This window comes from Neolamprologus brichardi, chromosome 7 (assembly GCF_056152115.1).
Source record: "Neolamprologus brichardi isolate AB-2024 chromosome 7, ASM5615211v1, whole genome shotgun sequence".
Classification (NCBI taxonomy): Eukaryota; Metazoa; Chordata; class Actinopteri; order Cichliformes; family Cichlidae; genus Neolamprologus; species Neolamprologus brichardi.
Genome location: NC_142110.1, coordinates 23788460 through 23932638, shown reverse-complemented (window position 1 = coordinate 23932638; position 144179 = coordinate 23788460). Strand labels below are relative to the sequence as shown.

Below are 144179 nucleotides of genomic sequence, written 5' to 3'. Positions count from 1 at the left end.
GGAACAAAAAGTAATTTGATGAAAAGTCAAAATCTTAAAAAATACTATACCACAGAGCAACTATAATAATCACTACTCATGGCTGTTGACCGCACCAAATTATACATCTAATTTTAAGGAAGTATGAATCAGAATCAAGTAGGTTTTCTATTTTATTTGAGACTCCATAACAAAAAAACAAACAAACAAACAAAAAAACCAAAACAGGACAAACAAAATAGCACAAATACAAAGAAAAAGTAATTCCTGGGCCAATTTCCAGGCTACCTTGGAATACGAGTGAGAAGCACATCGGGTCCTTAAGTGATGATGTATGAACCCTGCTTCCAGGTCCAAAATACTCAGAGCTGTTGTGTTTTTAACAAGTTCTAATGCTTTGTATCTTGTTCTATTTAATCTGAACAAGACCCTAAAAAAAGGCAGTGATCACCTTCGGCCTCTCTTGTTTTTTATTACCACTATTCATTTAGCTTATCATAGTAATACCGATATACATCTGAACAACATTTCTTTGCCCAAAGAAGCTCTTTTGTGCAAGGATGTCAACTGTAAGAATGCTGTGCATAAACATTTACTCTGCTCCATGTATGATGATATAGTGACTGCTCTGTATGAAAGTGGCACACTGCTTGATAAAAAATATAAGCATAAGAAACCTAACATCAGACCTGGCTGGAAAGAACATGTATCCATGTATCATGATGAAGCTCGCATAGCTTATAAATGTTGGGCCATGGCTGGAAGACCTAAACAAGGCCCAGAATTTGAACAGAAAAAATGTGCGAATGCCAGATATAAGCACGCTGTTCGCTTTATAACTAAACATGAGCAAATGCTGAGAGCAGATTCTTTGGCCAGGAAAATGCTGTGTAATAATATGGCAGATTTTTGGAAAGAGGTGAAAGCTCTTAATAACTGTAAACCATCTCTACCATCAACTGTTGAAGGTGTTTCTGGGGCAGATAACATTGCAGCGTTATGGAGACAGCATTACAGTGCGTTGTTTAACTGTATAAAAAGTGATCCATATGAGGACAATCTTGACATGAGTAATGACACAATAAGTGTAGGGACACATGAAGTATATGAAGCCATTCATAGGTTGTCTGATAATAAAGCTTCTGGTTTGGATCACATCACTGCAGAACATTTAAAACATGCTAGTTTAAGGCTAGCTCCTCTTTTAGCACTCTGTTTCACTGGGTTTATGATTCATGGCATATTACCAGACTCAATGCTGTGTATTTTACTGGTACCAGTTATGAAGGACAAAGCTGCAAAAGTGAGCTGTTTGGATAATTACAGGCCAATTGCACTAGCCAGTATTTTATCTAAGGTGTTAGAAAGAATCTTGTTTGACAGAGTTAGTGTGTTCATCTCTTCTCTGGATAATCAGTTTGGCTTCAAACCAAAGCACGGCACTGACATGTGCATATATGCACTCAAGGAAATAGTCAGTTTGTATAGGGCTAAAAATTCATCTGTCCTCATGTGTTTCATTGATGCCTCTAAGGCTTTTGATCGAGTGAACCACAGAAAACTTTTTGATAAATTGAAGACACGGGGGGTTCCTCAATACATCGTGAGGATTCTCTCTTACTGGTACGCTCATCAGAACATGCAGGTTAAATGGGGAAGCAGTATTTCTGCCCCCTTTGGTGTCAGCAATGGTGTCAGACAGGGTGGGATTTTGTCTCCAATTTTATTTAATTTATATGTTGATGATTTGTCCATACAGCTGAGAGCCTGTAACACTGGGTGTATATTAGGTAAAACATTGATAAATCATCTTATGTATGCAGATGACCTGGTTGTTTTTAGTCCAAGCAGTGCTGGATTACAGGATCTTCTTAATGTCTGTACTGAATATGGTGTGCAATATGACATTGAGTACAATGCTGCTAAAAGTGCTGTTTTGATATGTAGAACCAAGCAGGATAAACAGCTAAATTTCCCTTTGTTTAAACTGGCACAAAAAACTCTTGAAGTTCATAAAAAGGTGAAATACCTTGGTCACTTTATTACTGAGCAAATGATGATGATGACATGTACAGACAGCGATGCAAGCTCTATGTGCAGGCAAATACGATTGCACGCAAATTCAGCTTTTGTTCACTTCCAGTTAAAGTGGCTTTGTTTAAAAAGCGTATTGCACACCGCTATATACTGCCCCCTTTTGGTCATCCTACAAACAATGTAGCATGCTGAAGCTGCATGTTGCATATAATGATGCAATGAGAATCCTTTGCAGGATACCTAGAAGTGGTAGTGCCAGCCAGATGTTTGTAGCTGTGGGTGTTTGGACTTTTAAAGCACTTTTAAGAAAGTTAATGTTCAATTTTAGAGAACGACTGGATGGTTCGAGAAACAGTATAATTTTAGCACTTACAGATCCGACAGTGAGTGGTTCCCGTTACTCATCCAGTCTGAGAAAGCACTGGTTAAAGTGTTTGTGTATTTATTGATTTATTTTAAGTAATTGTGTTTTATGTATATTATGGTTTTATATTTTTACAAATGCTTTATATACTTATTTATATACTTATATATATTTAATGGTCTATACCTTGTGTTGGGGGGGGGGGGGGGGTGGTTGTGTTTCTGTCTTGTTTTTATGGACATGAAGTCTGCCAATAAAGATTGAATTTAAAAGCTGTTTTTAAAACCTTACAGTGTAACTACAGCATCCTGCCATGTGATTGCATTTGTTCATAACCATCGGGAACCCTCGCGTTAACTTTTATCGAGTGGAAAAAAGTTAGCGTTCATCCTCCTGCTTCAATGTGTTCATATTACGCTCACCATAGCTGCACCATAGCTCCACATCATTATATACCAGCTAGCCCATGTTCAATAACCCTACAAACGTCACTACTGTTTAGTTTTCTGTCTTCATTTATGTCGGAAATGATAGCAGAGCTGTACGTTTTAATTATTTTCAGAAATCCTTCAGTCAGAACATGCTATATTATGTTTTGGTGGAAACTAGTGAGCTAACTCCCTGCTATCTTCTAACTCTGTTAAATTTCATAAATCCTGTTTTCATGCCTGGATTTTAAACTTAATTGTTACACCTGGTAGAGCAGGCACACTGTTCATTTTATTAAAGATGAAATAATTTAGACAGTTTGTAACTCTCATTGCTGTAGTGTTCGTTTGATGGGATCTGAAGCAGAGTTTGGACCCGGAAATTTGGCTAATAACCCCAGACTTAAAGACTGGATAAATGAAGCCATACCAGCTTGGACGTTGCCCTTTGCCCAATTTAAGGTCCGTGTCAGGTGGTGTTGAGGAACACCTGCCTCATGAGAGGTGGGCTACTAGAACAAAAAAGCATAAGTGAAAGGGAACCACATCTTTGAGGAAAGTATGGGGAGTAAGATGTAGTGTATAATTACAAATATCAAAGTTGTAAATGAAATTCGGTTACATTCAAGCTCATGCAACACAAGTTTACAATCATAGTTAAGTTTGTACTTCCATGATTTTCACAAGAGATACTGGAATTTAGATTTTTTTCTTCTTCTTTTTATTTGTATTTTAACAGACTGATTCTTTCAATTAAACTATTATTTTTTCAAGAAGGTATGACTTTTATGTTAGATTGAAAAGAGCAATATTTTGACCGACAATCTCCCTTACATACATCTCCTTTACATATACGTTTTACAACTCATTTATTTACTCCGTATAGGATGATTACTTAAGTAAAATGGACTTAGGCAAGTAGGGGGAAATTGTTAACTTTTTACTGTTTTATTATAGCAAACATTCTTAATCATGTTTTTGCAGCTTGACTCTGACTTCCCATCCAACATGGTAAGGAGATCTGTACCAAGACTTTTCTTTTTGACAGATTCTCGTCTGTATCTCTGTAGCTGAGTATCCTCCTCATCCAGTGAAAAACAGGTAAATAAAAGGCACCTTGTTTCGTCTCTTTGGTGCCTATTCCCCATTAAATGTTGTGGATCTCTGCTGGTATAAATAAGTCACACATCATATTTGGCCATTAGCTAACAATGGCTTAAAGTGGAACACACACAAAAAATACTAGTGTATTGAAAAAAAAACTCTTATCCTTGGTCTAAAACAACCTTTGGTTGCTACCTGTGAATAGGAAAAGAAAGAGAAGAATAGGAGAATGTCCTTTTACATTGTAAAATGTGGGTCAGTGGCACTGATAAAGAGATTTATATACCCTACACTGAGTTGCCGACAAATGAGAAACAGGCTTCTTTCTAAAAATGTAATGTTTTCTCTCCCAAATATACAGTAGATGACATACCGCAGTGGTGCTGTCAACATAATTTTTTCTCTTGTAGGTTTTTGAAAAATGATTTACCAGTTATGTTTTGAAACGAGTCCAACCTGTCATCACAGAAGTCAAAGGTTATCATCAGATATCCAATAATACAAATACGATCACCAAACAGCCGCGACTGCACTTTCCAGTCTTCCTGAGGTTTCTCATTCTAAAGTCAAGTCTGCTTGTGCAGACTATAAAATACTGGTGCTTGTGTGAATATTTTCGCTCAGACCCTCAAATAAATGCATTCTGTACTTAAAGCCCGTATTTATCATATAACAAGAATTATGTTTTGGAAACCACTAAGACAGCAATAAGTCTGCCACTGTACAAGATATATGGAGCTAACTACGTGTAAGCAGACATATTTTACACATGCTTTTAAGATGGGCAGCTCTACTGCAAAACGGTAGAGTTTAACTGCTGAATGCCAATCTTTCTATTTAAAAATAACAAAGGCAAAGATATAACTCCCTTATATGGCTTTAACGCAGGTGTGCCTGCACTTTCCTCACTCTGCATAAATGTCAGTTTACATTTCTTTTATGTTTATTTATCTCTATCATTGTTCCATAGTGTCTTTATAGCACAGTTTTTCACATGGCAACAGCGTGGCAATAAAATGAATCATGCAGCCATTCTTTCCCTCGTGTCACTAATCCAGGCTTGAATAAAACACTTCCAAATGTGTTATTCTTTGCGTACCCTTCTCTATCCATTCTGGAAAGCCAGAACTGAAATACTAACAACTTCCTCCTGTTAAACCTGGGGAGGAGGTCCATTAGTAAATATGAGGGGCCACACCGGATGGCAAGAGCCCTGATACTTGACGAAGGCTGGAGGCACAGGAGCTGATGGAGCCTTGTAAATATTTTAGTGTGCCTAATGTAATGTTTACTCAGGCTGTGTCCACCTTCCGCCTTTCACTCCTACCCCACAAGAGTCATGCAACAGTCAACTTTAACTACTTACCTCATTTTATAATATTTGATGATTGACTCCTGAAGGAGAAAGGTCAGAAGTCAGGGTCACATATAAAATTGCATTCCTGAAGTTGTAAGTTTTAAATTGTATAAAAAGTATAATTTCAGCTTATCCAATGAAGTTGAGTTGTTTTAAGAAGTGACACACCACATAAAGATTTTTCTCGTCTTCAGGTTTACTGCAGTAAAAATATTTTTCTGTTAGAATGTTTTAACCAATTTCTGCTTTTCAAGTTAGTTCAAGTTGATCTTCCACAAAGAGGAGGCTAAGGGACCTAGAATAATCTTTTTCTGATTGATGCTCATTAATAAGCTTTGCATTGAACCATCAATCTCGTTGGTAATAAATAATTCAAACTGGCTATTTTTTTTTATGCCAAGAACACGTAAAATTTAGCTACACTTGTTCTTCTTTGCATTGGTTTTGCGTGCAGTGTCTCCTACATGAGCAGGACTTTGCTCTAATAACTACCTCTACAAAAAAACTGGTCAACATTTTGAGAGATAAGCTAAACTAACTTATCATACAAACAAGGAGAAAGGTTAAACAACTAGCTGAGCTCTCTTCAAACTTCAGTACTCCTCCAATAACCTATAATCATTAGTATTACACACCGTAGCTTAAAAAGGTTAAAAAAAAATGTTTGTTGCAGTTTGCGGTTTAAAGGTGTACACATTAACGAGACTAGCTGTTTCTTCCACATGATTCTCCACAACCCTTTATGCCAGTCTATCTATTTAACATCTGGTTAATAGAAAACGGAGAATCATGAGTCAGACCCTGTAGCAGTCACGTAGCAGCCATATGACAAGATAATAAATATCCAGTAAAGGGGAAGTAAGTGGGTAGAGCCATCTGTCACACTAGGAAACAACAATGGCTCAGAAATCATGCGTTTGTCTGCAGCGCTGATGTTTGCTGATGGACGTGAGCTTCCCAACCCCCACATGTTATCTGGTGACCCTGTGAAAGGAAAATGGCAACAGGCAACAGAAATAAAGTCAAGAGACCTTAATCCAGCTCGGTTAATGTTCGGCTCTTTGTGAATTTTTGCACTGTGTAGGATGTTATGTTCATACTTGAACTGGTGATTGCTATGAAACCCGGAAGGCCAGCTCCTCATTGCCTCCTTTCTCATTGCTCCCTGGAAACCAACACTACTGACTAAAATACACACTTGCAAAATCTGCATGCAAATAATATAGCATCCTCAAAAAGTATATATTTAAATTTGCTGTTATAATACTAGAAACTCATTTATTCATGCATTTATTCTCCTAACCACTTGACTTGATGCTGGAGTGAAGGTCCACCCTGAATAGGTCACTACTGCTAGCACAAGGCGACCAGCTTTCACACTCACATTCAAATCTATGCTTAATTTATAATCACCAAAACATCTAATATACATGTCTTTTTATAGTGGGATCAAAGGTGTTCAGTGAGAACTCATGCAGACACAGGGAGAACATGCTAACTCCACACAGAAAAGCTCTGGCTGGCTGGTGGATTTGAATCCAGAGCCTTCTTACCTACTGAAACTCATCCAGACAACAACAACCACAATGCCAAATATGTAAATGTGATTTGAAGTTCATACAATATCCAAAGATACAGAGCTTCATTATAACATAAATAATATTTTTAACTAATGTAAATTAGTGAATACTAGGTAAGTTTTAATTCTATAAACATCCATCAAGTTGCCAGTGGCATGTTTAGGTTTATTTTATCTTTATCACTTAGTTTTATCTTTGTGAAAATGTCAAGGCCGGTCAGTCTAATAAATAAGAAAATTAACATTTATTAAAAACAAGACAAACAAACAAACAAAAAAACCCTCAGTGGATAACATTAGGATATTCTGCAGACATGTATCGGCCAGTATATTTCATGTAGCTCCCCAGTTTAACTGTCAATTTGTGCAAGAATTTCTGCTTTTTAACCACATTTTAAAAGATAATGTGGACATTTAACTATGTTTTTCTTGCCTCCAAAAATTCTGATTAGCAATGTATTGAACGCATTTCAGACATATCAGTCGCTTTCATTAATCTTAACATGTTTACCTAATGTTTGAAAGATCATCTGGATCACTTTCTCCTAAGGGTCACAAAACCAATCTATAGTCCAGCCTAGTGGACTTACTAGGTTGAAAGTGATAAGCAAGTGTTACTATGTCTGGTGTTACTAAGTGCAGTCACAGAATTATGACCATTTTGACATATGTCTCTAACAGTAAAGCGAGGAAGAGAAAATCCTCTGGCCCTAATTATTAAAGATTGTGGTGCCAATTGGTTAAGCTCCAATTTTCTAACTGGACTGCAGCACGATTAAGACCTTTGACTATTATTCCCAAATCAAAAACAAGTTCTCACTCTCAGAGCTGGAGGAATCTGTGTCTCTAACACAAATGTACAGACACACTGTCCCACACACACGGTGTTTACCACTGGCAGTGGTCTGCTTCCTGTCAACCCTCTTGCCTCCAATCCCCCAGCATGCACACACTTACACAGAGGAATGCAGATAGCCCACACAAAGTTGACTGCCACCTGCCTGTCCCTGACCCCTTCCTCTCCTGTTTTACAATGCAGGAGGAGCATTAAATTGCCTTGACCCCCCATTCAACTCAGCCAAATTGATCCTGAGGAGTGAGATGGATAGGATGGCGAGTGAGCCAACTGACTGATGGGGGAACAGAGTTCAGTTTACATGGTGGCTTCCTTCTGGTCAAGGTAAAGTAGCTGGTTAGTGGAGTGAATATCAGTCACACTAGCCTGCTGTCACCAACTTTATGTTTTAATGGAGTAACTGGTTGACCGAAGAGTGAACTGTTAGAAGTCATACAGTATTCCTTTCTCTCTTTCTCTCCTCCTTTTCCGTTTAAAGCAGATAAAGATTGCTTTTAAAAAATTGACTATGAAATGTTCACATTTTTATTCTGCATTGAGAAGAATTGTGGTTTACGTGAATCTGCAAAAACAGAAAGTTACCAACATGCACGAGTTCCAGGCTGTGTTTAAAGAAGTTTCAGACTTTTTTCAAAGAAAACTGTCTGCCCTGAAGCTTCTGCAGCATAACCCCCATGTCGCCTGTATGCACAGTATGTGCCAGTCACGTTTTCCTTCCAAAATGAGTCCAAATATGTCCCTTTCCACAGAGTTCCTGAATTTAAAGTAGTATTTTTCTTCATTTTTAAGACTTCAATGACATTACCTCCTTACTTTTTATCAAAAAGTCTACCTATACTAACTTGACAACCATTTCATCTAAATTCATTACTAATATTGATTACTTATGTTTATAGTTACTTACTATAATAAAGACAGAAGGTACAGGTTGTTTTTAATGTTTAATATTAAAAACAGGCTTCAAAGACTTCAAAGATACTTGATATTGTCGTATCCAAGTATTTAACAGTGATGTATAAAGTATGATTTGGATAGTTTTAACTAAAAAAGGTTGGGTTATTGTAGTGGTATGTTAAATATTAAGCACAGTAATAAAGATTTACACTAAAAAAGGAAGTTAATTCTGAACATATGGTTTATTACACAAAAGCTGACTTTTATTTTGTGTCACTACGGAAACAAGTGATATATATATATATATATATATATATATATATATATATATATATATATATATATATATATATATATAAAACACTGTTCCAAAATTGCAGGCAAAGTGAATGGTTTCCCCTTTTTATCCATTATATTTGTAGGATTTCACTCCAGCATATTTTAATGTTTTTCTAAGGAAGCAGAGGAGAGCAAAGCATAAAAGAAACTGGGGTAACACCTGTTCAAGTAATCCAGGACTACACCCACTGCTTCCCAGAAATGTGAACATATCATCTCATACTTTCCTCTGACTTTTTTTGAATTTCTTTTTTTTCCTTCCACAGCTCTAGTCCTCTACCCTCCTCTGCCCTGGCCTACTCACCCCTTCCGGGTGGATAATAGAGGGCTGAGAGCAACAGCTGCACTCTCAGTGCCCCAGGAGGAAGCATAGAAAGGGTGGGTCTGCAGGAGAAAGGGGCAGTGAAAAGGAACTAAGAAGCTGAAAATAAATTCTTTCCACATGAGTAGGGCATGGGGGATGGAGTCAGTCAAAAGGTCGTTGAGGTCACATGTCACCTGCAAAAACTACCACGCCCACGGGAGAAGATGTGAAAATAGCAGGATAATGTTAATTACTGAGGGGGTCAAATAAGCAGGAACTCGATTTTACATTTATGTAAAACAACAAAACACCTTCAGTGTTTTCAAATGGGAGACTGAATTTAAAAGAGTTTGTCACACTTGAAGACGCTACATCTGGATCAACAGAATTAACTTTCTGTGATATCCTTACCTGGATAATTGGGCATGTATCAAGATGCATATTCACAATAATCATGTGATTAATCAAGGTGACTGTTTTCTAACAACATTCTCTTACATTTGTGGTATGTGACACATGTCCAAATGGGTTTTGTCTCATCTTTACCTTATTTTAAAGTTTTTTGTTGCTGCTTATCTACAGCTAAAGGTTAAATTTGAAAGGGGAAATTTGTTTGTGACAGCAGCAGAATAAAAGCACATATATAAACAGGACACAGAACAGAAACACACAATTTTTACAGAAAAAATATTTACATCATGGACAATAGTTACAAAAACAGAGTACTATACAGTTATTAAGATTAAAGTATAGCTTTTTTTTTTCAATTTTAATATTTCATTCATGAGTTCATGAGCCTGTAAATTACAGATTGTCTAGTTAGCTACAGGAAACAAAAAGAAGTTTGATCAAATCTTATTGTATTCATTATTGCTACAAGATCTATATAACCCCACTTCCTTGCTAGGCACAGGGCATGAATTTTTACAAAGGCCGTATGGGGTGCCAAAAGGAGGAGGAGCCATAAAGAATGGATGAAAGAGATGAGGTGGGGGAGAAGTGGGGCTGTGACTGACAAGAACCCCCAACCTTTAATGAAAAGCTGATTTCATGCTGAGAGAACAGAGTAAGGAAACACTTGAAACCTGTGAATGTTCCAAGTGTTGTGTGAGTTTGTGTAACCTTAAGTGTGTAGGAGGAACTGGAAGTGTTGGCCAAGCCTGTGAAAGGTGTCAAATGTTTTTCTTTTCTTTTTTTTATTCTGTGAAATAGGGGGGATTGGAGCAGGACAATGCAGAATAGTGAGCCATCGTTTTCCATTCCCTGCTCTTTTTACCCCCCCACCCGCCAGAGGAAATATGGTACAACCTCGATATTTATTTGCATACATATATGTTGTGAACTGATCTACTCTACAAGCTTGTGAGCAAACACAAACACAAGCTTGTGCCAGAAATGTCTTTTGTGGCACAAGCTTGTCCATGTCCTCATATTTCACATATTTCAGCAAGGCAAATCAAAAGCAGAGACCAATAAATCCATATCCATAAAAACAGTTTTTAAAAATTTCTGTTTTTCAAGTTTCTAAAAATAAAAATTGAGTTCAGCCTATTTAATATTTTTAATTAAACACAATATTAGATTTTACAGTGAAGGACATACTCAGGCCATAAAGAGCCACTTGTACATCTCAAGCACAAATCATTGGAAATTTACATGTATCACAATAGCCAACATTCTGTCCATATGACAAGTAGACTGAACATACAGTTCTTAACTAATTTAGGTTCTGTTGAAAAGATGTAATATGGCTGGCAATTTCAGTAGAGTCAAACAGTGTGCGTGTCACCCCCTAGGGGTTGGTATGAGTGTCTCTGATGCATTCATATACTGGGGCCAATATTGTTCTCCATTTATATGCTGCCTTTAGGTCTAATTTTTAGAAAATATAACATTTGTTTTCATTCATATGCCGATGATACTCAGATCTATCTTCAACTGAAGGGAAATAGTTCTGCCTCACTAGATCCCTTACTTCAGTGTCTCGATGAAGTTAAATCCTGGATGGCCTCTAATTTCCTTAACTTCAATGAGAACAAAACCGAAGTGATAATTTTTGGGCCAAGTGGCAATTCTAATTCTAATTCCAACACTTCTAATTTTAACCTGCACAGTCTTGAGCCTTTTGTCAAATCACATGCCAAAAATTTGGGGGTTATATTTGACAGCAATTTCACCTTTGAAAAACAAATTAGCTCAGTCGTACAGCGGTCTTTCTTCAAACTGAGGCTTTTATCTAAGGTGAGATCATTTTTATCTTTTAAAAACTTTGAACGAGCGATTCATGCTTTCATTATATCCCAGCTGGACTACTGTAACTCCTTATATGCTGGAGTTAGCCAGACCTGCCTGGCAAGGCTGCAGTTGGTCCAGAATGCTGCAGCTCGTCTTCTGACACGTACTAAAAGATGTGAACACATTTCCCCGGTACTTGCCTCCCTTCATTGGCTCCCTGTCCGCTTCAGAATTAATTTTAAAATTTTATTGTTGACTTACAAAGCCCTGAATGGACAGGCTCCCGGGTATTTATCTGAACTCCTGCAGACTTATACCCCCCTTAGATCTCTTAGATCAAGTGATCTTTTGCTTTTAGCTGTACCAAGGTCGAGGCTGGTTCATAGAGGTGATCGAGCATTTGCAGTCGTAGCGCCTAAGCTGTGGAATAATTTACCCCTACACATCAGACAGGCTCCCACTGTCAATCTTTTTAAATCTTATCTTAAAACGCATTTTTATTTACTGGCTTTTAATACAGCATGAGAGTTATTTGTTAATTCATATTTGGTGTTTGCTTTTAATACTCTAAGTTGTTTTATTATGTATGTTGTATTCTTGTACAGCACTTTGGTCAACGCTCTTGTTGTAATTAAATGTGCTATATAAATAATTAAACTATTAAACTATTCACATATGCTACTTGTTTGTTTGTGAGTCTGAAACTAACTAATCCTCACTCTCCCTCTTTCTGTATGCTCACAGAGCCTGTATTAACATTAGCGGGACTTATCTCCTCCAGTAGCTAACTTATTACTCTTCTGTTTGTTACTTTGTATTATTGTAGGGTCTTTACCTTACAACATAAAGTGCCTTGAGGCAACTGTTGTCGTGATTTGGCGCTATATAAATAAAACTATTTTCAAAATTTGAATTCAAAAATTGAATTGAACTCCACATCACCATCCCTCTCTTTGCAACCGTTTGGCCACACTAATCTCGTCTAAGTAATATCTTGATATCTTTGCTGGGAATCCTGGTCAGGCACTTGATGGTCCGATTGCCTTAGAGCAGCCATCTAATGTCGTCTTCCACAGTCCCACTGAGTTCCCGATAAATGTTATTAATGTTTGTAAATGTTTATTAAAGTTTGACTCTTGCGGGATACTTCACGATTGGATTATTCTACCCTGTGTTACTCAGCCTGGATAAAACCTGCTGCTAGCATGAAAAGTCATGGATTTTTATTAGCTGCAGAGCTTTAGAATTGGATAATGCTACTGATCTTTTTAAAATTTGATCTATTTCTAAAGTTGTGCTATCAGAAGCACAATGAGTCGATAAATATAAAATAAAATAAATATAAAGTCACGAGGACACATCCTAGAGTTGGACCTAAGTTGTCCTTGTTCACTGAGATCTCCATAGAGCTTTAGAACTGGAGATGATTCACCTTTCAGCACAGTATATAGTCAAAGACAATACTGCAGTGGCTTCAGGAAAATGCCTGGCTGATATACACAGCTGAGATCTTTTCAATCTATAAAGTTTGAAAAAGATTCAAAAAGATTTTCAATTCAAATCTTTTTGAATCTTTTCCAAAAAGATTTGAGGGATTTTTCAAGAGGAATTGAATAAGTCATCCAGTCTAAGTCTGTAGAGGTACAAAGCAGCAATGCTACCGAGGGGCTACAAATGGTTACATTTTGAAATTTAAAAGTCTGTTCATTTTTTTAACGACCTAGTATTGAGAGATAGGGAGAAATGCTTTTCTCCATTTAGCTTTTTCTAAATGAAAAAGTGAGCAAAATTTGAAGAGGTACAAATATTTTCTAAATCAACAACAATCCAGGAATTAAAATCTTTAGCTATAATATAAGTCAAATAAATACACTGTAATATTCTGATAATGTGCAACTCAATGAATTTGTCTCCAGAGAAAAGAATATAGCAAACAAGTGAAACAGGAAGACAGGGTGTGTACGTTGAAATAACATAAGTGGTTGCAGTGCTCCCACATTCTAACGTTAGCAGAGAGGTAACACGTCAGTGCTGATGAGAGCACCAGGTCAAATGGTGTAAAAAAACATCACATTCCCCTGTACACAACAGGGAGTTGTAGTGGCTTCCTGTGAGGCAACATATTTCCTATGGTTCATTCAGTCTGCCACTGGTGGGGATGGTGGGGGTCACCAGGGGTTTAAGAGGTCAGCTTTTGAGATGACAGACAGAAGGAGTGGGAGGCAGATAAGGATGCTGGTTTCTCTGTCATGGCTGAGAGGAGCTCAATAGAGTCTCGCCTATTTAAGTTTATGTGACAGGGTTATAAATGTTCTTTCTTACAAAGCTGGAAATAGTGTCTCAGACACACACGGAATAGTACTTATCTTGTTTTTATTCCTCCATGTTACTCCCTTCAGAAACAGCCCGGGATCAAGGTGCTCGTTGGATCACAAAACAGCCAATGATATTTTAACAGTTCCTGTCATTTCGCTCTCAAGTGTCGGAGGCTGTAAAGTCTTGGCTGTGTGGAAGAGGATAGTTGGAGAGAAAACAGAGGTTTCACCTCAAGGAATATATGGAGTGTAGGTGGAAGGGAGTTTGTTGGAAGATACCATATCACACTGAGTTCCCTGACACAGTCAGGAAGAGAGGTGTTGACAAATGAAGACCACACTCTTGCTCACTCACACCAACCTCTCATGCACAGTAAGGCAGTATTCTTTCTCTGAAAAGTGGAGCAGCATGTGGCTTCCTGTCTCTTCTTCTTTTGTCACATTCGCACTTACTTGCTGACACTCAGGGGCCATGCTTCCTGCTGTATCACGCCTCCTGTTCCTGTAAACTCAAACAAAAAAAACTACTTGTTTTGTTTTTTTTGCTGGGTATGTACTTTTTCCTCCAATCATTTGTGCAAAGAAATAAATAAATTATTTAATAGAAATTAAGGTTTCTAATCGAGTAGTTTGTACAGCAGCTCTTCATCATCATATCAACTCCAAAAATGGCTTTACCAAACCAACAGTTTAAAAAGGGCAAACGGTGATAATAATAAATCAGCACAACAGCTCTAAACCCCATATTTTAAAGGGCTTAATGACTTACACATACTATATATATATATATATATATATATATATATATATATATATATATATATATATATATATATATATATATATATGCACAAGTTGAGTTGTAAACTGTAAAGTAAAATGAATTTGTGGGTCTTTGGATTTTGACGATGCATGACAGTGATGAAACTTTCTGCAGATCTGAGGCTGCGTTCACACTAGCCCGGATAGATTTGAAAACGGTGTTTTCGTCTGTAAACGCTTCACGTCCACACTAGCGTTTTCAGTCGTTTTCACAGACTTGTGCGTCCACATTGAAATGGCCGAAAAAGCTTATGTTCCAGTACTGCGCATGCGTGAAACGCAAGAAGCCTGCCTCATTTCTGTCTGGCGCTAATTTACTTTCCGGCTTAACACAGAAGTAAAAAGGGAGTGAGAATGAAAGAATTTGAAGAAAAGCTATCTGGAGCATGTACAAAAACGCAGTCTCAGTGTGGACGGGATGTCAAAACGGAGAGGAAACGACGTGTTTTCAAACAAAAACGCATTAGTGTGGACGTAGCTTGAGGCATCTCTCAGTCCCTCTAGTCCTTTCATGCTGCATATTTTTATGAATACTTTTATCAAAAAATTCAACACAGCTGTCATTTACATGTTCATTTCTTATATAGCAAGAGGAAACTTTTTCAGAGTTTCACAGGCAAAAACTGTTTTAAATCATGCCTCTGATTGGTCAGATGGGGCTTTTCTTTTTTTAATTTGTAGACATTTTAAAAGTAGTGCTGGTCTCATTTATGTTTTATGATTTGGTTACCTGCGCTTGAGAGTGCTCTGATTTTTTATATTTGAATATCAATTGTGTGCTACAGTGAGTAAAAATGGCAAAAAATACTCTAAATATGGATCCTTAAAGTGTTTTTGAAAACATGACATGGCAGCTTCTGTGTTCACCTGACATTTTCTGTCTGTCTCCCTGACCTGTTTGTGTTTGTGCATGTTTGTTTCAGAGGCCAGGTTTCTCTATGCTTTCCCGCCCTCTTGGCTGATGCACCTGGAAGCTGTTGTTGAAGCTGCAGTTAACTCACCTGTGTGGAACTGGATGTTACCTCCCTGCTACTTAAGGCTAAAGGACTTGTTCAGTTGATGCCAGACTTACTGCGGTAGTGTTGTTTGACTCACATTTTCTGTGTTTGCGCTGCTCATTTGAATTACTGGTTCTTTTCTCTTTTGTGCAGATACTTCTAGTGCTGAGGTTCCCTGAGAAAATGAATTCTGTAACAGACCATCTTTGTTTTTTTCACTTTATAGAGAAATCTGTGGATTTCCTGCCTGCCCCCCACAAGCTCACATCTAAAGTAACTGCTTTCCATAAACGTGTGTTTACCTCCAAGCCTGATATAAACCTGCTGATTCCAGGTCTGAACCTTGACAAGTGGTGCAATACTTTGGTTCAGGTGGTGAGGAGAGCGGAGTCAGGAAAGAGTGGTGGTTATACTCAGCAAACAGTGACCTCTAACTTGATTTATCTTTTTAGTGTAGTGTCACGATGACCGAGCTGTGACCCCATTCTTGAGGAACTGATGCTGAACCATGTGCTGAATGACATCACAGTCAAACCAGCACTGTGGTGATGATACTACTCCAGAGTAATTTATTGTATTTATTTTATTTATGTATTACGTTTCGTTTATTTGAATATATTTGTAATATTCATTTGTAATTCCCTGCTTCTCCTTTTCTGATTCATTATTGTTTTAAAACGTTAAATTATTGTTCAAAGAATATAGTTAATGTATTCTATTTGAGTACTACAACTATAATATGCAAATAATAAGTTTTATTTTGCAGCACCACTGACCTCGTAGACCTAAACTCTGTTTGATGTCTGACCTTATAGCTTCATAAAATAGAGTTATAGAAAATCAACTCTCATTGTTTCCTTATACAAATTTTGTGTACTGTTCACATTTTAAAGCAACTTCAAAGCATCTCAGCATGTGATCATTCGCTAATCACCTCATATCTGTGTAACATTTACATTAAGTGTCTGGAGCAGCAGCAGAAACAGGCCCCCCAATCACATGCAAACAAGAACCTGGCTGACCTAAACTTGATCTTGCTGTCTGGCGCTACAAAAAACCAGAGGGATAATGAGGAATACAGCTCATTTTACTGCCACTTTGAAAGGAAGTAACTAAATTAGGTAGAGGAGAGGGGAACCACAAAGCCACAGGCTATCTGTATGTTTACAGTCCTTCATATAAAACACAAAGAGACAGGAACAGTATATTGAATGCCAATGCTAAATGGCATACTAATTATTTTTTTGGTCTAGAAACAGATGTTGTGTGTGCTTTAATGGGGAGTGCTCACTTGAAACATCAAGATGATTCATTGGAAAATAAAAACTTTCATTCGGGAAAGGTTCAGGTGTGTAAATGTATGTTCCAAGAAAGCCTTGATTTTAATATTACAAGTTGACCCCAGCAGAGAGCACAGGAACATTGCCAGTTTCACAAGGTACACTGTCTTTTAGGCTTCAGAGTATATCCAGTTTCAGGTCTTTTTATTTGATTTAGCTTCTTTTTGATGTCCTCTGGCTCCAAGAAATACAACTGAAAGTCAAACTGGAATACATGTGTGAGTAAATGAACAGATATACAGAGTTATAGGTCAGTTGGTGACTACCCAAGGTGCAGTTAGGAAAATGGCCATTGTAGATGACTAACTTTTGTGGTTACTCACGGTCAAAATCAAAAACAAACAAGTCAAACAAAATGTTTTCTTTGGAGCCTATGTGCAATTTTGGGCCATCTTGTAAAACTAAATAATCTTGTGAGAGGTGAGGAGGAACAAGTTATTGGAATATTTCATGTCAGTAAGGGCTCACAGCTAATTGCTGGACTGGGAATGAGCGGGGTTCAGTTCAGGAAGCAGCATTTCTACACTGGCATGCTGTTCTCTTTCCGATTATGGCAGCAGCAGCAGGCTGATAATGAAGTAGCTGTGGCAGATGGAAGGGTGTCTAATGGTGGAGAGCTGCGGGGGATGACTTCAAAAGAGTTGCTGAAGAGTGGAGCCCAGTGTAGTGTGAATGCTGTACTGAGGAGAGGGGAGAGTCTGTGCACTGGGGTTTTATGGTCAAACAGGTTTTTGTAGTCTGGCTTGTTTAGTCTACTGAGATAACAAGAAGCACTGTTGCGATGATGGTGTGTTTGATGTATAATTTGGTAGACAAAATGTGACAGTAGATTGTGATTTATGAAGAAAAGGTTTAAGTTTAAAGTGCCAGTTTTAATAATTCAGTACACTGTAGTTCTCACAAATTATTGTTAGAACCATGATAACATCCACCCAACCTGGAAAATGAATGGGTATTCTCATATGTGATTTAACTTACACAACTCATAGAGGAGCCTACATTTTTGCCTCTTGACACATTGAAGGTGCTACAATTAACATTCTTGGCATAAGTAAGTTGTAAAATGTCCAGAGTTAACATGCAACATGAACAACACAGAGCTGGCTTGAGCTTCAGAGCAAAATGTTGCCCAAGAATACCAGAAAATCTAGCATAAGATTAGCTCACCTATCTATCTACTTTCCTTCCTAAGTAACTTACTAACTAACTAGAGTGCTTAGTGTTGACAACACAAAAATGTAATGATGGTTTTATGAGAAGTATTTTTGAGAAGTATAATATTGCCTTTCAATGCTATGCTGATGATATACAGATTTATTTTGAGATTACTGATGATCTTTCTATGTCTTTTCACTATTTTCGTGAATGCATGCGTGAGGTTAAAGATTGGTTCAAGAGTAATTGTCTTGTCCTGAACGAAAAGAAAATGGAGATCGTGGTGTTCGATAGTAAAATCCCTTGAGACCAATTGCGTGCTGCTCTGATGCCTTTTGCTAGCTCCTCTTCTGATTATGCCAGTAATTTGGGCATGTTACTGGATAGCTCGTTTAAATTTGACAAGCAGGTGTCTGCCGTAGTGAGGTCTAGTTTTAATCAGCTGCGCCTCATTTCTAAGGCTAAGCGCTATAGTCCGCATAATGACCTGGAAAAACTTATTCACGCATTCGTGACTTCCAGGTTGGACTACTGCAACTCACTTTACATTGGCCTTTCCTCCTCCCTTCTCCTTAGATTGCAGACTGTCCAGAATGCAGTGGCACGCCTTTTGACAGGTAGCAGGAAATTTTCCTCCATCTCTCCTGTTCTTGCTGGCTTGCACTGGCTGCCAGTTAAATACCGTATTCAATTTAAAATACTACTTTTCACATACAAAATTATCAATAATCTGGCGCCAAGCTACCTCAATGAGCTTCTTAGGTTACACACTCTTGTCAGAGCACTTAGATCTGCTACCCAACTTCTTCTGGAGCAACCTCGTTCTCGGCTGAAGTCTCACGGCGACCGTGCGTTTGCTGTAGCTGCCCCAGGCTTATGGAACAATCTTCCTGTTGCTATCCGGGCCTCTGACTCTATGCCATTGTTTAAATCACGGCTGAAGACTTATTTATTTAATCTTGCTTTTCCACCTAGCTAATATTTAGTGTGCAAAGATACATTTTTATCCATTATGCTTTGTTAACTACTTTGAGTATTATAATTGTCATGGTTTTATAATTGATATGTTCCAGGTCCTTTGTCTTTTCCCTCCCATCTCCTTTTTCTTTTTTCTTTTTTTGTCAAGCACCTTGGTATACCCTTGATTTTTTAGTGTGCTTTATAAATAACATTTATTATTATTATTATTATTATTATTATTATTATTATTATTATTATTATTATTATTATAAGTCGAATGCCATAAGGAACAAGCAAGTGGACAAATACCTAGGGTCATTAGAAACATGTAGGTCCAGTCATGTGAGCCATATCCATAAAATATAAAACCCTTACTCGATTTCAGTTCTTGAGTGTTGTGTTCTTGTGCCCCTCCAGATCGTGCTATTTTTGGATTGCTCCATGGAAGTCTAAGTCAGAGTACTTGCATGTTTCCATTTCAAGGAGACATAAGGTGGGACTGGCAAAGATAAAATTATGTATATGCATATTTTTAACTGTTGTTTACTGTTACTTTATTTTATGGTTCACATAGGGATGTTAAGAAGAGACACATTTACACCATTATCCATGCGTATACACACACACACACACACACTGTAATGCAACCACTTAACATAAAACAAACACTGTTTCCTCATCCTCTTTCTTTCTCTTAATGACACATACACACATGAACACAGACTCTCCAGGCCAGCATAAGCAAGACAGTTGCTGAGCTAATGGCCGTCAGAGAGAGACAGCCATTCTCCCCTAAGCTCCTCCTGAATTATTGAAAGGCCAGTTCATTCATGTCAACAGGAACTTCCTGCCTGCCTAAACAAGTGTAAGGGATACACACAAGGACCTGTCTGCCTGCACACTCAGTAACAGGAGAATGCCAAGACCTGGCTAAGAGGAGCCGCCACATCCGTTCTGCCAGTCAAACAGTTGGATGTATGTGGGTTGCGTAACCCGCCAGGGCTTGGCACCAATGGCAGCAACAATAGACTGTGTGAAATGAACTCTGCTGTCATCAGTGCTCAGGAAGCAGAGGAAAACTGAATAAAAGTTCACATATCTTTCTTTAATGTAACAGTTGCTGTTTAACTGTTCAATTAAAAGAATTGTAAAGAGGGATTGCTTACAGAAAACAAACAACTCTATGTTGAACTCTGAAACTACAGCCTTAAAACCTATTGCCTACACTATAATAGCATTTTAATTTAACCCTAAAATCTGGATATAAGTCCCTGTCTTGTCACTCTTGCTGATGGGCCAAAAACCGTGGTGTAAAGTTTGGTGAGGTCTTAATTTTTCCTTCCATGTTTACATATCACATTTCAATTACAAGGAGCGTTTGAAACTTCTGGAAAAAACAAACTGTATTAATCTACGGCTGTACATTTGTTCTGGATAAACTTTGTTCTAGCTTGTAACTTGCTGAAAACACAAATTGTCATGGTAATACTTATTTTGTGCACATATACATGTACATTTTGTGTCATTTGAGTCATTTCTGAAAAAATAGTATATTTAATTTGAGCTTGATTTAACCATATTCAATTGTATGTTTGCAAGCTGGATGTATCTTAAACATATCTGTTCCAAGATCATCATGTGAACAGGGCTCAGTGGCTGATGGTCAACACTTTACCCTACTCTGCCTCTCACCCTGGTGGTTAGTCAACAGTCCACTCTCACATCCTGACAGTAATGACCATGTAAATCTGGGTTCTTGCTTTGGAAATTTCTAGGCTTGTGTTCAGACGGCACTAACATAACGTGTTAGTTGGTCCTCAGTCAGAAGCATGTGCAGTTTGTGTTGCAGGGTTTCCCTGGCTCTCAGCCTCTGTCAGCTTAGACTGCCTGCCCACAAAGGAGGTCATGAGATACAGAAACGAAGCCAAGTTTAACCACAGCATTTCACATGACAGCTCAACAAACACTTCTATTCAGCAACGAGTTATTACTAAAGTGAAGCATGTTTTATTGTGCATGTGTGGCCTACATATATAGTCATTTTTCTCCAGTCTCAGTTAAAAAATTAAAATAAAAAATTATTCAACAGAGAACTTGCTATATTTGCATAATTTTGAATATTTTAAAAACTATTCATTATTATTATTCAAATACAGTGTGCTTTAGCTGAAGCTAATTCAAAGCTGGTATTTGCCAGTTTAATGTTTTTAATGAATTAACAAATTGAATATAAAATTTTATTGAACCACATTTTTAGAAAAAAAACAACTTAATTCAAAACAGATCGTACTTTCAGAAGCTGATGACCAGAGAAAAGAACAAACAACTAGACCATAAGAGGAAAACAAAGGCTTAAAAAGCAGTTGTTTGAACTGTCCTGAACAAAGTGGTTTCAAAGCTGACATTCTTGCTCCTATCGTCTGCCATTAAGCTTTATTTGTCTAACCTATGAGCTAGGGGTCACATGCTTGGCCCTTTAAGGCACAACAGCTCTCATTTCAAATGGACTGAATTCTTGTGTATCCTGGTAAACACTGAGCAGTTTGACCTCATCTTAATAGGAAGTTCAAAAGGTCATCACTGACTGGGGAGCGGTGCCCACATAACTCACACACAACTCATAAGCAGCAGATTAGAGGTCCTTGGGCCTCTGAACCCTTTTGAGATTGACGACCACACAGAAACCGAATGATAACGCGTGATAATGATGATCTCATGAAAAATCATTACTCTGTCCCCTCAAATTAATAATTTAGAAGTACAATTACATATTTTATCAAAGCATAAATTATTCAAATATGCCATCAACTGATCAGAGCTTCACCCTGAACTTGAATACTTCACACAAGAGGAGAAAAGTGCCTATATCATCTATTTGGACACTGTCATTCATCTCTTTAACACTCAGGAGATTAATCCCTACTTAGCCGTGGAAGACTGTTATTCGGGGCTGTAATGTTAAACTCAGGCTTCCTGGCATCCTTTAATAAGAATGTCATAACTCATAGAAAGGCCCGGTTTTAGAGCTCTTCCGCACACAGGCCACAGAATCTTTGATCTGTTTATTGTATGTACTAAGATTTTGCAGTCACATTTTTATGGTATTAAGCTGAGAGTAAGGATAGAAATAATAGTCAAAGGAGCTTGCAAAGAAAAGCGTCTGGACTTCTTTAAGTTACTTGAAGACGTTTCACCTCTCATCCGAGAGGCTTCTTCAGTTCTAAGGTCAAATGGTGGAGAGTCCCAGATATAACCCTAGTGGGAGTGTCCCCCCACAGAGGGACAAAAGGACCCCCTGATGATCCTCTAATCGCCTGAGCCAAGGTGTGAAACTGGGTGTGGGTCCCAATCAGCCAGAGTTTCGGGTGGGTTCATTGTGAAACCTGGCCCCACCTTATCATGCGAATTCCTGAGGTCAGATGGCCCAGGGTGTGAGTGGGCGTTAAGGCGTCTGGGAAGGGATCTCAAAACTGGATTATAGATGGCAGAGAGTTGGTGTCGTAAACCACCGCCTCTGTTCAAAGATGGTCGCTCACAGTGGACATAGATGGCTTCTTTCACTCCTCTTTCAAACCATCTGTCCTCTCTGTCCAAAATGTGAACATTGGCATCCTCGAAAGAGTGTCCTTTATCCTTAAGATGCAGATGGACAGCTGAATCTTGTCCTGTGGAGGTCGCTCTTCTGTGTTGTGCCATGCGCTTGTGAAGTAGCTGTTTGGTCTCTCCAATGTAGAGGTCTGGGCATTCCTCGCTGCACTGTACGGCATACACCACATTGTTAAGTCTGTGTTTTGGCGTTTTGTCTTTCGGGTGAACCAGTTTTTGTCTGAGTGTGTTGCTGGGTCTGAAGTACACCGGGATGTCATGCTTGGAGAAAACCCTCCTGAGTTTCTCTGATACACCGGCTACATAGGGGATGACAATGTTGTTGCGCCTGTCCTTCTTATCCTCCCTCGCTGGTGTCTGATCTTCTTTTCTGTGCCTCTTTGCTGACTTTAAAAACGCCCATTTAGGATAGCCGCACGTTTTGAGTGCTTCCTTTACATGTGTGTGTTCCTTCTTTTTCCCTTCAGGCTTAGAGGGAACATGTTCTGCCCGGTGGTGTAGGGTCCTAATTACTCCAAGTTTGTGTTCCAGAGGGTGATGGGAGTCAAACAGGAGGTACTGGTCCGTGTGTGTGGGCTTCCGGTAAACTTCGATGTTGAGGTTGCCATTCTCTTCAATGTGCACAGCGCAGTCCAGGAAAGGCAAACAGTCATCCTTCGTGTCTTCCCTGGTGAACTTGATGTTTTTATCCACAGCGTTGATGTGCGCAGTGAAGGATTCCACTTCTTGTGTCTTGATTTTGACCCAGGTGTCGTCTACATATCTGTACCAGTGGCTGGGTGCTCTTCCTTTGAAAGAGCCAAGAGCCTTGCTTTCCACTTCCTCCATGTAAAGGTTGGCTACAATAGGTGACACGGGGGAGCCCATAGCACAGCCATGTTTTTGTCTGTAATAGCCTTCGTTGTATTTGAAATATGTGGTGGTGAGGCAGAGGTCTAACAGTGTGCAAATCTGATCGGGTGTGAAGTTGGTCCTGTCCTCCAAGGAGTTGTCTTCTTGTAGTCGTTTTCTGACAGTCTCCACTGCCTCCGTGGTGGGTATGCAAGTGAAGAGAGAGACTACATCAAAGGACACTATGGTTTCATCTGGATCCAGGGTAAGTTTCTGGACCTTGTCAGTGAAATCGGTGGAGTTCTTGATGTGGTGTGGGGTGTTCCCCACGAGAGGAGCAAGGATGGTAGCAAGGTGTTTTGCAATGTTATAAGTGGCTGAGTTTATGCTACTGACTATGGGTCTGAGTGGGACAGCTTCCTTGTGGATTTTTGGAAGTCCGTAAATGCAGGGTATGGCATCCCCTGGGTAAAGGCGGTGATAAGTAAGGCGGTCAATGATTTTGTCCTTTTCCAAGTCTTGAAGGCAAGCTATAACTTTCTTTTTGTAGCTGCTTGTGGGGTCTCGCTTTAAGGCTTCGTAGGTATTGTTGTCACTGAGGAGAGTAGTGATCTTTGTATGGTAATCTGTAGTGTTTAGGACCACGGTGCATCTTCCCTTATCCGCTGGTAAAACAGTGATGTTGTGGTCTTTGCTCAGGGAAGCGACGGCCTTCTTTTCCTGTATTGTGAGGTTGGACGGAGGGACTTTGGCACTGGAGAGGGTGGCTGAGACTTTCATCCTGATTTGCTCTGCTTCTGTCTGTGATAATTTATTAATCCGAATGGCAGATTCTGTGGCTGTGATGAGGTCCACTATGGGCAACTGTTGTGGAGAAATGGCAAAATTGAGACCTTTGGCTAATACTCTCTTTTCAGGTTCAGTGAGATTCCTGTCTGAAAAGTTCTTAACCCATTTCTCCTGACTGTCTTCAGGTGTGTTTTCTTCTATGGGTTGTGTAGGTTCAGATTCAGAATGAGGAGTGTGTGTTTTTGAAAGCAAGGTGTGAAATTTCCTGCGTTGTCTTTCTTTTCCTTTCGAGTGTTGGGCCCGCTGAGCCTTGTCCACAAACTTGTAAACCTCTTCTAAGATTGGAGAGGGTAGAAGTGTTTCCAGTTCCTGCAGAGTCTGGCTGATCTTGATCTGGAGGGCATCTATAGTGAAATGGACCTGTCTTATCCTTTCACTTAAAAGGTGATTTTGCGCTCTCTGTAGAATCAAGTCTGCTCTGTATCCCCTGACAGTGGATCCAAGGCGCAGGCTCTTGGGAACAACTCTGGTTTGTCTGATAGAAATAATAGCATTTCTGTTATGCCTTCCCTTCCCTTTTTTAACCTTTCTCTCAGCCCATGCGAAATGATCTAAGACTCTTAAATTCAAACATCTGACTCAACATGCCATCACTGATGAGCGGAAGCGAAGGCTGAAATATTGATGCAGTGAAAGCAGGCATGTCGCCAGTGCTGTGCAACAAACCAGGGAAATTATGTGTTTTCTACAGTTCAGCTACGTAATGCACTGGCCTTTCACGAGAGGGGTTCACAAAGAGAAAAAAAAAAAAGCTCTCTTTGTAAAATCATTTCTAATACGGCACATGTTTCCATGTATCTGAAATCTTCCATGCTTTGCTGGTTTTTCTTAAAGGTTTTTAATGACATCAGCAGCAATTACTGGAAAAAGAGGAAATTATCTGGCGAGTGAGAGTGATTCCTAATGATTTGTAGACAAAAAGATATTAAACTGTAGTATTTCTGTCTAAACACTGCATTACCTGGCTTCAACTTGAGGATTTGGAAACAATCAGTATTGGCCTCTCAGCCCTTGACACCATGCTGCTGCAGTGTGAAAGTATTTTGCTGGTGTGTGGTCTCATTTTGTAGGAAAACCAAAGAGAAGTAATGCACTTTATCCCATTTTTCAACAAAGCTTTTTGTTGAAATATTTCTAGTCTAAAAATGTTTATCTCTGAAAATCTCTAAAAAAAAACTTCAACTGTAGAATATCATGAGCTTATAGGAAGTTGCATAATACACTGAATCAGACTAGCTTTAGAAATTAAAAAGGATTAATAAAAAAAATATGTGCATGTTTTGTGTGTGTTGGCAGACTGCAGCTGGAAACTCCTATGAATGCTTATGTTCACTGCCACTATTTGGCTCTCTGGATCAAGTACACTTGACTAACTGAACTGAACGCACGACAAGACTTCTGGAGCAATGTCCCCTTCGACAGACAACACGAAAGTTTAGATATTTGGCTATAATGCCTATAAACGGGACAATTAAACAGCATATCAGAAAAAAAACACTTTATACCAACTGCCAACACAGTGGTGCAAGTGTGATGGTTTGGGCTTGTTTTGCTGCCACAGAACCTGAGCACCTTGGTATCACTGTGTCAACCATAAATTCCCCTCGTATATCCAATTTCAGCTAAGCTTTTGCTGTCAAACAGATGACCTCACATTTGACGCTGTCTGATAGCCAAAGCTTAACTGAACTTGGGTCGTGCAACTTGACAAGGATCCCAAGCAGACAGGGCAATCTACAACATTTTTGCTAAAAAAAAAAAGGTAAGAATCAAAGTGCTGTAAAGGCCCAGTCTAAGTCAAGAACTTAAGTTGATTGAAATTCTGTGACAGGACCGCAAGAGAGCTTTCATAAATGGAGGCCCAATAATGTCAATGAACATAATTAATGTTACAAAGAAAGTATAGTTCAGTTCAAAATTCCTCCACAGAAGTTCTACTGATGGTGGTTCTATTCTTGAATCATAATGTGAGCTTCTCTGTGTGACTGAAGGGAAGAGATACCAAACATCCATAAAATATATCCTGCTCATGTTCTCTTGCAGCACAAACAAAATCTGTCTTGACTGATCATACCAGATGCCACATTTCTATGAAAAATAATAATAATGTCACTGGGTGAGCAATAAGAGTTATGGACAAGTGTTGTAAGACACATGCACAAATGGTCAGACCTCAACTCTTTGCTGCCTGTGCACCTTCTCTATCATTTTCATTTTGTAAAATACAGGATTTAATGTCTGGATGACAATAAAACCAGAAACAAAAAGCATCTTACAGAGGTTGAAATGTTGCTGCTTACAACAATCATCCCCACAGGCTGATATGGGTGAGAAATCATAACAGAGTCCACCCACTGTACCCAGCAGTCTCCTGTACTCATCTAATTATAGGGTATGTAAATGTGGATTTGGCAGTGTTCTCAGGAAAGCTTTAGAACAATGAATCATGCTGGATCTGGAATACGCATGATGAAGAAAACAATAATTTAAAGATGGAAAGACTGATTCACTACATACACAGCTATAAACATGTCAGGTGAATCGTTTCCTTTTTAATGCGCCTGTAATCACCCTCATTATAAAGTTATGTTGTGAAAACACGTACTGTGACCTCCAGGTTGTAACATTGCTCAATGAGGATGAGTCAAAGGGGAAAAGCTACACTGGTCATCACCACAAGTGTACACACTTGAGTTACTATCGTTTTAGTATTATGTAATACTAACTCTACAACTAGACAATACAATTTCTAGAGAAATTAGGGTGGGATTGTTGCTATTCTGCAGTATGGAGTAATCAAGAATTTTTTTTACAACATTTGGTGTTTCTGTTTTTTTGAGATCATACAGAGAAAGAAAATCTGAAAAGTGTGTTAATGTGTAATGCAAAATATAGTAAAAATGTCATTATGAGAAATGCCCCATGCTGTTCTTGAACTCACAATCTTCAACATGTATGAAGGAGTGGGAGAGTGAGAGCCCACTACAATAAGAGAGAGGTGAGTGCAATATTTCAGAAATGGTGTGAAAACACAGCACACAATCAAGCCGGTCATTTTGAGGTATGAACAGTCTGTCTATGACAAATGGTGTGAGACTAGAAGAAAAATGCCAGACGACAATAACGTATACTGGGATTGCTACTACAGCACAGTGGTGCAAAGGTCTTGAGTTTGACTCCACTATGTGGTTGGGGCCTTTTTATTTGTATGTTTTTCCTGTGTTTGTGTGGGTTCTCTCCAGGTACTCTGGCTTCCTCTTACAGTCCAAAAATATGCCATTAGTGGGGTTAGTGTCTTGATGCGTGCTCAGTCATCCAGGTAAGTAGATCCCAAAACGTTGATTCTGTTCATCTGGACAGAGCGTTTTCAGTGGGAGAAACGTTTTGTCACTCATCCAAGTGACTTCTTCAGTCTCAGCTGACTGTAGGTTTCCCCAACCCCAACATAATGACTGAAACTAGCACCACTGAAGAACAATGGGCTAGGAGGTCAGTTTCTTTGATCATTAATATGCAAAATGTCATGGCCATTGATCAACAACCACTGATGAAAGCCCATTAATCAAAGACCACTGATCAATGGCCATGAGTACCATTCACAGAGAGTTGAGGAATGGCTGCAATCACAGCATAATAAGATGGCAAAAGATGTACCCTTAGCCCCCCCCTCCCCCTTGATTCACAGATGGTGTTTCCGTTTGCACGTAAATGATCTCCTTGACTCTGCGCTCAAACCAGTGTTCCTCCCTGTCCAGGATGTGTACTCCTCATCATTGACATAGTGTCCATTGGCCTGTAGGTACAATATGGCAGCCTCGCTTCGGTCAGTCTACCCCAGGGCAGCTGTGGCTACAACTGTAGCTTGCCTCCACCAGTGTGTGAATGTGAGAGTGAATGAATAGTGGCATTGTAAAGCACTTTGGGTGCCTTGAAAAGCGCTATATAAATCCAGTCCATTATTATTATTATTATTATTAATAGGCTGCGGAGTCGTGTCTGTGGGGATGGTGTTCGCTCTGTGTTGTAGAGTCCTGATGACACCCAATTTATGCTCCAGTGGATGATGAGAGTCATACCTTAAATACCGATCCTTATGCATAGGTTTACAGTACACATCAGCTTTTAAATCTCACAGTCTAAGAAGGCTAACCTGCCATTTTTCACGTCCTCCCTGGTGAATTTGATGTGTTGGTCCACTTAATGTGATCCGTGAATTGTGGTACATCCTAAGATTTGATTTTCACCCAGGTGTCATCCACATACCTGAACCAATGACTTGGTGGTGTTCCAGGGTAGGATAACAAAGCCCTGTTTTCCACTTCTTCCATGTTTAAGTTGGCCAGAATGGGTGAAACTTGGGAACCCATGGCACAGTGGGGCTAGGTTAATGGGAAATTCTAAATTGTTCTTAGGTGTGAATGTGAGTGTGAATAGTTCTCTGTCTATCTGTGTTAGCCTTCCGTCATATTGGTGACCTATTCAGGCTACATCCACACTAATGCGTTTTCTCTAAAGGAAAATGGAGCTTTTTCAAAACGCTCTCAAAAGCGCATACATTTGAAAACGGTGCTTTCGCATCACAGTGTGGACAGCAAAGACGCAGACTTTCTAAAATGATGACGCATGTGATGCAGTCATGTGACCAATTAAACTAAGATAGCCCAGGGCATTATACAGCAGTTGTTTTGTTTGCTCTCAATTTTGACAGCCCTATTAAAGATTAATATCAGTTTGCACATGCTTCAGATAGCTTTTCTTCAAATTCTTTAACTCTCACTCACTTTTGCAACTTTGTTCTTTTGTGTTACTCGCAGCAACAACTCCACCTCATTGTTAGTCCATTTAAAAAACTCGGTGCTATACGGCAAGGCCAGGATGGTCCATTTGGTAAAGTAAATCTGTTGGGCATCTTTCTTGGCCTTTAGACAATAATTCTGATGGCAAAAGAACCAAACGGGACAGGCAAAAAAAAAAAACTGTGCTTTTCCTCGACATTTTGCCGTGATGTTTCAAAGAACCATAAAGTAAATCAGCGGCAGACAGAAATGAGACAGGTCAAAGCTTCTTGGGTTTCACGCAGTACTGAAACGTAAACATTTTTGGCCGTTTCAATGTGTACACGCAACTCTGTGAAAACAACTAGCTTCAGGTGGACCCTGCCTCTCAACCTATTGTAGGTGGGATAGGCTCCAGCTCCCCTACAGCCCTGAATTGGAAGAAGAGAATGGATGAAATGAAACTGTTACAGCACATCCAGGTGCTGAATATCAAACACAGACTAAAGGGTTTTATACTTTTTTTAATGTGTTGCCAAGATCCAGACCATATATGCAGTACACTTAAAATGCACATAAAGCTGAACGTAATCTTTAGCTAACAATTTTTCTCTTGTAATCTACAGAAAAGAATATCCAATATAACTCCTTTTTTGACCCCCTTAGTTTCTTGTAAAGTTGGAATCACCAGTGATGTAGACTCTTGAATGATGTCATCTCAAGACGCACATACATAATTTAGCCTTCTGGCTATGAGGTCAGCCTTCTGTTCTGACAACCATTCGTTAAAAAAATGGAGGGAAATGGGTCATGGATTTTTAATGATCTGGTTCTTTGGGGAGAGCCAAGGTGCAGAGGTAATTTGCTGACATGTGTATGTACTTGTGTGGGTGTAAGACAGAAACAAAGGATGAAAAATCTCCAGCTGCTTTGATGAACAGAAGGTTTAACAGTAGGAAACATTTTCTAGATCCTGTGCAGTCTGACTAATCTTAGGTAAGTCTATGTGATGTGATCATTCTTTTTGTATATACATGCCTGAGTCAAACCCAGGGTGTTTCCTCCTGTCATCATGTGGCTTTTTAAGTGAAATTTGGGAAAAATAAACTTTCTCAAACTTACTCTTTCCATATTCAGTCAAATAATTTAAGCAGATTTTCCAGAAGCACCCATAATTATAGAAATGTCTTTTCAATAAAATGTCCTTTTTTAACTTATCTGTTATGTTTTTGAATGTGTTCTTGAAACATATTTTGACTTCGGATATTTAGTAAGATGACAACTTAATAAATATCACAAAATTCACAAACTCCGTCTGTGCAAAGTTCCATTTACAATGACCTGGCACTTAAAAAACATTATTCCCTTAATGCTTGCTCTTCTCAAATTGAAAGCTATATGGTTAAGTACTGCCTCCTAAACTTTACCTCTGTGCCATGAACACATAGCAAAAAGCATCAGAAAGGAAATGTAATGTGTTGAGGGTGTAAGTGGGCCCATGGATGTTTTTTTTACTAAGCAAATATCTATATCTATAGTATTATGGAAACAACACCAGGCTGCAGAACACAAAAAATGTACTAATTGATTAGCAATATGGGTTATCACTGTAGATCTGATTTAACTCTGCATTTAGTGAAGGGGCTGCACTAATATCCCTCTAATTTTTCATGTGTCTGAGCGAACACACAAACTCCCTGAGCGGACACTTGGACCACTGTGAGTAACAGCAGACATGTGCACTGTGGTCACGGCAGCATCGAATCCATCCAAGTTACATGGTTTATTAAAATAATCAAATTACAGCATTTACATTTATGTTAGACTACTTTTAATTAACTGCTTAAGCCCACTTACAATAAAAATTTAAAAAAATCTTGTTCATGACCTGTGTAGTATGTTAACACTATTGGAAGTAAAAATAACTTGAACTCCAATTTTGAAAACACAACTTTCTTTTTTATATTCTTCTTCTTCTTCTTCTTCTTATTATTATTATTATTATTATTATTATTATTATTACAAACCTCTTACTGGTATTATGAGTATGAGTCTGTGGTCTGGGAGACAGTCTGTAACTCTTTGTTTGCAAAATACAATATATAATGACCAATGTTGGGCAATTAATTATATAGTTACTTCTTCAAAAAAGTTACTGAGTTATGCGTTTTTTTGCAGCTGTTTACCTAAAAATGCAGCCAAGGCATTTTTTAAATAAACATTTCAAACTATTTACAGAACAATCAGGTGTTATGCATCAAATTTGATGCCACACAAATTATTTGTGCCACTCCAAAAAATAATTTCTGTCCACTATGAGATAAAGAAGAACTACAGCCTGATACCTGCAGGCCTGACAGCAGGAGATGTATCACTCCTGTAACACCTGTAACAATATAGTTGTCATTGTTCTGACACACACAACAAAACTACTGACAACACTACACACTAACTACACAAGATTTGCTCTAAACTTCGCAAATCTCTCACATCTCAAAACACCGCCGTCACTCCTAAAACTTCCCCCTTCCATAAAATAAAAAATAAAAAAATAAAAAAAAATAAAACGTCCCCCTTCCTAAACAACTAAATGCCATGTTGCCATATCATTTTTTGATTGGTTGACATGGTACATTTTTCAACCAATAGGAAAGGGTGGGGTGTTTTTGGTGTTGATTTTGCTTACAGGTGGAGAGTGCTTTGGAGGTTTTTCCTCATAAAACGCAGTTTTTACCATTTCTTCCAGCAGTAAATATAAACAACAACAGTATTCAGGAAGAAAACCAAACATTGCATATAATTTTATCATAACTCTGGTTTTACATGGCCTATCAACACAATTTAAAAACTGGTATAAAGTCCACACTTTTTCTGTCAATTGTTCCATCTGTCCTGATCACATCTCCAATGGTTGTACACGTTGTCATTAATGTGGCTTCATGCCACATCAGCCACGCTGTTTTGCTAGCTAAAACACCGGTGTCGGCACAGAAGGACGCTGTCATAGCCTGCATTATTGGCTGGACTATGGGATAAGGCGGCATCGTTCTAATCCCATATGGAGCAGCTAGTCACTTACTGACTAACACTGCAAAACAGAATTGTTAAAGTTTTAATTTTAATTTCAATTCAGGTTAGATTTTTTTTTTTTTTTTTTTTTGTGCGCAATGCAGATTTTCTGTGCGGAGAGACCGTTCCACAGTGCGCAATTGCGCACGCGCGCAGCTTAGAGGGAACATTGGGCTGCACCCAATCTTAGGGTTCTTCCATCTGTCAAATCCCAATTTAATTGACATAAACACAAATTAAGCTTGATGTCATTGTTGATTGTCTATTAGAATGTGATCTCTAGCTATATGAGACCTTTATCCTCTCCTGATGGACTGAGAGCAGATTGAGTACTGGATTTACTTACTATCATCTCCTTAAACAAAGTGCATGCCTTTATGTGCATGTTGTGGAGTAGAACTGCACAACTTCCCTCTGCCTTTTGCGATAGCTACTTTGTCTGCAAAATAACTAATAAAACAGTCGTGAGGGACACATGTTTAAGATATAAAGATGCAAATGTTTCTGAACCTACATGTGCTCAAAAATGATAAAAAAAAAAATATATTGATCAAATTTCAGGTTTCAATAATAATCAAAACTTGAGAACTACAAAAAATTTAAAACCATATAACTGGTTAAAAAAAACTCCTTGAAAGAAAGTAAACCTCATTTGTAGTTTGAAAATGTTTAGCAGTAAACATCAAGTAACATTTCTCTCAGAATGCTCATAAAGAATTCATGTTTTCTGTCTGTTTTCTGCCTCAAGCTGTGAGTTCAGGATGAATAACTGTGTAATGGCTCCAAATATGCTGTTGTGACTTCATGAAAGTATATGTAAGACTTAAGAATGAGAAAACAAAATGTGCATATACATTATACATGAAGTCATCTTAGTTTCCTCAGACTGTGCTTAACTTTTCCTATCAATATGTATGTGCTAAGTTTCTCATTAATACTTCATATGCTTCAGTACACATATATGTACATGTACTATTACCTCATTGTGAATGTTTTTGTTCTCTCAAGGATGTGAAAATCAAAACCCTATTGGCCAGTAGAAAACAACACAAATTTGGTATAAATGGGGAGCATATTGGAATTTATTGTGTGAAAAAAACAAAACAACTTCTTCTATGTGGCACTGACGCTGCCATTGGTATAACTTCAGTTATGCACTGAAGTTAACTGACAATTTTGTGAAGAAGGTATGTTTTATCAATCTTAATCTGACCCCTCGCTCAGCACCAAATACCAACTGCCTGGAGTTGCTTCCAACAGCATAGCTCTAGGGATCATGCAGATACACAAAGTTCTCAGCCATAAAAATGTAGCTGTCTTGATGGATACGCTTCCACAGCATTGCATGGAAGTTGGGGACAGTTCCTGGGTTGGCAGACTGGAATGGTAAAATCAGGAAAATCAGCAGAGGTGTCACAACAAAAACACACAACTTTTTGAAGCAGTTGACTCAGAGTCTTGTATACATCCAAAGTCTCAAACACATTCATAAATGCCGATCAGGCAAGTTGTAATAACAGTTTTTATTTTTTTTAAACCAAACGAATTATTCTCAAAAGTCTGTTTTTATTGCCATTTTTGTTAACTGAAGGGATTTTTCAATTCTAGTTTTCGGTTTTAGTTTAGTTTTAGTTTAATATAATAACCTTGATCAGCATCTTAGAGTCTGAGATCATGGTATTTTGCTGGAAAAGGGTTAAGTCTGGGTCAGGAATGACTCACTGACCTAAGTCTCCCTTTATGAGTGGATGCAGATGCTGTAATCAACTGTTGTAGTAAAGAGAGTTGAGTGTGGCTGATTTGGGTTCCTACCCTCACCCATAGCTCTAAGCCTTAGACACTGACTGAAAGAACGATATTGTGGATGCAAAAGGTGGAAAAGAGCTTCCTCTAAAGCAGGGGTGACGAACTCCAGGCCTTGAGGGCCGGTGTCCTGCAGGTTTTAGATATCACCCTGGTTCAACACACCTGAATCAAATGATTAATTCAGTACCAGGCTTCTGGAGAACTTCAAGACATGTTGAGCATGTAATTTAGCCATTTAAATCAGCTGTGTTGGATCAAGGACACATCTAAAATCTGCAGGAAACCGGCCCTTGAGGCCTGGAGTTTGACACCTGTGCTCTAAAGGGTGGCTGAGCCTATCCTTAGGCTACGTCCACACTAGACCGGATAGATTTGAAAACGGCGTTATCGTCTGAAAATGCTAAGTGTCCACACTAGCGTTTTCAGTCGTTTTCACAGAGTTGTGCGTACACATTGAAACGGCCAAAAATGCTTACATTCCAGTACTGCGCGTGCGTGAAACGCAAGAAGATTTGACCAGCCTCATTTAGTCTTCCACTTATTTTATATACTGTGCAAAACAACATACAAAGTCAAAATTGAAGGGAAGAACATTATCACTTTTTTTGAAACTAAAGGGAAAAAAAGTGCCATTGTCAATCTTTATATCTTATTAGGGAAATTCCATTTACATAAATGTAAATTTCAAAACTCAACCCCATCATTTAATTAGTTTTTGATTGAAATTGAATATTACTTAAACTCTCTTAAATTAACTTCAAATAAAAAAGGTGTATCATTGATTGAAATTCATTCAGAAATTTTTAACAAATGAGTTGTCACAGATACAGCTTTCAAGTACAAAGTTGTTATGAAGTCTGTCACATCACTCTTTTTTCTTTCTTTCCTTTATTTATTTACCCCTCTTATTTCATGGTACTGTTTATTGTTACTCTTATTTGCCCTGTATGTCTACTGTACAAACTGAACTGGAATGACTGACTGTTCACTTTATAATTTCAAATAAAGTTTGGAGAAAAAAAAAAAAAAAAAGTCTGCCACTTATTTACTTTCCGGCTCTTTGAAATGTTGCGGCAAAATGTTGAGGAAAAGCACCGAGTTTTTTAAAATGGACAAACAATGAGGTGCAGTTGTTGCTGTGAGTAACACAGAAGTACAAAGTTGCAAAAGCGAGTGAGAATTAAAGAATTTGAAGAAAAGCTATCTAGAGCATGTACAGACTGATATTAATCTTTAATAGGGCTGTCCAAGGGCGTAGATTTGGCATGGATGGAAGGGACATGTCCCCACCAATATCCAGCGATTATTGATTTGTCCCCACCAATAATTTGATCTCTTCGAGTAAAGAAAAACAAAACCGATAGAAATTTTAAAAAAAAAAAAAAAAAAAAAAAAAAAAAAAAAAAAAAGCGATCTGTCAACGTCTCATTCACCCAGCGGTGCAGAAAGAGTTAAATTACGTTCTCTACTGGAGTCCTATATCATGTGACAAATATGGCCAATGTGATTGGCTGTGCCTTTCAGGGAGCTCTGTTTAGTTTTTGTCAGGTTAGGGCTGTGTGCAGGCAGGAGTGGAAGTAGAAGGACCCAATGTGCAGACACTCGGAGGCGGAAAGTAACTCAAAACTCAGCTTTTATCGCTGGATGGCAAAAATCCAAATAAACTTACATGAACAGGCAGACAGAACACACAGCATAAATGAGAGTAGATCACGACACAGACACAAAGAAACACAGGGCTTAAATACACAGAGGGAGCAATCAGAGAATGGGTAACAGGAGGGAAACACAGCTGGGGCAAATCAGGCCTAACGAGACAAGGGGAAGCAAAACCAGACACATTAACATCAGACATGTACTTTCAAAGTAAAACAGGAAACATAACACAGACTCACAGGCAGGCACTATAACAAAGGGAACAGAGACGTGGGACCAGGGCAGACACAGACACTGACTGGACGTGGGGATACAGCAGACAGGGGAGACAGCAACTATGGAACACAGACAGAAAACCAGAACACTAAAACTCTAACCAAACCCCACCCAGAGAACCTAAATTAAGAATAATCCTAAAACCCATGAAGCAAAGCTAGAATATAATGAAATAACAAAATCAAAGAACCAAAAACACAAAACACTGGGTCGACGACCCAGGGACCCTAACAGTTTTAGCAGCGGCAATCCTGCGCTGCGAGGACCTGCAAGGAGGAGAGGAGGATGGCAGCAAAAAGAACCTGCATATAAGAAAGTATTTTTCAAAGAAACATGTAAGTGACTTAAAGTCAAGTTCACTCATAAAACCTGTCCATCATAATAACGTTACAGGCTATGCAAGGTAATACATGCCAACCCTCCCGTTTTTTCTCGGACAATCCCGAATTTCAGTGCCCCTCTTATTACTCTTTCTGGGTTGCAAAATAAACTTTTAACAAATTTTCAAGCGAGAATGTAGCTGTGCAAACTTCAAATATTTGAACCGGGGAGAACAGCAAACTCCCGGCACATCGTTTTAGGCTTTGGCCCACATCAGTATAAAATTGTATGTAACCATGAATGACGTGTTGCCATGTCCACCAGGAGAGACTGGACAGTATAGATGTAAAACAAATATGCCAGCAGTTTATCTCAGTTAATGAGAGGAGAAGGCATGTGTTTAGCTCCTTCACATAGTGGACATTGAGTTGTTGTGTGGGACACCAGTAGTCCATGTCTGTTGCTGTAACAGTAGTCCATGTTTAGAGTAAAACATCCCAGCTCACTGACTTGATCGGGGCAATAGTGTGCCTAAAATGTTGCATAATTTTGCTGAGAGATCTTTTACTTCGTGGTAATCTTAGATGAGTAGTTTTATGGACAAAAACCACCAGGTCATTCAGTGATCCCTTAGTGCTAATGTATCAGAGATGTTGATGTAGTATAACTGAAGTAATGTTGTTAAGTCCTTAAAGTCATATTCTTTTATTGTCATGACTGTATTTGAAGCTATTTTTATGTTTGTATGATACCTGATTTATATGGAATATGGTTGAAGTAAACTAAAGTATAAAATACTTAGTCATTTGTTTAATAGTAACTTAACATTATATAATTCACATATAAAACTATGAATTGTAATTTTAAATGGTTTAAAAACAGGTAGAATAGCATATGTAGGCAAGTATATTTCTCCTTTTTTTTAATCAAGAAGCAAAGACGAAAAAGAAAAAAAAGAAACAGGGCAGGGTTTGGTGGTTGAATCATCCGTCCCCACCAATGCCAAAACCAAATCTACGCCCTTGGGGCTGTCAAAATTGAGAGCAAACAAAACAACTGCTGTATAATGCCCTCCGCTATCTTAGTTTAATTGGTCACATGACTGCATCATATGACTAACACGCGTCATCGTTTTAGCAAGTCTGCGTCTTTGCTGTCCACACTGCGACGCAAAAGCACCGTTTCCAAATGTATGCGTCTTCGAGAGCACGCTGTTTGGTGGGAAACAGAGTTGCTGAAAACGTTCAGTCATCCATCACATCACATGAAAGCATTTTCTAATTTATTACTCAGAAGGAGTAGATGAGATTTAGACTCAGCAATCAAAAACTGCTGAATCCCACTTACTTGTGATAAGACACTCAGATTAGTTTCACATGTTCCCGGTCTACATCATAGTCTTGTCTTGGTTTTATTAGAGTTATAAATTTATGGGCACATATGGAAAACAGTAACATACAAATAGAGAAATATGTATAAACAGGAAGCCTGTGAAAATTCTGGAGGGTAAAATACGACAGATATCAGTCCAACATTTTGAGTCTACAGCTTACATGTGTGTATGCATATGAGAAAGGGCTTAATTATACTTGCATTCTCATTTTCTTTCTTCTTTAACAGCTCTGGAAAAGTGTGAGATGTCACTGGAGCTGCGATATGTTATTATTAGTTTCCCTTGTCAGTGTCGCACCTCTTTTAGTGAAGCTTTTGGAAACAGAAACACCACCCACCCGTTACTTCATGAATACATGTGATTTCTAGTGAGAGGTCATGAAATTTGGGAGTTGGTTTAGCTGCAAGTACTGCCACTTACATGTGTGTATTACTGTGGTCAGCAATATTCCAGCAAAATTTAGAGGCTGTTTTTTGTTTGTCTGATGGGAAGCAAACTTTAATACACAGTAAGCATAAATTCAGATTGAAATAATGTGAGCAGATACCAAAAAATTAAATAAATAAAACCAAATTTAGACAATAATGCCCAACACATTCACTTCCCAGGCAATGAAATACTGAACTGCTAAACGGAAGCCCTGAATGTTTGTTGCCATTACCCAAAAGAGATGAAAAATGCAAATATACAAATCAGTCATGATGACATATGACATTAAATGGTCTTTATCTTTTTAGCTCTGCTCAAGTCACTGCAATGTCTAGTTGAGTCTATGTGAATACAAAGGAAGTAGTTGTCTGGAAAATTTACTTTCATTTCATTTGCCTCTTAGAAACTCTGCCCTTCAACCACCTTGGTAGAGGTGCATGAAAAGGCCAGTTTTGGACAACTTAATTGAACGCCTTTCTCCTTACATCCTCAAGAGTTTATACAACTTTAAAACAACACGTATCTAAACTCTTGTTACTGAACTGGTTCTGGAGTTTCTCAGCTGTGGCCATAAAATCTGGAGAAGCAGAATTTAAGCACAACATTGCTACATCCAAAAAGGAAAGGGAACTTAAGAAGGTTGCTTTAGGAGCACAGCAGTGGCACCCAGAACATTTGTTCTGGGTGCAAATCCAACATTAACATACCCTATATATTACCACAGCAAGCATGCATATTAATGAAGCATTTGACAGTAGCCTTTATCTCTTATTAAGTAGCAAAACAGGGAAATTCCAAATCCTTATTTTAGATTTACAGGAAATCCTCCTGCCTGTTCCAGTGGCACATTAAGGCTAAAGAACATTCTGCACACAGCTCAGCTTCTCGATGCAAGTAAACAGAATCTGTCACAGCCAGCAATTTCACCATGTGTATATCCACACCTGTTTCCCAGTTTTACCAGGTAGTCAGCATTAAAGCTACTAAGATATAGTGCTATAATTTGATTCATCATTTATGTTTTGGCATGATTAAGTAGGACTCTGGTGGCTAAGCATGAATAAATGAATAAATAAAAATATTGCTTTGCTTTCTGCATTTATGCTCTTGTTTTTTTTTTACAGCTTTTTTCACTTTTTCATATTTTTTGCACATATTATTATGATTAACAGCTTTATTTATATAGGGTTAAGGATTTTCATGTTGTTACTATCGAGTGTTTCATGTTTTGACCAAAAATGCAAGAATATTTAGAATTGCATTCTAAGCAATCTTGACAATACAGAAGTCCAAATTTTAAAGGGATATTAAACATAAATAAATAAATAATATGAGTGAACAGTGAGTAAAAGTAATGTTGGGAACAATGAGGAGGGAGGGGACAGTGTAGAATGTATGGGTGGAAGAATAAAAATCCTGAATCAAAACACTATCCACAATGCATCATAATGTACAAGTGACGAAGGGAAAAAGAGAAAAGGAGGGGGAAGAGTTTGCTGGTGGTTGTGGGGTGGTCTGATTCATCCTCTCCCATCGGGTATTTATTTTTAGTTGGATGGAACAACAAAATCCATGAGGGAAGTTCGGAAGGCTCTGCAGAAGGACGTAAAAGGGATGTGTGTGTTTGAGAGGTGACTGGGGGGGTGAGTAGTGATGGTTTGGGGGTGGGGGTGTAGTCACAATCAAAAGTAGGCTATCGTCTTAAATTAGGGGAAACCAGCAAAGAAATTTAGTCATAACACAACCTTACATAAACTTGTATCTGTGTATGCTATTGGATACAATTCACAAAAAGAGAGGACACCCTGTTCTTTAAACACAGCAGTAACATATGCCATAAAATTACACAGTATCATTGTTTATTAAACAAAAACTAATCCAAAACGCAGTTGATTGTGTGAAAAACAAAGTAGCCTCTATGATTCAGTAGTTTGCTGAATCACCTTTAACAGCAATAACTTCAGGTAATTATCTTTCACTCACATCATTGTGGTGCAATTCTGGCACCCTCTTCTTTACATTGTTGCTTCAGTTCAATTGACGTTTTCAGGCATTCATTTATGTACAGCTCTCTTTTTTTTGGACAGAGTTTAAATTGCGTTGAGATCTGGACTTTGACTTGCCCTGTTGTGATGATGCAATGGTCCAGTCAGAGGCTACCACCTGATGAGGGCAATAGAACCACATTATCTGCAAAAAATAGAAATGATATTTTGAGACCACTAAAATCTTTTGCTACTTGGCAACTTGGAAATTCTAACCACAGCCATAAAAATTCTGAACAGCAGTTATGACAAAGGCAGGGTCCGGCAAAAGGACTTTTTCAAAGTAACTTGCCCACTGCCCATTTTATGTTCCCTGAAAAAGGCCTTTTTGTATAATTCTTAAACATACATTATTTTTCAGTTATGTGTAACCTTACCTTTTTTAACCTCTGGCAGTTCTGGCACTTACCTTTGTACCTTTTCAAGCTATTCATTGGACTTGAATGACTTGAATTGCAATAAATAACTGGAAAAACTGGGGTGTTCTAAAACTTTTGACCACTAGTGTATGGATAGGTATATGTCTATGTATGTCTATATGTTCAAAAATAATGACTGTCTGCTCCTTGCTATCTAAAATATAACAGGACACTGGTGTAAATTCTCGACCATCTCACACTTCTGTTTAATCAGTTTTCTGTTTGACGTTTATTCAGCTGTGTGAAAACCACCCGGGGGATTAATAAAGTTTTATTTTATCTAATCTAATAACTTTAATCTCAGCCAAACCGATTTACTCACGAACAAATAAAACACTGAAAAAGCCAAACAATTTTTAGGTTATCTAAGTGACTTATATATTACGTTTAACCTGAGTAGCGAAAGTCCGCGGTGATCTGAAAATGATGTGCTGGGAGTTTGCCGTTCTCGACGGCTCTAGTGACCCTCGAGCTCCCGGCTCGCTATCAAGCTGGTGGATAACAGACGTCTCCGAAAACGTCGGAGCACTTTTGCAAATATGTGATATCTTGATAAACCGAGCAGATATTTGAAGGTTATACAGCTACATTCTCGCCTGAAAATATGTTAAAAGTTTATTTTGTGACCCAGAAAGAGTAATAAGAGTAATATTAAAAACTTAGTAGCGGTGCTAGGAATTCTGGGATATGGTGGGCCATGAAGGACACACCCGACCCATCCTTCAAATTCGAGGAAAAGGAGGACACATTTGTCGGCTGCATTTGGAGGAGTCTACGAATTTGGCCTTCGACGCGTCGCTGTGACGTAATCGGCCTACAAATCCGGCCTCAGGAGGATGCAGCCCATGAATTTGGGCACGACCATATTGTTTCTTTTATATATATGTGTATATTTGAGAAGCATGAATGAAACTTGTATCCAACCTGAAAGTTAAGTAATATTTGATACATTTAAAATGTATCAAATGAACTATGTAAATGAACTATGACAGAGTCCAAAAATACCAATATCTTTGATAAGGCCCAGTGAAAGTGCAAGTCCTCCCCATCTAACTGAATCCAAACCTCAGTGCCATTTGGGCTACAGCCTTTATTGCATCCACACAAGATACTTTTCATCTGTGTTTTTCAGTCATTCATCTGATAAATGTCTGACTGAACACAATGACATTTAAACAGTGATAGCCTTCTTATAATAAGATACACATACACAGGTATTATGAGGTAATAAATGCTATTAGTATTTATACAGGAGTAGATTTTGAGGAGGGCACAGTGGGTGGCTTACAAAAGCTTTTTTTTGTGGGCGCTTGCTGTAAAGCAATAAGGATTCTTAGACTAGGTTATGCAAGATGTTAGTCATCGCAGTATGATTCATCCCTTGGTTCACTCTCTTTCATTCTCCCTTCGTTCCCCCACCCTTAAACTCTTCTTCTGTTTCATATCTCTTTCCAGTGAGGTTACAGGAGGTGACATGCAATAAGATACTGGCCGCTGTGTATTTGTTATTAGGAGTGAGAAAAAAAAAACCCTATTTGGGTCAACCAAAAAACAAGTCATCTTAATTCAAACATGTGCTGTGAAACGAAGCACAGCAGCCCTTCACAGCAAACAAATCATCACTAAAAAAGAATGTGTTGCATCTCCAAAATGACTTAAGAAAGCCTAAAGGAAAAAAAATGGTTCACTGAATAAGTTTTGGGCATACTAGTGCATAGACAATTCCACAGTTCAAGGCCAACAAAACAAAATACACAATAAATCCCTTCTATAAGCAATTCTTGCCACCCTGCAGCCTTTTTGACAATGCATCTGGCCACTTGTACAAAATTGGCAGGTATTTTTTGATTATTTTAATCTACATATAATTTTAATTCCAGTGGTCCTCAGACATGTATAGATCGACCAGTTAAGTCAGGCAAAAAATGTTTAACCCTTCATTTAGCTAACATATAACGCTTTCAAAATAATCTTCACCTGGAGCTCTGGACAGAAAAGCTGTAATGCCAAAGTGTATGAGACTTTAATTGATATTTAATATCTTCCGGTTTCACCCGTAGATTTCAGTTCAAGATTGTGTGAGTGCCATGCCTGTCTTTTAGGATGTCTTTGTCCATTTGTCCATTTAAAACTGATGTGCTGATGATGTCAAAACATGGAAGATATTTTCAAATCTTTGGATATTTTCTTTTACATATCTCTCAAATGAAACAATAGCAAAAGACCAGGTTAGATTACATTTTGAACACGCATGGGACTGGGAGAAATTGTATCTCCACCACCACTGCTAAAAAACAAACAAACAAAAAAAACAAAACACTGGGATAATAGGTTCCCAAACACGGTACTGTTTTCTCACATTATGTGCAAACGGATGTGTAATTATATCTGAATGAAAAAGAAAATTCATTAATATAATATTACTTGCTTACCTTACTATTAGTCAAGTTCATAATCCATAAAGCTATGGGAGTCAGCGTTTGAAACACTTTTCCGTGAGCTACCATATCACTTTTATCAGTCAAAATAATAGTTATGAAAAGCTTTTAGGAATGATTCATCACTGATGTAAGATCATGTTTGTATTGTGTGTATAAGTAAGCAAAATATGTAACACACTGATCAAGTCATGATTGCTCTTTTAATTTGGAAATGTGGAACATTTAAATGAGCAGTCTTTAAGATTTACTGGCTATAGAATTGTTGCAGACCTGAATACCCTGGCTACAAACATGGCAGCACAGCACCAGAGACTCAGAGAATAATGACCTGCTACTATATTTATGAAGCCAATAAAGTCAATAAATAACACTTTGAAGTTACAGATTTGTTCCACAATAATGTTTATGGAATATTACTAAAGTACATCCATAATAATCCAATAAATGGATACCCATTTTTTAGATTAATGGAATATAGACAGACAGCTTTGGGTTTTTCACAGTTTATGCATACAGTGAAAAATCAAATTTATTTTCATTACTACAGCACTTGTCGACACTTTCAAGAATGGCTCTGCAGGCTTCCATACTGGCATAATATTTTCCTGCTTCTGCCCTTTGTTGTCCTTTGTCAGCAAACTAAACTTAACTTACAAATGTAGACATCTGGACAAAAATGTACACTGAATCTTGCTTAATTTTTGAAGCAGTTTGTACCATTTTTTTCTTCAATCTTCTCAGTTTTACTCCTCTTAAGTGCATGTTTCCTTTTATCTGAAAGAGGTACCTTACTGTGATACACCCATGTAGCTAAATCTTACAGCCTGAGCTTTGAAACGTTTATTTGAAATACTATTTTTTTTTTCAGATTAACATAATATAACAATGGACACAGATTTCTCCTACAGTCAAACAATATAGACAACAGCTTCTGTGCTGCATGTACTATGCCACTGAATTACTGTAGACATCATCACAATAAATGAACTGCATCCTGATTGGCACATTAGGGTAAATGTGCCAGTAGTGAAAGGATCGGATTATTTTTGTTCTACCATCTCCATCCTCCTTTACCTGACTTAACCTCCTGTTGCCCCTCCCTTCTACCAGTTCTGCCTCTTCATCCCTTCTTCCGCTGCTTATATAATCAAGTGATCACGGCTGTCCACGGGGCTAACAGGCAATCTGAATGAAGAGGAAATTATGAATGAAAAAGCAGCCATTCTTAATCTTGTCTCTCCTTGCTGTCTTTGCATCGTTCGCATCTCTTGATCTCTTACTATAGCTGTGTCTTTCTTTATGATATCGCTGACTGAGTCTTGGCATTTCTCCTTTTTTTCTGTCTCATGCTTTCTTTTTCTTTCGTTTCTCCTCCATCTCTTTCACTCATTCTCCAGTTCAGCATTACAGCAGCATCTGGGGGCTATTGCTGTGCAGATTAAATGCTATAATCCTGTAATGTAGGGATGATGTGCGCATGCATGTCGGAGTTTTGTGTGTATGTGCACATGCGATTGTCTGGAGACAACCGGATGTTTCTGGTAGCTGTATATCATAGCAACAGCAGTGGTTTATGACGATGATGATGATTTCAGTGCTCATTCAGTAAAACAGCAGCTGGATAAAAGAGGGGGAAGGGAGAGCAAACCCCAGAGAGCCTAAGTGGGAGGGAAAAGCATGTCGTCATTGGGGGAAACATGCTCATTCAGAAATAAGGACAAAGGAGGGATAGCAACAGCTAGCACTGCATCAGTGAGACAAGGAAGTGACTTGCACCAGAAAGGAAGAATTTTAGTGTTATTATAAAAACAACAGACGCAAGAATAGAAGATAAGAAGAGTTTAGAATTGAAAAGTGGAACACACTTAAAATGCTATAGTTTATATCCTAGGGAATTTAGCAATTTAATTGTAATGATTGTGCAATACTGCTTTGGTGCAGACAAGAGAAGAGGAAGATCAAATTTGAGAAAGGAGGAGGGGATGTAAGGAGAGCTCTACATGTGTTGTGATGAGAAATGCAGGGTGTACTGTACTTTTTTTTATATCAGAGAGCACGAATTAACTAATACTAAGACTTTGGAGGCCTCAGCTACAGAGTGAACAGTGCCTCTTTTCTCAAAAACTGCTTCTTGGAAGAAGATGTTTTTGGAAAAAAGAATTTCTGCAACCTGAGGAGTTGCAGAAATTCTTTTTTTTTTTTTAAAAAAAAAACCAAAAAACCTCTGGTATAAGAAAAATAACCTTTGGTTCTTAATGTTCAAATTCATAACAGCCACAAGAGTAATGAAGTCACTCATTTATATTTAATAGGATATAGTAGTGGTGGAAAAAGAGAGGAAGACAGACTTAGTGCCGTAGTCATAGTTTTAGCAATACCAAGGGACAGAAACATCAAGAAGAAGGAAAATGAGAAGCCCGTGAAAGCTTTACATTGTAAGGCACAGACCCTACATCGATATCATTGATGTGTCATTCTTATACAGCTTTTCTTGTTCTGCTTGTTAAAAAATGTTGTGTCAACAGTAGAGGAACTGAAGTTCACTTTAAAATGCTAATTTCATGAGGTCAATAAGCATAAGATAATCTTTGCTAAATGCCTTAAAACATCGTTGTAAACTGGGTCAGTTGAACTCACTGTGGCCTGAGGCCTTTTTTGTTGACCAGTGGCAACAGAGGTCAGAATAGGAGTCAGGGAGTGCATGTGATGTCTATGTGTTTATGTCAGCGTTAGGGTTAAATTGGATAAATTGATTGTTCCCAATGGCTCATGTGCTTGTTTGCGTCAGTATTGAGTTTGTTTGTTAAAAACACAGATACAAGGAGGGCATGTTAAAATGTGTCCACCTAAGAAGAAAAAACTAATGAAAAAAAGCAACAGAGCGAGCAATAACAGGACACAAAGTAAACCGATTTACTCTAAGTACCTGTAAAAAGTCAGTAGCACAGATGTGTTGTAGTTATGTGCTCTAAAACTCAAAAATGAGTGTTCAGTCAGATTCACAATTACAGTTTGTTTATGAAATCCTAACTATTTACCCAAGGTGTTTGCTATAAAATGTTTGGATGCTTGGCTGGGGTCGGAAATATGCTGTAGACGTCTATGATTTATGTAAAATAATAGCTATCTTCCAAGTAATCCATAAAAACAACTGAAAAAAGAAGAAACAAAAAGAAAGACTGACTTAGGTTGTACTGCCATCTTGTGGTCAGACATGAGATTAAAGCCTTTTAAGGGGGTACATTTCTAACATTGCCTAATTCAATGAATCGATTAAGTTCAACACTGCATAATCATTTTTATGTGTGGATAATAGACAAAAACAAGACATATATGCATACATACACAAAATAAAGATGATGTCAGGAGCTGGATGAGATGAGAAAAAAACGTACAGTGATTCACATGGTACCTAACTTTTAATGTGTATGTATAATATAATACAGATACATAAAAAATACTCCCAAAACAGAATAAAGTATTACAAATAAATTATTATAAAATATTAATAAAAAAATATAAAAATGGAGGCAACTTTGCCTCTGGTAGAATGTATACAATGTATGAAAAAATCTTTACTGCAGATACTAATTTTACTAATTTAATAATACAAATTTTGTGTTGTAAGATTTATGAGTTTCATGCTTTCATAGTGGTACTTAGGAGAGCTTGACATTTTTATCAGGTGGTACACACTGTAAAAAGTTTGAGAAACACTGATAAGTGTATGTGTGATTAAGATTAAGGAACGGACCTCCCAGCCCATTGTTCCTTCAGTGGGCTGGTTTCAGTCATTATGCAAATGTACAGTTTATAAGATGAAACCTGCAGTCAGCTGAGACTGAAGAAGTCACTTTGATGAGTGACTAAACGTTTCTCCCACAAAACGCTACGTCCAGATGAACAGAATCAACTTTTGGAGAAGTGTATGTGTGCTTTTGGAAAACATTTAAAGCTGCTGTACAGAATCTTTGAAACAAGCTAGCTTAAAACATTTTTAGAAACAGAGCACTCTGCTTCTCTTTACAGCTCCTCACTCCACCAGGGCTGTTTGGCACTTTCTGATAGTGCGCAAATGTGGTGCATCTTTCAGAAATATGGAGAGCATTACATTCATGTGAGTAGCATGATTTATGCTGCTCTACAAAGAAAAGCTAGTGCACAGGCTGTGTGGATGTGATGCAAATGTCAGGAAATACATAACAATGTGTTATCAGCCTCATTCACTGTTTAATACAGGGAGAACACAACTTCCAGATTGTGTGAGTAAAATCAGATTTTTTTCTCTTTGTCAGTTTAACAGTTTCTGGTTTGGCTGTCACTGTTCCCTGTCTGTTTTCTTACCTGGTTCTTCCTGACCTTGTACTTTCTCCTCACGTTCCCCTCTTTCCGCTCTCCCTCTTTGGACTGACAATCATACACAAATAAATTGTATTCAATTAGATGAAAAAATTAAATTAATATGAAAAAAATTCTATTAACGTCACTAACAAAAAGTCCTCTTTCAGTGTACTTTCAACCAAAAGGCAAATAACCAAACCACATGAACATCTAATAAAAGATATAAATATTGAAAAACTGATCCAACATTATTCTTGATTAACGGATCATTTGATTTTACACTTTTACCTGAATGTGGCTCCTTTTTTTGAAAAAACTTCCTTATATCCATTATGAACCTGGCTGTCTCTCTGTACACAAACACACACAAACACACACAAAAGGAGTTATAAGGTTAATGGGCATTCAGTCAGTTAGCTAGTTAGTATCCATTTCAAACAGGACAGTGGTAACAACAGTAGGCTACGGACAATTATAAGTTTTAGATTTTAAATAGGCTGTATACATTTCAATGGGAGCAACAGGGCGGTCAAATGTCACTGATTTTACTACAGAGCAGGACCGATTGTAGGTTAGCAAACATCGTAGGAAAACACGTTTTCAACACTGCAGGTTAACTGGGTGTAATGTTTTTCAGCTAAAAAGAAACATGGCCTGACTCCTACCTAACTATATAAAGAGTAACTTAGGGTTAAATGCGGCTAATATGTCCTGTTTTAAGCCAGGCACTTACACCTCCGCTCCGCTGCGTCTCAGCCACCATTGCGCTGGCAGAAAGGGTGCTAGAGCCAGAGTAGGGGAAAGACGAGCTGGAACAAACCATTTTGGGAGAGGGTGGTTATCTATACTTTTGTTGTTAAAATGTTACGTCTCAACCAAGTTCTGTATGCTTTTCATATTTTTAGTAGTGTGACACACACACACAAAAAATATTGTAAAAAAAAAAAAAAAAGTAAGAAATCTTTGGGGGTGCTTTGATTCATTTTGAAAAATCGGCTAAAATCGCCCCTGGTCTGTCTTATAAAAAATACACATGGACTGACTCAATTCTTTCACAGCAAAGCAATAAGATCCAGTTTCATTTTCATGATACTAAGATTTTGGATCAAATGCTTTCTTAGCCTAATATTTGACAGCTAACTTGGTGTTAGCTATTACTGTTAGTTGTTGTATGTTAGTATTTAGTTAGTGGTTATTCTATGTATTTTATGTTAGTTATTGTATATTATGTGTTCCTTTTCCAAAGACTCTATACTTCCCCATTTTACAAAGTTTATACATCCTACTTCATTATCTTCTCCTTTGTCGTTTTAACCAGCTTTCCTTTGTACAGATATTTTCTGTTGTCCTTCCTTTGAAATTCCAACACGTTCTCACTCCCAACTCGTCAAGTGTGTGACACATGGTCAGGCTCCCTCTGCTTCACTTATCGACGCGCAGGGTACCCCCCTCGCGTCGAGAATTGACGTGCAGGGTCTTCCTATTGAATACTATGCTGCTCCATAATCGTTGTTTATTGACGACAAGAGATTTCCGCGGAAGAGCCTGTTGTTCGTATATTTATACATTTCCGAAATCACATTGTAGTGACGTGTACTGAACACAGTATATTATATAATGTAAACAACTACCTGAGAAACAGCAGATACAGCAGATAAATTAATTATAGGCTATTACTTTTGTATCGTTTATTGCATTTATGGAGGGAGTGGTGTATGCTGGGTAATGGCACAGCTAGCGTTATCAGTCCATACAATGGGCGTTATTAGCCGAAATCAGTCCCATAGATATGGGCCATATCCTGCTAGATTGTTCAGAAGGTTGTTATCATCCATCCAGATGGAGGATCACTAACAGGAGCGTGGGAATACTCCAGAATCCACTCTGGCTGGAATCCGGTGGATATAGCAGTGTTTACAGGTAAGACCATTTAACCGGACAGCATTTATAGAATGACTATTAAAAGTCAGCGAGTGTCAATAATGTTACTGTGGTTATGTTAGTAATACACCGAGTGCTAATATAACAGCTTTAAGATGCATTTGTTGTCATGGTCCTGGGTCGGTGACCCAGCGCTTTCAGTTGATGATTAGCATTTTCTAGTTTATTTCTGATCTTGTATTGGTTGTTGGTGTTTGGTTGTGTTTATCTTCCCTACCTGCGTCTCCCTCAGTGCTCTGTTCATGTCCTCGTGTTGTTATGTAAAACAGTCTGTGTGTTTCCTGTTTTACTTTGTAGGGCTGTGTCTCGTTATGTCCATTAGTTCCAGCTGTGTCCCCTCCTGTGTGCCATTTCCTGATTACCTGGTGTGTGTATTTATAGTGGGTGTCGGTCTGTGTTCGTTGTCGGCTTGTCTGTGTTTCATGGTGTCCGTTCCTCGTCTGTGTCTCTCTGCCTCCCACCCCATTTGTATGATCCGGTTGTTATTTAGCTCACCCAGTTTAGGTTTATGTTCTGTCCTGCCCTCAGTTCTGTTATTTGTACACTGTAAATTAAACCCTCACTCTCATCATCATATCGGCTGTCTGCATTTTGGGTCCTCCGTTTCCTCCACACCACACGGCTCACCCCGCCAGCCGTGACAGTACGAGCCGACCACAAGATGGATCCAGCAGCTTTGTCTGGGGAGAGCGACCTCGCACGCATCCAACGCCTGATGGACTGGGTAACCCACACCACCAACGCAAGTGCGAAAGTGGTGGGGTTAAAAGCCATCGAGGCAATCCTGGAAGGGAATTCCTACCTCTGCCAGTTCGAGGGACTTTCGGACTTAATTCGCAACCTGCGTAAAGCCCGGGAGGTGGTGCAAGCTCGGGAATCCACAGACTTTGTCCAGCAGCAGCGGACTACGGCCGCCCCGGAACAGCCACGTCAGCTTCTCCCGCCGGAGGTTTTGCCCGGCCCCCCGGAGGTTTTGCCCGGCCCCCCGGAGGTTTTGCCCGGCCCGCCGGAGGTTTTGCCCGGCCCGCCGGAGCCGTCCGCAGGGAGGAGGCGACGATCGCGCCGTCGGCGCGTCACCCCACAGCTGGATATTAGGACTATAGCACTGCAGGCTGTGGTGAGTGAGAAGGACCCTTTTTCTGTTTTGGACTGTGGGACGGTTTATTCAGGGGCTGTGTTTTGTGCAGCAGATGACAAGGAGAACTGCTGGTTGCCTGTTCATTCTCCTGCTCAGCTGTCCCAAGCTCGTTTAGCTGCACAGCCGCAAGCTCGTTTAGCTGCACAGCCGCAAGCTCGTTCAGCTGCACAGCAGCATTCAGCTCGGCCCCCGGTATCCCCACTAGCCCAGTCATCTATGCCATCTTCACCGACTCCCTCTGTACGGGAGGCTGCGTCTGTGCCCCCCGTTTTGGACTCTTTTTCTATTACGTATTTTTTGCAGAGAGACACACCAAACAATCCTGCAAACGTTCCTCAAGAGCTGGCCAGTTGTGAGACTGAGATGCACTCCAGGGCCTCCCCAGAGGCTGGGTTTCAGCCCCCAGCAGACTCTGGACCCCTGAAGGTAAAGAAGCCAGCTGAGGACTGCACCCGGCTGTCGCTGCTTGAGCTGAGTCAATGCTCGGTGCAGCTGCAGTCAGCTTTGTGTTTGCCAGAGGCCCGTGCGCCTGCTGGTTCTGATCCGTTCCTGCCAGAGGCCCGTGCGCCTGCTGGTTCTGATCCGTTCCTGCCAGAGGCCCGTGCGCCTGCTGGTTCTGATTTGTTCCTGCCAGAGGCCACCGTGCCTGCTGGTTCTGATCCGTTCCTGCCAGAGGCCCGTGCGCCTGCTGGTTTTGATCCGTTCCTGCCAGAGGCCCGTGCGCCTGCTGGTTTTGATCCGTTCCTGCCAGAGGCCCGTGCGCCTGCTGGTTTTGATCTGCACCCGCCAGAGGTCCCCGCGCCTGCTGGTTCTGTTCTGCGCTCGCCAGAGGTCTCCGCGCCTGCTGGTTCTGTTCTGCGCTCGCCAGAGGTCTCCGCGCCTGCTGGTTCTGTTCTGCGCCTGCCAGAGGTCTCCGCGCCTGCTGGTTCTGTTCTGTGCCTACCAGGGGCCCCTGTGCCCGCTGGTCCTGAGACTGTTCTCGCTGGAGGGCCCGAGGAGCCCGTCCAGCCCCAAGACTCGTCAGCTGGAGGTTCAGGAGAACCCAGCCAGCTTCCTGCCTCGTCCGCTGGAGGGCCCGAGGAGCCCGTCCAGCCCCAAGACTCGTCCGCTGGAGGGCCCGAGGAGCCCGTCCAGCCCCAAGACTCGTCAGCTGGAGGTTCAGGAGAACCCAGCCAGCTTCCTGCCTCGTCAGCTGGAGGGCCCGAGGAGCCCGTCCAGCCGCCAGCTGCAGCCTCATCATCCTCGCCGGCTGCCGCTTCATCCACACCGCCGGCAGCAGCAGCGGCTTCATCCACACCGCCGGCAGCAGCAGCGGCTTCATCCACACCGCCGGCAGCAGCAGCGGCTTCATCCACACCGCCGGCAGCAGCAGCGGCTTCATCCACACCGCCGGCAGCAGCAGCGGCTTCATCCTCGCCGGCTGCAGCCTCCGTGTCTTCATCCTCGCCGGCTGCAGCCTCCGTGTCTTCATCCTCGCCGGCTGCAGCCTCCGTGTCTTCATCCTCGCCGTCGCCTGGTCCAGCTCCGGCTTCACCCTCGCCGTCGCCTGGTCCAGCTCCGGCTTCACCCACGCCGTCGCCTGGTCCAGCTCCGGCTTCATCGTCGCCTGGTCCAGCCTCTGCATCCGCCTCGCCTGGTCCAGCCTCTGCATCCGCCTCGCCTGGTCCAGCCTCTGCATCCGCCTCGCCTGGTGCTGCGGGGGCCACGCCACCTTCAGGTCCCAAACTGCTGCCTCAACATCGGCGGTCATCTGCCAGGCCGCTTGTTGGGCGTCATCGTCGATATGGACGACCTCCCACAGGCCGCCGCTACCTTCCGCGCGGCCGGCCTCCGGACTTGTGTCGTCGCCGCCGTTGCCGTCCGCACAGTCGGCCGCCTGACTTGTGTCGTCGCCGCCGTTGCCGTCCGCACGGTCGGCCGCCTGACCCGTTTCCCTGTCGCCGCCGTTGCCGTCCGCACGGTCGGCCGCCTGACCCGTTTCCCTGTCGCCGCCGTTGCCGTCCGCACGGTCGGCCGCCTGACCCGTTTCCCTGTCGCCGCCGTTGCCGTCCGCACGGTCGGCCTCCTGAACTGTTTCCCTGTCGCCGCCACTGCCGCGTGCACGGTCGGCCTCCTGAACTGTTTCCACTTCGCTGCCGTGTGCACGGTCGGCCTCCTGAACTGTTTCCACTTCGCCGCCGCTGCCTTCCACGCGGTCGGCTTTTGGACCTGTGTTGTCAGCCTCCGGGCCGGCCTCCTGAACTATGTTTTGGGACCCTGTTCTTGGACTCCAGCATGTGTGTTTGTGTTTTGGACAATTCGCTTGGTTCGCTGGAGCTTGTTTTTGTTCGGTGTTGGTCCCTCCGTCCTGGACCCCCCGCCGCCCGCCCTGGGTTGGTTGTCTGTTTTTGTTTTGGGCTGTCTGGAGCCAGCCCTTGGAGGGGGGGTACTGTCATGGTCCTGGGTCGGTGACCCAGCGCTTTCAGTTGATGATTAGCATTTTCTAGTTTATTTCTGATCTTGTATTGGTTGTTGGTGTTTGGTTGTGTTTATCTTCCCTACCTGCGTCTCCCTCAGTGCTCTGTTCATGTCCTCGTGTTGTTATGTAAAACAGTCTGTGTGTTTCCTGTTTTACTTTGTAGGGTTGTGTCTCGTTATGTCCATTAGTTCCAGCTGTGTCCCCTCCTGTGTGCCATTTCCTGATTACCTGGTGTGTGTATTTATAGTGGGTGTCGGTCTGTGTTCGTTGTCGGCTCGTCTGTGTTTCATGGTGTCCGTTCCTCGTCTGTGTCTCTCTGCCTCCCACCCCATTTGTATGATCCGGTTGTTATTTAGTTCACCCAGTTTAGGTTTATGTTCTGTCCTGCCCTCAGTTCTGTTATTTGTACACTGTAAATTAAACCCTCACTCTTATCATCAAATCGGCTGTCTGCATTTTGGGTCCTCCGTTTCCTCCACACCACACGGCTCACCCCGCCAGCCGTGACATTTGTAGATATTATTACGTGTTTTACCGTCTTTATGGTGCTAGCTTAAAGTTACGGTGTAAACGTTAGCTTATATTGTAGTAAAGCTGTTACTGTTTAAACGATGTTAGCACAGAAATATTAGCTTCTGTCATGACTGATGAAGTTACTAGTTAATAAAGTTTTCAGTAAAGTGTTTAATCGCAGCCACAGATTGACAGCAAATATCTCGATTAGCTTCAATGCATCTGTAATAAATATGTGCAAGTTTCAGTTCTTCGTTTAAACTGTCTGATACTTATACTCACCCAGGGTCAGTGTAAAATACAATCCTAGCTGTGTGAACAAAGCCTGGCTCCTTTAATCCTGCATGACAAACCTCAGGATGCAGGTTATTATTACTCTTTCCTGCTGGCACACCTGTCACACCTGAGAGTCAGCTAGAAACTTACAGTGACGTGGATATCATTCAAAGACTGCCAGACTCTGTAATACTGTAAATGATCAGTGACTCAGGTTAACACTAAACTTTAAACAGTACCTCTGTGTCTCTGTGTGCTGAGCATCTAGAATCAGATTGAGTCAGGCTGCATCAGCTGAATCTGTTATTTGTAAATATCAATATTTTTTATTCAGGTGTGGGGATAATATGTAAGACTGCAGTGAAGCGATGTACCAGATTAATCCCTGGCCAAAGGTATCGTACTTAAATCAGACTACTGAACCAGCCACATCAGCCTTTTGTGAGGTCTGTTTAAAGTAGACTAAAAATGAACTCCAGGTTCCTGAGAGGTGGACTGTGAGCACAGAAACACATGTTCATACATACAGCTGCAGCAAGCTTACATTAATTTTAAATAGATTTGTTACTCTGATTTCTGTCTCTCTGTTAGTCCTCTGACAGACTGGAACCTGTCCAGGTGTGCTCTACCTATGACTACTGGGAAAGGCTCTAGCTCCTGTAATAGAAAATTTCTATTATTCTCATTTAAAGTATTTAAGTGCTTATGCATATGCTTAGTTGTGACACTGTTATAGACTGTTCAGTGAAAGTTTCTAAAACTAGATGAACTTACTTCAGCATCAGCAGTTTGAGAAAACAACTCCCTTTACAGGTGCTGATAAGGCCAAGGGCACAAAACAGCTTAACCATTGATCCGTTAGGTTTCATAGCGAGGCACGTGAAGTATGGTAGGATCAGTTTGTAACTTCCTCCCTCTTCCTTGGAATGCATAAAGGAGTAGGAGCACAACTTCTGTGGCAGAGCTGACATGACTGAACTGTGATGTTTGATATGTGTTGGCTCTCCTGCGCACAGTAATAAATAGCTTGATCACAGCCCTTTCTGTGTTGCAGACTTTATCTACAAAATTCCACGATACCCCCCACCCTCCCACTGTGAACATGAATTGAATATTCAGAAGAAAATGAATGGATAGACTGACATTTGTTTAAATACTTCTAGAAATCTGAGCTGTTGGTGTGGTAATAATATTAGAGCTAGCAATCTTTCTTACTGAATCTCTACTATGAGTCATGTTACCTGAGATTAATTCTATGTTTACCTGTCAGCCTGGACAGATGTGCTCTGTGAAGGATGTCAATCAAATCAGATCTTAACTGCTTACATTTAAGGAGCCTGGTCATATTTAATTGTAATATGAACCAATGATTTTCTGATTGCTGATTCTAAGAGAGTCTTTATGGAAATCCTGTTTGGCTTTTTGTTATTTTAATTCCCTTTTCTGTTTTCCAGAACAGTTCTCCACAGTCGCTGTCCACATGGGTCAGTGGGACCAAGAAGCACACTGCTAATGTGTGGACTCTGACCAGGAACATCCAGCAAGACCCAGACAGCGTTTTCTACCTCCCAGCTGGAGTTTTTTGTTTGTCTGTGACTGGAGAGTCAGATTTTTGTTGAGGCTGGAGGAACAGCCTCACACTCGCAGAGGTAAGTCAGTTTGTAGAGATCCCTCCCATCTTGACTTTTATGTGCTAGATTTCTTATCTGAAACAGTAATATTTCAGTGTATTATTTCAGTGTACCTAACTACAGTAACTATAAACACATGATATCCATTTCTAACAGCCTGGTTACTTCCTGTCAGTTTTTTTAGAAATCATGTGGTCACCTGACCTAACACTGTTTCTTCTTCTTCCCCTTAATGTTGAAGTGTCAAATGTCCAACAGCTGGAGAGGAAACTACACCAGTGTACTGGGATGTTTCACCAACACGTGCCAGATGCCGTTCCTTCATGGTGACATCATCAGAGACAGCCCCACCCACCTCAGGACCTCACCATTGATCATGATGATTATAATGATGACAGCGAGCTGAACTAAGACTGTAAAAATCCACGACCAGAATGTTTAGATGCTTTCTAATTATTAATGAATACTGAGAACCTCTTTCTGTGTTTTGTCTGTTTTGTGTTTTTTACCTCATTTGTTACTAACAAAGTTCACCAAAGTCACACAGTTTACATTCTGTATGTTTCCATCTAGGTTTATTTTCATAGAAATCATAGTTTTTCTCCTTTTCTCTTTTGTAATTGATGATAATTCAGTGAATATACTGCGCTGCTTCCTTTTATTGCGTCACACATTGCTTTAAGTTTTTCAGTGTCCAGTTATTTTTTTTACTGCTGTTTGAATTCTCTGAATGTTTGACCCTGTAGACTGTTTAATGGACTACTTGTCTTCCTGTTTGTAACCGCCGCCTGTTTTTGACTAAAGATTTGGATTTCTGACTTTAACACAGCCTCTGCGTGTCCTCCCTTTGTGTCCTCTTCCTCTGTGAATGTGTTGCATGTGTCACAGATTCATTTTATTAACAGCTTTCCCACAGTGAGTTGCATCAGCATTCATTCACAGCACATTTCAGAAGGATTCAGATTAATACAGTGATCTTATAGTCAGAATTATACTGACAGACTGCCACTGCAAATTATCTTTCATCAGGTAAATTTTAAAGTTCAGTATTTCAAAGCAGGAGTTATGAGGAATCATACTGGCATTAGGACTGTAACAATATGTACTTACAAAGTCAAAGTTTTTTAATTATGTTAGAATATTGAAAGACAATCAACTTTTAGTGTTTTCTGTATATTAATTATACTGAAATCGAGATTGTGACTATAACTGTACAGAAGTATACTAAACAACTGACAATCTAACAGACATCATTGGCCTGAGCCGTCATGCACAGTGAGTCTGATCCTTTGCTGTGAGAGTATGACAAGCATGTTTCTGGTCAGTTTGGAAGAATTAATATCACAATGTTGATCTTTTTTAATATTCCTTCTCTTTTGAAACAAACTGTGATCAAAGCTGCTTATGTTCACAGCATGTAATAATAGTGACAGTCCAGGGCATTGTGGTCTGTTGAGCTAGGGTTAGGGTTAGCAATTCAGACATATGTAATCAATATTACTCTTGCAGGGCTCTGTCCCGGGATGCTTGAGTGAAAGGTAATGTACACCCTGACCAGGTATCCAGTCTGTCAGAGTTGTTTTCAATATTTGGTTCTAAAATATGAGTGAAAACAAAAATCCAACTAGGATTCTTGTATATGATGAATGAAGTCTGTCTTTGAATGTATTGTCCAGCTGGTCCCCAGCAGGTGAACCTTATCATGACATAAGGTCACAATGTAAAAAATTAAACAGCAACAGTCTAAATGTTGTCAGGGGTTGCCGAGTGGATGAGAAGCAGGACCCAAACGCTGGACTCACAAGAAGGTAGGTGAAGGTTGGTGTTTTATTATCGATGGAGTGAACAAACAGACCAGAGGAAGGAAATGGCTGGCTGGCTGGCTGGACGACTGACTGAAGGACTGAAGGACTGAATGGCTGGCTGACTGAACGAAGGCGGAGACGACAACATAACATCAATGACACGACAGTGAACCAGTAGAAACAGAAGACTTAAATACACAGACTGATGAGGATGATAATGAGAGACCGGTGAGTACACAGCTGAACATAATCTGGCTAATGACACAAGACGAGCTGACAAAGGAAAAGCAGGAAGTGAGAACAAGTGGCAAAATAAACTGAACATGAACAAAACTGAAAGCACTGGGTCAACGACCCAGGAACCCTGACAGTACCCCCCCCTTCAAAGGCCGGCACCCGACGGCCAAAAGAAAGAAAAACCAGAACAGGGCGGGCGGAGGGGGTCCAGGACGGAGTCCAAAACAAAAACAGTTCAGGTGGGCGGCCACGTGGCCGGCGGCCGAGACGAGGCTGGCCCAGTGGGCGGCCGCGAGGAAGACGGTGGCCACTGAGCTGGTCCGGTGGGCGGCCACGCCGGCGACGACGTCTAGAACGTGGCTGGGGCGACGGCGTGGCAGCCGCAGGACCAGGCGAAGCAGAAGCAGAGGCTGAGTCTGAGGCTGGACCGGGTGACGGAGCCACAGCTTTAGGGCCAGCGGGCGCGGAAGCCCCTGGCTGGAGAGTGGCCGGGCCAGCGGGCGCGGAAACCCCTGGCTGGAGAGCAGGAGGGCTCACAGCTGGCTCTGGGTGCTGTGGCTGCAGGTCCGGGAACTGAACAGACTGGAGGACGGGCGACCGGGAGGCAGGAGGAGACTGGACTACAGGGGACTGGAGGACAGGAGGAGACTGGACTACAGGTGACTGGAGGACAGGAGGAGACTGGACTACAGGGGACTGGAGGACAGGAGGAGGCTGAACAGCAGGTGAGGGAACTGACTGGAGTGGAGGCTGAACAGCAGGTGAGGGAACTGACTGGAGTGGGGAAGCTAAGGGAAGAACAGAGGTGGGCGAGGCTAATGGCTGAGCTAATGACTGGGTTACTGAAGGGGACAAAACTGCAGCCTGGGCTAATAAGGCTGGTGCCTGAGCAGGGGACACCTCAGCTAGTCTAACCAGTGATAGTGCGAGGGTGTGAAAAGCTGGATCAGGAGGTGGATGAAGAGGTGAAGTAGCAGGTGGACCGGTTAGCTCTTCCAAGCCTCCAGGGAGGTCAGGCTGGGTTCTGGCTGCCCTCAGCCTGGGCGCTGGGACAGGCACGGGAGGTGGCTGGACACCAGTCACCCCCACCCGAGAAACAGGAGCGGGTGTGGAGGTAGACTGGGTCACAGCTGCCCTCGTCCTGGGAGCTGGCACAGGTTTGGGTGTAGGCTTACTGATAGGGGTGGAAATAATGACTGGGTGGGTGATCCTGCCAAGTTTCTCAGCGATTATGCTGGTCCTTCTGCCACCACTATTTACAGTCTTTGGGGGAGCAGAGCAGAAAAACTTGAGGTTACTCTATTCCGTAACCCCCGTTCTCTGATAACATGAGTGAGGTGTCTCACTATGGGGAACGCTCTCTCAGCGTTGTCCTCAGAAGCCTCTATATCATTACTCCAGCCAGTATTGGCTGGCAGTCGTGACGCTTGCGTCAGGGAGGGGCCACCCTCCTCCCTATAAAAGGGTGTGACGCAGCGTCACCCGTCATTCAAGATAAGCTCACCTCTTCCTCGCTTCGTGCAAGGAGGGTGATCTGGTGAGACACCTCACTCATGTTATCAGAGAACGGGGGTTATGGAATAGAGTAACCTCAAGTTCTCTTTCAAACATTCGTTTCAGTGTCTCACTATGGGGATATGCAGACTCCCGTATTGCCAGATAAGCCCACCTGAACGACTGACTGCCAATTTAGGAGGTCTCGTGGGGACCCACACTTAACACAGTGTGGGCTAGAGACGGTGCAGTGACATCCAACCTGTAAAACCTTGCAAAGGTCAAAGGTGAAGCCCAGCTCGCAGCTGCACATATCTCTTCTATAGAGACACCCCTAAAAAGGGCCCAAGAGGTTGCCATCCCTCTGGTAGAATGAGCACGAAGTCCCTCCGGGGGGGGCAGACCCGTGCTGGAATAAGCCAATTGGATCGCCTCAACAATCCAGTGGGAAATGCGTTGTTTGCTAACAGGCTTGCCAAGATGTGGTTTAGCCTAGGAAACAAACAGCTGATCCGACCTCCTGAAAGCCTTCGTTCTCTCCATATAGGTACATAAAGCCCTAACTGGACAGAGAGCATGTAGGCGCTCCTGTTCAGGGGAGGAGAAAGGAGGAGGGCAAAAAGCTTCCAGCTCCAATGGGGTGCATTGGAGATAAGGATTTTTGGGCACAAAGGCCAGATTTGGCCTGAGTGTGACTCTAGAGTTATCCCGCGTGAATCGGGTGCACTCTTTGTGTATTGACAGCGCATGAATATCACTGACATGCTTCGCAGATGCGAGAGCCAGGAGCAATGCAGTCTTCAAAGACAGGATTTTTATTTCCACCTGGTTTAGTGGTTCAAATGGTGGCTGTGAAACTGCCCCCAGCACCAGGGATAAATCCCACGTGGGAACGAGAGGTTTAGACACCGGGTGGAGCCGTCGTGCCCCTTTCATGAAACGGCAGACTAGCGGGTGATGGCTCACCGGGCCATCCACGAAGCCCACATGGCAGGCTGAAATGGCTGCTAGATATACTTTAATTGTGGAAAAGGCCTTTCCTTTATCTAACAGTTCTTGGAGAAAGGAGAGAATTGTTGTCACAGAGCATTGAAAGGAGAGAGTGTGAGACTTTCCACACCATTCCTCAAATACCCTCCACTTGTTCTCATACAATGATCTTGTGGAGGGGGCTCTAGCACTCTGAATAGTGGCTATAACACCCTGGGGGAGTCCTGCCGTACTCAGATTCAACCTCTCACGAGCCAAGCCCACAGGGCAAGGCGCTCGGGGTGAGGGTGAAAAATCTCTCCCCTGGCTTGGGAGACTAGGTCTCGTCGGAGAGGGAGAGGCCAAGGTTCGCTCCACAAGAGGGGCACAATCTCCGCTAACCAATGGGACCTCATCCACCTTGGGGCGATCAATATCATTGTTAGCCCTCTCTCTCTCACTCTGGTGAGAGTGGGAGAAATTAAGGCCAGGGGAGGGAACGCATAAAGCATAGCATGTGGCCAGTTGTGAGCTAATGCGTCTACCCCTAGCGGAGCTTCCTGGTCCCTCAGGGAGAAATACAGTGGACACTGAGCGTTCTTCCTCGAGGCAAACAGATCGACCTGTGGCTGGCCAAAGCAGGTCCAGATTTGGGTCACCACATGTGGGTGCAGGGTCCAGTCCCCGTACTGCGGGTTTCCCCTGGACATTAAGTCTGCTCCCAAGTTCAGAGCTCCTGGAATGTGAGTAGCTCTCAGTGACAACAGATTGATGCTGCTCCACATGATCAGTCTGCGAGCCAGCATTTGCAAAGGACGGGAACGTAACCCGCCCTGTCTGTTGATGTATGCCACAACAGTGGTGTTGTCTGTTCTGATCAGAACATGGTGGTTTCTCAACAGGGGAAGGAAGTGTCTCAGTGCTAGAAATGCTGCTAGCAATTCTAGCCAATTTATGTGAGCACCCCTCTGTTGTGAGTCCCAGCTGCCGCTCACTGCTCTGCCCTCGTGAGTAGCACCTCAGCCCGTGAGACTCGCGTCCATGGTCACCACCTTTCTGGCTGTGACAGCCCCCAGTGACACCCCCTGAGTGAGAAATGTGGGATTTCTCCAACAGTGGAGTGCTGCAGCGCAGTCTGCTGTCACTCTGATATAGCGGTAGGTATGGCGCTTTCGATTCAGTCTCAGTGATGCAACCCATCGCTGAAATTCCCTCATATGCGGTCTGCCTAGTGGAATGACTGCCAGTGAAGACGCCATTAATCCCAGCATCTGCAGGCATTTTCTGAATGGGAGATATCTTCCCAACTGAAAAATGCCGGCATGTGATAGCATTTTTTTTACTCTGTCCACAGAGAGACATGCTCTGTACGAGGCGGAGTTTAGAGCTATTCCTATGAAAGAGATGGCCTGAGCTGGCTGCAGGACACTCTTTTGGTAGTTTATGGTGAAACCCAGAGCCATCAGATGATCCACTGTCAACCTGGTGTGCTCTCTTCCCATTATTTCGGACTCTGATAGCAGCAGCCAATCGTCTATGTATGTTGTTATGCGGATGCCTCGCCTCTTCAGTGGGGCTATGGCTGCCTCTGTGCATTTCACAAATACCCGAGGGCTCAGTGAGAGACCAAACGGCAGGACCTGGTACTCGTACATTCTGCCCTGAAACGCAAAGCGCAGGAATTTTCTGTGAGGTGGGTAAATAGGGATGTGAAAGTATGCGTCCTTCAGGTCTATTGATGTAAACCAATCGCCTGGGCGCACTACATGCAGCAGAGTGGTGGTCGTCAACATCCTGAATTTGTATGACCTCAGATGCTGATTCAGAGCCCGTAGGTCCAGTATCGGACGCAGTCCCCCTCCCTTCTTGGGCACGAGAAAATACTTTGAGTAAAAGCCGCATTGGCTCTGCTCCTGGGGTATTTCTCGTACTGCTCCCTTTGATAGCAAGGTAGTTATTTCTTCTTGCAGGATCCTGGCTGATTCGCCTTTTGCAAGAGAGAAAATCACTTTGTGAAATCTGGGAGGGGTGGTTGCGAATTGCAAACGATAGCCTCGCTCTAATGTCCTCACAACCCATTCTGGCGCAGCGAGAGCTCGCCATCTCTCTATTCTTGCTGACAGCAGCCCCAAAGACAGGCACTCCACAGTAGACGGAGCTCTGGCTCCCTCTTGTGGCGGAAACTGGTCCTTCGGGCCAGACCCGACTGCGCATGCGCGGGTGGCCCGCGCTTGACCAGCGCTTATGGGGCCGGACACCACTGAGGGAATCAACCCCGGTGGTGTCTGGGTGCGTGGGGGCATTATGTTTTTCAACATGCTTTCTGTGTTTTTCACACATTTTTCCCGTGCCCTTGGCGACATGCCTGGATGCAACGGGTGAGTTTTTAATAAACAGTGTGTTTTGTGAGACAGACATGCTTGATTCAGCTGAACAGTGTCTCGCCGTCTCTTTGTTGAAATGCGCTCTGTGGGATCCAACTCGAGTCCCAGGCGCTGAAAGGTGGAGGCAGAACACACTTCTCCGAACGGGCTCCGGAACTGAGCCCTGGAGTGAACTTGGAGCCCGGGCTGGTCCGGCTCCGATCTCCCCGTGGGGGATGTTAGGCAGTCCGCTTCTTCTTGCGGTCCGACTGCTTGGCTGGTGGTGGGGCACCCTGAGCGGCAGCAGGCGGGACGTGTTTCCTGGGCCAGTGGGTCTTAGGTTCTGCGATCCTAGGGGACCCTGGGCCGCGACCTGCGGGGCTGGGCGGCGAGGGATTTTAAACGTCGGCACGCCGGCTGGTGACCTGAGCGAACGTGCGGCGACTGGGTGGAGGCGCAGCCTGGGTCTTCCTAGGGAGACACAGCTGCAGGGCCTCTCCCTCTTTCTTTTTCTCCTCGCACCGTCTTTGCATGGTGGCAACGGCGGTCCCGAAAAGCCCAGCGGGGTCGATGCTTTCGTCCAGAATGTCACGTTTTTCTCTGTCCGAAAGCCCCGACAAGTTCAGCCATCTTGCCCTCTCCTGTAGGACGATGATGCTGAGGGCTCTGCCCGCCGCTTGTACTGCTGCTCTAGTGAGGTGGAGACACTGGTCCGTAACTACGCCCAGCTCTTCCCACAGCTCGCTAGCATCCGGGTTCGCAGCAGCCTGGTCCTGGAGCTCCGCCGAGTAGGCTAGCAGGAGCGATGAGGCGTTCAATGCCCTCGCGGTGGTGGCAACCGATTTATACGCCTTGTCAGCCAGGGAGGACTGCAGGCGTTCGGCCTTGGAGGGCAGGGACGGACCAGATGACATGGAAAGTTTCTGGTTTGGGTGGAGATGAGAAGCCACCAGATTCTCCACTGTGGGAATTTGGTAGATGCCCTTCTCTTTCATTCCAGCGCAGTCAAACGCCGCCGCTCCCTGCACGGGGTTGGGTGACGAAAATGGCTTTGCCCAGCAGCGTGTGACCTCGTCCACGCATTTGGGGAAAAGCGGCAGTACCTGCTTAGTAGTGCGCTTTGCTACGGGGAGCCTTTTACCCTCGTATCGTGAGGTGGAGGTCTCCGTTGTCACCGCGGGCCATGGGATTGCCAGCTTTTCAGCTGCCCGTTTTGCAACGTCAAATAGCTCCATGCCGCGGGACTGTGTGCCGGGGTTATCACAATCGGCCCCTTGTGTCACAGAATTCCGACCAGAGGGGGCAAAGAAAACGTCGTCATCCTCGTCCGAGACGAGATGTTCCGACGCTCCCTCAGAGGATTCGCTGAGTAGCTCGTCATTAGCCTCGAGAGAATCAAACATAGCTTCGCAGCTGACCTCGGCATCATCCACCAGCGGGAGGACGATATCCATCTCGTCGCCCCAGCTGGTGCCTGGTGTGGCGGACTCAGTGTGCTCCATCGGTGGGCCGACTGGAGACAGCATTGGGTCCTTCTTCGACAAGCTAGCCTGGCGGGCTAGCCTTCGGCGAAGGCTTTTGTGGGTGAAGCGAGCGCAGTGTTCGCATATACCCGGTGTGGAAATAGCTGCTTGGGCGTGTTGCAGCCCGAGGCACATCACACACGCGTCATGTGTATCTGAACCTGAGATTTTGCAACCGCAGGGGCAAATTCTGGGCAGCGGTTTGCGGTCTGCCATATTAAGGAAGCTTGGTGTAGCTAGCTTGGAATGGCTGGACGGCTAACACTGATCTTTTTTTTTCTTTTCTTCTCTCGGTCGGGTAGCTATGGTGAGCTAGTATGACCTAGCTAGTGTGGTGGCTAGCGCTTGCGCTACTTGGCTTGGTGACCGTGTGTAGCAAAGACAGATAGCTTGGTCAGCTAACTGTTGAGCTAGATGCGTGGTGGCAGCTAACACACTCTCCGACCTGGCTCTGTGGTGAAGAGCAGGCGACACGAAACGCGAGCCGTGCTAGCGCCTGGTGACCAAGGTGTTAGCTTGCTCGTGTGGACAGTTAAGCTAGCACTCATGTTCACAGTCAGGAGAGATGAGGTTTCTAAGAAGCGAGAAGAGGAAATTGAATGACGGGTGACGCTGCGTCACACCCTTTTATAGGGAGGAGGGTGGCCCCTCCCTGACGCAAGCGTCACAACTGCCAGCCAATACTGGCTGGAGTAATGATATAGAGGCTTCTGAGGACAACGCTGAGAGAGCGTTCCCCATAGTGAGACACCGAAACGAATGTTTGAAAGAGAACTCTCCCCAGTCCACATCCTCGTCTAGAAGGGAAACTCCCCATGAATCAGAAGTGAGTCTATTATGTGTTTTACGTGAATAATCAGATGACGGATGTGGAAAACAGTCAGTGGAACTCACCACCGGGAGTTGCTGAAAGTAGTCCGATTCATGACGGCGTGTGCGCCGCTTTCTCCGGGAAGAGGAAGCGGGCGGGGTAAACAGCTGAGCCTCTGGCGCGGGAACCTCCGTTGAGCCGAGGTTGGAGGCATAGCCGCTGTGCCGTGGCGAAGTGGAAGGTCCGGTGAATGAGGCAGGTGACGTGTGAGCGAGGAGCGGAGCGGCGAGAGAGGGAGCGGCCGAAGCGCGGCGTGAAACGCCCACTCTCCGCGGCAAATGTTCCGGTACAGGTGAGGCAGCAGGTGGGGGAACGCGGCGTCTCCGAGGCCCGCCCAGAGCCTGGCGAGTCCCCTCGAAGACGTGCTCTCTCTCCGCGAAGAGCCGCTATTTTCCCCTGAGCTCCTCTGCCCAATGGGAAAGCGCTGCCTCCTGCTGCTCGTAGAGGTCCGAGTCCGCTGGGTTCCAATCGTGTCTTCGTGGCACTGGTCGTGTCATTCTGTCAGGGGTTGCTGAGTGGATGAGAAGGAGGACCCAAACGCTGGACTCACAGGTAGGTAGGTGAAGGTTGGTGTTTTATTATCGATGGAGTGAACAAACAGACCAGAGGAAGGAAATGGCTGGCTGGCTGGACGACTGACTGAATGACTGAAGGACTGACTGAAAGACTGAAGGAATGACTGAAGGACTGACTGAAAGACTGAAGGACTGAATGGCTGGCTGACTGAACGAAGGCGGAGACGACAACATAACATCAATGACACGACAGTGAACCAGTAGAAACAGAAGACTTAAATACACAGACTGATGAGGATGATAATGAGAGACCGGTGAGTACACAGCTGAACATAATCTGGCTAATGACACAAGACGAGCTGACACAGGAAAAGCAGGAAGTGAGAACAAGTGGCAAAATAAACTGAACATGAACAAAACTGAAAGCACTGGGTCAACGACCCAGGAATCCTGACAAATGTAAAGTGCATTCTAAACTCCTCTTTAATAAACTATATGGATGTGCAGAGAGTCATTCAGTACTGTAAAATGTGAACTACAGAACCCAGACTCTTCATCATTAAATCTCTGGTTGCTTCATTTTTCTATCCTATATCAGATACTTTAAAGGTTTTAGGAAAGCTGCATTCTCATGGTGAGGCAAAGTGTTTTATATGTGTGTGGTCCGTGCATGTCATGAACGGCTATAAAATGCCTTTAATTACAGAACAAAGCAGAGTTTGAGTTCGAGTTACGGCAGACTGTCACTACTTCTAAATGGAACGCAGCCTTCCAACGGCGGACAGCTAACAAAGGGAGTCGGACGCGCGGTCCACCCTAGTCCACAGCAACCACCATAGCAACCGCCTAGCATGACTTTAAAAACATATTTTTTATTCATAACTATCAAAAACGTGAAATGATTTGCAAAGCGTGGAAGTGTTAAAGCTGCAGAGCTATGGCGGTATCTTTGGAAGCTGTTTACATAGCTAATAATATACGATGTAACCATGGAGACAGTCAGTCACGTGAGCTAGCGGTGCACGTTTACTACAGTGAATAAGGTGATTGTGTGCACAGCGTCCACACGCTGCCGAGGGTAAAGACATCACTTCAATATTGTTTTATATTTCTATATATTTGTCTTGTGTTGACCATCACCTCAGGTTCACCATTACAGTTTCAGCATACAAATGTACACTGTCTAAATGTGAACACATTCAAAAAAATTCATGTCTCAGAAATAAGCACAGCTGTTCATGTTTGTCATTATAGTTTTATTTGTAAGAAAATTATGAACTTCAAATTGTGTATCAAGTCAAAGAACATTTGACAAGTCTGAGTCATTCCTTTGCCCTATGAGAGCTGGAATAAATATATATCCTGATATTACAGTTGAAACAGTAGAGACAGGTAGAAATGGGATCAGATTAATCTTTGCTCAGTCAGACATGTCCTGTGTTGGCCTTAACCCAAATTTCCCTCGGGGTCAACCTTCAGGATCAATAAAGTTTTATTGAATTGAATTGAATTGAATTGAATCATATTAAAAAACAAACAATAGCACGATCCGTGTGATTTTGCATCCATTTCCAAATTGTAGTCAAGCAGCCCAGTCTCATACATAGGTAACAGAAATGTCTCTAATGTAGACATGTACAGTGCAGTGTAAGCATTAAAAGATCATAAAGGAAACACTAACATTTATGTGAAACTAATTTTAATAAAAAATTGACTAGTGCTTTATAGATTTAAAAGAAAGGATCTGAAAACAACACTTTTTTGGTCTAAGTGGTCAAAGTAGAAAACAGAACTGATGTTCAAGAACAAACCGTAGCATGCACTGATATTACACATCTCGATTGTTGTGGTGAACAGACATGTTGCTTTTAAAACCACATGCAGTGTGTGACCATGACTGTCCACTGAGACCATGAACACCACTTCGCTAAAGCCTTCTTCTTCTTCTTCTTCTTCTTGCCATCAAAATGGGAGCAGAAAGAGCACGAGCTGCTTTGATCTACTGAAAGGAAAAAGAACATATGAGCTGAAACCATTAAGATAGAAACAATTGTTCAATGAAGTCTCTCAGGTAGCTTAGCCTGTTACAACTGTTGATACAAGCTCAGTACAGTTAACACAGTGTCAGGGAACTCCAGTGTGAGAACTAGTGGCTTTAGGTTTGTAGTCATTTAACTTTCATCCATTCATTCATTTAATTCAGGAGGAAGAAATGTCAGGTGGGTGCAAGCTGGTTAGATGCATTTGGTCCCATGCTGTCTTTAACTAAATGACTTGGTTCTCTTTATGGCTGGGCTGTATGTGGGGTTATATCATGTTATTTGGGCAGGAGTACCTTCCCCTGTTAGGCTTAGAAAGTTTCTCCATAAGCAGAGTTTCTAACTCTTATAGCTTTTAGCACATCTGTATCTGTGCAGGCTGACAGGTTTTTGGTGGCTCTTTTTACCCCACACTGGTTGTGAGTGTGTAAATAGCCACACTAGTTATTTTGAGTTGTAGTTAACTTGGGAGGAAGGGGTGGGTCTGCCAGGACTAGATGAATAACAATTACAGTGGGGCAAAAAAGTATTTAGTCAGCCACCAATTGTGCAAGTTCCCCCACTTAAAATGATGACAGAGGTCAGTAATTTGCACCAGAGGTACACTTCAACTGTGAGAGACAGAATGTGAAAAAAAAATCCATGAATTCACATGGTAGGATTTGTAAAGAATTTATTTGTAAATCAGGGTGGAAAATAAGTATTTGGTCACCTCAAACAAGGAAAATCCCTGGCTCTCACAGACCTGTAACGTCTTCTGTAAGAAGCTTTTCTGTCCCCCACTCGTTACCTGTATGAATGGCACCTGTTTGACCTCATCATCTGTATAAAAGACACCTGTCCACAGCCTCAACCAGTCAGACTCCAAACTCCGCCATGGCCAAGACCAAAGAGCTTTCGAAGGACACCAGGAAAAGAATTGTAGACCTGCACCAGACTGGGAAGAGTGAATCTACAATAGGCAAGCAGCTTGGTGTGAAAAAATCAACTGTGGGAGCAATCATCAGAAAATGGAAGACATACAAGACCACTGATAATCTCCCTCGATCTGGGGCTCCACGCAAGATCTCATCCCGTGGGGTCAAAATGATCATGAGAACGGTGAGCAAAGATCCCAGAACCACACGGGGGGACCTGGTGAATGGTCCCAGCTCTCTGCAGGTCAAAGTAACAAAGGTCACCATCAGTAACACACTACAACGGCAGGGAATCAAATCCCGCAGTGCCAGACGTGTTCCGCTGCTGAAGCCAGTGCATGTCCAGGCCCGTCTGAAGTTTGCCAGAGAGCACATGGATGATACAGCAGAGGATTGGGAGAATGTCATGTGGTCAGATGAAACCAAAGTAGAACTTTTTGGTATAAACTCAACTCGTCGTGTTTGGAGGAAGAAGAATACTGAGTTGCATCCCAAGAACACCATACCTACTGTGAAGCATGGGGGTGGAAACATCATGCTATGGGGCTGTTTTTCTGCCAAGGGGACAGGACGACTGATCCGTGTTAAGGACAGAATGAATGGGGCCAAGTATCGTGAGATTTTGAGCCAAAACCTCCTTCCATCAGTGAGAACTTTGAAGATGAAACGAGGCTGGGTCTTCCAACATGACAATGATCCAAAACACACCGCCCGGGCAACAAAGGAGTGGCTCCGTAAGAAGCATTTGAAAGTCCTGGAGTGGCCTAGCCAGTCTCCAGACCTCAACCCCATAGAAAATCTGTGGCGGGAGTTGAAAGTCCGTGTTGCTCGGCGACAGCCCCAAAACATCACTGCTCTTGAGAAGATCTGCATGAAGGAATGGGCCAAAATACCAGCTACTGTGTGTGCAAACCTGGTAAAGACCTATAGTAAACGTTTGACCTCTGTTATTGCCAACAAAGGTTATGTTACAAAGTATTGAGTTGTATTTTTGTTATTGACCAAATACTTATTTTCCACCCTGATTTACGAATAAATTCTTTACAAATCCTACCATGTGAATTCATGGATTTTTTTTTCACATTCTGTCTCTCACAGTTGAAGTGTACCTCTGGTGCAAATTACTGACCTCTGTCATCATTTTAAGTGGGGGAACTTGCACAATCGGTGGCTGACTAAATACTTTTTTGCCCCACTGTATCTGGGATACATAAATTTCATAATGCATGCATATATCTCTATCAATTAAACCTGGCCTGAGTGCTGCCATTTTTTACATTCAGTTATTTCTCTTAGAAATGTTGGAACTAAATAATGAATGTGTTACAGTTAAAGTGACACTGGTCAGTGTAAATGGCTCATTGGGACATAGAAACCTTTAAATTAAATCCCATCACCTGATAACGAGTGTCAAACAATATCAAAGCTGTAAAAGCTGTTTACAGTCAGAATTTATAAAAACAATGATTGTAAATAAATTCAAACTAGTGAGCTTTTCTCTTTGTGCTGAATATCAACACTGTGATTTCTTAGACTGTAAGCTTTACTTCAGCACAACCAGTTGTAGAAGCCGTCACTCCAAATGTCTTGATAACAAGAAAAAATACCTTTTCAGTACACGGCCTGAAGTTCTTCTCCGACATCTTCTGCCATCAGCTTTGTCTGCTGGTTTGAAGACAATAAACCACAAAAAGATGATTTAGTCACTTTGTCTGCGTCATGCAGCTCGAATGTGTCGTGTAACGATGTTGAATCGTTATCCCTCTGCTGTGTCAGTAGGATTGTACTGTACAGCATCTCATTGATATGTGAGGAATGCTAATGTAACACGATAACAAACGTCTGGTCTTACATCATTAAAATATAAAGGGCAGGAGATATTTAGATATTTTTATACTTATATTACATTTTATAGCTGACAGATATTACTAAATAGATAGAATTTACTAAATGGTTGATGTACATGAAAAATATGTCCATAATCACAAACGACCATGAGAGCCAGTAGAATTAATTCAACTGGACACTCAAAAGACGTCCTTAAATGCTCTTTAAGTGGCAGAACAAACGAACAAACAGTTAATCGCTTACTTGAGATGAAATCTGCTCAGCTACTTTGAAAACAGCTTCTAACTGGTTCCTCCTTTAACAGGATGACTGCTCAGGGGTAAGGCCATCATGCAGTCCAGCAACCTTTATGGTTCTGCTTTGATTCACCAGGAACTATTAGGGAAACCTTCCAGCGCCTCCTGTGAAAGACACAGGGATAAACACAAACATTTATTAACATGTTCCACAGTCTTCCAGTTTGATTTTCTCATCCTGTGGACAACAACGTACAGAGATGCAGGTTTATTGTTAACTTTTGTAAGGTTTCTTTACTGAACATATCCAGCTGCAGCTCCACTGTGATCCTGAACTGGATAAGGACTTAAGAAATGTGTCAATAAATGGACATACATCAGCTTATTATATTTATCCAAACAGACGGGACCAATAATGCTTCACTGAGTTAGAGACTTTAACAGACTCTTCTATGTAAGAATGTCTCGTGCTGATAGACCTGCAAACTTGACAACAAAGGTTTTTCAGACTGCAGGTAGCTGTCCTCTATGTCAGCTCACACATTTACATTTATGTCACACTTATTTCTGCTTTCCCATTTTATAATTATTACTAACATTTTGATTGGATACCTTGAGTTTGTAAATGAGCAGATTACATAATTGGAATACAATTCAAAACAATTCATGTATCCAATTCAAGGTCGCGGGAGGATGGAGCCTATCCCAGCTGATACAGGACAAAGACAGGCTGCCAGTTATCGCAGGGCTAAGACAATACGTGTAACAGAAAATCCACTTAAATGTTTGATATTTCTAATAATAATCATAATTATGACTATTATTTAAAATATTATTTAAAGGTTTCTTTATAAATACATTTTGATTTTTTTATAACCCCTAAAATATAAACCTGAGCTGTTTCAGATTCTGAGATCTGACCTCAGTGACCTGGCTGTGTCCTCACTGCAGCTCCCTCTTGGAAGGACGTCTGCTTCTTGTCTTCCCCCAGTGATGACCGCCTGCCCTTAATATCACGTACTGTACCTGAGGAACAAAAAGGACAAACACTTGCCTTCATGTACATTCATACAGAGATAATTTATGGAAACACACTAGTTCACCCTTTGGGGGGAATCAGTTCCTGTGAAACTGATTCCTGTAAATCAACATTGTGGAGAATGAAATGAGTTCTTCAGGTGACTCAGCAGACCCACACTGACAAATGAAACTTCTGTGGAAGAAGAATCTGGATTTTTTTTTTATTTCCAATCCAGTTAAACTATTAAGGATGAAGCAACAGTGCTCATCTTTGCTCTTCTGAAATCTGTGTTAAACAACAACAAACATAAATTAGTAACAAAAATACAGCTGAGTAGAGGCTTTATACACCACCAGCAGCCATAATGCTAAATTTTAATCTTCAAAAGTTTCTGCTTTTAACAGAGAAAAGTCCCACAGTCAATGCGGCCTAACTCAATCCTAAATGTTCAGCACACAGAGGTACTGTTTAAAGTTTAGTGTTAACCTGAGTCACTGATCATTTACAGTATTACAGAGTCTGGCAGTCTTTGAATGATGTCCACGTCACTGTAAGTTTCTAGCTGACTCTCAGGTGTGACAGGTGTGCCAGCAGGAAAGAGTAATAATAACCTGCATCCTGAGGTTTGTCATGCAGGATTAAAGGAGCCAGGCTTTGTTCACACAGCTAGGATTGTATTTTACACTGACCCTGGGTCAGTATAAGTATCAGACAGTTTAAACGAAGAACTGAAACTTGCACATATTTATTACAGATGCACTGAAGCTAATCGAGATATTTACTGTCAATCTGTGGCTGCGATTAAACACTTTACTGGAAACTTTATTAACTAGTAACTTCATCAGTCATGACAGAAGCTAATATTTCTGTGCTAACATCGTTTAAACAGTAACAGCTTTACTACAATATAAGCTAACGTTTACACCGTAACTTTAAGCTAGCACCATAAAGACGGTAAAACACGTAATAATATCTACAAATGCATCTTAAAGCTGTTATATTAGCACTACTACTACTAGCATTACTAACATAACCACATTAACATTATTGACACTCGCTGACTTTTAATAGTCATTCTATAAATGCTGTCCGGTTAAATGGTCTTACCTGTAAACACTGCTATATCCACCGGATTCCAGCCAGAATGGATTCTGGAGTCTTCCCACGCTCCTGTTAGTGATCCTCCATCTGGATGGATGATAACAACCTTCTGAACAATCTAGCAGGATATGGCCCATATCTATGGGACTGATTTCTGCTAATAACGCCCATTGTATGGGCGTTATTAGCGTAACAGCCGAAACGGGTGAATAAAGTCACCCAGTCGCTAGCTTTGCCATTACCCAGCATACACCTCTCCCTCCATAAATGCAATAAACGATACAAAAGTAATAGCCTATAATCAATTTATCTGCTGTATCTGCTGTTTCTCAGGTAGTTGTTTACATTATATAATATATTGTGTTCAGTACACGTCACTACAATGTGATTTCGGAAATGTATAAATATACAAACAACAGGCTCTTCCGCGGAAATCTCTTGTCGTCAATAAACAACGATTATGGAGCAGCATAGTATTCAATAGGAGGACCCTGCACATCAATTCTCGACGCGAGGGGGGTACCGTCGTCGATACCCCCAGCGTCGATAAGTGAAGCAGAGGGAGCCTGACCATGCGTCACACATTTGACGAGTTGGGAGTGAGAACGTGTTGGAAATTCAGTGATTCCTTTAAACTATTCTCCAATTTTCTCCAAACCTTTAGTGTCCCACTCTAAAATAATCATATTGTCTTCTCTTCTGGTCCTTCTGCCTTCTTATTTGCCTCGGTCCACTTATTAACTCCCAGAGCGTGTCTTTTATACAAAAATTTAATCTAATCCATTCACATTTTTTTCTGTTGTTCTGTTTCTGTCTTGCTGTTTGGTGTTTTAGTTGGTCCATGCAATTTATCAGATAACCAATCAACAAAATCATCTTCTGCAATGTAAGTGTACAGTGACTTTCCTGTCAGTCATATGTCTATTTGACAAACCTTTTTTCGTTTATTTTTTACAGCTTCTATGCAACTTATACTGTGAACTTCTTTAACTTCTATTTCTATTTCCATATATTTTCTCCTAACCTCACATCCCCCATAGGTCACCCTGTGCTGCCTACCACAGTTATCTTTTGCATTATCACAGTCTCCATATCTGTGCTCACCCCCACACTGCTCATATCTCTGACATTTGTAGCACCTGAGGGGAGGAAGCACAGAAGGTCTAACCTGAAAGTTCATGCACCCCCCCCCTGACTGTCTAATCTGTACCTTTGGAATCCCAAAGGCACTGATAAGTTATCAGCCCTCTCCCCATAATTGTTGGCATTCCTGTAATCACTCCCCACATTAATTTAGTCCCTCTAATATTCAAAAAGGTTGATTCTGTTCATCTGGACATAGTGTTTTCAGTCGGAGAAATGTTTCATCACTCATCCAAGTGAACACAATAAACTTTTTAGGATTTCCTTACCTGAATGACAGAGCATGTATAAAGACACCCTCTCCCATTATCTTTGACAATTTTAGTTAGTTGCCTCTCCAAACTTCTTTTTCAGTTCCCTAGGCAAAACTACTGAGTATTAATTAATCTTACTTTCTAAATTTTACGTCCCTTACATCTATTTCTATTTTATCAACCACCCCTCCAGTTTCTTTGATCTGTCATTCACCTACAAAGTCATCCCATATAGTCATGTTAGTGACATATTCAACTCTGGTCGCTTTCAAGACAGTAAATAAAATTCTTGTCCTCTTTGCTGAGTCTCCGGACATGATCACATTGTTTTTAAACTGACCTCCCCTAGCCCTAAACTTTGCATGTCTCTACTTGGCTCTCTTCTCGCTTCACCGATTTCCCTGCATGAAATCAAAATGTGTTGTACTACTTATCTTTCTTAACACTGATTACAGTATTAAGTTGCATTCTTACGCAATTTACGTGCCATTTAAAGTACTGCATCCAGCTTGAAGTCTGCTGATGATCACATGCTCCTTCCTCTTAGAGCCCCTGCTTCTCTACACGCATTAATGAGATGTTTTTTGCCTGTTCAGTTAAATGTGAATTATCTGATAAAAATTCGTAAACCATCTCTAGGCGCTTGCTTGCTGTCCCTGTATCAATAGACAATAATGCTGACAGTGAGTGAATCACTACATTTTAGCTTCTTACTATTCCTCACACCTTCAAGCCACTGCACACAAATCCTCTACATATACACTTGAATTAGATGTTCTTCTCCCAGTGATGATCTTATGTGGAAATAACAGTTGTTGCTGTCTGTGGCTCCTTAGACCCATCTGTGAAAATCTGAATGTAATCGCTGTAATCCCTGTGCCTGTGATGTTTCCGGACCAAATCTGGTGCTTTATGGTTGTTCTTAATATTTACCAATTCAGTTTCTGTATTTCTTGCACTACCACTGCACCCTATAATACAATTTGGCTAACGATCCATACACTACAAATTCATACTCTGACTTTTGGCTTTATTAATTTGACATATGTTCTTCAGCAGCATCTTAGCAGCTCCCCAGTGTAGATAATATTAATAAATAATTTAATAAAGCATTGCTCTGCTAAACTGATCTGTAGGTTAATCTTTAGTCAAAATACAGCCACAGAAAGCAAAACCATTTTAACTATTTGAGTCATTTCTTTAAAATTCTTTCTTCCATTTTTTTCTTGTTTTCAGAGTTCATATCTTTATTTTTTTTTCACTAACAATTTAAAACTTCACTCTGGTTCCCATGTTTGCTCTTGGCAATTTTCTTCCTACAACTTAACAACTTAACTGTCGACCCATCGATTTTCACTGCTTATCTTGTTCACGGTCACTGGATATGAACAGGTCAGCAGCTTGTTGCACTGCTAACACAGAGAGACAAACAACACATCACATCTACAAGCATTTTAGATCATTAGCCAATTAACCTAAACCTACTAACTGCATGTGTTTAGACTGTAAGAGGAAGCTGGAGCATGCCCTTCTTGCTTTGAGGGAACAGTGCTAACCACTAAACATCAGATGTTCAACGAAATTAGAAGCAACTCCCTAGCAGCAATATTTGCAAAGAAAATATCAATAAAAACAAATCTAAAAATACCAGCTATAAAGCTATACAGCTATAAATGTAAATGTAGAAAATAGATGACTGGAAAATAATAATAATAGAAATGAAATTATAATTTAAGGTAACCTTATGTTACCTTAAATTAACTGACAGTGACTCTTGTCACTGATGGATGCTTTGTTGGTAGATTATCCACCTTTTCTTCCTGTGATTTTTCACCAAGGATTTAAAAACTATATTCACTAATAAATTATATGGGTTGACCTTTGCTATGTAAGGAGCACATGCTTGTAACTTGTTTTCACTTGGATAAGGAGCTACTGTGTGAATGCACAAGGATCACAAGGATCCATGGTTAATCAAAACCTTGAAGTAAAGCTCTGATCCATTCTTTTCACATGTTTCATTCATTCATTGCTGTCTGCCAGAACTGTCCTAACATTAGAATGTTTTTAACTATACTATATGTTTACCTGCAATATATAAAATATTTTAATAGTACATTTTTATATAAAACCTGCAAGTGTGTACACTATATGAAAAATCCTTTATTCAAATTATGAAAATCAAAACAATTCCAAACAACCTTAAACTTTCTTCAGCATTAAATAGTTGTGTTCTTTTGGCTTATTACATTTTTTGCAACACTGTTAAGTGTGAGCTGAGATACCAAAGAAGTAAGATACACTAAAACCAGCATCAAAGGGAAAATAAATGAGTACCTTAAAACTGTCCTGCTGACTGTTACTTCTTATCTCTCCAGACATGAATACAATTCAAGCATTATTCAGTTTTAAACACCTAGGCAAAATAGAAACCATGACCAAGGAGTCTCTTTGTCTCTCTGTTTGAGTATGTTTTGTAGTTACATAAAGAAAGCCATAAATAAGTTTTAAAGTCAGCAATCCCAAGCTGTTTTACCTCCTTTCAGTCAACTCAACATGGTGCAGTGCACACTGAGAAGAACATTAAACCAAATCCTTTCATAAAAACAGTTGCACTTTTTCTTGTCAAGCAGACTTCTAATAGCTGCGACTTGGAGACCACAACTTAAACTTCAAGGCAGATAATGGCATACACGCTAAAATATAAAGTGATACAGCAGATAGAGTGATAACATTCCAAAATGAGAAAAAATAGTTTGTATAAAATGTTTTGCATACTGTGAAAAGGGATTAATTTATTAACCAATAGAGCTATGAATTGAAAAATGAGTGTTGTTTCACACTTATTTTTCAATTTCTTGTGATGTGCTGTTTAAAATGCCAGAACTAAAAGCCTTAGGCTACGTTCACACTGCAGGTCTTAATGCTCAATTCCGATTTTCTGATCAAATCCGATTTTTTTGTCTGCTCGTTCACACTACAAATAAAATGCGACAGCAAACGCGCTCTAGTGTGAACGCTCAAAGCGGCCCGCATGCGTAAAAGAAGATGTCACACACAACGCGCTGTTTAGACCCAGAGCAAACAATATTGTTTGACTGATGGCCCTTAATATAAAGACTTCAGACTTCACGTTTTCCAATTTTTTGCTTTAAGTGATTTTGTTATTTACATAATAATGTAGATAACCTAATAATTATCCTTATTGCTGTTTTAGAGAGGAGCGTTGCTTCAAGGGATAGTTGCAGATTTCTGTCAGAATCTGCAAATTATGCAGTACAAATAAAATGTTAACGTTTCTCCAACGTTGTCTTCCCAGCAGTTTCACCGGATGGCCAGGAAGCGTTCGCGATGTCTTCTCCGGCGCTGATAATTGGTGTCTGTCTTGTGTCAGTGACGTAAAAGACGGATTTAATGCGACTTGACCATTCACACAGCGGTCGCTTTCTGAAACATCGGATATGTATCGGATTCAGTACCACATACGAAAGTGACCCAGATCGGATTTGAAAATAGCGGATTTGTGCCGTTCACACTGTCATACCATGATCGGACATGGGTCGCATAGGGTCAAAAAAATCGGATTTGATGCGCTTTCGCCTGCAATGTGAACGTAGCCTTAGTCATGTTGTGCTCTTTGGTCAGCAGTGCTATTTCACGTCAGTCATTAATATGACATAATCTAAAATTTCAACAGCACAAAAATTCTGTCAATTAAAAATAAACAAGAATAAAAACATAGTCTGTTACACTAGATTTACACATATTAAAAAACCCCAATAAAAAACATCCATTCACCGCCCCATTCCCTTCCACTTACCCTTATCAGGGTCATGGGGGAGCTGGAGCCTATCCCAGGTATCAGAGGGTGAGAGATGGGGTAAAGAATAAAAAAATAAAACTATAAATATATATTTATAACCATCGATTCCTACATGTCAGACTTTCGGAACAACCTTAGGTAGCCAAGTTTAACTAGCAACAACAATAAAATCTTAACCATTAGAAAAACCATAAAAAAAATTCACATCAGTTCCACAGATGTCATTAATTACAGCAACATTAATGAATGGTTTATTCAATCAGGATTTATAGTATATTATAGCACAGAAACAGCAATAGTGAAGGATATGAATGATCACTTATGGCCTCTGGCAATGGAGTCATCTCTGTGGTTGTTCTACTAGACCTCAGGGCAACGTTCAATACTGCTGACCACAGTATACTACGGAGTTTTATTACAGAGATTAAAACACCATTGGTACTAATGGAACTGCACTGCAATGGTTTGTATCATATCAATCTAATAGATTCCAGTATATGCATGTAAATAGAGTCTTGCTCACACACAACAGTTAGTCACACGGTTCCACAGGGTTCAGTGGTGACATCGATGCATTTTATATTCTAAATGCTTCCTTGGGCAATATAATTAGAAACCTGCACATATTTTCTATTGCAGGGTCATCTGATCCAGCTGTAAATATATGCTTTGTAAAATTAGAGAGGATGTTTGTCTCCCAAATCCAAGCTGGAAGCTGGATTTGAAAAAGGGCCTGAAAGCTGAAGGCTCTGCTTCCCATCCTACATTAAAAAATGTCCTGAAAAAGGGACATGGGCACACATTTCTGTAGGCCCACCACCTGCAGGAGGTGCTGTAGGGGTTGGGTGCAGTGTGTGTGCTGCGCACCAGCCAGGGTAAGACCCTGCTGGACTGATCCCTGCCCACGAAGATTAGCGATTGGGACATCTCTCTTGTGGGGGAAGGTATAGCTGGGTTCACCTCAATGCATGGCTTGGACTCCGGAAACAGTTTCCTGGAAAGGGGCTAGACTCTCTTTCAAGTCTGGAGTTGCCCTCAGTGAGAGGAGGTGGTTCCACGTGGTTCAGTGGTGGGTGGGTATAGTATCTCTTCCATTTGCTGCCTGCATATTGGAGTTTTCCCTTGTGGGCAAGAGGGTTTGTTCCCTGTGCCTTAGGGTCAGGGAACAGGTCCTGACTGTCGTCTGTGCCTATGCGCCAAATGACACTGGGGTTATGCTCCCTTCTTCAAGAAGGGTGACTGGAGGGTGTGCTCCAACTATACGGGGATCATACTCCTCAGCCTCCCTGGCAAAGGCTATGCCAGGGTGCTGGAAAGGAGACTTCATCTGTTGGTCAAAACGCTGGACTAGCTTTTTACCCTCCCGAGGATAATTGAGGGTGAGCCTGCCAGGACTGCCCCTTGTCACTTATTCTGTTCACAATTTTTTTGTGAACAAAATAAGTGACAATTTTTATTGCACAATTTTAAAGCATTTCTATTCAATTCAATTCAATTCAATTTTATTTATATAGCGCCAAATCACAACAAAAGTCGCCTCAAGGCGCTTCATAGATACAGAGAAAAACCCAACAATCATATGACCCCCTATGAGCAAGCACTTTGGCAACAGTGGGAAGGAAAAACTCCCTTTTAACAGGAAGAAACCTCCGGCAGAACCAGGCTCAGGGAGGGGCGGCCATCTGCTGCGACCGGTTGGGGTGAGAGAAGGAAGACAGGATAAAAGACATGCTGTGGAAGAGAGACAGAGGTTAATAACAGATATGATTCAATACAGAGAGGTCTGTTAATACATAGTGAGCGAGAAAGGTGACTGGAAAGGAAAAACTCAATGCATCATGGGAATCCCCCGGCAGCCTACATCTATTGCAGCATAACTAAGGGAGGATTCAGGGTCACCTGGTCCAGCCCTAACTATATGCTTTAGCAAAAAGGAAAGTTTTAAGCCTAATCTTAAAAGTAGAGATAGTGTCTGTCTCCCGAATCCAAACTGGAAGCTGGTTCCACAGAAGAGGGGCCTGAAAACTGAAGGCTCTCCCTCCCATTCTACTTTTAAATACTCTAGGAACTTTTAAATACTCTAGGAAGGGATTGTTAGCCAAGTGGTGGGAGGCTTCCACTTGGCCAGTCTCTGAATATCCTCTCTTTTTCGTGGATGATGTGGTTCTGTTGGCTTCATTGGGTGGTGGACTCCAGCTCATACTGGAGCGGTTTGCAGCCGAGTGTGATGCAGCTGGAATGACAATCAGCACCTCCAGGTTGGAGGCCAAGATTCTCACCAAAAAAGGGTGGTGTGCCCACTCTGGGTCAGCGATGAGTTACTGCCCCAAGTGGAAGAGTTTAAGTATCTTGGTGTCTTGTTCATGAGTGAGGGGAGACGAGAGCTGGTGCTGTGGCTGCAGTGATGCGGACGTAGTACCAGTCCACCGTGGTGAAGAGAGAGCTGAGCATAAAGGCAAAGCTCCACTCCCAGTCGATTTACATCCCCAAGCTCATCTATGGTCATGAGCCTTGGGTAGTGACCAAAAAAATCAGATCGTGGATACAAGCAGCAGGAATTACCTTTCTCCAAAGGGTGGCTGGCCTCTCCATTAGGGAGTCTGCCAGAGTAGAGCTCAAAGTACTGTAGAGCGGCTCCGCCACATCGAAAGGAGTCAATTGAGGAGGTTCGTGCATCTGACAAGGATGCTTCTGTTCCGGGTATGTCCTACCGGGATGAGGCCCCAGGGTAGAGCCAGGACACGCTGGTGAGATTATATCTCTCAGTTGGCCTGGGAAACCCTTGGTGTTACCCTGGACAAGCTAGAGGAGGTGGCTGGGGAGAGGGAGGTCTAGGTTTCTCTGCTTAGGCTGCTGCCCCCGTGACCCAGCTCCCAATAAGTGGAAGAAGATGGATAGATGGCTGGATGGTGTGTGTTGTCTGGCTTCTGCATAGCAGTGAAAATGTATGCTTTGCCTTCTGTGCCTATGCCTTGGGGAAGAATGCATAACCGAACTAGTCCTAGAACTCCATAATTAACCTTTGTGCATAAAGAAGACTTCGTTGTATAATATCTCAAATTGATGCTGAAAAGGTAATTCATGCATGTATGCATGCATTTATTACTTCTGGGCTGGATTACTGTAATTCATTATTATCAGGTGCTCACAATATACACACAATATATTATTATTCTAACACAGCACTTTGCTTTAAGGTGTAAATATTATTGTAAATTGGTGATATATAAATTAAACTGGACTTAAATACTTTATGCCTTACTGTTATTAAAACAATAATCAGACAGACAGAAAATAACAAAAAATCGTATCACTCTAATGGTCTACACAATTAATTTTGTGCAAAGCATTTTCATTACTTGACCTCAACTGTCCCTTGCTTGATACAGCCATTTCTCTTTGACTGCCACTCTCATGAGAATCACACATCTATGCCAGAGACCGAGACTGTAACTGATTTTGAGTTCCTTTAGCAAAAATGTTTTGTTTTTCCACTTTGGCATGCGGGACAATTATGTTAAATGTAGTATTCATGTTTTTATGAATGCATTGCATTTCAGAACAAAAAAAAAGTAACTTTAGTGGTTGAATGTTATGGGTGACTAATTAATTTTCCAGTTTATTGTTTTTCCTAATAAATAACAATATTAGTTTTAGTTTTAAAGAAGGTTTAGACAGATTTCTAAAAGTTTAAGTTTTCTTGTTTTACGAGAGGTGGTCAAATAAATTTGTTAAGCACTGTTACAATGAGTTGCATTTTAATCATAAAAAGACTGGAACACCACAACATGCAGAATCAAGTGCACAATTCTAGTTATAGGGTGTTTAGTTAAAGAAGGCAAGGTTTCTATAGGAGAAATACAGAAATCTGTATTTAAGCTTCTGAAATGCTTTATTGTTGTGTGAGCACTTAATTTTTCCATGTTGGATGTAAAATGCATAATTATGTAACGTCTTTGAACTAGTTTGCTCATGATAGCACTCGAGGTCAATCTCTTTATCACTGAGCTGTTGCAATTTAATAGACCACAAAAAAACTATTCTAGGAGAAAATAAATTATATTGCTTATAAGGAAAGATTCCCCATATGATTGTGCGTCACAGTAAGTTTCAAAAGTTATGTTTTAAATTAAGTTTTTGCCTCAGTGTAGTGAGCAAAATACAATGATTTGTGATTTATTTTAATACAGCTGCAATTAGTGTCGGGTTAAACATGGTGTCAAGTGGAAACATGGTATCCATGAATCCAATCCAAAGATTAACATCAAAAGCTGAAATCTGCCACTTTGTTAAATTCCTTAAATATTTCACCTGCAGATATTTGATAACAGTATGATTCATGTGTAAATAAAGATGCATGTGACAAACTTGCTTCGCTATTCTCAATAGGTCCATCATCACACAACAGCAGGCACATGACCCAAAGTCAGAGTAACTAGAGCTCACACTCACCCAGCAGCAGCCCAGAAAGTTTTCAGAGCCAAAGAGGAGATTACAAAATAACTAAGCCGTTCTCTTTCTGACTGCGATAGTCAGCATTCCTAGCAAAACTAGGGAAATGGGTTATTAATGTTGTCCCTTTTATTTCTGTGCTCAGTTAGAGATTTACTCCCACCTTGTGTGTTTTTGTATTTATGCGGAGTTTACAACACCTTGCCTGATTTACCACAATGCATCTCACGACAGAAGAAACAATAGAGCTTGGACTCAATGACCAGGGGACAGACAATCCTGCATTTGGGGTAAGTGATGTGTTGTCTTTATCTGCTCTAACGTTTCCAGATTGATTTTCTTTCTTCTTTCGGCGCACCGGCCAATCTTGATTGATTTTTTTGGTGTCATAAGACTCCAACTCTGTCACAAAGACAAATGGAAAACATATAATAACACAGAGTCACTACTTTTACAGAGATTTTGACAATGTTGTTTGCTTATATTAGCAGACTAAAGTTAAAAAGAGCTACAGTGTGATATTCTTTCAATACAGCACTAAGAGCTAAATGTAAGCCACTCTGGAATGTGAAATCAGCAAAGGGTGCATGTGTTGCCCAAAAGGAGGGATATGTAAGTGGAGCTGACTCCATGGCTGTTTGTGTAGAAATGGTAAAAAAAGGTTTAGACTGCATGTGGTGTTCAAGTGTACACAGCTGACTTTAAGGCTGATGTTTTCCTCTTCCTACCCATGGCAATTGACTGAAGAAAGAAAATTAGAACATAAACAAACTCCACTGCAGATGGGCAAGCACGTGAATCTGCAAAACTGGGCCTTATTTATCATATTTAGCTAACCTTGTATTATATATCAAAGTCTCCTCCTTTGGGGAAAATCACATCTTCATTTCACTTCTCTTTTTTAAGTTAGTTTTATTAAAGTGCATTGTACACAACATGCATCTACAATTGTCAAAGTTTTGTTTTAGCCTTTTTGAAAGAAAGGTCTACTTATATTTTTCTCTTAAATTTTAACCTCCGCAATAGTTATCTGGCAAAAACATGCTAAAAACAAGTGCTATAAGATTATTGTGTCACTTGAGTCTGTAAGATTTATAATACATTTATGATCCTATGTGATATTTCATTTGAGCAACAAAGTCACTTTGTGAGAAGGAAAATCAACACACACACACACATGCACCCCCCCCCCCCCCCCCCCCCCCCCCACACACACACACACACCTTGGAAGAGCAAGAGATACACGACTAAAGTAATAACAGCTCGGACATCACCGGTCTCAACAAGGCCACTTTTCATCAGTATGTCCTCTTGTGGAACCAGGACATATTGATAAAAAGTGTACTGTGGCATCCAAACCCATGAGTAGTTATGAATTAACAGACGACCAATATCCATACTGACCGAGAAGTACCTGGCACCTGGTGCAATCAAAGCAGGAGATCCAGAGACTACAGCCAGCACAATGGGAACAATAGTGAGATGCAGGACACGATAAGCCAACTCTGGTAGAATACAGCATTTTAACTGAGCATCTGCTGAGCTAAGGATAAAGCAACTGCCTTGTCTCAGGTATGAGATCAAGGATGCAAGTAAAGAAAGCCCCTGTGGTGAAGAAGAATCAGGAAAGCTAATGTTAGTTGGTCAATTGAGACAATACTAGCACATTGCTGAAGAAGCCAACAGCAGTCCACGATCACTTGGCAGAACTTGAATACCTGACCATCAGGCAACTCCTGTACATAGCTTGACGGTTGAGGTTAAACGTTAAATAAACAATCAGCTTATCTATGAATAGTTCACTTGTCTCTTTAACTTCTTGTTTTATTGTCCTCTAAATCCAATTTTAATGTATTCCAAGAGCTCTGGAGCAAAAGTGGTGTGGCGCTGTATTAAAATAACCCTTTTTTTGGCTGTTTAATGTGATCAAACAGTGTTGAGATTACTTTTAATAGGAGAATGAAAAGTCTAACTCAGTATATCAAAATCATCCATCCATCCATCTTCTTCAGCTTATCTGGGGCCAGGTTGCGGGGGCAGCAACTTAAGCAGAGAAACCCAGACCTCCCTCTCCCCGGCCACCTCCTCCAGCTTATTTGGCACCAAGGTGTCCCCAGGCCAGCCAAATAAGAGATATGATCTCTTCAGTTTGTCCTAGGTCTGCCCTGGAACCTCCTCCAGGTGGGACATGCCCAGAACACCTCACTCAAGAGAAGCCCAGGAGGCATCCTTATCAGATGCCTGAACCACCTCAACAGGCTCCTTCCGATGTGGAGGAGCAGTGGCTCTACTCTGAGCCCCTCCCAGATGGCTGAATTACCCTCGGGAGGCACAATCTGATATCCTCGTGTTGGTGTTGTTCCCAGATCATCATACTAAAGGTTGTTCCAGGATCAACATTACAAGTGACCAATCAGAATGTTGTGATGTCATACTTTTGCGACTTCGGGAAAAACCGGCATAAAACAAAAAACTGTACTTAAGCTGCGAGAAACCGCCTTTGTCCGCCGATCAATGGACCCTAACCCTGACCCTAACCCTAACCCTTTAATAAACGCTAAGCAGAATTGATATTGTCCTTGCAACATTGGAATTTCATAAATGCCCGAATGGGTTGGTGCGCAAAAGAATAACATCACAATAATGTGATTGGTCACTTGCAATGTTGAACCTGGAACAACATTTTCATGATGATCTGGGAACAACACCAACACGATGATATCAGATCATCCCCCTCGGGAGGAAGCCCATTTTCGCTGATTTTATTCGCAATTTCTCCAATCCTTCTGTCTATCTCCCGCTCCCTTCTCCTGTCACTCGCGAACAAGACCCTGAGATACTTAAACTCCTCTACTTGGGCAGGAACTCATCCCTGACCCAGAATGGGCACTCTACCCTCTCCGGGTGGAGGTTGGAGAGGGTATCAAAAACATGGTTTTGTAGCATATTGTTTGCTTCAGTTTTGAAAGGATGCAGTGTATAGTCATTTTATTAAGTAGCATCTTACATAATAAACAAACCTAAAAACATTATCAAATAGACTTTTGGCAGTTCACATTGAGATGTCTGTAGAGTGAATGCATTTTAAACATTAAAGTGAGAAATCTGACTCAGTAACTCAAAACCCAGACAAATAAAAACAATGCAGCAACAACTGAAGATTTGTTCAGCTGACCCTGAAGTAAACAGCTTACCCATGTCCAGTCATATGTATTTCTGTTATCTGTAGATGCTGGGTTACAGGAAGAGAGCAACTAGATGGAAGCAAATAATAACTGAAGCAAATGTCTGAAGATGCTTCTTGCTGGAGAGGAAATGTGGTATAGATGGGTTTGCAACTGAGTGGTTGAGACTGATGGAATGGTGACGTTCACACAACAAGGTGTCAACTTTGTTTGAAGAAATAAGTGAGTGCAGAGCAGTCAAAGGAGCTTGCAAAGAAAAGCGTCTGGACTTCTTTAAGTTGCTTGAAGACATTTCACCTCTCATCCGAGAAGCTTCTTCAGTTCTAAGGTCAAATGGTGGAGAGTCCCAGATTTAAACCCAGTGGGAATATCCCCCCACAGAGGGACAAAAGGACCCCCTGATGATCCTCTAATCACATGAGCCAAGGTGTGAAAAACGGGTGTGGGTCCCAATCAGTCAGGGTTTCAGGTGAGCTCATTGTGAAACCTGGCCCCACCTTGTCATGCGATTTCCTGATGTCAGATGGCCCAGGATGTGAGTGGGCGTTAAGGCGTCTGGGGAGGGAACTCAAAACTGGATTATAGATGGCAGACAGTTGGTGTCGTAAACCACCGCCTCTGTTCAAAGATGGTCGTTCAAGGTGGACATAGATGGCTTCTGTGCAGCTGTGGCTACAACCGTAGCTTGCCTCCACCAGTATGTGAATGCGAGAGTGAATGAATAGTGGCATTGTAAAGCGCTTTGGGTGCCTTGAAAAGCGCTGTATAAATCCAATCCATTATTATTATTATTATTATTCTTTCACTCCTCTTTCAAACCATCTGTCCAAAATGTGAACATTGGCATCCTCGAAAGAGTGACCTTTGTCTTTTAGATGCAGATGGACAGCTGAGTCTTGTCCTGTGGAGGTGGCTCTTATATGTTGTGCCATGCGCTTGTGAAGTGGCTGTTTGGTCTCTCCAATGTAGAGGTCTGGGCATTCCTCGCTGCACTGTACAGCATACACCACATTGTTAAGTCTGTGTTTTGGAGTTTTGTCTTTGCTTTGTCCTTGGTTGTTTTGGTTGGGTTGTCTTTCTCTGTTTTCTTTCTTTTCTTTTTTTTTTTGGCGCACGGGGGTGGGGGGAGGATGAATGTTGTATAAGGAGAGGTGTTAGAAGTAACATATTGACAGAATTACTGGATGATAATGAATGACATAATGAATGAGATGAATGACATGTCCATACCTGTTTGGTCGGGGACCAGGTTCAAGATGACTTCATCTGATAATGTTGCCCAATAGGGTGAAAACTGTGCTACTGTTGTCAGAACACAAAAGGTGAGAAAGGGGGGGAGGCATGCTAGGAGGAAGCAAGAGAGAAATAAGGCCAGAATTGCAAAGGTGAAAGTGGTGAGATTCTAAATGAAGGGACTATGACTGGTAAAAGAAGAAGGAAGGAAGGAAGCTAGAAAGATTGTATAACATGATATACAAGGTCAGACATTTCTGTACACTCATTATGTCAGTATGTCATGGTAGTTTGGGGCTTTTAATGCTTTCTTTGAATTCTACATCTTTAATGCATTTAAAAAAAACAAGAATTAGGTGGACAAGTTCGAATTTATATTGGATTTCTTTAAACCATACAGGGTTAAAAACATACACACAGGCTCATATATATACATACACTCACTTAGATGTTTTAATAAATATGCTGAAGGTTCTCAAGTGTCTTTTGATTTGGCAGGTTTAAGGCCTGTTAACTTTTTATTAGTGCATCATGATTGAATAGAATTCGTAGTTTCTCTTTGCAAACATGAAAAGGATTTCTTTGAAAGAACTCACTGGTTCAATAAATACTCAGATCAATTTGAAAATTTTAAGCAGGCGGCGTTATTCTTAGAGCTTGACTCAGTGAAGCTCTATGATCTATAAAGTTTAACATCGTTATACTGGAAGGATGCAGACTAAAAAGGAAGCCCCTGCTCCAGTATAAATAACGTCAAGCACAACTGAAGTGTGTGCTTTCTGGAGAAGATTTTTAGGGTAAGGTGAGACAACAATTAAGCTATCTCACCAGAATGGCAAGAGGTATACTGGTGGTTTAAAGGTGAGGCTTTCAAACCTCCCAGTATCAGCTATCAAGGATGGTGTTTTTTTCACTTAATGGTGGCCTTCTTCACATGCTCCAACATCTGTATGGACTTCATTTTGAGAGTTCAAGTGAAATGTTATCAAAAAATGAAATTCTAATCCAAAATCAAGTACCTAGGCATGCAGACTGCTTCTAGAAATGTTTGTGAAAGAATGGGTTGTTCTGAGGGGCTCAACAAATTACAGTGTGATACTGTGGTAGGAGGTCCTGTTTTACAAGTCCAGTCATGGAATTTTCATACTATTATTCCACAGTCAACTGTTAGTAATATTATAACAGAGTGGAAGCGATTGGGAAAAACATCCACAAAGTGGTTTCCACATTAAATCACAGAGCAGTGTCAGCTGATGCTGAGGTGCATAATGGACAGAGGTCACCACTTCAGAGTCATTTGCTACATACCTCCAAACTTTATGTAGCTTTTAGATTAGCTCAAGAACGGTGCATGGAGAATTTCATGGAATGGATTTCCTTGTCAGAGCAGTTCCATCTGAGCCTTACATCACCAAGTGCAATGCAAAGCATCATATACAGTGGTTTAAAGCATACTGGCACTAGACTCTAGAGCTGTGGAGACATGTTCTCTGGAGTAAAAATTGTGTGTCTCCATCTGGCAATGCAATGGACAGGTCTAGCTTTGGTGGTTACCAGGAGAATGGTACTTATCTGGCTGCACTGTGCCATGTATAAAGTTTGGTGGAAGGCAAATTATAGAGTCGGGTTGTTTCTCTAAAGCTGGGTTCAGCCCCATAGATCCAATGAAAGGAACTCTTAATGGTTCAGCATACCAAGACATTTTGGAAAATTTCATATTCTTAACTTTGTGGGAACAGTTTGGGGATGGCCCTTCCTGTTCCAACATGACTTTGCACCAGTGCACAAAGCAAGGTCTATAAAGATATGGATGAGCAAGTTTGGTGTAGTGTGAAAAGACTTGACTGACGTCAACCCAACAGAACATAGTTGTGATGGATTAGAGTGGAGACTGTAAGCCTAAACCTAACACTCCTAAACCTAACAAACCTAACAGCCTAACACCCCTAAACCTTGTGGAAAGGCTTCCCAAAAGAGTTGATGCTGTTATACCTGCAAAGGGTTGTGCAACACGAAATTAAATCCTATGGATTAAGAACGGATTGTCACTCAAGTTCATACAGCTGTGAAGCCAGACGAGCAAATACATCTGGCAATATAATGTCGCTATAGCTTTGTGTTAAATGAGGTTAAACTGCGGTTTATTTCTTGTTTGAGCTGCTCCAGGTTTTCATATTATTTTATAGGACTTTGTGAATGACACTTTTCATTTTGGATTTTAGGTCTCATATGTCCATACTAATGTTCTCTAAATCCAAACAAACTTTGGCAGCATAGGTGGTTGGACCCGTTCCCTCTCAGCACCCCTTTTGTTTGACCTAACTGTCTGTTGGCATTACTATGAGGGTAAATATGTTGTAAATGTGAGAGCTTGTAAAATAAAAGGAGAGAATGTGTAGAAAAAATATGAACTTGTAATTTGAAATGTTTGCGTGTAAAAAAATGTTCACATACTTGTGATTTAAATTTATAGAAAAAATATTCACAAATTCAAGGATGGACATTTTCTCAAATATATAACGAGAACTGCAAATTTTTGTATTGTTATTTGTTTTACTATGTACAACTGCAACTCTGTGATCAAAACCAGTCAAAAATAGAGTCTTTGTAGAAATGGTGCACAGTGGCACTGCTTCGGAAATAATAAAGAGCACTATCCGCTTGGATGCTGGTGAAATTGCTCAATGAGGTCCATGCCAATGCACTCAATGGGACCTCCATTAATGACAGCAGGTGCAAAGACGCTAGATGCCAGGACCATGGAGAGATATCAGAAGTGGAAGTGTGATTAAACGTTGGATTCCACTGGCTGCAATGGGGATGCACCACAGGGCCTCCTTGGGGCTGAGATCGGCCATCCGCTGTGGGTCCCTGCCAGCTCCCTGCTGCAAGGTGATCCTTAGCCAGCATTATGGCCAGCTTGAGACTTGCTGGCTGATGACAGCCAAATGAACTCCGCTGTTTATGCTGGGAACCCCTCCATAAGCTGCATCAGTGTCAGCATGTTCAACAGCTAAGCTTCCCCCAGGCTACTCAATTGTGGAGCCTCCTAGTGTAGGCGAATGGCTAATCTCTCACCCCCATCTCCCCTTCCAGGAACCAATAGCAGTGATGCTCATGCAAGAGTCCCAGTCGGTCCATGATGATTTGCTGGATGTTGAGAAAGCAATTCCTAACAACCACCTAAAGGCTAAGCTCTAAGCCGCCACTTCTACCAGAGGCAGCAGCCACAGTGAGCATTCATTCTTGGGTGGCCAGCACGTCTCCGCCGTGGCCCGTAAAACTTCAGGGAAGGCCTGGGGGTCCTCCCTCTTGTCCATTGGGTGGAGCATCAATGCTCGGACTCTGGGGAGCAGGAAAAGTGGTAGTGAGGAGCCAGCCCAAGCAAGCAGACATTTGAGCAGCCTTATCTGCCGCTTGGACTGTTCCTGCCGCTTGTCTAGAAGATGGCGTTGTGCCCCCACCAGGTCAGTCGCTATCTTGACTTGTACCTCCACTGGCTGAGCAGACCACGGATCCATCGTGACATGACTAAGTTTTTGGAATGCTAGAGCAACAACCCGGACAGTTTATCCAGTTTATATAATGCTTTTTAAACACTCTTTCTCCAGCCGACACCACCAAACTGAACACACTGGTCCATCCCTCCCCTAGAGCTGAGCCACAAACCACACGCCTCCACAGTGACTTAAAGCGTGATGTACTGATGCCCCTGAGTCACAATGCTGTGATACAGAATGAGGGCTCTGAGGTGAAGTAAAATGGTCTTTTACTGCCAACAGTGGAGCAAACAGAGTAAAAAGACACTGCTGACATATGGACAGAATGTCTGTCAAATTTCAGAGCGAAAGCTAATGTCAGGGCACTGATCAGTGTATTTATGGCTAGTTAGCTAACACCTTTACCATTAACTAAAATAGTCATGAAGGATTTTCATGTCTGTGTTGGTTTCCTCATTAATCACAGTAGTAATGTACTAAATAAATCTTTGAAGGAAACTTACAGTGGCTCTCTGTGCTCTGTGGCTGTGAATCCACCATGGCAGACAAGACAGTGGGGAATGAGACTTCTTGGTCTTCTTTTTCTTTAATTGGCTGACGCCCAATCTTGTCACACTCTCTGTGGTTTTAGTCATATTATTAAAATCTTTGATCCCTTTGTTTCTTTTCTCACCACTTATCTTGCATCCACACCTTTAAATATTAAGTTGTATGGGGTATTTTCATGACAGGCTATCAGGGGTTCTGACACTACACTATTTTCTCCATCATAGCATAACCAGATGTCCAGTAAGAGAGATTCTTGTGGTCTCTCCAGAAGATAAATAGCTGCTCAATCCCCTCCAACCAGCATTTGCACTTGTCTAATGGTAGCATTACACTCCCAGTAGCTCACATTTCCTGACATCATATTTCCTTTCAGCAGCACACAGACGCTGGGAGAAAAAGCCATACGGGTTTAACTTAGCATCTGGGGCCAATCACTTAAAGGCCAGTTTAGTAAGAGTACTATTGTTTTTCATAAATTACTGATAATAAATAGCAAAAAGAAAGCACTGATAATTGCATGGAGGATGTCCATGCAATTTTAGAAGGAGCAGAAATGCTATTGTTTGGACATTTTTTCTGCTTTTACATAGACCAGCAAGGGCATTAGTAAGACCAAATGGTATCACCAAGTATTTAAAATGTCCCAAAAGAGTGGTAAAAGTAGTTTTCCACTCATCCTTTTCTTTTATGTTTATAAGCATTACACAGATTTAATTTTGTAAAAAATTATGGTGCCATGTAAAAAGGCTCAAAAGCTGAACTGAACAGAAGTAATCTGGTGATTTAATTTAACCACCGGTTACCCCCAGCAATCAGAAAATGGCCTAAGAGTCTTACTCTTGTTTTAGACAAAAAAAAAAAAAAAAAAAAACTTAATGGAAGGGAAAGCTTTAACACTTTTTAAGCTCCAGGGCTCGCAAAATTTCAAAATCTCTGGTAGCCCTTCGGGCAGGAACTCTTCAGTTTTTGGTAGCCCAAAATAAATTTAAGTAGAGAAGAGAGAAGAGAGCAATTTTTTGATTGATGTTTTGTTTCCTGTTTTGTTTCCGTTACAATATTATACATTAAAGTATAATAGTGTAACGGAAACAAAACATTAATCAAAAAATGTAAACACAAATTACAACATTGTATAAAAATTACAATCATCAACTCAAATACTTGGTTCTAATTGAACAGAAATTTCTTTGAACTTGTAAGAACTATGTAGAACATGAATCAGTCTGTGTCAGATCCTGGATTTGAAATTTCCACTGAAGTCACGGGTAAGAGGTAAGTGGAACCAAGATCTAGGCCCTTTGCTTTTTGAAGTTTGCAAAGACTGCTAAATTTTGCCAGTGGTAGTTCACTCTTTGCAACATAGTACGCTGTTCTAAACAGATTTTTCAGGTTTATTTTTAGTATATTATTTGCAATTGCTGTTTGTTCTGGGAAAGATATTGCAGACTGAGCAATAATGCATTTCTTGCATTTCTCATGGGTTCTAATGGGGGCCTTTCTTAAAATTACTGGTCCCAGTAACAAAGGCGCTTGTCGACTCAGAAATCGAGGGAAAACCAACAACACACCCGGCAGAACATTATGTTATTTACACGGGTGCACATAAGTGGTCCGCATGTGCGCATTCGCTGTCAAAATAAAAGACGCGCACCAGATAAGAAGTTGCAATGCGCGTTTGCGTCCATATAAAAGGCAGTGTTTTTGTCCGCTAGAGTGGGATTTTCACGGCACATTCTGCACCACATCTCTGTGCGTTCATCATTTGTTTGAAGCCAGCTCACCTCCTGCAACCACTTTTCCGAGAATACGCGCTTCTTTTATGGTTCGGACTCCATCTGACGTTTCTTTGGAGGTGGAGGAACACCAAAGTAATTGCTTAAAGGAGCTTCTTCGACATCTTTAAGAGTTCTAAACAAATTTCTGCCCTCCTCCAGAAAATCTTATGTACGCAAACACCCGTTGCAACTTCTTATCTTGTGCGCATTTTTTTTATTTTGACAGCGAATGTGCACCTGCGGACCACTTATGTGCACCTCTGGTTATTTAGTTCGTCATATTGCAGCCACAGAAATTCTTTTGTCCATGAAACCATAAAGCTGCACTTTCTTTTTGCCTTATAGTCTGATTTGTCATAACTTTTCCGTTTTGTGGTAAGCTTTTCTTTGGCTGTCTTTGGCAAATTCAAACGCGATTTCAATATGTCACATATTGACAGTGGCTCACCGATGCCAATGACATAATTACCCAGCTACATTTCCGAAAGAATGCAAAAGCATTGACATATATTTTTCCTTCCTATGATTGCCCGACGGGCAGGGCAAAGATAGATTCTGGTAGCCCGACTGGAAAAATCCCGGGCTAGCGATTTTGCGAGCCCTGAGCTCTCACAATTGATGCCAATCACTGTGGAAGAAGTGGGGTGAATGGCTATGGTGAATGACACTGCAATGGCAATCCCTGCAGCGACCCCACCAATTGGCACTGAAGTGGGAGAGGTCATGTGATGGCCACTGAAGCCAGAATTACTTGTCACAATTACGGTGCACATTTGGTCTATAGCTGCTCCATGAATAAATGTTGCACATGCTTGTGTTGGCCCAAAGACAAACCTTGTTTAGATAAAGCCATATAGGTATGGCAGCTGAGTCTCCTGAGTCCAGTGTTTGGCCAGATAGTTCTGTCATGTTTTGCAAGAAGTTGTTAGCAACAGATAAATACTCAGGTAAGATAGGGGAGCTGTTACTGGCAGGCCAGAGGATCCCAGGGACAGTAGAGGAAGAAAGTGGTGGAGACTGGACAGGCAGTTGAGTAAAAGGGGAATATGTCTTTTGTAAGCAGGCAAGCAACTTAAAGAGACAGGTAAGTGAGACAGTAAACCTGAGCTCAGTTTTCCCACAAAGCACAGGCATTGCATTTCACCAGGAAGTCACAGACAAACAAAAATTCAGGATTCATAACTGCCAAAGCAGGGGCAAAGCAAGAGGATCACAGAGCCACATTACTACCATGCACGTAGTAATGCCATCTGGCAGAATGTGGAAGCACAATACTACTGCAAGTAGTTAAGGAAACGGAATACAAGTATTACAGAAAAACCAGAAGCTCCAACTGGAGGCAGCATCTGTAAGAAAAAAAAAGCAACTCTAGCTGAGAAAGTAACACTTTCACAGCAATTTGCAGGAGCACTTATTAAAAGATTTGAGTGTATATTGGCCTTTTATGTAAAAACATACATACAAGCTCAAATATATACATACATAAAAAAATCCTAAATAAATTCAAACTTATGCATACAATTAATTGGGATTTAAAGTAATTAAAATTTCAAACAGTTGCTGAAATGATGCAGAGGAAGAAATGCACTGCAGTGGATTAAACTAATTATTGCTAAATTAATGACTAATGACTTTTGCTGTGCTTCTCTTAAAGGATAAAGATGACGAACAGCTACAGCTGACAGCTGATCCTGGGGAGTCTCACACAGAGGAAACCCTAGAAGAGACAACAGGAAAAAAAATAGATTTAGTTTACTCCCTTAATGACAGGCCACCATGGTACCTCTGCATTTTGCTTGGCTTCCAGGTAAATGTATCTGATGACTTGTTTATGCCCAGTGTCACAGCAGAAAACTGTATCTAACCTTGCTACTACTGCAGGAAAACATTCTGCTTTCATTTATTGAACATCTTTGATTGGCTTTAGCTCTGGAGGTAGAGCCGGTCATCTACTGATTGAACGGTTGGTAGGGCAAGCCTGCCTGCTCGAGTCTGCTTGCCGAGGTATCCTTGGGCAATATAGTAAACCCCAAGTTGCTTTCCAATACATTCACTGTGAAAGTGTGACTGTTAGAAAGACAGCACTTAGGTGCAGAAAAAAAGTGCTTGTGTGAATGGGCGAATAAGTGCTTTGAGTGCTCAAATAGAAAAGGGGTATATAAGAAACAGTCCATTTACTCTTATAATGAAGCCTCTTGATGTTAGATCAATGCCAAAGCAAGGAGACAAACCTACAGCTCTGTAAAAATAAAGTTGCATTGGCTAAACCAATTCTCATTTACATCTACAGCAAATGCGAGGTCAAATTAGCAGTCATTATTCATAATCCCAAATTCCCCATCCTTCTCAATTTCTTTTTGAGACAATTAAAAACCTTCTATAACTCAGTAACCTAATGATAGATATTGCACCATCAGCTTCCTTTATCTGCAGTTTAGTGCTGGACAGTTAGGGAAGTGGGTTTGTCAGTGTTTTCCCAGCTGTATGTTTCCAGCTTCCAGCTTTTTAATACAGAGAAAGAGAAGTGTGACTAAAGCTGAGGTAAATGTAGTTGAAATTATAACTAGAAGATTTCCATAATCCTGACATGTTGATGGTAATGTCTTTTTTGTTGTTGCAACATTTACAAACTAAAAAATAAACAATAATTCAAAATTCAAAAAATGACATTAATGTAGTTAAAGAAAATGTCTCACTTTAAAAAGGAGTGATAATTAATGTATGTTGGCAACAGTATGTATTTATTCACAATAAGGTCTGTCAGTAACCCTAACCCTGATTCTTTAGTGACTCGTTAGACTTTAGTGTGAAGTTGCTAACATGTGAGTGCTTGTATGTGTGAGACGGTTCTAGACATGAGCAGAAATGAGTAAGGGGGATTTTGAGTAAAAAGGAAGGGAAAGCTAAATATGACATGTAATTTTCTTTACACTTTTAGTTAACTATTTCAAGTCGTGTCAAAACATTTTTGGAAATGGGACTTTATTTTATTAATAACATACAAGCGTGTGGGTAAAACATGCACCAAAAACTAGAGTGTCAAGAGTTAATTTCATGGCTGATTAGCAACAGCATTTCAATCATTCAATAACATTATTTACAAGACCTGCAATATGGTTAAAATCCAAAGTGTGGTCATAAGTTAGTAGTTTAGATATTTTCAAGGTTATAATAATACCAGTTTTCTTTCAGGCTGAGTGACCTCTGTTGAACCAACGACAAGGAAAATATGACCATGCTGTAAAAATATATTAAATTTAGGCTCCAAGGCTGGCATGTTGAAATAACCAAAATATTGGTGACTTTATTTTCTCCTGTAGCATATTATTGATTTGTATTTATTTGAAAATAATCTGTTAGCATTTTAGCATATATGTATATATGACCACTCACTCAAATCTTTTAATAAGTGATGCTGAAGGTTCTATTGTGTCTTTTAACTTGGCATGGCAAAAGGCCATTTATGTTACTGATCAGGATTGACCACAAAATATGAATGTTGGGCAAAATTTAAAATCTTTTAGGTTTATACATCTGGAAAGAGTAACTTCTACCAGCCTATCTCATTCCACAAGGAATCCTCACTGCCATGGAACTGATGTCTCCCTGATTGATGTCCAAGGGAGTTGCAGGTTTGGAAAATGATTAAAACAAACAATTCCTGTGTTTTCCACCCCTGTGTGAAGTATAGTAAAGCCTTGAATGTCAGCTGCAAAGACATAAAAGGATATGACATTTTTGCCAATACTTGTGGCATTACCTTCTTTTGTCAGCATTGCTGAAACACTAAGGATACCCGCTCCATTGCCCATATTATTATTATTATTATTTTTTACAAATCACTTAATATTTTTGGACGACATTGACAAACTAGGTTGTGTTGATAGGAGAATTAGCTCTGACCACACCGATGGTGTTGTCAATGACATATAATGTGTTTTGTACATCAGGCTGAAGCCTGAGAAGCAGCCTTAGTGAGTCCAGATATATGTCTGTGCATCACTCAAATTAGATTAAAGTGTGAGACATCTGAGACTGAACATATCCTGCCAGCCAGGCCGTTGTGTTTTGATGTAGCAGATACAAGATTGTTATTATTCTAGCTGACCACACTAGTTCTGAGTTACAAGAAATAGCCTTTGTCATAATGATTTAAAGCAAAGAAACACTGATATACGGAAACTCTTATTGCTTACTGAGTAGAGAACATCAGATAAACCAGTATTACTGTTTTAGATTTAGACATTTCCTCAATTACACTTGGCATTAGCATCTGATCTGTACGCAGATATTTTGAGATAATGACATCCAGTACAGTCTGGTATGAAATTAATTCTCATCTATGTCATTGCACATTGTGACTGTTTTTCAATAAAAAACAACAACACAGCAAGCATTAAAGTCAAATAAAAAGGAGTTTTATGAAAATAAAAACACAAATGAATCTGTATAAAAAGAAAATATGTTTAATCCTTTAAAATCTCTCTATTATTCCACTTTCTGCAGCATTACATTCTTGCTTTCGGTGGCATCATTGCAGTTCCACTGATCTTGGCTGAACCGCTCTGTATAAAGGACAACAACATTGCTAAAAGTCAGCTGATCTCCACCATATTCTTTGTGTCAGGATTGTGTACGCTGCTGCAGACGACTGTTGGAAACAGGTAACACCCTTTTATGATTTCAGTGAACCAAAGCAGACGAAAACACAAGTGTTCACACAAGAATTTCCACTTGTTTAATATCTTTTGGCACTAGCTTTGCAGTGCGCAGACTGAGACAATGCCCCACCTAAAAATGAGTGAGCGTTTTATTTGTTTGGCACACCTGATATTGTGGAAGCATTTCTTTGTTCAGTGAGGATTATTGAGGATTAATATAAGTCTTCCTAAAACACATCCACAAAGGATCTCAAGTAACAGCCCAGCTCCTGTAGTGGTTCATGTGAACTTAAACTGTGGGTTAGTTTATTGTGGGGATCTCTAGAACATCTCATGTCAGTAGTAAATAATTGCCTAGCTAGGGCACTTTCTGAAAGAGAGCAACTTCACTTTTCAACTCTTTGACACACATATCACTTTTTATTATGATTATTATGATTCACAAACAAGAATAACAACAGCAAATGATAATTACATGTTTTGTTATTTTGCTGTTAGATATAAAAGTTACAATACCTTACAATACAATGTAGCTTGCCATCACCAGTGTGTGAATATGTGTGTGAATGGGTGGATGACTGGATGTGTAAAGCGCTTTGGGGTCCTTAGGGACTAGAAAAGCGCTATACAAATACAGGCCATTTACCATTTACAATTTACCTTGCGAAGGCCAGGGGTTTCTTTTCTTCCAAGAACTCCACTGATTGGATTCCGATTTCTTTCTGAGTTTATTATAAGAGCCAGTTTTCTCATGCACATTCTTTTTCTTTAAGAATGTGGCAGCATGTGTCCGACATGTAGCATTCTCAAATCTTTTAGCGGCATCCTCTGTAGCAGAGTAGTTACTTAGTTAACAGATAATGTTAGCTGATATGAAATTTATATCCAACAGGAAGAGTCTGTTAAATAAATAGCAGCATTGCCAATGGTAGAGCAATCAAATAAAACTGCTTGGGTGAAAAGGAGGATGTTTTTCATAGTGATGTGTCGGTCGTGAACGAAACAGCTCTTAGAGCCAACTCTTTGAAGTGAACGACGCAAGCCGGATCTTTATTGGGAGCCGTGGTTTTTTTTTTCTTTCTCTCACCCTCTCTCTCGCACTTTTTTTCCGCTTCACTCAGCACGCGAGTCTTGTGCTTTGTGCTGGGAAGAGGGGGGAGGGGCGGTACTTACGCTCATAGAACAGAGCCCGAGGGAAAGAGAGAGAAAGAGAGCCAAGGACAACAACGTCACATTAGAAAGGTGTAGTGATCATCCACAACTATTCTCAGTTGCAGATGATAAAGGATTCAGAAAGTTTATTCATGCAGGTCCATATGGCAGAGAATGTGCATCTTCTTTTTGTTTTCATATTTTTTCATATTTATATTTAATTGTGTATTTGCAGTGTTTTGTGTTGTTTCACTTTAAATTTGTTTAAAAGGAAAAAGCTGAACATTTTAAATAGTTAAAAGTTGAAATGTAAATAGTTGGTTTTTGTATTATATGATTTATTTATTACATTTTATGTGGAGTGAATAAAAAAACCCCCGAAGCACATACAGATCACAACAGAAGTGCTGCAGGATGCTAGGGGCAGTGTTGAGCTTTTGTTACCTAGTGGCTACACAAGCCAGGAAGTACCAACAACTTGGTGTGTGGTAGTAACAGGTAATCATTTTTTTAAATTATTTGAATATATATGAGTACCTGTGTATAAATACACAAACAATACACACATGCTTTCAATTGTGTAATTTAAGTGATCTAGGTAGCTCTGTTTTGGAAGTTTAGTTAACGCTAGAAGTGTGTTTTGGAGTTTGTATGTGCTTTGTCTCTAGGGGCCACTGTATATATTTATATATATATTTATATATAAACATATATATATAAAACCACAGTTTTTTTCACATTAATAATTCCCTTTGTGCATAATTTTATATAGTTGTTAATAATAAATTAATTAAAGCAACAAAACAACCTGAAGAGCCGGTTGGGAGCCGAAAGATCCGGCTCTTTTTAGTGAGCCGAGCCGAAAGAGCCAGTTCTCTAAAATGGGCCAGAAATCCCATCACTAGTTTTTCAGTTTAAGTTTCAATCTTATTTCTATAGCACATTTAAAAGACCAAGGTACATCAAAGTGCTTCGCACAAGAGCCGCATTTGCGGGGTTACAGCAATAGAGTGATGAAGAAAATACAGTTATCATTATGAAAAAAGTTTCAGATAAGTGGCATGGCACAAACACAAACTGAGTAAAAATTTAAAATCGAATTTGTTTCAAAGGCTAGCTTAAACAAGTGGGTTTTTAAACGTGATTTGAAGGATTGAATGGATTCCGACGCATTGACTGTTTTTATTATCGGGCTACAGAAAACTTAAAATGAGCTTTTCAGGTTACTGCCAGGATTTGCTTGGAAGTCCTACCAAGGAGGGGTTAACATTAATATCGCACTACAGCCAAATCCTTTGTTTTACAGAATGAACACTATGGGTGTATTTTATTGAGTTTGAATTTTTTCTCTGGATGTTTGAATTAGTTTTAAACACAAACTGCATTCTCACTCTTCATTATGAGCATATGGCAAGGGGAAAATAGGTACATAACTATGACACGAGTGTAGTCTAAACTAGGAGGAAAGAAATAACATTTGATTTCATTCCCAAAAAATACATTACAGGACTCTGTAATAACAAAGCTGGACTACCCTTTGGCAGATTACAGTATAATAAAACCAATGGATTGTACACTATACTATACATTTGCACATACGTTTTACAAGCACTAACTGATTTGTAAAATGCTGTAAATTAAATTAAATCAGAAAAACACTGTCATATCATAGATAGACTAGAAAATAAAATAACGACTGATCAATACAGGTTGTCGTAAGCTCTATGCAGACAGGTACACATACCACCAACTCAGATAATGATTGATGGGCTAAGGGAGGAAGACAGGATGAATTGAATGTCACATGTGATATTTTGACAAACTTGAAATATCAGGAAAGGGATTCCATTTGTGATAATCAACTGCCAATTCCTAAAGTGTCTAAATGAAGAATGAACCATGGTTCCTCCTCAGCTATAAATAATAAGTCCGCCTAATCTGTGCAGCAATTTATTTTGACAGTTAAATGATTATGTGTGGAGAAAAACATCAGCATGATTAATGTCCGTTTGCCACTTAAGGTTAAAGTTAACTTTTAGGCCAATCTTATGGATTGTTGTTTCATGAGATTGATCTATATACGTATATACCTGTGTGAGAGAGTAAAATCAGTGTAGTTATTTTGAAATTTCTATTAAAATAATCCTTTTGAAAGAGAAAGACTCATTTTTATACTTTTATTTTGTTTGTGTGGGAAGCAGTGTAGCCATATATCACAATGCAGCGTGGCGCTCCACAAGTAAGCTCAAGCTTACTATTGTAACACTAAGCCCGAGCAATTAACTAAGAGTTGAGTGTTCTTCCTACACAGTTTGGCAAAAGCTTGAACATACAACAATAGAATTTGAGAAAATACTTTGAGTGAAGTACTTCAGTACTTTAAGTTTCTTTGGTTTCATTCCCCTTTGAAAAAGAGAAATGTTTCATTGTATCATGTATCATTTTGGTGCAAAAAGTGCATAAGAAAGTATTACAGCATACAAAATGGTAGCAATTGAAACAGACTCTTGAAACCATAGAACCTAGTAATAATACTTTGTTTTCCATCTAAGGAGAAAACAATCTGCTAATAAAAATTATCTTCAGGTTTGCTTTGAGTATACAAAGCTAAGCGTAATCAGAAGAGACTTTACATCATTTGGTCAAGTGACCTTTGACCTTTAACTTTAAAATTATTGACTTGCAGGTTACCAATCCTCCAGGGTGGCACATTCAGTTTCATCACACCAACACTGGCAATTCTTGCATTACCCAAGTGGCAGTGTCCTGTGCCAAATGCACCTGTGAAACCATTGGTGCAGTTTCATAATGGCACCAGTCCACTACAAATGGAAAATTCAGATGAGGTCTGGATGACAAGAATGCGTGAGGTATGTTCACTTGTGTGGTTAAAAAACAAGGTGTGTGTGTGTGTGTGGGCGGGGGGGGGGGGGGTATAAATAAGCAAAGAAGTGAAAAAAAAATGTTGTCAAGAATTAACATTTAAATGTGAAGTTGAATTCATTTTAAGTCCCTCGACAAAAAGGAAAAAGGACAGTGTGAAGAACCCAACGAGAGAAAAGCTACATTAAACGTGGCTTAATTGTCACGGCTGGCGGGGTGAGCCGTGTGGTGTGGAGGAAACGGAGGACCCAAAATGCAGACAGCCGATTTGATGATAAGAGTGAGGGTTTAATTTACAGTGTACAAATAACAGAACTGAGGGCAAGACAGAACATAACCTAAACTGGGTGAGCTAAATAACAACCGGATCATACAAATGGGGTGGGAGGCAGAGAGACACAGACGAGGAACAGACACCATGAAACACAGACGAGCCGACGAGGAGCACAGGCAGACACGCACTATAAATACACACACCAGGTGATTAGGAAATGGCAGACAGGCGGGGACACAGCTGGAACTAATGGACATAACGAGACACAAACCTACAAAGTAAAACAGGAAACACACAGACTGTTTTACACAACCAACTGGGGACACGATCAGAACGCAGAGGAGAGACACAGGTAGGGATGATAGAACACACAACTCAAACCCTAAGAACAAATACAAAATCAGAACAAACTAGAAAAGTGACAATAATGAACTGAAAGCGCTGGGTCACCGACCCAGGACCATGACAGTACCCCCCCCCCCTCAAGGGCTGGCTCCAGACAGCCCAACAGAAACACAAAACCCCCCCCCAAAAAACAGAAAACGACCCGACCAGGGCGGGCGGCGGGGGTCCAGGACGGAGGGACAGAGTCCAAAAAGGCCCAGACGGACAAGTCCAGGGGGCCGACCCGGAGGCCGACAGCGCCGGAGGCCAAAACAGTGCAGTTCCGGGGGCCGACCGTGCGGAAGGCAGCGGCAATGACGGGGAAACAGTTCAGGGGGCCGACCGCGCGGACGGCGGCAGCGGCGAGAAAACAGTTCCGGAGGCCGGCCGCGGCAGCGAAGATGCCCAACATGCGGCCCGGCAGATGACCGACGATGTTGAGGCGGCAGTTGGGAACCTGAAGGCTGCGTGGCCTTCGCTGGACCAGACGAGGCAGGAGCTGAAGCTGGACCAGGCGAAGCGGGCGAAGCCGAGGCAGAAGCTGGACCAGACGAAGCGGAGGCAGAGGCTGGACCAGGCGACGGCGTGGGTGAAGCCGGGGCTGCAGCTGGCGAGGATGAAGACGCCGAGGCTGCAGCTGGCGAGGATGAAGACGCCGAGGCTGCAGCTGGCGAGGATGAAGACGCCGAGGCTGCAGCTGGCGAGGATGAAGACGCCGAGGCTGCAGCTGGCGAGGATGAAGACGCCGAGGCTGCAGCTGGCGAGGATGAAGACGCCGAGGCTGCAGCTGGCGAGGATGAAGACGCCGAGGCTGCAGCTGGCGAGGATGAAGACACGGCTGCTGCAGCTGGCGAGGATGAAGACACGGCTGCTGCAGCTGGCGAGGATGAAGCTGCTGTTGCTGCCGGCGGCGTGGATGGAGCGGCAGCCGGCGAGGATGATGAGGCTGCAGCTGGCGGCTGGACGGGCTCCTCGGGCCCTCCAGCTGACGAGGCAGGAAGCTGGCTGGGTTCTCCTGAACCTCCAGCTGACGAGTCTTGGGGCTGGACGGGCTCCTCGGGCCCTCCAGCGGACGAGTCTTGGGGCTGGACGGGCTCCTCGGGCCCTCCAGCGGACGAGTCTTGGGGCTGGACGGGCTCCCCGGGCCCTCCAGCGGACGAGACAGGAGGCTGGACGGGCTCCTCGGGCCCTCCAGCGGACGAGTCTGGCGGCTGGACGAGCTCCTCGGGCCCTCCAGCTGACGAGTCTGGCGGCTGGACGGGCTCCCCGGGCCCTCCAGCTGACGAGACAGGAGGCTGGACGGGCTCCTCGGGCCCTCCAGCTGACGAGACAGGAGGCTGGACGGGCTCCTCGGGCCCTCCAGCGGACGAGACAGGAGGCTGGACGGGCTCCTCGGGCCCTCCAGCGGACGAGACAGGAGGCTGGACGGGCTCCTCGGGCCCTCCAGCGGACGAGACAGGAGGCTGGACGGGCTCCTCGGGCCCCCCAGCGAAAACAGTCTCAGAACCAGTGGGCACTGGAGCCCCTGGCAGGGATGGATCAGAACCAGCAGGCGCGGGGACCTCTGGTAGGGATGGATCAGAACCAGCAGGCGCACGGGCCTCTGGCAGGGATGGATCAGAACCAGCAGGCGTACGGGCCTCTGGCAGGAACAAATCAGAACCAGCAGGCGCACGGGCCTCTGGCAGGAACAAATCAGAACCAGCAGGCGCACGGGCCTCTGGCAAACACAAAGCTGACTGCAGCTGCACCGAGCATTGACTCAGCTCAGGCAGCGACAGCCGGGTGCAGTCCTCAGCTGGCTTCTTTACCTCCAGGGGTCCAGAGTCTGCTGGGGGCTGAAACCCAGCCTCTGGGGAGGCCCTGGAGTGCATCTCAGTCTCACAACTGGCCAGCTCTTGAGGAAAGTTTGCAGGATTGTGTGGTTTGTCTCTCTGCAAAAAACACTTAGAAAAAGAGTCCAAAACGGGAGGCAGAGACGCAGCCTCCTGTACAGAGGGAGTCGGTGAAGATGGCATAGATGACTGGGCTAGTGGGGATACCGGGGGCCGAGCTGAATGCGGCTGTGCAGCTAAATGAGCTTGCGGCTGTGCAGCAGGCTCAAAAAAACACAGCCCCGGTATAAACCGTCACTAGTTCTGGTGAAACCAAAAGAGTGTCTTGTCCACTCACCACAGCCGGCCGCTCAGAAATCCCCAGGTCCGACCGTGGCGAGGAGCGTCGGCAGCGTGAGCGCCGTTTCCCCCTTGAAGGCTGGGTTGACGGGCCGGGCAGAACATCCTCTGTCGGAAGTGAAGCATGAGTTGCAGGGTGGGTGGTAGCAGCCGGGGGGTGAAGACGGAGCTCGTTCAGAATGAAGTTCTGTGCGAGCGGGTGAAGTGAGTCCAGTAGCCAGGAGTGAGCAAGGATTAGCTGCTGTAGCCTGGCTTCTACAGCGCGGTGAAATGCCTCCCCCTCATGCTCAAGCCACAGGTTAACTAACCTTGAAACAGAGTCAATCAATTCCTCCCGAAACTCCTGGGAGGGTGCGGATGCTGCTGGGTCCATGTTTGGTCGGCTCGTACTGTCACGGCTGGCGGGGTGAGCCGTGTGGTGTGGAGGAAACGGAGGACCCAAAATGCAGACAGCCGATTTGATGATAAGAGTGAGGGTTTAATTTACAGTGTACAAATAACAGAACTGAGGGCAAGACAGAACATAACCTAAACTGGGTGAGCTAAATAACAACCGGATCATACAAATGGGGTGGGAGGCAGAGAGACACAGACGAGGAACAGACACCATGAAACACAGACGAGCCGACGAGGAGCACAGGCAGACACGCACTATAAATACACACACCAGGTGATTAGGAAATGGCAGACAGGCGGGGACACAGCTGGAACTAATGGACATAACGAGACACAAACCTACAAAGTAAAACAGGAAACACACAGACTGTTTTACACAACCAACTGGGGACACGATCAGAACGCAGAGGAGAGACACAGGTAGGGATGATAGAACACACAACTCAAACCCTAAGAACAAATACAAAATCAGAACAAACTAGAAAAGTGACAATAATGAACTGAAAGCGCTGGGTCACCGACCCAGGACCATGACAGTACCCCCCCCCCCTCAAGGGCTGGCTCCAGACAGCCCAACAGAAACACAAAACCCCCCCCCAAAAACCAAAAAACGGAAAACGACCCGACCAGGGCGGGCGGCCGGGGTCCAGGACGGAGGGACAGAGTCCAAAAAGGCCCAGACGGACAAGTCCAGGGGGCCGACCCGGAGGCAGACAGCGCCGGAGGCCAAAACAGTGCAGTTCCGGGGGCCAACCGTGCGGAAGGCAGCGGCAACGACGGGGAAACAGTTCAGGGGGCCGACCGCGCGGACGGCGGCAGCGGCGAGAAAACAGTTCCGGAGGCCGGCCGCGGCAGCGAAGATGCCCAACATGCGGCCCGGCAGATGACTGACGATGTTGAGGCGGCAGTTGGGAACCTGAAGGCTGCGTGGCCTTCGCTGGACCAGACGAGGCAGGAGCTGAAGCTGGACCAGGCGAAGCGGGCGAAGCCGAGGCAGAGGCTGGACCAGGCGACGGCGTGGGTGAAGCCGGGGCTGCAGCTGGCGAGGATGAAGATGCCGAGGCTGCAGCTGGCGAGGATGAAGACGCCGAGGCTGCAGCTGGCGAGGATGAAGACGCCGAGGCTGCAGCTGGCGAGGATGAAGACGCCGAGGCTGCAGCTGGCGAGGATGAAGACGCCGAGGCTGCAGCTGGCGAGGATGAAGACGCCGAGGCTGCAGCTGGCGAGGATGAAGACGCCGAGGCTGCAGCTGGCGAGGATGAAGACGCCGAGGCTGCAGCTGGCGAGGATGAAGACACGGCTGCTGCAGCTGGCGAGGATGAAGACACGGCTGCTGCAGCTGGCGAGGATGAAGCTGCTGTTGCTGCCGGCGGCGTGGATGGAGCGGCAGCCGGCGAGGATGATGAGGCTGCAGCTGGCGGCTGGACGGGCTCCTCGGGCCCTCCAGCTGACGAGGCAGGAAGCTGGCTGGGTTCTCCTGAACCTCCAGCTGACGAGTCTTGGGGCTGGACGGGCTCCTCGGGCCCTCCAGCGGACGAGTCTTGGGGCTGGACGGGCTCCTCGGGCCCTCCAGCGGACGAGTCTTGGGGCTGGACGGGCTCCCCGGGTCCTCCAGCGGACGAGACAGGAGGCTGGACGGGCTCCTCGGGCCCTCCAGCGGACGAGTCTGGCGGCTGGACGAGCTCCTCGGGCCCTCCAGCTGACGAGTCTGGCGGCTGGACGGGCTCCCCGGGCCCTCCAGCTGACGAGACAGGAGGCTGGACGGGCTCCTCGGGCCCTCCAGCTGACGAGACAGGAGGCTGGACGGGCTCCTCGGGCCCTCCAGCGGACGAGACAGGAGGCTGGACGGGCTCCTCGGGCCCTCCAGCGGACGAGACAGGAGGCTGGACGGGCTCCTCGGGCCCTCCAGCGGACGAGACAGGAGGCTGGACGGGCTCCTCGGGCCCCCCAGCGAAAACAGTCTCAGAACCAGTGGGCACTGGAGCCCCTGGCAGGGATGGATCAGAACCAGCAGGCGCGGGGACCTCTGGTAGGGATGGATCAGAACCAGCAGGCGCACGGGCCTCTGGCAGGGATGGATCAGAACCAGCAGGCGTACGGGCCTCTGGCAGGAACAAATCAGAACCAGCAGGCGCACGGGCCTCTGGCAAACACAAAGCTGACTGCAGCTGCACCGAGCATTGACTCAGCTCAGGCAGCGACAGCCGGGTGCAGTCCTCAGCTGGCTTCTTTACCTCCAGGGGTCCAGAGTCTGCTGGGGGCTGAAACCCAGCCTCTGGGGAGGCCCTGGAGTGCATCTCAGTCTCACAACTGGCCAGCTCTTGAGGAAAGTTTGCAGGATTGTGTGGTTTGTCTCTCTGCAAAAAACACTTAGAAAAAGAGTCCAAAACGGGAGGCAGAGACGCAGCCTCCTGTACAGAGGGAGTCGGTGAAGATGGCATAGATGACTGGGCTAGTGGGGATACCGGGGGCCGAGCTGAATGCGGCTGTGCAGCTAAATGAGCTTGCGGCTGTGCAGCAGGCTCAAAAAAACACAGCCCCGGTATAAACCGTCACTAGTTCTGGTGAAACCAAAAGAGTGTCTTGTCCACTCACCACAGCCGGCCGCTCAGAAATCCCCAGGTCCGACCGTGGCGAGGAGCGTCGGCAGCGTGAGCGCCGTTTCCCCCTTGAAGGCTGGGTTGACGGGCCGGGCAGAACATCCTCTGTCGGAAGTGAAGCATGAGTTGCAGGGTGGGTGGTAGCAGCCGGGGGGTGAAGACGGAGCTCGTTCAGAATGAAGTTCTGTGCGAGCGGGTGAAGTGAGTCCAGTAGCCAGGAGTGAGCAAGGATTAGCTGCTGTAGCCTGGCTTCTACAGCGCGGTGAAATGCCTCCCCCTCATGCTCAAGCCACAGGTTAACTAACCTTGAAACAGAGTCAATCAATTCCTCCCGAAACTCCTGGGAGGGTGCGGATGCTGCTGGGTCCATGTTTGGTCGGCTCGTACTGTCACGGCTGGCGGGGTGAGCCGTGTGGTGTGGAGGAAACGGAGGACCCAAAATGCAGACAGCCGATTTGATGATAAGAGTGAGGGTTTAATTTACAGTGTACAAATAACAGAACTGAGGGCAAGACAGAACATAACCTAAACTGGGTGAGCTAAATAACAACCGGATCATACAAATGGGGTGGGAGGCAGAGAGACACAGACGAGGAACAGACACCATGAAACACAGACGAGCCGACGAGGAGCACAGGCAGACACGCACTATAAATACACACACCAGGTGATTAGGAAATGGCAGACAGGCGGGGACACAGCTGGAACTAATGGACATAACGAGACACAAACCTACAAAGTAAAACAGGAAACACACAGACTGTTTTACACAACCAACTGGGGACACGATCAGAACGCAGAGGAGAGACACAGGTAGGGATGATAGAACACACAACTCAAACCCTAAGAACAAATACAAAATCAGAACAAACTAGAAAAGTGACAATAATGAACTGAAAGCGCTGGGTCACCGACCCAGGACCATGACATTAATAAAGATAGATAGATAGATAGATAGATAGATAGATAGATAGATAGATAGATAGATAGATAGATAGATAGATAGATAGATAGATAGATAGATAGATAGATAGATAGATAGATAGATAGATAGATAGATAGATAGATAGATAGATAGATAGATATTTCTCATCAGAGGCCTCACAGTACATACTATTTAGAAACTGTGACTAGCTGTCAATGTGAAGTTCTTTGTTAGCATGTGCTCAAATTACACAACTGCTTGAATTCTGCTATTTTTAAATCGCTAATAGACAGTGTTTCAATTTTATCTGTCCCAAATTTCAGATTTTGGGTCAAACCAGTGAAAATTTCAGACTTTTAAATTGAACAGTTTTTAGAGTTTCATGTTCTAAAACTGTGTTCTGCAAAAGGCCTAAAACTTAATTTTGAAAGGTTAAAGTCAAACAAAAGCATTATATTCACAAAAGATGCACAACATTTAATTTTAGATATGAAACCTTTATGTTGGAATAGGGAATGACATTACATCCTTATTGTTTTATCTTCCACAGATCCAGGGAGCCATTCTGGTATCCTCTCTACTTCAGCTCACACTAGGCTTATCTGGGCTGGTGGGCCTTGTGCTAAGATATATTGGTCCTCTGGCTATCGCTCCCACCATCAATCTCATTGGTCTGTCACTGTTTACTGAGGCTGGAAAGAAGTCTGGAGGCCACTGGGGAATAGCTGCTCTGTGAGTTAAAATCCTGATTAGCTTTAAGTTGGAAAAGATGTTGAAAGAAGTCTCTGAGCTCATCAGAAGTGTCTACCAGTCCTAATTTTGTCTTTATCACATCAAAGCATATAATTCTAACTGGACAGGAAACCCATATTCACACGTTGCTTTACTTGCCACTTGCTTCTATGGTTGCTGTCAAAAGACATAGACTCACCATGGACCTGAATGTTTTGGTAATACTGAGCTTTCCATAATTCCTCTGAAGTGAATGCTTGCAAAGAAAGGTTTTATGTTCAAATTAGACAGAAATTAAGTTGACCATAGTTACCACAAGTATTGTTGGAGGAGTGAGGCTCAGGCATTCAACCCCAAATAAAACTATACCAGCTGTTAAGCACAGAGCTATAACAACATACTGCAGTGTACCAGTGGAAATGGTACAAAACACAGTGGACTTAATAATTACAGTGGCAGACTACTTCAGAGTTCTTCAGTATAGCTCGAAAGCATCAGTTGTAACTTAGATACAATTGGGTATTACAACAGGGCAATGACCCCAAGCACACATTAAAGCTGGTGTAATGGACTGGTTGTGAAATGGATAAACCAGGGCAATGGTAAGCTTTTGCAACACCTTTCTCAAAGTCTTAATCTTAAAGTACAAAAATGTGAACAATGCTTGAAAGTCAGGCAAGAGCTACCAAAACCATCTGTGGAATATGCAACTTGCTAAAGGACATTTGATCAAATATTAGATGTAAGACAGATTTAAATGCATCACACATTTATGTTTGAGCACTTTTTGTACACACTATGCCATACCTGGCAAAGAACAGAGACCTGCTCTACCTATGAGAGCAAGTCACCTACTAATCATGAGGTTGGTGGTTCAATCCCTGCCTGCTCCTTGGGCAAGATACTAACCCCAAGTTGCTCTCCGATGCAATGTGTGAATGTTAGCTAGAAAGGTCTTGTGTAGAAGAAGCATACAAAAAGAACTCTTCTATGAACGGGTATGAATCGCTGAATGAGTCAGTGTATAGTGCTTTGAGTACTCAGAGCAGAGTAGAAAAGCACAACATAATAGCCACTCCATGGGAAGACCTGCTCCTAAATGCATATCCGCCAGTAGAAATTATACTTCCAGTTCTAGAAAGCACTTTTATAGTTGGCCGCTGTTTTGTTTTGAGGTCCTCTTTCTCCTCCGAGCTGATCATTTTGAAGCCAGTCTCCTCCTCTTTGGGTGGAGTTTTGGGTTTTGGTCTGTTCCCCCCTCAGGAAAGTCTTTCCCTCATCAAACCTAAAGTATGCCCCTTCACTCATTTGTCTACTCTCTCACCAATCTCTGTTACTGTGGATTTTGACTGAATACTTTTGTCCTCTCAGTAGAGGAAATCTCCCCCCAGACCTGGAAGAACTACCTGAACAAACTCCCATGACCCCTGTGTACTTATATCCATCTTTTCTGTGTGCAAATAAAGGCTGCGAAACTTTTTGATTACCTTTTCCATTGGTGCTGCTTTCTGGTTCACCTTTGGTATTTAATCACACAAATGATGCAAACCTACAAATAAAACAACAAGAAGCCAAAAGACCCTGACAAACATGAATGCGGACACTTTGAAATGGACACTGAGAGAAATCAAAACACCAAACCAAAATCCTAAAATAAAAATAAAAATAAAATCTTCAAATACTAGAACCACCATGAACATCAACCATTAACCAAGACTGAAATATGGGGTCAAATTCAAAAACCAAAATCAGTCTCAAGCATCATGACATTAATTCTTATTATTGACAAATTTACCCTCATTTATTTTTAAAACATAAATGCCGACTGTGTTAATCCACATCTCCAGCTAAGAATTGTGCCCTGTCTAGTGCTACCCTGTGAAATCTGTCTTCATTTAACATTTCTATCTTGAGATAATGCAGACTAATGCTGTTATATAGAGAGATATTTGTGGGTTTTAAAAGGTCGAGCACATCCACCTCCTGGTGCCATATATGGATAGTAATCAGTCATATCCTTCATAACTTCAGCAGTCTCTCTCTGGCCCTCATCAATAGAAGTGTCAGTCCATATCCTGCAGCTTGTAGAAGCAGACATGGACAGCTTATTTGTAAATCACCTGTTCACTTCTATCTGACCAGTATTCATGCACAGCATGACATCTTTCATCACAAGTGTTACAAAAACATATCATTTTCAGGTGTCAAGTACCAGCCATGCCTGTTGTGTAAAGTGGCATGTTTTCACTTGCCCTGACCTCCCTGTAACTGTGAACCATGCCCTGCTAAAAAGAAATTCCACAAATAGCTGGAAGCAAGGGCCAAGCCTTTGGGGAAATTACTATGATTGACACATTTTATCCCATTTTCTTTTTTCCTATAGCACAGTGGGTCTCATTCTACTGTTCTCCCAATATCTCAGCAACATTGATGTTCCAATGATTTCTTGCAAGAATAAAAAATGGATGGTGTTCCAGTATCCACTCTTCAAGCTGTTCTCTGTGAGTTGTCAAAATTTCCAAGTCTAATATGTTTCACTTGCTTTCCGTTGTGATAAAAAAGATCAAATTAAATGATGGGACCCCAAAAAACTGTTTCGACCATCCTAACCTTGCTTCATAAAAACTTTAATGAAAAACAAGTCAAGTCAAAGTCTGCCAGTCAAGTTAGACTTGAAAAAACTAAATGTTGTCTATTTGTATAATAGACAACATTTATATACTGAAAACAAGTTTACAATTTGACTTTTTGTTAAACACTAGTATGTCGAATCTGCTTTTTAACTCTGTGTAGGGATGATATTGCTTCTACTTTTAAACATGATTATGACAGTCTATAGTGCTGATAACATTACACTGGGGAAAAAAACCTTTGAAAAAATCCTTTTGAAAATAGAAAGAAAAAGAAAAAAATAATGTAATTTCTTTTTAAGCTATTGTTCTTTCCTCTTTCATGTTCATGCAATGGGATACCTTAAAAGTGTCAGTGCTCAGCTGAATCACAATCTTTTTGTGGCTCCCAAGAAGACAACATGCATCAAAACTTGGCATGCTTTCAATAAACATTTTTCTAGAATGAGATCTGTTTCATATCAGCAGCTACATCTCTGCTGCAGATAAAAGAAAATTAAAAAAAAGTTTTGATGACAGCATCATCCATGGCTTTCTTTTTAAGCTACTCAACAAATAGAGAATTAAAAGAATGGCAAAACATCAAATGGTGGATAGAAATATTTCCAGAAAAGTCTGAAAACACCAACAACATCTAAATGCCTGTTGATATTAGAGTAAACAATGCTTAACTGCTCTAGCTATTCATCAGTATTCATTATCATAAAATATGGTATTTTTCTTTCTATCTAAGAAAAGATTGTGTACACACAATGTGTACACACAAACAAAAGTACACACAATCTTCTGTCAAGTCATATTCTTTTTTAGGCTATCATTATAATGGATATGATACTTGGTAACTGAAATCCTCTAGAATTAATTATCTCAAGTTTACCCATGAACTTTCCATGAATCCCACTCAGTTATCTTCATTCATGGATTCTACAGATCAATGTATCATGATGACTTTAAGGCAGAAATTAAGATAATATAATCAGCTCATTCTGCTTGCATGTTTGCCTGAGTTATGCTTTCACTTTCCTCGATATGTCCTAAATAAAAGCATTCATGTGCACAGTTCTTTTCTCCCATGTAATCCCTGTACAAATGCGATGATTAAAAAAAACCCACTGGAGTCCCAGACAAACTGTATGCACATATATTCAGGCTCATATTTATGACAGCTGCAGAAGTACATCTACCAAAGTGATCAATAATGTGATCATGCTTAAGCTGTCACCACCATCTTACATTCGACGAAGGGTTGTGGATGGAAAGGGCTGGTTTATTGGTTTTAAGATAGATTCACGTGTAACATCTTATCACCTCAAAGTGTTACTGAAAACAAATTCAGACTTGCATTTTTTGTATTAGTTGAATTTTTTGTTTTTGTTTTTCTGTTTTTGATAACAAATTCCAGGTTTTGTTTGGCATGTGTGGTGGCTGGCTTATCTGCTTCCTGCTGACCATTTTTGATGTCCTGCCTTCAAAGTCTGATAAGTATGGCTTCTCAGCCAGAACCGACATAAACCTGGATGCTGTTACAAACTCTCCATGGTTCCATGTGCCTTATCCTGGTAAGTGAATAGGTATCATACTTCAAACAGTTCTTTTATTTTACTATATATATTTTTTGGTTTACTTTTTAAATTTTCTTTAACACCTTTCCTCATAAATCTTTAATTTTAGTGGATGTAATACCCTTATTAGGGAAACTACTTTGCTTCATAAACATATAAAGTTGCAAAAGTCCTGTAGTAATTGCATTATTAAAGATCTGCCATTTATTGCTGTATTACAAATAAAGTAAAAATTCTTACAAGCTATGTTTCTACAAACCATTTGGCTTGCTTGCTTCTCATTAGGCTACTCTTGATAAACATGCAAAACTGTGGTTAGTTAACCCTTTAAGACCTACCATAGAACCAAGTCCGCCAGAGCTTATATTATATTTTTACATGCTGTAGTGCCATGTTTGGGAGCATTTCAAGTTGCTATACATCAATACAACCATTATGAGGCCCTGATGGTAAAAAACTACATTTCCGAGATTATGACGTCACTTCCGGTTTCGGTCTGGTAATGGCGGACATGCGATAGTTCTATTCCAGCGTAGGAAGTGTTACGAACAGCTGATCGGATCGGCAATATTATGTTTTTGTGCAAGTCAATATTATGTTTTTTGTCAAGCGCTTTTTATGCAATTTTTGCAAAGCTATATGTGGAAGGAAACCGTGACCTAGGAAAAGCTGATGGCATAAGATGTAAGTACAAGTCCTCCGGTTTCATATGCAAAAAAAATTATTGCGCTAGCTTACCTGGTTGCAGTTCTACCAGGATTTAAAAATAGTTACGCAAAACAGAGCGTGCCTGCTCTGACCGGCTTTAAAGGGTTAAATGTTGCACAATTGCTGTTAACTGATTCACACATGATTAGATATGAAATGCATATCTGTTGGCAAGAGGCATAACACCTCTTGCCAACAGTCAGTTGGCTCTGACTGGTAAGAAGTCATGTGGGATTTGACTGTGGGATGTCTGTTTTGTAGTTTGAAAGAACACACGTTTGTAGAAGAAAAGGACCTTTTTACAAAACAAAAACAAAAAGGAGATCAAAGCAAAACAATATCATTTTGTAACAGGAACAATATATAGTCCAGGTAAGGGTATAAAATGCATTTCCCTGTTGGAAACTCACAGGTTCAGCTTGATGTCAGTATTTTTTATTCAATAAACATGCTGGGAAAGTCAGCTGTAGGACTTTAGTTGTTTGGACCTATCATCTGCTGTTTACAGATGGTACAAAAGTATCCATATTACTGAGTTCAGATATTCCAATCGTGGCCATAGGCATATAAAATCAAGCACGAAAGCGTACAAACTGCGTCTACTCCTTCTTTTCTTCTGAACGAATGGGTCACTCTCAGGAGCTCAGTGAATTCCAGCATGACACAGTTATAGGATGCGACCTGTGCAACAAGTCCAGGCTTGAAATTTCCTCGTTATTAACTATCCCACAGTCAACTGCTACTGGTATCATAACAAAGGTGAGGTGAATAGTGTATATAAGACACCAACCTTCTGCCCTCACTACAGACCTCCAAAGTTCATGTGGCCTTCAGAATAGTGCAGTGTATATAGAAGAGCAGTTTATAGAGAATGTCATGGAATTGGTCTCAATGGCCAAACAGCTGCATCCAAGCCTCACATCACCAATCACAACGCAAAGTACAGAAGGGGACAAGGTCCAATAATTTGTACGTTGCTCCATGAGTCCTGACCTCAACCTGACACCTTTGGGATAAATTAGAGCAGAGACTGTGAGCCAGGCCTTCTCTTACAACATCAGTGTCTGACTTCACAAATGCACTTCTGGAAGAATGTCAAAAATTCCCAGAACACTTGAAGCTGTTATAGCTGCAAATGGTGGGCCAACATCATATTAAACCAAGGGCGTAGATTTGGTTTTGGCATTGGTGGGGACGGATGATTATAGTTATGTAGTTATACTACATCAACATCTCTTATACATTAGCACTAAGGGAACACTGAATGACCTGGTGGTTTTTGTCCATAAAACTACTCATCTAGAGATAAACTGCTGGCATATTTGTTTTACATCTATAGTGTCCAGTCTCTCCTGGTGGACATGGCAACACGTCATTCATGGTTACATACAATTTTATACTGATGTGGGCCAAAGCCTAAAACAATGTGCCGGGAGTTTGCTGTTCTCCCCGGTTCAAATATTTGAAGTTTGCACAGCTACATTCTCGCTTGAAAATTTGTCACAAGTTTATTTTGCAACCCAGAAAGAGTAATAAGAGGGGCACTGAAATTCGGGATTGTCCGAGAAAAAACTGGAGGGTTGGCATGTATTACCTTGCATAGCCTGTAACGTTATTATGATGGACAGGTTTTATGAGTGAACTTGACTTTAAGTCACTTACATGTTTCTTTGAAAAATACTTTCTTATATGCAGGTTCTTTTTGCTGCCATCCTCCTCTCCTTGCAGGTCCTCGCAGCGCAGGATTGCCGCTGCTAAAACTAAACAGTGCTCCCTGAAAGGCACAGCCAATCACATTGGCCATATTTGTCACATGATATAGGACTCCAGTAGAGAACGTAATTTAACTCTTTCTGCACCGCTGGGTGAATGAGACGTTGACAGATCGCTTTTTTTAAAAAATTTCTATCGGTTTTGTTTTTCTTTACTCGAAGAGATCAAATTATTGGTGGGGACAATTCAATAATCGCTGGATATTGGTGGGGACATGTCCCTTCCGTCCATGCCAAATCTATGCTTTATGTCTTTAAGACACTCCTGGAGTTGAACTAATTGGTGTATGTCATTTGGTTTTGTGGATAGATAAAGTCTACATACCCAACTTTTTCTGTATTTAAAAAAAAAAGTATGCTATGCCTAATGGAATAATACTGCCTAATGGAAATGTGTACATTGTAAACAGGTCCAAGCACTGAACCATTGAAACTCAATAATTGACCTTTGTGTGTGAAGAGGACTTGCCGTTTACATGGGCAAATGTAAAGTCTGTTAGATAGACATGATTCAAACCACTGCATTGCAGTACCTGTAATACCTAAAGCATGGTAAATTCTCTGTAATAAAACATTAAGGTGAACAGTATCAAATGCTGCACTGAGGTCTAGCAGGACAATTCAATTCAATTTTCTTTATTGTCCCACAAGGGGAAATTAGACAAGCACACAGATGAGTCCACTGTCAGAGGGCATTAAAAGATAATTTGTAACCTTCAATAATGCTGTTTCTCTATTATTTCATGGCTGAAACTCTTCAGTTCTTATTACAACTACTTTTTCAATAATTTTTGATATTGGGGTAGGACTTTGAGTAGTCTTGTGGGAATGGGCTCTAAAAGACATGCTGATGGTTCAGAGGAAGTAATTACTGAAGTTAAGTAAAAAAGATCAATTAGGGAAAGAGTCAATATATAAATATAATCTAGTAAATAAATCAGAAGTAAGGCTACATTAAAATATGCAGATGAGATGCTGACTTAGTCTGATACTATGGTTAAATTATACATCTTGCTGAAGGCTGACGACAGCTTTCCTATTTTAGATGGAAGCGAACAGGGGTGAACCTAAAGGGGGGCATGGTGTGTATTTCAAGGTTTTCATAACATTGATTGAAAGTAAAATAATATAAAATACTGTCTCAATTAAATTGATTTAATAATTAAAAATATAAATATTAAAGCTTTTTTCACAAGCCAATAAAAATATAAATGGGCCTGTAAAACTCCACTGACCTGAGGGATTTTAGGTTGGACCATGAATTATTGTTAATATTAATTAACGTCTACAGCATCATAACGTCTTTGCATTGAACAGCACAAAAACTTTGCATTGAAGCACAGAGCAAACTTCAGAATGCTGATATGCTCGTGTCTCTTCATTCACTTGCACACTTTAACGCATTGCAACACATGTACAAAAACCTTCCAAAATGACAGAGTGAAGATAAAAAAAAAAAACTTTAGTTTAGAGTACATATATATCTTATTTTATTTGGGTTTGACTCTACTTGAAAGTGTTTATAATTTTTTGCATTTAAGAAAATGTTCTCTTTAAAAAATTTAATTTAAATGAAATGTAATATGACATGTGAATGCAAGTGAGCTCCAACTGACCAGGTTTCATCATTGCCAACATGATTTAAAGTATCCAGAGTGTTAAAATAAGTTAAACAATTAAAAAGCACAAAAATGGTTTGATCAAACTAAACTAATGGGCACTCAAACTACAATTTTTTACTCAGGCAAATAAACAAATCTTCATATTTATTAAAACTGACAATGACTGATTCATCTATTAGGTACTGTAGCCACTGACATGATTTCAGTCTTCCTGTTCCTATAGTTTAGGAAAGCTTAAGTATGCCTCCTCTGCATCCACAGGCCAATGGGGTGTGCCCACAGTGAGTTTGTCATCAGTGCTGGGTATGATGGCCGGGGTCTTGGCATCGACTATGGAATCTATTGGTGACTACTATGCTTGTGCTCGCTTGTCTGGTGCCCCTCCACCACCCATACACGCTGTCAACCGAGGCATCGCCGTAGAGGGTATTGGCTGCATACTTGCTGCTCTGTGGGGAACTGGAAATGGCACCACTTCCTACAGCCAAAACATTGCTGCACTGGGCATTACAAAGGTATATACAATCTCCTATCTGGTTGTAGATCTCTTGAAGAAGGCAATTTGTAAGATTTTTAATTCATTTGATTCAAAACATAAACATTTGGGGGACTTTTAAACCTTTAGTCCAAAAGAATAGTAAAGAAAAGACAGGATGCACGGAGGAAGACATGGGGCCTTACAGTATATGGTTTGCCTGTTAAACCCAGTGTGCTAAACTGGTACCCTCAAGTGGTTTATCAATCACACACACACGAATTCATGTGTGACAAGACAACTCTTTGTCATTCCCAAGGAAAAATGGAACAATGGAACCAATTAGTAGATGACCCTGTATTTTATCCAAATTTCCTGAATTTAGAATCCTCTTGTAACCCTGGCATGTCCTGTCTCGTAATACCATCCAAAAAACATGGACACCGACGACCATGTTCCATGCACATTCGTGGTTAAATAAAGAGTAAATCTCAAGTGGTCCAATGAAAGTAGGAGAGTCTGCAAGATTGAATCCGTAACGGAACATGCTTGGTGGAAAGCCAAAATCTTTTAACCTGTTAAGTAATAGGGTTTGGATGTCTTGCAATGATCGGCACTTCATTTATTCTGCTCATTTGTCCGAAGCAGAGCTACCTGTGTCACCCTCCAGAGCCGCTGACAAGTGCAGAAATTGTGTTGCACAGACAGTACAGAACACTCACCTTCCACAGCGGGAAACAAGGGTGGCTGATCGCCTAGTTGCTGATGATGTCAGGGAGTTATGAGCATATTCTTCCCACGCTATCAGGGAGCTCTAGGTGGAGGGATTCATGGACACTGTGCATCAGAGGGAGGCCTCCAGCTTCTGGTTTATCCTCTCCACCTGGTCATAATGTCTGCAGGTAAAACCCAGAAAAAAGACTAACCTGGGCTCCCAGGGCAGAGCAAAACTCTTTTCACACCCAGGAGGTAATTTGAGGACCAGAATCCAACAAGATGTCCCAAAGAATTTTCATGCTGAGTCATTACTTGGGCATCCAGTGAGGATACAGTTTGGGTAAACTGATGAAGTAGGCTGCTTTAGAAAAGCAGTCAACAATAGTAAGGATGACTATGTTATCTGGCGAGCGGGCAAAAGCCAGGGCAAGGCCTCCCAGGTGTAGGAAAAGATCGGAGGAGTCCCGTGGGTGGAGAGCTGCAAGCCTTATTTTTAGCACAAACCTGGCAAGCAGATACATATTCCCGGACATCTTTCTTGAGAGAGGACCAGCAGAACAGACATTGGATGAAGGTTCTTGTCCAGTCAGTGCTGGAATAGCAAGTGAACCAGACCATATGCCACCAATTACGAATCATGGACTCAATCTCCCACGTCAGAGACTCAGGCATCTGAGGGTGATGTACTTCTCCATGGCCTCCTGTTCCAGCTTGGACAGACTGTACAGTCTGCTGGTGGGTAGTGGAGCTCCAGGGAGGTCTGTTGCCCTGGCATATGGCCTGTGATGAGGGGGAGAGAGAGCAAGATCTTTATGGAAGATATTAGCTAGGTCATGACAGGCGGATTGGACAGATCCAGTGGTTCAAACCGGTGACCTGGCGAAGTACTGGCTCCCAGGCGCAAAGCTGATAGTAGGCTATCCTGATGACAGGAGAGGCTCAATCCTGCAATAGTATTCTGGACCTGATCAATATGCAGATTGTATTTACTCAACCAAAGATGTCCAAAAACAAGGGGTGTGCCGGGTGCTTCATATATTTTTTGCCACAGTACAAGCACTCACCGGCCCCAGTGTGTCGGTGGAATAGATAGGCAGCTGCATGGACTGTTCTCCACACTACAATTCCTCCAAGGAAACGGCGCAGGGCCCGTAAGTTGTCCCACGCGCAGCCCCCTGGGATTTGTAGTCCTTCCTCGAATAGAGTTTTTCTGCATGTGATAGTCCACCCTGATAGACCGAGAAATGAATGCATTGAGAGAGGCAGGCAGTTCTTTTGTACCTAGCTCAGACTTCATTTTTTCCAAAAATTTATGAAAATATGCTCCCCTCAAAACATGCTCTTCCCACTCAGTATTCTTCAGGTAAAATTCAAAGTCCACTAAAAAAATCAGCCATGCTCGGCTTACTGAGGTGGATTAGCACTACCCTGAAGTGAAGCATATCGCCTGTTTAATTCATCTTGTTCTGTTGATATGTGGAGCAGCAGAGCTTTGTGTTTTGCCAGCTGAGTTTCCTGCTGGACAAGCCGGCAACAAGAACACAGTTGAGTCCACTGAGCCCATTTATGGCTTGAGCATTCTGTCACACAGGCAAGACTCAAACACAGACTCAGAATGCAGTTTAGTGAATTTATTGACAGTGATGTGAAAAAATGTATTTACAGTGTCTTTCAAAAAAGGGAAGACATCCAGAGTCTCTATATACAGAATCCAAGCTGATGGGCCGATAGATTCCACTCCATCTTTAGACTTGATAGTGAAACTGTTTTCTTTCTCCAACTCTCATGCATAAATCCAAAGAGAGAATGATGACATTTACACAGGTGAACAGATTTACAGAACAGGGATGAGTATCTACCACTAACAGTTAAACGATCAAGCATCGACTGTAAACAAAAAACTGATATTCTGTCTCCACAAAAATGTCCAAACTATCGTGGACAAGCCCCCATTTATTTTACGACTCGGCTCAAAAGCCACAACATAAATATGGAGACTAATACCAGAATATCACAGAGAAGAGGTTTTATTTTAAATTGCATAAGAAGATGGCTAAAATAGCTGGTACCACTAAGACAAAGACTGGTGAGCCTTTATAAAAGCCCACTTCAAGTATGCCTTTATCCACACCTGACTAGGTGTGATTGAAGTGTGATTGCACTGCCACTGCAAAGAGATTAGGGGCTGCAGAGGGGCATAATAATGTCCTCCATATTTGAAGGGAGCCAACTGATCACCAGATGAGGAGCAGGTGAGTGGATTACCGTAGGTATACCAGGCTGGAGTGCAAAAAACAAGAAGATCCCGCCTCTGAAATTAAGGTGTGGTTACCACACATGCACGCCCACACACATACACGCACACAAACAGTCAAGAGAAACGAGAGAGAGCCAAGTTGGAGAGAAAGAAAAACTGGCAGGACTACCAGGAGGACAGAAGGACTATGACACATAAAGTGTGCATCCAGATATATTACAATGAACAAATCTTTCACATTACCTACAGACACTTAATTCATTGTCAGGTAAGAGTTAAACATGTTAATATGCATGTCTTTACACCAGTTTTGGTAGGATTTCCTAAAATGGCTGTAAGACTACAAAAATGAAATTCTGAAGTGCAATTAGTCACATATGTCAATCAGCTTTTGTGGTAATTTGGCATGCGTTTGAGTAAATGAAGACATTTAAAGGCATAGAGAAGCAAATTTATAACTGAATTTCCTCAGAAGAACTATCTGTAGTTTTGTTACTGAAGTTGCTACATTAAGTTGTCTGGTCTAAGCTAACCCCTCTAACTCTGGTGAGACACACACAGTATCTATTGTGTACTTGCATAATTTGTCACAAAGAATTTGAACCCTAAAATAATAAGTGACTGCAATAAAGATTTCTTAAATTTTGTATTTATTTTATTTTATTTTGTTATTATGCAATAAAACATTTTTAGGATACAGATGTGATTGTCATTAAAGTATCTATAAGTAACATCCATTCCTCACTTAACAATAATATGATGTCCTGTGCCCTGTATTATCTGGGCATGTGATGCCCCTACCCCATAAAAAATGAAAGGAGAGAAAACTAAATTAACTTTGCAATGCACAAATAATGTTGATTCATGTCAAACAATGGTGATTCATCTGTCTGAGAGCTTTGGTGGTGATGTGTACATAGCCATTAATATAAATACTAGCTACATATTTGTAGTTGTAAGAAGAGAGTTTGATGTTTATTTAGTATTCTAAAATATTCACTGAAACAGCCTGAAAAAATAAGAATAACACATACTATTAATGGCCATGTGACTGAAATATCTGTAAATATTTTTCCATACAGATGGGTGGTTGGAGAGGTAACAGCCTTGGCAGATCCATACTATATACAGAAATAGTTCAGTAGAACTGTGATTATACAAGTAAGGTTTTTTTATAAGTTATACATTTGTATTTTAGTGGATAACTACCGTTTTAACTTTTGGATGTTCAGTGGAAGCAGAGATAGTGAGCAGGGCAAGCAGGGTGAAATATGATTTTATTTGACCTTTAGATTATGGTCTTGTGATACAATTAATGGGAGAGGAAGGCTATAGACATGAATGATTTAGTTATATTGCATTGTTGTTGTTTGTGAGTCTTACTGTTTGTGCTGCAGACTAAACTACATATTTAACTGTCACAGCTGGGGCAGCAGTCGTGTGATGTATTGAAGGAGGACCCAAGTTGCAGACGGCGGTGGTGATGCGAAGGAATTTTATTTACAGTGTGGCAAGTGGCAAACAGGAAATGTGGAACAGGCTAGACAAAAACTAAACTGGGAAAACTAGAAACCAAACCTGAAATCATAATATACGGAGACACATGGGATGAGGAGCAGAGAGACGTTGAGAACACCAGATTACACAAAATAACACAGACGAAACCACGGGGTGCATAGGTAGAAGCACACTATAAGTACAGACACAAGGTAATCAGGAAAGAACACACAGCTGAACCTAATGGGCATGACAAGACACAGAACTTCAAAGTAAAACAGGAAATCATAAACTGTTTTACAAACAAACTCAGGAACACGAACACAGCACCGGGAAAGCACACAGGCAGGAATAACAAAACACTAAGAACCAAAACCCTAAGAACTGTTGAACAAAATACCAAAATCAGAATAAATACTAGAACACAGGACAATAATAGGAACAGTAAACACAAAACGCTGGGTCTAACGACCCAGGACCATGACACTGACAACCATATACAGTTTAACTGGTGGAGCAGTCACTGTTATTTTTTTTAAATTTACAGAGTCAAAGCAGCCCTATTTTGATTCATAGCAGAAGTTAAAGCTCAGATTTTGTAAATTGCTGTTGTAAGTGCCAATATACACTCACCAGGCTGCAGAAGTTCTAATCAAACATCAGAATAGGGGTAAAGGTAATTCAAGTAATTTTTTACATGGTTGTTGGTTTCAGTATTTGAGAAATGGATGATCTACTGGGATTACTACTGAACAGTACTTATCTTGGCCTTGTTGATGTCAGGTGTCAGAGGAGAATGGCCAGGCTGCCTGAAGTTAATAGGAGGGCAAATGTAACTCACTAATCTTTACAACTTAGAATAGTATTTCTGAATACACATCACTTTAAATCACATGGGTTAATCAAAGTCAAATGTACTTATATAGCACATTTAAAACAACAGCTGTTGAGCAAAGTGGTGCACATTTAAAACAATCAAAAGAGATGACAAAAAGCCAGGGAATAAAAGTGGTTTACACCACTTTTAGTGGGTTACACCAACCAAAGATTTCATGGGGTCCCCATCTTAAATGGGATGTTTCCAGCAGGGTAATTAACCATGTCCCAACACACAAAAATATTTTTAAACTGTTCCTTGAACAACTTGACAATGACATCAATATACTCTATAGGCACCATGTGACAAAGTGGGTGAGAATACCACTTGTCCATATTCTTAGTTAACATTCTTGTTTTGATTTAACCATATTTCACATGTAATCTGCAATAAGCAAACATCTACTATCCCGGGTTTGTATATGTTTTGCACTTTTACAGATTATATAATATAACATCTTGGTTTAAATCAATTCCTACAAGTTTGTTAAGTTAACATGTTATTTATTTCAACTGTTAATTTATATTGTTTAGAACTTACCTTACCTACCTGTCTTCCAGAAACAAAAGGAGGAAATGTAGTTTTACTTCGTGCTTTATAGCCTCTGGGTTCATCTGAGGTCACAGGAAGAGACCAAGTGCGGGAGTGGAAGAACTCTTATAATTTAATAAAGTTGATTGTAGATATGAAGAAATAGATTTATTGTTGTAATATGTATTGATTACACCACAGAGTTTATGTTGCCAGTAAAGAGTAGTAGTAGAGGTTTGAATATAATTATGTTCATCTTACCTACCGAATGGAATAGTCCAGTGGAGAAATCATTTGGTTAAGTGGACTATTTAAGCAGAACTCAGGTGTTTGAGAAGAAAGGTTCAGGTCAGTGTAGCTGTGTGCAGTTTGACTTTAATTTCTGTTGATTTAAGTTCAGTTATGTGTATTTGAACTGAGTTAATTATAGAGTTGAGTTTCTTATTTGTTTTTTGTAAATATTATTTGGGTCACAAAATGGTGAATAAATCACTTGCTACACTGGGCAGCATCAGCATGAAAGTGCAGGTTACTGTATTTTCAATAAAAAAATTTGCCATTAGTATGTACACACCTGTTAAAAACATGTACACCCTGTCTTATCACAGGACAATTTCAGATATAGTTATTATTTAATATTATGGCATCGAAACGCTTAACCACTCTTCCTATGTTGTTATGTCACATGTCCAGTGAGCCCCAGAGATTCTTCCAACATCCTTGCAAAAATAATGATGGTTTAAGTTTTCTTGTGTACACCTTACAGTGAGTCCCTGTGCTCTGTTTTTATGTTAGGTTGGTAGCAGGCTGGTCCTCCAGACTACTGGAATTCTGATGATCATCCTGGGAATCTTTGGAAAGTTTGGAGCAATTTTTATCACTATCCCAGATCCAGTCATTGGGGGCATGTTCCTTATTATGTTTGGAATGATTGCAGCAGTTGGGATATCCAACCTCCAGGTAAACACAATTAATTTCACAGCATATCAAATTGCATTTGTCTTTTATTTGGTGCACCTTTTTTTTTATTCAGAGTAACTAGAGCATACCTTAATAAGATGCCCTAATCCTTAACCCCTTCAAATAAAACAACACTGCTAAACAAAGCACCATCCCTATTAAGGCTTTCTTGGACTCACTGGTTCCACAGTGAGCGGTGTTGTTAAATCTATCTAGAATACAGGCAAAAACAGAAAGTAAGGATCATGTGTGTAATAAAAACTTTATTTGCATTTTGTTGTCATTAACTTGTCTACCATTTGGCACTTTAAGCAACCTTTAAGAAATCTGCTGCACAAAAATGTCTCATCATTGTAAAACTGCTTTGATGTTAGATATTGAACTTGGCAGTTGCTAGCGCACTGTAAGTGTAATCCGTAATACATGAAATTCAATGTAAGTACAGTAATATGTGATTTCAAGGTTAGGTTGAGTGAGTGAGGGTCAATAGTAATCACTTTTCCCGTATCAAGCTATTTCAGTTTGATTACAGCAAACATATTGGGCAAACATACAGACAAGACGATAGTAATTTAATGATATTCCAAAAAAGGTTTTTGAGTGTTTGTTTTTCAACCACAAACATATTTCTTAATGGCTAAATGACAACTGAAAACTAAACACAGTGAATCCTTAGCTGTTATAAAAGTCTCCGACTTTGAGACTAATTAATTGTTGAAAAACATAAGTGGGACGGTGTTTAAGGAAGTACTTGCTAGAAAATACAGGAAATGCAAATACCTTAACTGAACTGTTGCACAACTGTATTATTAGTTCCACCCCTCTATGGTATTTTTTGGCTAAAGAACTTGCTCTATCAGTTTTTGTAAAGATGAAAAATGACGGTGTTTTCCCAAGCTATATTTTGTAGCTATTTCGTTTTGTACTGTTGTAACACTGTTGTGTATCATGTTTCATTATTATAGGCAGGTAATATAGTCTTATACATACATCCACACACACACACAGATATATATATCTCTACACTGACCTCACTGTGACCCGTGTTAACCTGTCATGACCAAATAAATGTGAATCCCATACCAAAATAGAATTTGGGTCTCTTTTTTTCCTGATTATTCCTAATCTCATTTTAGTGAACTTCCACAGCAGAAATGTCAGCTAGCTGAAACAGATCAACAAAGTAATGGCTTGCATCTGAGAGTCAATAAACCAGTTTCAGCAAATTTGTATCACATTATTTCTGTCTCTTTTTCTTTCTTTCTCACCCTATTTCACACACCATCCTGTCTTCTTTTCTCTCTCCAGTATGTGGATCTTAACTCTTCACGTAACCTCGTCATCCTGGGCTTCTCAACCTTCAGCGGTCTGGTTCTACCCACCTGGTTTCAATCCAATCCTGGAATCATTGACACTGGTGATTTTAACACTCACATACACACACACACTTTTAGGGCTTTAAAATCAGTATTTGCACTAAAGTATAGAAATACAGTTAAAATAATCCACATATTGACTGTGAAACATAGTCTGTCAAAAAAGTGCGTGTGTGGGTTTTTTTTTTTTTTAATGTCAAATGGTGCCATCCAACCTGTGAAAACACACTCAAAGTCTTCTTTGCTTGAATTATACTGAACAAATTAATATTATTTATTTTATTTTTTTTTAGTTTACTTTAGTTTTACTCCAGAGCTTCCCAAAGTGTGGGGCCCGCCCCCTAGGGGGGGCACAGAGCCATTGCTGGGGGGGCACGGTATGAAAAGGGGAAAAAAAACATGCTTGGACCAGGGGCGATTTTAGGCCATTTTTGGGGGTGCTGAAGGACCCCCAAAATGAATCAAAGCACCCCCAAAGATTTCTTACTTTTTTTGACAATATTTGCTGTTTGTGTGACACACTGCTAAAATATAAAAAGCATACAGTACTTGGTTGAGACATAACATTTTAACAACAAAAGTATAGATACCCCCCCTCCCCCCTCCCAAAATGGTTTGTTCCAGCTCGCCTCTCCCCTGCTCTGGCTGTAGCGCCGTTGCTGCCAGAGCGATGGTGGCTGAGACGCAGGGAAGCTGAGGTGTAAGTGCCTGGCTTAAAACAGGACATATTAGCTGCATTTAACCTTCAGTTACTCTTTATATAGTTAGGTAGGAGTCAGACCATGTTTCTTTTTAGCTGAACAACATTACACCAGGTAACCTGGGTGTAAAAAAACTTGTTTTCCGGTGATGTTTGCTACCCTACAATTCGTCCTACACTGCAGTAAAATCAGCAACATTTGACCGTCCTGTTGCTCCCATTGAAATTTATATAGCCTATTTAAAACCCAAAACTTAAAATATTCCGTAGCCTACTGTTGTTACCACCCTGTTTTAAATCGATACTAACTAGCTAACTGACCGAATGCCCATTAACCCTATAACTCCTGTTGTGTGTGTGTGTGTGTGTGTGTGTGTGTTTTGGGGCCACCCTGGGGCGCACACATGTCAGTGCGCCCCAGGGTGGCTGTGGCTACAATGTAGCTTGCCAGCACCAGTGTGTGAATGGGTGGATGACTGGATGTGTAAAGCGCTTTGGGGTCCTTAGGGACTAGTAAAGCGCTATACAAATACAGGCCATTTACCATGTTTTTGTACAGACAGACAGCCAGGTTCATAATGGATATAAGGAAGTTGATTTTTGTTTTTTTAAAGGAGCCACATTCAGGTAAAAGTGTAAAATCAAATGATCCGTCAATCAAGAATAATGTTGGATCAGTGTTTCAATATTTATCTTTTATTAGATGTTCATGTGGTTTGGTTATTTGCCTTTTGGTTGAAAGTACACTGAGAGAGGACTTTTTTATTAGTGATCTTAATAGTATTTTTTCATATTAATGTAATTTATCATCTAATTGAATACAATCTATTTGTGTATGATTGTCAGTCCAAAGAGGGAGAGAGGAAAGAGGGGAATGTGAGGATTAAGTACAAGATCAGGAAGAACCAGGTAAGAAAACAGACAGGGAACAGTGACAGGCACAACAGAAACTGGTAAACTGACAAAGAGAAAAAACCTGATTTTACTCACACAATCAGGAAGTTATGTCCTCCCTATATTAAAGCTGCTATACAGAATCTGCAAAACAAGCTGGTTTGAAACATTTTTGCATTTGCATTGCATTTTAACAACATTCCAACATAACATTATAATTGATTGGGGAGATTAAAATTAATAATATATTTTTATGTGGTTCAGCCACAACTCTACTAAAACCTCAGCCAGTAATAGGTAGGCCAACTTTTGGACCGTCTAGTTGTCTGTATGACTGCCGCAATACGTACGTGAGGAGCTGTAAAGAGAAGCAGAGTGCTATGTTTCTAAAAATGTTTTAAGCTTGTTTCAAAAGATTCTGTACTGCAGCTTTAAATGTTTTCCAAAAGCACACAGACACTTACCTTATCAGTGTTTCTCAAACTTTTTACAGTGTGTACCACCTAATAAAATGTCAAGCTCTCCCAAGTACCACTATGAAAGCATGAAACCCATAAATCTTACAACACAAAATTAGTATTATTAAATTAGTAAAATTAGTGTCTGCAGTAAAGATTTTTATTTGTAATAATTTATTCTGTTGTGGGAGTGTTTTTTATGTATCTGTATTATATTATACATACACATTAAAAGTGAATCTCTGTCCAAAAAATGCACTCAGTTTACTTTTTACTATGAGCATCATTCATTATTCTCCCGCAGTAATTAAGGTTAGGATATGTATTTTTTTTATTCCAATCCATTCTTCTTTTGCAGCATTTAAATAACCTTTATCAGATTTGATGGTTTTGTTACAGAATTTTCAAAAAAGTATTTTGCTTTTCTTTCACAAATGTGGGGATTAAATTGTGTTAAAATGTACAAAACAGCGATGTCATGTTTTAAGACGAGGACCCAGGCACAGAGAGACTTGATGAATTTAAGAATCTTATGATTTATCTTGCCTGGCTGGGCAGCTCTCTGGGTGCTCAGCACCCCCAAAGCTCTAATTCTAGAATCGCCCCTGGCTTGGACACTGCTGGCACGGGGCGCCCACACAAACGCAAAGCAGGAGATGAAGCATCGCTGAATATGTTTCCAAACCAGCTTCATTCTAAGCCAAAGACTAGAAAATATGGTGAAGCATATCTTCCCTTTGGCTTCACCTACACAATAGTGATGGGATTTCCGGCTCTTTTTAGGGATCCGGCTCCCAATAAGGAGCTGGCTCGCATTGTTCACTTCAAAGAACCGGCTCTAAGAGCCATTTCGTTCGCGAACGACCCATCACTAGTGTGTGGTAGTCTTGTCCTTTAGCGGGCGACCAGCGGTGGTGGTCGGCAGCGCAACCAGTACGCTGCTGTAGGTGCCGCAGGTTCTCTTGCTTGACCAACGATTATCTTCCACGCTTTTTGATCTAAAGCAATGGTTCTTACAGGTGTGTGGTAGTAACAGGTGAATGAACTTTTAATTATTTGAATATATATGAGTGCCTGTGTATAAATACAGAAACAATACACATGCTTTCAATTGTGTAATTTAAGTGATCAAGGTAGCTCTGTTTTGGAAGTTCAGTTAACGCTAGAAATGTGTTTTGGAGTTCGTACGTGCTTTGGACTTTTGGACTTTTGTTTATAGCCAATATTAAAGACTCACCATTTGTTGTTGAAGTCAGCCTTCTATGTCCTACATTTGGATTCTGTGTCTATACTCTGTACACCTTGCTACAGTCAACCTGACTGACTGAGTCATTAACTGAGAAACTGTTGTCATTTATATATGTATATATGTTATTCTTAGGACATGAAAAAGAAAATCAATCCTGTACATAGTACAGTCCTCCAAAATAGTACAAAGTATGGTTAGGGCCTATCAAGCTATAAGCTGCAGAACTAACCTGCTCGGAAGCAGGTTATAGCTCAGTAGCGTATAAAATCACCGCTCACTGACCAATCAATTTTCCAGAAACTAGTTTCAGATGCATAGATAGCAAAAGTTGTTTTAAGAGCAACTGATATCATTGTCTGCAGCAACTGTGTCACTGCTGTATCATGTTATTAATGTCTTTATATTTTAAATAGTTTTCCTTTCGTTTGTGAAATCGGACACTTTGTTGATAAAAAAAAAAATCTGACCATGTTTCTAATGGTCATCTGGTTGGTCATATGCCACGTCTTTCATGTGAATGTGTGCATAGCTAGATTAGGAAACCTTGGGCTGACTGAGCTGGTAACCACCTTTGTGTGACTGCTTAACACAATTGGCAGGGTAAGTGAAGCCAGGTATTGAATATCATTTGTATGCTGAACTTGTTTCATAGTACATGGCCCAGCTCTGGCACCACGATGCCCAGGTGTCACATGACGAGTGCAGAGAAAAATTCAAGCACAAAAGATATCTGATACCTATAGAGACAGCAAAGAATGTAGCTTGCTAACACACTGTGCTATTTTAGCTTATTCAGCCTGGTTTATAATAATTTATTTCACTGTATAATATCGACAGAATAGGTAATCTGATAAAATACACAAGATGGCTCTTTTGTCCATTTAAGCCCACACAACCCATGTCTGTTTGTTATGGCACAGCGCTAGTTTGTTACTATGCATCAATGAGCATTAAAAATGTTGGAAAGCAGCAGTTTCATGTCATTTTCTTCTCAGTTCAGTACACAGTAGCCACTGTACCATGACAAACTCTTTGTCTGTACCCACACTGGGTGTGATCTATCATTTATTTCACCACCTCCTTTATGATTTTATCTAACAGGAATCACAATAGAAAGTGCTCTAAATATCTGGTGCATAATTGAAGAAACTAAGCTATGGTGCTTTAATAACATTTATAATTGTTCAAATAGTTGTGCTGTGGGACACTTTTGTAAGATTTCTGCTTGAGATATTACACAAGTTTGACCATTTTATTTTTTATTAATCAAAACAAAATCACCAAACAATGACAAAAAATAAAACATCCAGTGACATAGTCCTCTTACAGTGAATTCCAGGCTGTGTTCCCACAAACACTTAGAGATTACCCTTGAAAAGATGCAGTAGTTTTGCCAGCCTAAGCTCCTAATGCCAAGGTGTTCCAAAATCCCACAGGCCCAGATGGCAAACATTTTACATTTAGTCTTTAGGCTAAATGTGGCAAATTGTCTTTTAGACTAAATGTGTTTTGGGAATCTTTGGTTTTACCTTTACATACTTAGGACAGAAAAATATTCAGTTTGGTCCAGTCTTTTAAGGCAGGTTTTATATGGGTTGAATAGGATAAAACCAGCATTACAGCCAGTAGGGGGCACTGATAAGGCTCTTGACCTTGATTCTTTGTACATCCATGCATGACTTTTCTTCTTAGCGCAAGAAGGAGGCTGGGTTGGAATCACATTTATTTAAAGTGTAAAACTGTGGATGTTGTCAGCAACTTTGAGAATAGAATTTTAAGGGCTTGGATTGGTTATATGTGACTTTAGCTTCTTTGGAAAATGTCTACATCTAGGGATGTGCAGATTGCAGAAAACATCAGAAAAGAACCTAATACTTGAAATATTTTTGGGGGGTTTCTTGTTTGTTAGTTTTTAACAATTAGTCTAGATTTCATTTGTAAAAATATAGTTTTTTCTATGTTATACTGGAATTTGCTGATTGCAGATATTGCCAACTGAACACTTCAATCAGGTCTCTGACAATTTTGCAAACAATTTAAAGAAAGAAAGCACTGCAACTGCGTAAGTATTTGTAATATGGTAAGCCCATCACATACATCTTATAAAGGTTTCACAGTGCTTAGGTGAAACAGGTCAAATCTATAAAACATTCCAAGGGTATAATCATGGATAACTCTAGGTTTACTTGCACCTCTGTTTATGTAGTGTGCACAAATTCTTCATTGACATTATTGCCTATTGGTCAGGTAAGAGGAATGACTAAACAGGGAAAAACAATAGTGAAAAAGCAGAAAGGGGAAAAATAATAATAATAATAAAGTTAAATGCGAAAGGTGAATGGGGTAAAATTGTTTTGTAATACTTTAAATGTTTTTCTACATTACATAAACATAATAAAATATGCATTCATATGCAACTGATAGATCACTCTCAGCTTACACTAATGCAGTGATCAATCCAAGCATTAATCCAATAGATGAAATTACACAATGTGAAATAAATATGATCAGTCAGAGATCTTGGAAGCAAGAGAGTTATAGATCGTCACAGGCTGACAACTGATAAGTACATTATTTTGATGACATTTTGATTAGCTGATTCATAGGCTTTGTGACCACCTCCTATGAAGCGCCATCAAAAGAGCAATCTTCAAGATTAAACAACTCTTCTCAGCAGACATGAGACCTTGATCCTATGTGTCATGTGATGCTAGTGTCTCCCAAGAAAGTGCTAATCCAGAGTGCAAAACTGGGCATGAGGGCTTGTCTGGTTTTCTCTGGTCTAGGCTGCTTACCTCCCAATCCTCTTGGCTTGCCCCCATGTAACTGGCTGTAATCTGCCCAGCTCAGATAAAGCACTCTTGCTCCAGAGTCTGTCCCCAGCCTCAACATTAGCTGATAGCTCCAGACAAGAGGAAACCTGTCAATGCTCTTTGTAAACAAACGCTTACTCATCCCGGCGTCTTTCGATGTACAAGCTGTTGGATTTAAAATCAACTCAGTGGATGCCTTGAACTTTTGACTGCTGCCGTTTTGGGCAGGAAATGTGTGTGTGTTCCTTTGTGTGTATATGTTTTGGGATGGGTTATTTGAACAAGAGTTTTTTCAGAGTCAAACTACGTCAGCGCTGTTTGCAGTTCTTGATTCAATTCAGTACAACTTCATTATGCAGTTTATTTCCTGAGAAGGATTATGAAAGCACGGCCTTGGACTTGCAGGCATTTCCATTTTGAATGGCCCTCTGTATTCCACCATGTGCTCATGGTCACACATGTCACATGAAAAGCCAACTCTGACTCAGGATTTTAGAGTATCTTAGTGGTCTCTAGTGATTTAAAAACGGTGCCCCTTGGTCAACAGAAACCTTTACAAATCCATATATCTAAACATCCATGGCTCTTTTGTCGATGTCACAGGACACTCTTGTGACGTGCTACAGGCAAATTGTACCTATGTTACCACTTTGTGTCAACAATGTGGCTTTTATTAAACTACCAGCAAATTTGCTCTTTTAGAATGCTACTACACGTTCTGTTTCTTATTGTGAATTATCCACTTCACTTAAAATGTCTCCATGTAAAAGATTAATTTACATCAATTCATCAGTTACAAAAATATATGTATTTTTTACTATTGGCATCAGATAGTAGCTAGTTTTACATTGATGTTGTCCCCTTCTAGGTCATCTTCTAGGTCATCTCCTTGTGCACCATGTTTCTCCAAACTGTTTTCTGGAAGTCATGTCCTTCCTCTATACCCCAATCCTAAGAAAATAAATATGGGTTGATATGGTACAAATCTTAATAACAAAAGAGTTAAAATGGGATTTGGTAGGTGGGGGAACACTAAGGTCCAGTGTAGTGGGGCAGTGCAGCAAAAAGAAGTAATCAGTCACATATACTGTGGTTAATACATAAGCAGATTTTACATCATGGCTTTATCGTCATGACTTCCTGGCCACTATAAAATTATTATAAAGGCAGACTTTGGAAAGTGTTGATAAAGAAAACAATCACCTTAAAGTGGACATGACAGTATCACGGCAAAACGTGCAACAGACACGCCAGTCCGCCATTTTATACTTTGCCTCTCCAAAGCATGAAATGGAGACGCATGCAAAGTTGCAGTAAGCTGCAGAACCAGCAGAGTGAGATATTTTATTTCAAACTAACACTGAAATAATTATGGGAATGCATTTAAACAGACATTATTCATATGTAAATACATATTAGCCAACTAGCTTTATCATTTCTGTCGATTAACGACCCAAGAATGTAAATCATACCTTTTTGTGCTCACTACTGACTTCCTGACTTTAAATATGTTATCTCCCCCTGTTGGTAATGCAAATTCTGCATGTATATCCACTTCTCGATTTGGACCAGCCTGTCTATTACACGCTTTGCTGTGGTTGTGTATTAATGTGTATTAAACCATGGAGCCCTACTTTAAAATACTCTAAGATTTAGCACTATCTGTGAAGGTTGATTTAAGAAATAAGTATTTAGAGTTACAATTTTTAGAGCATGCGTAGCACCATCTTGTGCCAGTACAGAATGTGAGATCACTAAGTTGGTTGGTTGCTGCTAATAGTCTTGCATTAGCTAGCTAGTAACAGAATTGATAACTCAATAGAAAACAGGGAAACTAAAAGTAAAAAAGCAGTCTCAGGGGTGTCACTTTTAAATCGCCCCTGGCTGTAGCAATAACTTTTATTGTAAAAAACTAATTTGTTTTACAATCAACTTTCACTCTCTGTCTCCTAAGCAGTAAGTTGTTCTTTATTGTTGACTAGCTGCACTGTAATGGGAAAATTCTCCTGCTGACTGTAGTGTTAGAGTTTGTCGAGCAGTTTAATAAATGAGGACTATGTGCAAAAGAGCTTGTTTGAGTGAGGTTCACGGTTGATTCACCACACAGACAAACTGTCCAATACTGTCCCCTCTGTGTGTAATTTTTGTTGTTAGGTTGAGTGGACAGACTGAGCAGTTCAATCAACTGGCAGATATATGTCTACAAGATGCGATCAGTGCTATTTTATGCAATAAAATATTTTTTCTTTTCTTAAGCATATCCAACCAGTTTACTACTTATATATCACACAAGAAACTGAAGCATAAGTGATAATCCTAGAATGCATGAGCATGTCCACAGGGAGATTTTTTTTGTTCTGTGAACATGCTCATCAAAAGGAGCGAGCTAAAGTGGTTTGCACATCTGACATCTGATGTCTCCTGGTTGAGGTGTTCTGGGCATATCCCACTGAGAGGAGGCCCCAGGGCAGACTTAGGACAAACAGGAGAGATTACATCTCTTGGCTGGCCTGGAAGTGTCTTGGTGTTATTCCCCTGGATAAGCAGAGGAGGAGGCTGAGGACAGTGAGTCTTGGCTTTTCTGCTTGGGTTTCTGCCATCATGACCCTGCTCCTGATAGGCGAAAGAAAATGAAAGGAGGGATGGATGGATAGATGAACATGCCACTGGATGGTAGGATTCCTGATCGTGCTTTGGTAAGAAACTTAGTTATGTTTGGATGTGCTTGGGTAAAGAAAGTATTTTATGGCATAAAATGGTACTGGACATCTGCTCTGCTAGCTAATTGCCCTTCTCAGTTTACCCACCAGATGAAGAAAAAACACAGGAAGGACAGTATCAGACCACTTGTAAGTTTGAGTTTACCTTGATTTACTTAATCTCTGGCTCTTTTCACAGTGTGCTTTTTTTTAATTCTCTCTTCCTTTCATTAAACTCAACCAGTGGTGGCAGGCAGCCACTTCCTTCTTGGACTTTTTTCCTGTTAAAAGGGGTTTTTCCTTCCCACTGTTGCCAAGTGATTGCTCGAAGTGATTGCTCAAAGTGATTGCTCAAAGTAATTGCTCATTTCATTGTTGGGGTTTTCTCTCTATTATTGTAGGGCAGTGGCTATCAAACTGAGGTCCCCAGACCTCCAGGGGTATGCAAGGTGCAGATTGGGGGTCTGTGAAAACACATAGTGTCACCTGGCGCATAGTGGCACTTAAAAACATGTGCATCATCTGAGGTTGAGCTAATTAGCACAATGGACTAATATTTGTCCACTTCATCAAGTAATTCAGAAGCCAAACAACCTAAATTTAGAGAGTATGACAACAGTCCCCTCGAGTTTGGCTTTATCGAGAATGTTGATGGAAGACCAAAATGCATTGTGTGTCTTCAAGTGCTAGAAAATGAAGCAACGAAGCCAGCCAAGCTAAAGTGGCATCTCATCTCAAAGCATGAGGGTTATAAGGGGGTCCTTGGAAATATTTTACCCCCTGTATGGGGTATGGTAAACTCAGCAACTGTGGTAAAAGTGCATACCAGGTATTCTGGCTTCCTCACACAGTAAACTGAGTAAGAGTGAATGCTGTCTGTCTCTCTGTGTTGGCCCTATGCTGGACTGGCATGTCAGCTGAGATAGGCTCCTGCACCCTTGTGACCTAAACTGCATAAGAAGTTAAGGAAATGGGTGGATGGATGATTAGGCCTTGATTTAGTTTTAAAAAGAATGAATCCTTGCCTTCATATGGAAGAGGCAAGCGCAACGATAATCTTGTACAAGATTTATAGTTCTTTTGTCTTAGGCTAATAAAGGTTAACAACTTGTTTTGTTTGTTCTTGTCTCTAAAGGAATAAAAGAGCTGGACCAATTGATTGTAGTGCTTTTTACCACACATATGTTCATCGGTGGATTTTTTGGATTCATACTGGATAACACCATTCCAGGTGAATGACAGAATACTTGTGTTAAAGACAATCAATTATAAAGTAAGCTCTATCATCTAACCTCATCCCATCTTTTTCAGGTACTGACAAAGAGAGAGGTATCAAGAGCTGGCAGGACAAGGTGCAAGATGGAAGCAAAAACATGCATGACCAGTCATGCTATGATATACCTTTCTGCAACAAGGTTTTGAAAAGGTTTAGATGTTTCCAGTGCCTCCCCTTCCTCCCTTCTTACAAGACCACCCAGTAGGAGGCAACCATGTAATGATGTGGTAGCTCAGTGTGCGACATTAATGTTGGACTGTTAGCCTCATTAGAACAAAGAAGTCTTAATTGGATGGAATATTCTCAATGACAAAATAAGTGTACATGACACTTGCCTTATTTCTTCAGTGCTATTACTGTTCATTTTAAACCTCACTGCCGACAGTATTTTCACAGTGTCACTTTTCTGCTGCAGTTTCAGTTTCCCATTTTTGTTGATCTGGTTAATTATTTCGAAACAGTTAAATCTTTGAAACAAATAGAAGTGTTTCACATTACAGAATTTCACATTCACATTACAGTGTACATTGGCATCAATAGGCAGAGGTCAAGCTGCTGCAGCTTTAAACTGTCATCGTGCTTCTGAAACTATCTTTTAGACTGAAAACCCAGTGGAGACATAAAGGCGCTGATTCTTTAACATTATTAAAATAAAATTAGTTTAATCTCACTTACCGAAAACAAACACTGAAACAATATTTGTGCTAATTGGTTACTAGTTTGTTTTTATATTATGTTTAATTAATTCATTATATGGATGGTTGCAATTAAAGTAGCAATTTATAGGTAGTGCATTTATAAACATTAGGATGTTTTTTTTTTCAATATCGTTGATGTTTGTGTCCTGTTTCATTTTCACTGTTTCATTTTATTTGTACTTGTTGACACAGGTTGTATTAAAATGTGACGAGTTGAGATTGAGGTTGTTGCTTATTAATGTTTTTTATATTAGTGATTATTTTATAGCTTTTTAAGAGTAAACAGTTAATTACAATGATCACGAAGGAACAAGACCCACAAGCAGGACTCCCAAAAATCCACATCTTTAATCCAGAAAGCTGTACACGGGAAGGCAGAGGAGGCAAACAAATCCAAATATGGCAAAAGTAAAGTCCAAAAAACAATCCAGATGTTCAGATACAAAACAAACAAGGAGCAACAAGGGAAAAACTTTGCATACAAACAACATACTAGAAATACTAAAATATTTGCAATATTTGACCAAATCATGGTAATGGCAACTTTAGTTATGTAGCAGATTTCATCATACTCAGATTCAATCTGCTTACTACAGAGAGTAAAAATAAACACAAATCTATATAGGTTTATAATGACAGCTGAAAAATAAATTATATAATAGTTAAAACAGCTAACATACACATTCACACACACTCACAGACACTCAGCTTTTGACTTATTGAGTCGTTTTTTGAATGTAGGCACAGCTGTAACTTACCTCAGGTCAGCAGGCAACTTGTTACAAATATAGGAGCACAGTAACAGAAACCACCCTCACGACATGTAGCTCTAATTCGGGGGGCACCTGATGTTGTTTAACTGGGTTGCAGACAGTGAGCAGTAAGGCAGCAAATGTTTAGTTCATAAAGTTTAAAATTAACTTTTTGAACTGGGAGCCAATGAAGTACTTAAGCACTTCAGCCCATGTTCAAATTTCCATGTACGTGTAACGACTCTGGCAGCAGACCTTATTATCAAAACTGTGATCACTGTTCAAAATGATGCCAAGGTTTCTGACTTCTTTACTGTGTTTCAGAGGCAGGGAAGATAAATGTGAACTAACTGACTACAAATAATTCTGTTCTAAAAAAATTAAACTCTTAAACCAATTGACTTGTGAGCTGAATAAAAGGTCTGCAGCATTTTATTTCTGCCATCTTTACCTTTCTTTTGTTTCTTCCAGGAACTTTAGGTGGATTATGTATATCTCTGTATATTTCTGGCAAAATCAATATAATTAATTATTTGAGAAATTGCATCAGAGAAATTATGCAGCATTTAATCATATGATGGCAGTACTTGTAATGTGTGCTTTGAAAGTTCGCTGATAAATATGTCACCTGTGATGCCATTGATGTAATGCTCGTTAATTAATCGGTTGGTATTTGTTTTGACAAGACAAATAAAACACACAATAATGATTCGAGAAAGCAACATTTTGAACATTTGTAAATGTGACATCAAGGCGTCTGGAAACAATTAGATCAAGTGTGTGACCTTTTGTATGAATGGGTCCATTCACATGCTATTTAAAGTCAAAACATTCTAATAAAGGGATTGTCTGTTTTATATCACTTTTCATTGTTGCTGTTGTCAGTGTGAATATTTGTATCCTCTGAACTAATGATACATCAAATTATGTAAATTAGGGAAATTTATGTTGTATATTTGGAAAGAAATCCATCAATTTCCTCTGAATCATGTCTAAGGTTCTAAGGGGATGATATTTAGTGACGAATACAGCACAATATTATAATTAATATAATTATTAATTAATATATATATAATATTAATTAATATTAATATATTAATTATATATAGAATTAATTAATAAACCTGAATATTCAAAATCTTGAAAATGGCACAGATTAACAGTTAAAGATTCCAGTACTCCTGTGCAATATTCAATATGCACAACTAATTGTGAATTAGTGGTTGATATTTTAATCTGCGCTGTATTACCAGTATCATACTAGTGGTACAACCCCCGCCAGGGGCAGAGACACATCCAGTCCTCACCAACTACAAAGGTCAGAGTATGATTATAAGAATTAATGTGTAAACAGAATTTTTTTTTTTTTATCCCAGATAAAAGTCAACTTCCCTCATGTAGAGTTCATTGGCAGTTGGCAGGACTTTACTGCCAGCGACTAGAGTTAACAGCAATAATTGCACAGCATCTACTTTTTTAAAAATATGCTACATTATTTTTTAAATGCTAAAAAAGACATTAAACATGTTATGCTAAAATGTTAAAAACAAAGAAAATGGGTTGAACTTGCATATGTGTAGCAGCATTTACAGTAACCTTTTGCATGCATGTCTGTCTCACAGCATGCTGCCCAGTTACAGAGACAGGTTAACTGCTGAGGCAAAGGTTAATTGCTTTAAGATAAACATGGAGAGCTTCTAGAGCCAATGATTAAGGCAGGTTTATGCAGTATAAGAGACCCCCATCAGGGTCTCACAGTATAAACATGTGCTTAAATGCTTAAATCTTTTTGTTAGTGGATTCAAACATAAAGCCTGAGTACTTACAGTATGTGTCTGCACTTCTTTTTGGCTCTCGGAGGAGGTGGACGCACTTTTTCTCCTCTCCTCTCCCTTATCTTTCCTGCTTAGCTCTTATGTCCTTGTCTAGTCTCGTGTTTTTTTGTATTACTTTCCCTGGAACACTCTCTCACAGTCTGTTTCTAAAACCTAAAGAGAATTATGGATTTGATCAACTGGTCTCTGAATGCTATTGACACACTTTACCCTTTTGTGTTACACATTTCGATGTTTTTTTCTTCGCTATCTAGCCTGACCTGTCTCCCCAGTGTAATGTTTGTGTATTGTATGTGCAGTCGGCAAGGTCTGTCAACTCGGTTGTGGACAAAAGACCTGCAACTGACAAATAAAGGCTATCTCATCTCATCTCTCATCTCATGTTTTGGTATTTCTGAATTCTTTGAAGTTTATTTTTGACTGATGTTTTGTCTTCACCCCTCCCTGGTCTGAACAGGAATCTTTGAAACTTCTTCCTCTTTTAGAAATACAACCTATGAACAGGTTGTAAAACAGGCCAAAACAGAGAGAATGAGGAGGAGCTTCTTCCCCCAGGCTATTCGGGCCCTGAACCAGGTGTAGGACTGTACTCTCCCACACACATCACTATAAGACTGGACTCTCACACACATCACATCACCACACGCACCACCACACATTTCCTATAATTTCCTATAATTTATAATCTTTATAATCTCTTTCTGCTGTTTGCACATTTTTATTTATTTATTTTTTTATTTTTACTGTAAATTCCTAAGTTAATTTGTAAATTTTGTAGTAAATTGTAAATACTGTAAAACTTTTTTTCTGTCATTTAATGGTCGGGCACTGCGCAGCTACAAGCATTTCACCCCCATGTCATACTGTGTATGGTTGTGTGTGTGTGACAAATAAAATTTGAATTTGAATTTGAATATGATACATTCTACAGTAAGGACTAGCATTGCATCGTTTTCTCGTGTTGTTTAAGACATTTTTGGAGATCTGACATTTTGTGTGATATTTAATATTAACATTACAAAAAATATCCATAGCACTCAGTAAAAAGAATGAAATTCCAAAAAGCAGACACTCATTATCCAGCTCCAAGCACTATGAACAGAGAATAGGGATGAATGACAGTTACTAGTGTAGGCTCAATTAAAGGGAGCTCATGGTGTGCAATTTGTCACTTCTTTCAGAACATTGGTATCTAAGGCTACGTCCACATTAGCCCGGATAGATTTGAAAATGTGTTTTCGTTTTCAGTCATTTTCACAGAGTTGTGCGTCCACATTGCAATGGCCGAAAACGCTTATGTTCCAGTACTGCGCATGCATGAAATGCAAGAAGATTCGACCTGCCTCATTTCTGTCTGCCTTTTATTTGCTTTCCGGCTCTTTGAAATGTTGCGGCAGAATGTCGAGGAAAAGCACCAAGTATTTTTTTGTTTTTTGCTGCTGCAAGTAACACAAAAGTACAAAGTTGCAAAAGTGAGTGAGAATTAAAGAATTTGAAGAAAAGCTTTCTGGAGCATGTACAAACTGATATTAATCTTTAATAGGGCTGTCAAAATGGAGAGCAAACAAAACGACTGCTGTATAATGCCCTCCGCTATCTTAGTTTAATTGGTCACACGATTGCAACACATGACTAAAATGGGTCATCGTTTTAAAAAAGTCTCAGTTTTTACTGTCCACAGTGCGAAAGCACTGTTTTCAAATGTATGCGTTTTCTGCGTTTTCCTTCAGCGAAAACGCCATCTCAGTGTGGACGGGAGGTCAAAACGGAGAGAAGAGTGTGGACGTAGCCTAAGACAGGTGTTAAAAGCAGTGTAACAAGTTTTACCAACAGCTTCAGTGGCATAGCAAGTTCAAATCAGGTCACACACTGTGAGTACCATATGTAAAAGCCATGTGGCTAGCAAAAGTGCCAAGTTTGTCAGCAAGTCACCTGGTCACGGAATAAGCCAGTGGCACAGATAGATATTTAAAATGGTGGTCTACCCTTGCAGCTACACTGGCGCAAAGCTAACATAATTACCAAATCCTAATCAGGATTGAGTTGAATTGACAGATGTGAGCATTCATTATGTGAAGAGACACCTTCAGCCACAATGTTCCAAACGTGAGGCATTACAGAAAGTCTGTCAGGGTATTACCTGCCCCAGGGTTTATCAACCCTTGGAAACGTGACCTGCCTTGAATGTATGCCATCTCTGAGCTCAAAGGTCTCCTAAATGCAGGAGAATAGTAAACTAAGCCTGTCTACTCTATGCAAGCTTGCATTACTAGTAGGGTCATTAAGAAAGTGAGATACAGGTGCTAGTTTGTGGGTTTAATTTTTTTTTTAATGTAGGGAGGGGAGGGAGTGTGTGTTTTTTACAAATAATTTTGTTTTATTAAGTCCTAAAATTAAGAACATTCAGAACAGAGATTTTTAAGAACAGTTTATTTCAAACAAGAGAAAAAAAAGAGAAAAATAACAAACGCTGCATGAATATGTCTACACAATGTTTATGTTCAAAAACGAGTAGGATGAACTTTACTCTTTTTTTGTTCGTACCCCCAAGTTAACTACACAGACCAAAGGAAATTAATCTGCAAATATAACCAAGACCAACAGATCATGGCTTAGGGCAAAAGATGGTGCAGGTTAGTTTCTCCTCAGTTAAGCTACTTTATACAGCTTTACTCTAAGGTACACCATACTGAACTAATCCAATGGAGGCCAGAAGATTGGAAACCATTATTTATTAGTTTTCCCTGAGCCACAGTGATTTTGCAAAGGCTGCAACTGGTCATTATTGATAACATGTTTGTTTCTATGTCACCCATGCACCATGCCTCGCTAATTTATTTACATGTTTTTTTTATTTCACTCCCAGCACAGTAAAGCATACTCGTGTTTACTTGGAGTGTTTACATAATTGCATTAAGCCCCTAAAAACTAAAAGATAAAGCACTAAATATAATGTAATATTAGAATAAATGCATGTTTTCTTTATTGTTTGAAACACTGTCTGATCAATTCTTTCTTTTGCAAATGACATTATCATTTGTATTGGCTATAATGAAAAAGACATGAAAAATAAAATGCTCATTAAAATTTCGATTCTAAAGTTTTGATGTTCTGTCATTTCCTGTTTAATCTGGGAACTACTTACCTTATTTTATTCCTGTCAGCTCTACTTCCGCACTTTGTTCTATTTCCGAAAGTTTTCTGCCACAACAATGTCTAGTCAGACAATCCTTGCTTCAGTATATATTCAACCCTTTGACCTTCTTCCAGCTGCCAGGTTGACTTGTTACTCTTTACAGGTAACCTGTCCATCCAGTTTTGCATCTTTTTGTCTTTGTAGTTTGATTTCGTTTTCCCTTCAGATGTAGTTTTTATTTGTGTATTTTTTATTTTTTGCTCATGTTTCACTTGTATGACCATTGTATGATTTGTTGCCTGACAATAAAGATCTGGATTGTGGATTTTAATTGGCCTCTAATATCCTGTGTTTAAGTGCTCCACTCATGCTGAAATCATTTTTAATAGAAGTCAACAGGTAACCTGATCCTGGTCCTGGTATAGAGATATTTAAAAAACAAATTATAGCAATGATTCATTATATTACAACTCGACTAAATTTATTAGACATTAGTGAATCATATGTAGAGAATCAAAGTGGTCCATTGTCTTGACAAACATCAGTATATTGGTTTATATTCCAGCTTTAAAACCGTTCCCTAAAACTTGTCCTTAGCATTGGTTAAGGATACAAGTTCTGATAAATTAAATAAATAAGAACCACCTTTACCCGTTAATCAATAGTTTTTGTTGATTTAGGTAGGTGTACTTTTTTGAGCATTCAGTTAGTATTAGATATGAAGTTAGATAACTATCTCAAGCAAATCAACATGAGTGACCTATATTTGGCTTGCAGGTAACCTACTATACCTTACTATATATTTGTTATATCGCATACATTAGTAAAAACTGCACTTGTAATGCTTGCCATTTTTCCTAGAAGTTCATTTTAAATTTAAAAAAAAAGGGCATTTCTCTCTTTTTCCAACACATTCCAAAGCGATGTGGAAAATAACAAAGTGATTGTCAGTTGCAATGTTGATGTTGGACATAATTATGATAATACAGGAGCAACACCAACCCAGAGATATCAGATGCAGCAACCTGATGTCCCTTTTTCATAAAATCCTACACAGAATCCATACAATAACATGTACCACTGGCATTGTTGTTGTTGCCAAGCAGTAGACGTTACAGGAAAAAAGAATGATCTAAGTTTTTTTCAAGAACGCTTTTTCCCTTGACGGAGAATTTGCAAAATATTTTGGTATATTAAGTTTCTGATGGCTGATACTGCTGAGCTCAACAGCATGGTATTAGATGAATGTAAATACAAATAGAGCCCCTTTCTGAGAAAAGTAACAAATGTAAACCTTCTTATTCCTTAACCATCATTAAAGTAACATAAAGACATTATCGTATTTATTGTTAAATAATTTCATATGTGTTTTACTGCAAAGGACTACCTTCATATGTTTCCTGGCAATGTGGTCTTGCCCATTTACAGTTGTCTCCTACCTCCGTGTATTTACCCCTTTGTCAACTCCCAAATTGCTTATGCATAATTCCTCTCCTCTAATTCTCTCCTTGTGTTTAGTCCATCCTGCTAACTGTGTGAGTGCAGGAGGCAAGGAAGGGGCACAAAGAGAAAGGAGCAGAGGCATCAGACATTTAGAGAAGTAAGACAGACTTTCACACTTGATTTCTGAGTGATGTCAGTAAAATTTAAGCTTTGACACTTTTTACACAGTTTTGCATAAATAATTTAGCCTACAGATGATCTCGTTTGTAACAGTGGTCATGACATATAATTTTTTTTCTATGTAAGGTCATTTTTAACTAAATGTGACAAGTTAATGTAACTTCTTATAAAACACATAAAAAATTGTGAATAAAAAGTAACCATCTTAAAAACATGAAAGACATAAATAAAAAGGATCAAATATTTTGATCCTTTTTATTTATGGATCAAAATATTTTATGATCAAATATTAAGTAATAGTTTAATCAAATCCATGTTTTTTGACCCTATGCGACCCATATCCGATCATGGTATGACAGTGTGAACAGCACAAATCTGATATTTTCAAATTCAACTTAGGTCACTTTCCTATGTGGTACTGAATCCGATACATATCTGATGTTTTAGAAAGCAACTGCTGTTTGAACGGTCATGTCGCATTAAATCCATCTTTTACTTCACTGACACAAGACAGACGCCAATTATCAGCGCTGGAGAAGACAAACAAGATGGCCATTGTTAAAGCACGGGTTCTCTATTTTCTCAGTGTCCTTCTTCCTCTAATAAATTTGTAAAAAATTCTGCCGGTTACGACTGTGCAGACATTGATAGACTGCTGCAGCAACACCTACTAGCTCTGTAGCTGCCATTTTTACTTCCGTAAACAGAGCGCGTTGTGTGTGACGTCTTCTTTTGCTCAAGCGGGCC

At 41.0% G+C, this 144179-nt stretch overlaps 2 protein-coding genes and 1 long non-coding RNA gene across 3 annotated transcripts; 2 read left to right on the top strand and 1 right to left on the bottom strand.

Moving 5' to 3' along the window:
* Positions 1-49884: 49884 nt before the first annotated feature.
* On the top strand, positions 49885-60498 carry LOC148102023 (uncharacterized). The gene is made up of 8 exons (XM_087844616.1): positions 49885-50213; positions 50256-51116; positions 51273-51432; positions 51517-51558; positions 51601-52241; positions 52434-52774; positions 60044-60152; positions 60337-60498. The coding sequence occupies exons 1-8, from the start codon at positions 49926-49928 to the stop codon at positions 60496-60498; spliced, it is 2604 nt and encodes an 867-aa protein (XP_087700742.1). The 5' UTR covers positions 49885-49925.
* Positions 60499-66292: 5794 nt separating this feature from the next.
* On the bottom strand, positions 66293-72536 carry LOC148102022 (uncharacterized). The gene is made up of 5 exons (XR_015719345.1): positions 72226-72536; positions 71019-71123; positions 70105-70262; positions 69621-69678; positions 66293-67059 (listed from the first exon to the last, which is right to left on the bottom strand). It is a non-coding gene; the product is annotated as an uncharacterized LOC148102022 (long non-coding RNA).
* Positions 72537-81924: 9388 nt separating this feature from the next.
* On the top strand, positions 81925-136028 carry si:dkey-106n21.1 (solute carrier family 23 member 2). The gene is made up of 12 exons (XM_006782326.3): positions 81925-82181; positions 93789-93941; positions 96641-96798; positions 100634-100817; positions 108134-108315; positions 110699-110816; positions 112348-112504; positions 116871-117124; positions 123759-123923; positions 125232-125340; positions 135248-135343; positions 135424-136028. Exons 1-12 carry the CDS (start codon positions 82110-82112, stop codon positions 135591-135593), a joined length of 1818 nt encoding a protein of 605 aa, XP_006782389.1. The 5' UTR covers positions 81925-82109; the 3' UTR covers positions 135594-136028.
* Positions 136029-144179: the final 8151 nt, after the last annotated feature.

Excerpts from the sequence above, each read along its gene's own strand:
- LOC148102023 (XM_087844616.1), top strand. The coding sequence starts at position 49,926 with ATGGATCCAGCAGCTTTGTCTGGGGAGAGCGACCTCGCACGCATCCAA. Across the intron at positions 51,433-51,516 it reads CCAAGACTCGTCAGCTGGAG|GGCCCGAGGAGCCCGTCCAG; the intron begins GTTCAGGAGAAC and ends CGTCCGCTGGAG. Across the intron at positions 52,775-60,043 it reads CCCCCCGCCGCCCGCCCTGG|ATTCAACCTCTCACGAGCCA; the intron begins GTTGGTTGTCTG and ends TGCCGTACTCAG.
- si:dkey-106n21.1 (XM_006782326.3), top strand. The coding sequence starts at position 82,110 with ATGCATCTCACGACAGAAGAAACAATAGAGCTTGGACTCAATGACCAG. Across the intron at positions 112,505-116,870 it reads GTTCCATGTGCCTTATCCTG|GCCAATGGGGTGTGCCCACA; the intron begins GTAAGTGAATAG and ends CTGCATCCACAG. Across the intron at positions 135,344-135,423 it reads ACTGGATAACACCATTCCAG|GTACTGACAAAGAGAGAGGT; the intron begins GTGAATGACAGA and ends CATCTTTTTCAG.